The sequence below is a fragment of the Ischnura elegans genome, chromosome 7, assembly GCF_921293095.1.
Source record: "Ischnura elegans chromosome 7, ioIscEleg1.1, whole genome shotgun sequence".
NCBI lineage: Eukaryota > Metazoa > Arthropoda > Insecta > Odonata > Coenagrionidae > Ischnura > Ischnura elegans.
The window spans coordinates 93,382,133-93,526,311 of record NC_060252.1 but is presented as its reverse complement, the minus strand read 5'-3'; the positions used below and the strand labels follow the sequence as shown (position 1 = coordinate 93,526,311).

At 37.1% G+C, this 144,179-nt stretch overlaps 5 protein-coding genes and 1 long non-coding RNA gene across 11 annotated transcripts; 3 read left to right on the top strand and 3 right to left on the bottom strand.

Annotated features, from left to right (window-relative positions):
* The first annotated feature begins 22,977 nt into the window (after positions 1-22,977).
* On the top strand, positions 22,978-30,631 carry LOC124162045 (CRAL-TRIO domain-containing protein C3H8.02). Of its 2 annotated transcripts, none has more exons than XM_046538378.1 (5): positions 22,978-23,063; positions 23,433-23,605; positions 23,691-23,906; positions 23,986-24,197; positions 27,855-30,631. In XM_046538378.1, exons 2-5 carry the CDS (start codon positions 23,447-23,449, stop codon positions 27,949-27,951), a joined length of 684 nt encoding a protein of 227 aa, XP_046394334.1. In that variant the 5' UTR covers positions 22,978-23,063; positions 23,433-23,446; the 3' UTR covers positions 27,952-30,631. The 2 variants fall into 2 exon arrangements, with proteins under 2 accessions (XP_046394334.1, XP_046394333.1); XM_046538377.1 differs by having other exon boundaries at positions 22,986-23,063; positions 23,355-23,605.
* A 9,216-nt stretch (positions 30,632-39,847) lies between these two features.
* On the bottom strand, positions 39,848-50,106 carry LOC124162517 (post-GPI attachment to proteins factor 2-like). Of its 2 annotated transcripts, none has more exons than XM_046539084.1 (5): positions 49,979-50,106; positions 48,681-48,982; positions 48,322-48,586; positions 48,020-48,232; positions 39,848-42,418 (listed from the first exon to the last, which is right to left on the bottom strand). In XM_046539084.1, exons 2-5 carry the CDS (start codon positions 48,840-48,842, stop codon positions 42,180-42,182), a joined length of 879 nt encoding a protein of 292 aa, XP_046395040.1. In that variant the 5' UTR covers positions 48,843-48,982; positions 49,979-50,106; the 3' UTR covers positions 39,848-42,179. The 2 variants fall into 2 exon arrangements, with proteins under 2 accessions (XP_046395040.1, XP_046395041.1); XM_046539085.1 differs by lacking the exon at positions 49,979-50,106 and adding an exon at positions 49,482-49,812.
* A 75-nt stretch (positions 50,107-50,181) lies between these two features.
* On the top strand, positions 50,182-56,558 carry LOC124162516 (WD repeat-containing protein 55 homolog). Its single transcript, XM_046539082.1, has 6 exons — positions 50,182-50,642; positions 50,894-51,076; positions 51,157-51,230; positions 52,181-52,341; positions 53,027-53,241; positions 56,045-56,558. The coding sequence occupies exons 1-6, from the start codon at positions 50,317-50,319 to the stop codon at positions 56,313-56,315; spliced, it is 1,230 nt and encodes a 409-aa protein (XP_046395038.1). The 5' UTR covers positions 50,182-50,316; the 3' UTR covers positions 56,316-56,558.
* An 11,610-nt stretch (positions 56,559-68,168) lies between these two features.
* Positions 68,169-121,840, bottom strand: LOC124161872 (cytoplasmic FMR1-interacting protein). Of its 4 annotated transcripts, none has more exons than XM_046538100.1 (26): positions 121,712-121,840; positions 121,475-121,614; positions 121,141-121,359; positions 120,869-121,048; positions 119,461-119,642; positions 119,047-119,377; positions 118,807-118,956; positions 117,722-117,967; positions 115,066-115,280; positions 109,811-109,941; positions 99,839-99,868; positions 99,694-99,729; positions 98,274-98,444; positions 98,088-98,170; positions 93,837-93,905; positions 89,884-89,957; positions 88,529-88,702; positions 86,239-86,470; positions 79,447-79,646; positions 79,215-79,348; positions 75,153-75,344; positions 74,771-74,974; positions 72,883-72,977; positions 72,254-72,492; positions 69,658-69,805; positions 68,169-69,027 (listed from the first exon to the last, which is right to left on the bottom strand). In XM_046538100.1, exons 2-26 carry the CDS (start codon positions 121,481-121,483, stop codon positions 68,809-68,811), a joined length of 3,963 nt encoding a protein of 1,320 aa, XP_046394056.1. In that variant the 5' UTR covers positions 121,484-121,614; positions 121,712-121,840; the 3' UTR covers positions 68,169-68,808. The 4 variants fall into 4 exon arrangements, with proteins under 4 accessions (XP_046394056.1, XP_046394058.1, XP_046394060.1 ...); XM_046538102.1 differs by having other exon boundaries at positions 99,839-99,865; XM_046538104.1 differs by lacking the exon at positions 93,837-93,905.
* A 753-nt stretch (positions 121,841-122,593) lies between these two features.
* Positions 122,594-124,992, top strand: LOC124162817. Its single transcript, XR_006865683.1, has 3 exons — positions 122,594-122,678; positions 122,822-122,943; positions 124,662-124,992. It is a non-coding gene; the product is annotated as an uncharacterized LOC124162817 (long non-coding RNA).
* A 2,375-nt stretch (positions 124,993-127,367) lies between these two features.
* Positions 127,368-132,093, bottom strand: LOC124163047. The gene is made up of 4 exons (XM_046539830.1): positions 131,901-132,093; positions 131,597-131,801; positions 128,076-129,949; positions 127,368-127,405 (listed from the first exon to the last, which is right to left on the bottom strand). Exons 1-4 carry the CDS (start codon positions 132,091-132,093, stop codon positions 127,368-127,370), a joined length of 2,310 nt encoding a protein of 769 aa, XP_046395786.1.
* Between the last annotated feature and the right edge of the window lie 12,086 nt (positions 132,094-144,179).

Here is a 144,179-nt window from a genome sequence, read left to right as displayed (position 1 = left end):
AGAGCAAAAGTGTGACAGGCAGACACCACTGCAAACTTAGCATATATAGATTTACTAATTGGCTAAATATATATGAATGCATGTAGGAAATTAAATTCCAATGTTTCACTCAATGATTTTCTATAGGTATTGTACCAGTTAAGGTAGGTTTTCATGGAATATTTTGTTTATTACCTTGGCCGGTCACAGATGAAAAAATATCTCAGAAACCAGTTTTTCTATTGTCTTTGGAATTCAGAGATATTTTCCTTCTAACTTTATTGGCAATTGTATCAGTGGATGAAGGGTTAGGGCAGAGGGTGGCTGCCCCCTGGTAATTTCTGGAAATTTAAAAAAAAATGGCATTCTTGAAGGCGGCTCTTCAATGAAAGTTTTTATTTCACCTGCTTGAAAAAATTTAAAAATAAATAAATTATGAATATCTGAAAGAAAATTGTGTATGAATATCAAACTGGGACTTATTACTGCTGGGAGATATTATATGCCACCAAGGTACTGCAGAAAGAGATGAACCGGCCGCTCCAGACCAACACAACACCTCCATTGCACAAATGCTCAACAATCACCCACCCTTTCAAATCCATTCAGCTAGGAGCCCTACAATACGAATCTGCTCAGCTGGCAGTACCCGAAGTGTAAACGCTCGCCTCTGAAGCTTGGAGAAGGGTGGTTTCCTATTATTTTTTTAATGCCTAAATCGAAAGATTATTACCTGGAGAGTACGTATGTCATGCTTTTAGATTTTTAAATGGTGATATCTATTTTTCGCGATTAAATGAAAAGTTAAAATTTTCAAGTGCGCGAAAACGCGACGGGTAAGTATGAATGCCGGGAAAAACTCTGTGTGACGTCGTTCTGGTTCCCGTTGCCGCAACTGAGGTGACCTTGGGGCAAGGCTCTTGAGCGCTGATATGACGCAGGATGCTAATAGGTAGCAAAGTATCGTGCTAGCAGGTAGCGCTTGGCTCAAATAAGGATTATTAATACCTTATCAAACGAAGAAAACTTTCTGACCTTAGCCAGTTTTAACGGGTGATTATTAAGACATGTTCCCCTGAGCTCTCTGCCTCATGCATGCATTGATAACCTCAGACGATGTAAAACTACTATCCACTCGTATAGAATCTAGGTCCCTCTGACGTCACGTGGAGTGGCATTGCATGGGCGCCAATCTGGCCTTTTTCAAATGAGGATAAAATTGAACATCCATTCGTCTAAACCAGTATTTCTAAGATGAAATAATTTGTATATTATGAATACAATAATGGTGGGTAACGAATCGCAATCAATACCTTTCGTTTTCTTTGATGAAGGAAACTACCCTATTGGAGGCAAGCGTTTGTGCTCGGGCTACTGCCAGCTGAGTGCATCAGTACTGTGCTCCTAGATAAGTAGATTTGATTTGGTGGGCGATTGTTGAGCATTTGGGCGGTGGAGGTATCGAACAATCTTCATGTATCCCTCATTTGCAATCCCCTTCTTCAGAAATTTTCACCCCAAATAGTGAAGAGTTTTCATCAGTACTCTGACTGATTGTAGTCAATGAATTTTATTCAATTTAAAATATAAAAAATAGATGGTAGAGGGAACAGTGGCCCCTACTCCTCGGGACTGAGGGGCCCCGAACCCCCTCAAAAATTCGTTTTGGGTGTGAGGAAAAAATTGTCAGGCTTGTTGATTTTCCATGGAGTATCGAGATTCGAGTTATTAGGGTTCTAATGTTGATCCTTTGACTGTTATAAAATGCTTGAAAAAATTAAAACTCACTATGTACTTATAAAATTTCTCGGGGAAAGATCCCCAGTTTGGGCCCCCCCAATGTTTTTTGTAATTCAGCATCCCTGAGAAGGTATGAACCTACTGTTGAGCTAAGGTACCTCACTGATTGCTATAGCTTTGCCACCGGTCTGTGCAAATCATGGAATGGCATTTCAGGATAGTCAGATTCCAAATGTTAGGAAAAGTTCATGGTGTGGTTGACTTATAGAAGGACATGCCTGCTTAAAATGGAGTGCTGTGGTCAGTCTTTCATCAGGATGAGGGGCAGTCTTTAACAATACATGCGTCGGCCCAGGAATAGGTTCCAAAGCAGGCAAATAGTCTGTGGGAGCATTATTGGGGACTCCAACCCCGTCCGAAAATTTTTCCCTTGTGATGACTTGTCACAACACATCTCCTGAGGAAATATGTACATTTCATAATGCCTGCCAATTAGCAGCGATGATCTTAACTTTCAGCATAGAGCAAATAAAATATATATAAATATGTGCATAGCTGACTGATTAAAATATGTACATATGTAGTTTATAGTGTGTGTGAATGGACAAAAAATATATCAGTAATCATAGGCAGCCTGCACACAACTCAGACACCCCCCTGGCTATGAGCTTGTTCCAATATGGGGTGATTCTCAAGAGCGATGGTGTCAGAATGAAAGTGGTCACCAGAGAGCTTTCAACATATGATGTTTCGAAGCTTTGGAGTCTGGCTGCTGATAGACTTTAGATGGCTGGATATTACATACGCAAATGAAAAATGACAGGCTGAGGTGATATACAAAACATTCCATGCACACCTTACTTAATTGGTGGAATACATATACATATGTAGTAATAATCATTACATAAGTGGTTTGGACTTTTATCAGGGAGAGGGGCAGTCTTTCAATGAAGATAACAGTGGTGCCGACTCCATGGGGCCTGAGGGGGCCCGAGCCCCCCCAAAAATTTGTTGCAGATGTGAGGAAAAAATGTGTCAGGCTTATCGATTTTCCCCTGAGTGTACAGATATCAAGATTCGAGTGATCAAGGTTCTAATGTTGATCATATGACTTCTAAAATGCTTAAAAAACTTAAAATTCACTACTTATAAAATTTACCGGGGCAGGGTCCCCGGTTTGGGCCCCCCCAATATTTTTTGTAAGTCAGCACCCTTGGAAGATAATGATACATGCTTTGGCAGCACAAGTTCTGCAATAAGCACCATTGGAGGTAAGCTGACTACATCTTGACTCATCAGGTTTCCTTCCATATAGCTGTTTATCAGTTGATAAAGATTTCACAAGCACTGATGCTCGTGTCTTCTGGTTAAAGACAAGTGTGCCTAATCACTGGTTTGGTGTCCATCATGCAGCACTTCTTTCCAGCCACTTTTGGAACCTGCTTTTCTATTGGTCAATATCCTCTTCAAAGTAAGGGTTTTAGGCACAACGAACACGGGAGACTGGGGGATAAGTGGTTCAAAATGGTGAGTTTTAGGGATTTCTAAGGGATATTTTATTAATTATTACACTATTCTATAAGTAATATTTATATATTTAAAGTTGTCTCCAATGACCTTAAAGTTAGATATCACATCAGAGGCACAAAAAAATTACTCTGTTGGTTTGCTGGAATGGGAAGACTCGCAGAAGTGACCAACCCCAGCCACTCAACTGGAAACCTTTCACAAGCACTCACACAGAGATTTATAGTGAGTTTTGAATATAATAGGGTAATTTCCCATTATTTTTTTATTGCCTAAATCGAAAGATTATTACTCCTGGGAGAACACATTTCACGCTTTTAGATTTTTAAATGACGATATCTATTTTTAGCCACTGAGCCACATATATGGGAAGGGGTATCATTAGGTGATAAAACTGGTTGTTAATGGTAGAACCAATTGTATAGGACACCTCGAGGAAGACCAAGACTGTTGGACTAGAGGGTCCGAGTACTGAAGGATATGAAAAGACTTGGAGCATAAATAGAAATGACAAAAGACAGTAGAGGCAAAAGTGAGAGTAAGTAGGTACATAAATGGTATCATATATATGTGATGACTACTTTTTTTCAATTTAAAAATACAATGGATGGCTCAAAACTTCTTAAAAGAAGAAAAGTTGACATCACTTGATGGTTTGTATATCACCTTGCATTCACACATATATTGATACATTGCTGAATTAGTTAAGCATCAAATGAATGGAAGTTTGACCCCGAGACACTAACTGTAGTCAATTGCACTTTCTGTTTTGAGGTATCAAATGTTTGAAATTTACACATATGTATCAGTAAAAGCAAGGATTACATATTAGCCAGCCCTCATTTTTCTGTTATTCACTGAAAAAGTTACCAAAATTTAAGATTTGGAAAATTTTTCCAGAGTGTTAAGTGTTTAAGCCCAATTATCATTGCACAGAACAGTGATGTGCAAGGGGGGATCCAGGATTTTTTCTGGGGGGACACCAGAGTCTGACGGGCAAAAGGGTCTTCTCATATTTGGGATTAAAAACTAAATGCAACAATTACCTACTCTATGAAATTTACTCTTAATTTTAACATAAAAGTTATTAATGTGTAAATATTAATAACTTTATCCTAAAATTTATTAGCATTTGCATTAAAAATCTCTTCTATTTTTTAAGCATCAAGGGGGGGCACATGTCCCCCTCTTAGATCCACCTATGGTGATATGCCATTATACTGTTATTCTTGGAGGGATAGCAAGAGAATATATGCATTAAAATATGAAAGCGGGTAGGTGTTAATGTAATTTGAAGAGAAAAGTTCCCAAGAGATGTAGGGACAGACCAGGGTAATTTTTAAAAATGCTCCATGTAACCCTACGAAAGTTAATTAGAATGCCTTGAAATTTTATAGAACGTTACATAAACTGATAATGTAAAAGGACACAATCATTAAACCTCTCTATCCACTGAATGATGAAAGTGATTGAATCGTTTTTTGTGAACATTTTCATTCGCTAGGTAAATGCTTTATCTCATTATTCAGCAGCTGCATAGAAAATAGTGCATCTCTCTTAAGCAGATGAACTATGAATGGAAGATGTAAGAAAGAATTTATCTGAAAAATAGCCTAGAGGAAGAAAGCATTCCACAGTATGAAAGATCTATTTACAGAAGTTTTGTGAATTGCAAAGCTGCTGTCGACACCAACAAATGATGCACAAAGGTTAAGAAAAGACTTAGCTGTTTCACAAAATAAAATATATTTGTGACCGGTTTCGATACAGCGTATCATCATCTGTATCACTGTATCAAAACCGGTCGCAAATATATTTTATTGTGTGAAACAGCTAAGTCTTTTCTTAACCTTTGTGCATCATGAAGGAGTTTCACCATGTTACGCCAACCACCATCGCACCAACAAATGACGTACAGTATTATTGTAATACTTTATACAAGCAGGAATTCAAACAAAGTAAGGGAAAAGTATCAGATGTTGCATTTGGAGTATGCTTCAATATGGAAGTGAGGCATGGACAATAACAGCAGCTGAGAAATAAATTGTGGAGGCGTTCAAAATGTAGAATGATGAAAATCATATGGATCAACTTGGTTATCTACGAGGGAGAATAGGAGAGAAGAGAAGCCTTATGAAAAAATTAAATTAGATAGCGAAATAACAGTATCAGCCATATCTTGAGGAAATATGGCCCAATGACAATCGTCGAGGGACAAGTGGTCGGTAGGAATGGAAAAGGAAGATCTCAAATCAAATACAGTAAAACCCCGTATTTGCGTTATCGGAATTTACGTTTTCCCGCAAATTGCAAGTTTTTTTCTGGGTCCCGTCATATTTCCTCTCTCTCCAATGTAAATACAACCCTGTATTTACGCCGTGTTTTTTTCGTTTTCCCGCCATGTGCATCACGACTTGCCGACTAAAAAACAATTTTTGCGTAGTAAAACAATTAATCGCGCATATCAGCCCTTAAAACTGTCTTTTGGCTTCCTTTCGCGCATTTTTATTTAAAAATCTAAGAGAGAAAGACGTAATGAGAACTATTTTCGGGAAGAATTTGAATGTGGCGGGACAGAACGCCACTAACGTCGGAAAGTTGAACTACGTCATCTCGTTTTCTGTCAGCGGCGAAAAGATTCACGATATGAAAGTAGGTGTATTGAGCAATCGAAGTATGTATTAATTATAATGCAAGAACTCCTGAAGGAATGTTGACAATAATCATGTAGTCGATAATTTGATACGAGAGTTTGCAAGGGAACCAGACGTGATAAATGCCGGAACTATATAACTTGACCGACAACTGGGATCATTTGCGCTGACTTCATTCAACAGTTGCGTAGCAATTATCGGTTAATTAAATACTTAAAAAAACTTATTTAAACTTGAATTATCCCATTCAAATAGCAGTGTATCGCAAACTATTGTAAATTTCAAAAATTATGAAGTCCCATGACAGTTTGTACTACGCACTTGATCGCCGAGGAATAGGTCAGATACTCGTGTGTTGCCGATCGGCAACTCGAGTTACCCTCAACTCGTACGGGAAATAGAATTGATCCGGCTTGAAAATGGAAATTCGAGGTGAAAAACGGACATTTTTAATTGACGAGAAAATGAATATTATAGAGATAGTTGATTCCCACACCGGAACCCGCATCGATTCAAACGCTGGCGACTCGAATGTTGGGACTGGCAATCCGTTCGGATTCCCAGTCTCAACATTCAATACCGTGGTGAAAAATCGCGATGCCATTGTAAAATATGCAAACCAGTGCGGAAATTTATCAAAAAAGAGAATATATGTGAAGAATTCCAGGTAAGAATAAATAGAACGAATTCTAAAAGAGTAGTTTTTAGGTGCAAGATCATCAAATGTCCCAGCAAATGGTGTCATCTAAAGGCCTGTTAACATAGTACATTAACCTGTTCATGTTAATGTCTAAATTATGAACACGAAAATGCACCGTGTATTCACCCAACTTGTGCGTATATGCACGAACAGAAAATAGAACCTGTTCAAATTTGGTTCATGCATTCATAGTCGGATTTAGGGGAAGGGGACGTGCCCCCCCAGATGCTTAAAAAAAGAGACAAAATTTAAATACGGTTATCAAAGGAGGATCTATGGGGGGGGGGGCACGTGCCCCCCCAGACACTTAAAAATATGCAAGATTTTTAATACGGTCCGGTTATCATTGCGTTCGTTTTGTATAACGTGGTATCATTGTGCCCCCCCCCCCCCCACTCCAGATCAAAATCCTGGATACGGCATTGCTTGTGCCCCCCAGAAAGAAATCCTGGATCCGCCCCTGATGGTCATCATTATGTTCGCTTTGTTTTGTGTATTACTCAAGGAGGCTCAATCGTTTAATTCAATAAGAATAACTTTGATATAAAAATAAAGAGAATTTTGTAAAGTCATTGTTATATCTTGTTTTTAATCTCAATTAAGACAAGATCTTTTGCCTGTCAGGCCCTCTAGTGCCCCTCCCAGAAAAAAATCCTGGATCTGCCCCTGCCTACATTCGTACATGTCCCGTTCCGGTCCACAAAAATCATTCATGCAAGCAGAAATTAACTCGCACGTGTTAATGCATCGTGTAAACAGGCCCAAAGGCCCTTGAGAAAAAGTATTTCCCCACAAGATTGGGAATCGAAGATTCCACGGCATCTATAATGGTTGGTTGGACAGATTCAAAAATAGGTACAGTCTTGTATATAAGATGGTGTGGTGAAAGCAAAGATGTTAACATAGAGACAGCAACTCAGTGGAAAGAATCTGAATATATTAGAGTTCTGGAAGCTTCCAGAACTCTAATATATTCAGATTATAGGTTACAGCCCAAAAGATGTTTTCAGTGCAGACAAAACAGGATTATTTTTTAATTTTTGCTGCCAGCAAAAACACTGTGCTTCAGAGGGAAACAGTGTTATGGAATAATTAGTGAACCTTAGCTTAGTGAACCATTAAAAAATTAACATTTCCAAAGCCAGTATATGAATAAAAGTGAAAATTCTCTATTTCCCACGATTTGCATTTTCCCGCATTTTACACTTTTTTTCTTGGGTCCCTAGAAAAGTGTAAATAAGGGGTTTTACTGTATGTACATATATGGAGGAAGTAAAGAAGGGTTGACCACTGACATGAATTTCATGCATCAACTATTCTTGCGACCTTTCCCCCATTGCATTCCCTACTCCTCCTGATTCAATGGATACCTGCGGCCGTGGATTGATTGAGAGCATCACCCCTAAATCCGGCTTCTGTATGTTTCAACCTCTGGGAGGCGCATTCAAGCCACTGGAACGTATCCTGCAGCTTATTCCCTCCGCGTGACATTGATGCCTGTGCCGTAGGCAACCCACTCGGCCTCCAAATTTGAACCGAAACGCTTGGAAACAAAGATTTCCGTTGATATTAGGGGAGTGACGTCATTTGTTTACATCAACCACTTGGAAACTGGTGTATTCCACTCCACCTTGAGCTGACATTAATGGGCTAAAGAGATTGCATAACTCCTAGAACTTTTTCTTTATAATTCGTCGATAGTCATTCTTTTTTTCGCGACGAATTGATCATTACAAACTTAAGCTATTAAGTTGAAATTTTCAAGGGATATATATTTAGAAATAATTTAAAGAATGTTTCGTTAAAATATTTACCATTTATTTCTCTTAACCCATTAATGCCCAGAAGATTTTTTTCAAAATAATTTACTTTTTTTGCTTAAATTATGACTAGACATCACCCCTGATGAGGGGAAAAATGTTTTAAAAAATCTCTAACATTTGCATGGTACTTAATCCTATACGTATCTTAAGATACGTTTGGGCACTTATGGGGTCAAAAAAATGTACATTATCATTTAATTGTGTTGATGCACGTTTTTGCTATATAATTCATTACTGATGCCTTCATCAGTGGTTTTTGTACTTGAATTTTAATTTTTATGCATCAAATAATATAATGTTGAGTATTATTATAGTATTATTACATGAACAATTTGCATTTTGAAATTTTACAGCGGTGTGACCCTGTATCCCAGTTTTCTATTCCGTAGCCATCCCTGTACAACTGATACGTCAAGTCTCATCTAAAATGGGTGAACCACCATTTTTATTCCTGACTGTTGTCCGGTAACTTGCCAAGAATTGATCGCACAGGTCCACTCCACCCATGTGAGAATTGTATTCTGCGATCGCTAATGGCATTGGAATATTATTTTTTTTCTTTTCGGAAACAGAAAAACAAACAGGAGTTTTCATTTTATTATGCATGCTATCAGTAATCATGGTAACTATGTATTATTCATCGTTAGAAACTTTTCGATTTAACTTCAGCAGTCCCTCTTTTAATTTTTGAAATGCAGCTTTTTCTGGAAGGTAATATACATAATTGATTCTATTGTCACGAAGTGTTCCAGTGCCACACAAGCTCCTTCCAGTCAGCTTTCTAAGCAGCCTTTCCGATGTGAATAAGTTTCCAACAAATATGCTTGTACCTGGTGGTAATTTATACTCATCCATGAGTCCTAAAACTACATCTCCTCCTTGACCAACATCTGTTATCTCAAGATTGGCACCAGCATGATAAAGGTGGACTTGATTCAGAAATACACCATAATTGTAACCCAAATCTTACTGATTTCCTTCGAACCCGTTCCTTCGCATTGACTGAGAAACTATTTCGATGGTGCAGTCTCAAGATGACCTCCGATAAAGCGATCGACTAGGTAGAAGGTGATAACCTGAGAGTAGCGATACTCCAAACACTATAAATCTCTTCGATTTGTACGTACGAATATACTAGCATTTTTTACAATTGCTCAGAAAAATTGTCTTGAATTTTAGTGCTGACAGCGTTGATGGTAGAGCTATTTCAGATATGTTTCACCTCTGCTCCATCACAAAGGTACGTCTTCTCTTCTCAACGGTAAATGGGAGCCCCTATGCTGTTTTCTTGACTTACATAGCAAGGGGTGCGCAACAAAAGTAACAAAAAATTCATTTACAAAAGAGACGTTTGAAACATTTTTAAAGCGCCGATTCCTCCTTATGTCAGGTATATCCTTCGAAAACTCGGGCTTGAATACAAAGTACAAAGTTTTGGGTGACATAGCTTGATACATAATTTCTTTACCAATGTTCACTAAAGTTACTTATTTCCTACACTGATTTCTGGCTAGCAATCTGGATTTCATTGCCTGCGAAAAGTTTAACGAGAAACAAAGTAATCAATGCATTCCACCGTCGGCGATACAGAATACAAGTGATGGCAGGATAGTGGCGGATACACATGGGGGCCAAAGGGGTGCGCGCCCCCCTCTTACGGGGCCGCCCGCATTGCCTAATATTGCAGAACTACAATTGTAACTCCTTCACATCATAAGATGGCATTGCCTTGTATATATGGGTATAATCATTTTAAATAAAACTTTCCTAAACTTTGAATGTAACTTGATTATTTTTCGTTACGATACAAGTAAAGGTAGCTCAAGATATCTTTTGCGCCCCCCTTGAATTTTTTCTGTTTCCGCTACTGTGCCAGGATGGGCAACTTGATATCGCGAGCATTTGTGCCTCCAGAAATTCAATACTGATTCATTTTATGCTTCCAATGACGGTAATTTATTACAATTCAAATGAGGATACCACACACCACAATTCTGATAAAAATCTGTTTTTGCTGTATTTACCTAATTGTTCAATATTATACTTCATGAGATGGCAGAAATATAAAATTGTCTTTGAGGTATCACATAATTAGGTTTATATAATAATTGTTTACTTATTTAATCAATAAATATAGTGAAACATACCTATAAGTCAAAACTTGAATTTTTAGTACCACAAGTGCCCAGACGTATCTTTAGATACGTCAAAACTTTACTGATTAGTTTTGTCATGAGCTGGAAAGAAAAACGAATCTCTTTAAATAGATAATATTCCTTATACATTTAAAATAAAACAGGTAAAAACTGGATTCAGAAAACTCAATACTTTATATGAAAATTAAATTTTCACATGACCATAGCGTAGCCATTTCCGAGTAGTTCATGACCAGCCATGTGAAATTAAGCGTAACAATTGCAAATATAGAGTTAAATCATCTAAATCACTTATATACCATTTGAAGACTTTCTTCTGTCATACTACATAAAGAAATTGCATAAAAAACAAACTAAAGAGTATTTAGGAATTTTTAAAAAATGACGTATCTAAAGATACGTCTGGGCATTAATGGGTTAATAGCATCTGAATGCTGGGGAAAGCTTAATTTTTTTTTTTAGTATTCGATTTTTTGTCATTGTTGTCTAAAAGAGTGAAGTAAAAAGAAGTACTTATCTTGTTAGCGTTAGCGTATAGATCCGCCACTGGGTCATGGGCGTACCCAGCGAGGGGCAAGGGGGGGTGGGGGGGGACAGCTGCCACCCCTAGAAGCAAAAATCGCAAATCTTTAAGAAAAATTAGTAGGTACTGAATTGAAATGACAGTATTCGACAAATTTTCTTGAAACCCACGAAAAATGATATGTATTAGTATAAGATATGAAACTAAAATAATAATATTTTTTTCAAACGTCGCAACTTGCCCCCCTCCCCTCTTAGACCATGGCTTGTCACCTCCCCCTCAACTCCCTAGTTATGATCCTGGGTACGCCCTTGCACTGGGTGGCAGTAATGTAGCGTCCCGGCCTGTACCGAAGTTGCGTGTCGTATCTTGCGTGGGTTCTTGCCCTCGACGTCGGGAAGCAAATAATCATACTAACAAATATTTAAACTTTTTATCCAAAGTTTCTCTCCATTTGAAATCCCAAAAAATCAATTCAATCAATCAAATAATGAATTTTTTTATCTCGCAGAGACAAAATTTAAGATATTACCAAAGTCCCCCGGAAGGAGAGGAGCTGCCGGTGATGGCACGGGTGGATAGCGAGGCGCTGCGGTAGCACGGGCCGTACTATGGCCCGCGCTTCGACTTCCACTGACGGCTACATCGTGACGGCACCGTAAGTGAGTGGCGCCAGAGTAACCAATAGTCGATAACTGACCAGTGAGAGACTGGTTTATCACTCTGACTGCGTGACGAGCGAGTTCCATAGCGTCTCCACCGTTATATAGGAATGTGAAAGTAGGATGTTTTCGTCAAAGAGGAAGGAGAAAAGGAAGGTTGACCGTTCTCCAATGTGAAAGGTACTGTTTCCGGGGCGTAGTTTGACATAGTTGGCTATTCTGAGACGTCACTTAATAGTACATTTATGCATATTTTGGGAAATGGAATTCTTCCATTTTCGGATCATAACGGTGACTTCTGCCTCGAGTGCCCTAAATTTTCAAATTCTTTCTATTTCTTTTGATCTCGACTTCTTGTTTATATTTAAATATGAACTCTTGAGGTTTGGGCCATTTATATCCTAAATCAAAAGATTATTACTCATTGAGTACGAATTACACGCTTTTAGATTTTTAAATAACGATATCTATTTTTCGCGATGAAATGAAAAGTGAAAATTTTCACGCGCGCGAAAACGCGACGGCTAAGTATGAATGATGGGAAAAGCCCATGTGACGTCATTCTGGTTCCCGCTTCCACCGTGTGAGGTGACCTTGGGGCGAGGATATGTTCTCCGCTGCGATGCAAGCTGCTAGCAGGTAGCAGTGTACCCTGCTAGCAGGTAGCAGTGTACCCTGCTAGCAGGTAGCGCTTGGCTTGAATAAGGATTATTGATATCCTATCGAATGAAGGAAACTTTCATACCTTCGGTAGTTTTAATAGGTGATTATTGAGACATGTTTCCCTGAGCTCTGTGCCTCATGCATGCATTAATAATCTCAGACGATGTAAAACTCCTATCTACTAGTAAAGAAACGAGGTCCCTGTGACGTCACGTTGAGTGGCATTGCATAGGCGCCAATCTGGCCTTTTTCAAATGCAGTTAAAATTGACCATTGCCATTCGTATAAACTGGGAATTTTAAAACGAGTAACGAGAAATTTGTATATTATGAATACACTAATGGTGGGTAACGAATCCCAATCAATGCCTTTCGTTTTCTTTGATGAAGGAAACTACCCTATTCTCTATCCTTGTGCGGCCACGAGGGCTGGGCGTTACGATCCCTTTTAAAACCGTAAAATTAATGATCGTACTGGATGCGAGGGAGTTCCGCACCTTAATCTCCATACCCTTTTATAATATGACGGACCCAATTCTCTTTTCTCTTTGGTATAGCTTTCAATAATACTCTTCCTCCCCCGCTCTTTATCCAGCACATCCTAATCATTTCTCGCTTTTTCTCACCAGTGGCGGATACATGCGGGTGGCGCAGGGGCGGCAATGAAGGCGGCCCCTTTTGGGGCCGCCTTCATTGCTGAAAATTACAGAACCACATTTGTAACTTTTTATGTCATAAGATGACATTGTCTTGTCTATGTGTATAATCAGTTCAAATAAAACTTTCTTAAACTGTACATGTAACTTGATTATTCTTCATTACGACAAAAGTATAGGTAGCTTAAAATATCTTTTGCGCCACCCCCCTTTGAGTGTGTTCCGTATCCTCGTCTATGCTTCCCAAGATCCACGTACAGCAGAGGCGGTTTGGAGTGATTAGGGGCCCTCGGCTAGAGCTCATAATTCTTCCCGAGGAGTTCGGGAGACCTCCTTAGGAAAATTATAGGAAATTGAACCCCCGGAAATGGATTTTGACGCTATTCTGTTTCTTAAAAATTAGATAAAACTCAAAAGAAAAATAGCAATTTCGTTAGATAAGATACTACGAAATGTGAGAATTTCTCATACTGAAAAACTTAAAAATGTTTTATGCATTTTTTATCTATTTAGAGAGAATTTGTTCCTTGAAACTGCACTGAAATTTAAAAATAACCTTTTCGAAATACCCTTTCGAAAAAAGCATCAAGTTCTGTTTTATATTCAGAGAAATTCAATTTTTTGCTTAATATTTTTACACCACGTTAAAAATAAAGCAAATTTTGAAAACGTTGAAGTTTATAATTGCAAAAAAATTAAGTTCAAATAACATGAGTCTTTTTTAACTACAACCTTCGAATGCACTTCACGATAGACGCGAGCGTTGAGGGTCCCCCCTGAGCTCGGGTCCCTCGGCGATTGGCGACCAATCGACCTGGCCAGACCACCCCTGACGTACAGTCACTTTCAAAAGCTCTCGGACAAGTGAGAAGAGGAAAAAAAGTGAGGAAAGAGGAACGATAATGATAATACGTCTTTATTGGGCGAGATTGGGACTAGAAACTCCCACCTTCCATCTAACCCCTCGTCAAACATGAAATTAATGCAGTTAAATACAAAATGAAGTTGCTCATGAAATTGCATGCAGAGAAATTACATAAAAAGAAATTGAAGTTCCATTTTCAATCAACAAATAAAATTATAAGTTAACAAAGTTACCATTGGCCAAGTGTAAAAAGATGTTAGTGAACGTGGGAAAAATCTAAGGATATTGACTGTCCTCCTTATTGGAAAAAACCCACTGCAGGAAAACGCCCACACAAGAAGGGGGGCGTGAAAAACCTGCGAAAACCTACTGAGAGAGCTAATGTAAACCTGGGTATCTACAAATACAATAAATTACCTCCATGGAAATGTCACCCAGTACCTGTAAAGGTAAAGAGAATTAGATGAAGCCGGAAGGGTGCAAAGGAAAGGGTAAAGATGGAGGGAGGAGAAAAGAAAGGTTGACGGGGATTGGTGGTGCTTCGGAGGGCGTGGTTGATCCCTAGTGAAGAAAACCCACCGAAAGCCCAAATGCACATCTGCCCCAGGTCCTTCAGCTCTAGGGGGAGAGAGGATAATCTTCCTGCCCTTTAACCATCGGCGGATACAGATCGGGGGGGGCGCGCACCCCTCCCTTGCGGCCCCGCTCGTATTGCCAAACATTTCAGAATCACAATAGGGTAGTTTCCTTCATCAAAGAAAACGAAAGGCAATGATTGCGGTTCGTTACCCACCATTAGTGTATTCATAATATACAAATTATTTGGTTCTAGAAATCCCAGTTTAGATGAATGGCAATGGTCAATTTTAACTGCATTTGAAAAAGGCCAGATTGGCGCCCATGCGATGCCACTCCACGTGACGTCACAGGGACCTAGTTTCTATACCAGTAGATAGGAGTTTTACATCGTCTGAGATCAACAATGCATGCATGAGCCACAGAGCTCAAGGAAACATGTCTTAATAATCACCCATTAAAACTGGCTATGGTCGGAAAGTTTCCTTCGTGTGATAAGGTATTAATAATCCATAATTAAGCCAAACGCTACCTGCTAGCGGGGTACTCTGACACCTGCTAGCAGCCTACATCAGCAGCCTGCGCCTGGCGGCGCACATGTCCTCGCTCCAAGGTCACCTCACTCGCCGGCAGCGGGAACCAGAATGACGTCACACTGGCTTTTCCCATCATTCATACTTAGCCGTCGCGTTTTCGCGCGCTTGAAAATTTTCAATTTTCATTTAATCGCGAAAAATATATATCGTCATTAAAAAACCTACAAGCGTGAAATACGTACTCCAGGAGTAATAATCTTTCGATTTAGGCAAAAAAAAAATAATTGTAACCACCCTATTGTAACTTTTTTATATCATAAGATGGCATTGTCTTTTATGTGCATTTGCGGAAAATCGTGGGAATTTCCTTCCTCATAGGAATTTTTTCCTTTCTGTAGAAACATTAAATCGTGGTTTCGCTAGTAGTAGGACCCGCCCGCCTTTGTGAAGGTGCGGGATTCCTCTTCCCTTCCTTCCCTATCCCGTCCCAGGAGGCGTCGTCGGAATCTCATCGCGGCGGCGCTTCCTTCCTTTCTCCTACCTTATCTTCCCCCTTCCGCGGTGCGCAGGTGAAAAGCGAAGGCTTATAGACTCTGCCCCGGGAGTGTTACCCCGCGAGCCCGCTCTGGAGTCTCGTTTCACTTGTCTTTTAATTGTGTATAATCGCTTTAATTAAAATTTTCTTTTACTCTGTCTGTGACTTGATTATTTTTATTACGATAAAAGTAAAGGCAACTCAAGATACCTTATGCGCCCCCTTTAGTGTTTTCTGTATCCACTACTACCTATAACACTTGTAAAATAGAGCGTTGTGGCAGGAAGCATGTATGGCGACTGGAAGAGGGACAGAGAGAGAGGAAACGCTATTGCAGGAGGAGCGATGCCCATTCACGCACAGGGGGTGGTGGATAAGCCGATTTAAAAAGCGGGGCATTTCTGGTACAGCAGCATATTTATTTTTTTTCGTCTTGCAAGAAAGGTCTGACACTGAAGGGAGAGGGAGGGCGAGGAATTTAGCAGCAAAGGGTTTGGTAATGGGGATGGGGCATGTTTTACATCTTGCACGGTTACAGGGTGAGGGCTGTGGTTTAATAGATTAATTGACAATATTATGTTTGGACAATGGTTTAGTTTTTTTGAAAGATGCTGGCTAGATTTGGTGGTCTTCTAAAGACAAGTGAAGGGCATCGCGGGACAAATCTGGAAGTGTTTGTGTTATCCGAGAGGACGGGGAACAGGTCCATCAGTGTCCTACGCAGTTCGTCCACGCCCGAAAAATAAGGTCGTGCATAAGAAAAGATACTGTGAGGAATTGTCCCCGCCTTGTTGCTTCGGTACATATGATTTTTCCGGATTTTGTGTCGCATGTGTAAATTTGCTACTCCTAATAAATGTTTTATACTCTTTAATTGAAGAATGGGGCCAAACAAAAAATTAATGCTGTCATTTGATATTTCTTTCGTTACAGATAATAATGGAATTGCAAATTTTATTTCATCTCAGGATCGACCATTTAGGCAGCACTCGGGGGAAAAGGAATACATTAGGAAGGAGATCAGAAATAGGAAAAAGCTGATGAGAGCACCATTATGCAAGAGTTTAAAGAAAATGCTGGTGAAGATTCTGATGAGACCAGCGCTTTACGGAGCAGAAACGTGGTCACTTAGGAAGGAGGAAAATAAAAGGCTAGAGGTATTCGTGATGTGGGTGTGGAGAATAATGGGGAAGGTAAAGTGGACGGAAAGGAGGAGGAACGACGAAGTGGTTAAGGAGAGAAGGCTTCTTGATGAGATTCGAAGGGGATAGAGGCATGGGCGTACCCAGCGAGGAGCAACTGGCCCCTCCCCTTTAGAAGCAAAAATCGCAAATGTCTTTCAGGAAAATAATTTTTTTTCAAGCAAATAATTTTAAAAACTAATTAAGAGCTGTTACAGTTTCCTTAAAATGTTGATTTCATTCACCTTTTCCATGCTTAAATCTTACCTACAACTTGAACAACCATGGCTTGCCGCCCCTCTTGTTTTCATCCTGGATACGCCCTTGGATAGAAGGTCTGAATGGAATGAGTACTTATCAGAGAAATGTTCACATCCATGTTAGCAGGAGGAATTCCAGGTAAACGAGGGAGGGGCTTCGCCTCGCCGGAATATCTGGATTGTTTTTGCTTCACTAGTCCCAGCCGATTGAGCTGTCTCCAGTGGGTTTATGCAATATTTATTTCAGTTTTAGTTTTCTCTGGTTAAATTATGGCAGGTAGATAACGAGGGAGGGGTAGGAAGAGAATAGGGTTTATTGTTGGAATGAAAAGCAGTCGCCATTATTGTTAACTGAAGGGACAGGTCCAACCTGGACTGCCTCAGCTAACTCTCAAAACGATCCTTGTAAACCTTGCATAACTCGTAGAACACTTAAATAATAATTTCCTCTCAGTTTTACTCGCCCGTTGGGGCAAATTTTCGAGAAGAAAACTTTAATTCAAGCAGGCTTTTACACGGTCTGAAGCGAGTTGGCGAACGTTCCGATGACCTTTTCTTCCCCTCCCGATCCAGCTTACGCAATGTTCAAATGTTTCCGATCAATAGCGCGGTTATACCTTTACAAAAAGGATTAAACATTATAGTGAAACTTAGGAGTCTGCTTAGTGATTATCGCAATATTTTTCCCTTTTCTTCACGCTTTCCTCGGGTTAAAATCTTAGTTGCCATACCCATCTTCAAGGTCGTTTATTTTTAGTTTTTGAAAGAGTGGAGGAAAGATGAATGCGTTGGCAGGGCCATGGAAAATTAAACCAAGCAAAAGGGTTCCTCCTCCCAGAATTTTTTTTACGGGGTGGTTTATTTGTTAGGAGTAAAATGAAAAACAAAGATATCGTATTGGCCTCTTAATTTTAGTTTACAAAATCTACTGTACGTGTTTCGATTAGATTTCTATCATAATCAGGTACTGACTTGTAAGGAGGATGGAGATGATGAAGTGGACGGAGAGGAAGAGGGACGACGAAGTGCTAGAGATGGTGGGTAAGTAGAAGAAGTTTCCAGATGATATACGGAAGTGACAGATGATTTGGATGGAGTAAGCTCTGGACGGGAAGGGGATGTTGAAAATAGTGTTGGAAGATAGAATGTTGGGTGAATGAGGGAGAGGAAGAAAGAGAACAGGATTGTTAGATCGCATTAAATGTAGCGGACTTTACTGTGAATTTAAGAGGGATTACCATTTAGGGAGGGGAGAATGCTAGAGTGTTTAATAAATACTTTATAGTAATCCACCTTATTTACTTATTTTTATTTTATTTATTTCCATACTACCGAAAACATCTCCTGTTGGCCTTTATATCGGGGCTTTCCAATGGTTAAACAATTAAGCGAGCACGAACAATTATGTCCTGGATAGGAGCATCCTATCCAAACGGGACTCGAACCCGCGACCTCTCGTTTGGCAGGCGTGGACTTTACCACACCACCACTGAGACCGGAAAATTATTCGTGAGAACATTGTGATAAATCGTAACTTTGGTATTTTACGAAATGTGCACAGGGAATGGTAGTTACATCGCGTTTCCCATTGAGTAAACAGTTATAACTGTATGCAAACTGCTACGCTTGCTTCCGATGTGATTTGGACGGGCAGTTCGATATCGAGGCAGAGCATTCGTGCGTGCTTTTCAAATGGGAACTGATTCCTCCTTTCGTGCTTCAGATTTCATCATATCGAACGCGACAGCCATGGAAGAAGGAAGCCAGTGGAAGAAGATTCTCAGACGGTAACGCTTCAAACGCGTGAAATGTTCCGATTAGGACGTTAGAGGTCATTCAAAGGGCACTAAATAATAAACAAGGAAGGAGAGATGAGAGGGATGAAGAACCGTCTCAACAGAATCGGTGAGTCACATATGAGGGGCTGAGAAACCAAGGGGTACAAGTGATTTCATTTTCTAAACAGAGTTATGAACAGAAATTAGATAAATTAAGCAAATAAATTATCAATGACAGACTCTTTGTTACTCCCACAAAATATTTATAAATAATTTATGAGACCGTTTTCGGCTGTTACACCATTATCAAATACAAGAAACATTTTCTGATTTTGATAATGGTGTCAGTGGCGCCGACTCCATGGGGTTTGAGTGGGCCCGGGCCCCCTCAAAAATTCGATATCTCTGTGAGGAAAACATTTGTCAGGCTTGTCAATTTTCCCCGGAGTGTCAATATATATCAAGATTCGAGTTATTAGGGTTATAATTTTGATCAGATGACTCTTCTAAAATGCTTAAAAAACTTAAAACTCACTGCTTACAAAATTTCCAGGGGCAAAATTCCCGGTTTGGGCCCCCCCAATATTTTTGTAAGTCGGCATCCCTGAATGGTGTAGCAGCCGAAAACGGTCATAGAATTTTTTATAAATATTTTTTGGAAGTAACAAAGTGTCTGTTATTGATAATATGGAGCCCTTCCACCGCGTCCAAGCTTCAAGTTTCGATTTAAACAAACGAGATACTCATTAGTGCATTTAATTTCTACTCGATGTCAGCACAGAACAGAAACTCACTCATATTCCTTGGCCACCAAGTTTTTGTATATTTCTTTTATCAATTTCTTTACCTTACTGTGTTTAGGAAGAAAATCACTTGTACTCCTTGGCTTCTAGACCCCTCATATTTTCATCGCGCGTGTTTCCGGCAATCTCGCATCTGCATGAAATTTGTGACTTTACGGAGATGGCCACCAGTTCCGATGAAAACCCGTTTCATCACAGTTCATCCTTTTGAGTCAGGGGAGGATATAGGACGTTGTTTTGGGGTTGAATTGATTTCCGCGGCGCCTTTTTGGGGGTATGCGATACCGCGCACCGATAATGCGTGTGCCTATATAATAATCCATGTGTACGCAAGTGGCAAACATTAATTTTGTCTACCGCTCACCAGTTTAGTCTACCGCCTGCCCCACTACTCTGAACTTGCCCAACCGCCCTGTTAACTTCTTTCTTGCTGTAGCCCTCCATCGAATCCCCACACTCACAATCAGATATTATGCCCGTGACTCTATTCTTTCCTCCCTCAGGATCTCCAACATAACTAGCAGCCAAGTCTTATCTGATCTCATGTTTTTGTATAGAATCTCTAGCGGTTATCTCCGGACCAAGGAAATCTCCCTCTTTTCCGTTTTCATGTTCCTCCTCACCACTTAAGTTATTACTCTCTGCTTCACATTCCGCGATTCCGTCTTTTCATCTATCAACGCTCTCTTTTCTACCGAATCCCGTCCTTATTTATCTCCACGGCTTCAAAAATCCCTACTCTGGACATCTTGTCCTCTGCTACTATTTACAATCCTACTTTAAATGCTACCTGAACAATATGGGAGCTTCCTATTATTTATTTATTGCCTAAATCGAAATATTATTACTCCTAGAGTACATACTTCACGCTTTTAGATTTTTAAATGACGATATCTATTTTTCGCGATTTAATAAAAAGTGAAAAATTTCCAGCGCGCGAAAACGCGACGGCTAAGTATGAATGCTGGGAAAAGCCCGTGTGACGTCTGCAAGCTGCTGTGTGAGGCCACCAAGGCTGCTTGCTGGCGGTAGCGTAGAGCAGTGGCACAGAGAGGGAGCCTCCCATAGCTCACAGAAATTTTTAAGTTAAATCTGTTTTACTTAATTGGTTTAATATTAAGTATAGAATAGGGTGAGGATGAATAAAATATCCCTCTGAAGGCAGTAAAACTCACCATGTTGAACCATTTATCTTAATCTTTTCTGGAGGAGGGCCTCCGCACTTCCTGCTTACCCTGGCGAATATTCCATACCCCCAGATCCCCCTGTATTAGTTGCGCGTGAAACCCCCCCTAGCCTTAATTCCTAGCTGCACCCCTGAAGTAGAGTACCCTGCTAGCAGATAGCGCTTGGCTTAAATAAGAATTATTAATACCTTATCAAACGAAGGAAACTTTCCGACCTTAGGCAATTTTAATAGGTGATTATTAAGAGATGTTTCCCTGAGCTCTGTGTCTCATGCATGAATTGGTAATCTCAGACGATCTAAAACTCCTATCTACTCGTATAGAAACTAGGTCCCTGTGATGTCACGTGGAGTGGCATTGCATGGGCGCCAACCTGGCCTTTTCAAATGCAGTTAAAATTGACCATTGCCATTCGTCTAAACTGGGAATTCTAAAACCAAATTATTTGTACATTATGAATACACTGATGGTGGGTAACGAATCGAAATCAAATCCTTTCGTTTTCTTTGATGAAGGAAACTACCCTATTCACCGCTGTCTAATCCATAATGCCCCTTCTTGTGTTAAAATTATTTTTAATCTGTTAGTTTTTTATTTATTGTGTGAAATATAAACTGTCATTGCCGATCCACCTTAAAGATTAGCATCATTTTAATTTTTCCAGAAATGAAGGGAGCGCAGTCTCTTATCCCTTACCTATCCCCTGCAGTATTTATCAAATAAATAAGGAATTTTTTCATAACCTGACGATTCTGTCCCTGATCCGTTTGGCCCCTGAAATGCTAGAATGAGCAGCCAGTGTTCAAGTTTTTTAAAGGGACCGTACGAGCAGATATTTACACGAAAACCATATCCTATGTAATAAAAAAAAGCACCCACAGGAGGACCATTCCGTATTTCCGAAGGAAATCACCGTATTCGGAGAGTATTTTGATCTTCAATTGAGTCGTTTAATGATTCATTTCTTTCTAGAGTCAACAACGATGACGCGACGGAAACGAATCGTTCTCTTGGAGGTGAGGCCTTCCAGACCATCTCTTCAATTTTTCCGGAAATTATGAGGTGGGAGGGGGGACAGCCGCCTTGTCGCGACTGCCCGCGAAACATCCGCTCAATAAGGAATAGGAATTAACTGGGACTGTGAAAAAATTAATACTAAGCGCTGAAAATGGGGTCTTTCACTCAGAAACAAAATCGCGATTCATTAGGATAACTCCGTAGATGGATGGGAAAGATAAATAATTATGAAAAAAGTCTTACTCATTCAGTCATTTCCTCTGAACTTTAAAATGAAAAAATGTAAAAGTTGCCACCCTCTTATCATGAGACAGTGACGTCATTATTGTTCTCGTTCATTTAGTCGTTCAGAGAAAACCAGTCTTTGACGGAAATTGTTGCTCGTTAGAGAGTTTATGACAACGGACCACATATGGGACAGATGCGCGAGGTGCAGAAGTAGCTGAGATGCTCATCAAAAGTCAGTGATGTTATAAACGCGAAAGGGCTATGCCCACACGGGCCTAAAATTGAAAATTTCTAAGAGTCAAGTATAATTTATAGTGCTGCGATTTTTCCTTTTGCCAAAATCAACATAAGTTATATAATTTCATTGAAATTGTTATTATTATGATTTACACTAACATTTTAAACCGTGTTTTAGACCAATAGCTAATCAACTTCTAATCAATTTGAGGGGTGACCAATTTATAATCTCTTTTATAATTATTTGCAAGGAGACACATGTGTCTTTTTTACGTTCTTCCACTTATTACCGATTAATTATTTGTGCTTCGTGACAGCAAATTGATATCGTTTGGGGTAATCATTTATTTCAAATTTGTAAAATATTTTCCTTCCTCGCACATATGAAAACGTTTTAATCCTGAATTCGTATAATATTTTTTTACTCTCACTTCTATTCTATCCTCATTTTAAGAATGTTCATCGTGAGGTGTCGTTGTTTTCTATCAATACTTGCAGAACTTTTTCACCATAATTTCTATAGTATTTAATTTTCATCACAGTTTACAAATATATCGAATCTTTCAAATCATTTAAATTTCCTTTTCGAACATTGAAGAGTAAATTAGGTCAAATTTAAGAGAGTATAAAATTGTATATCCGATGATACGATTCAGACTGCGCGCTACATCGTCCTTCAGCGGATCCCGCCCGCCGCGCATTTATTCGACAAATGACGTCGGAAATCACGGATCTGCCATCCCTTCGTCGAGGATGAATTATCTCTTGCTCTGATAAGGTTAGTTTTTTATAAATGATTGAGCCGTTAAGGTTTTAGTTTCTCATATTATTCGAAATATACTGCTCATTATCAATGAGATGCTTTTTGCATTCTGGCTGACTTAATGACTATGTATTTTTACGTCTATTTTCGTGTGAGGGGAAAGCTTCCTCCTGTCTACGCGCGTATATTAGCGGCATGATTTGACCTAGTTCATCACCTTAACCGGTTTAATTCCACGTTAGATCGCTAAGTGGTTTTCCTGCACCTACATTTTGCAATTTTCTTTGAATGTTTTCCTTCTGTTAGGTTTGTGTTGGTAAACAGCTGTTTCCGTGTTATCATCTGATGCTGGAGTGATAAGTACTTGTTTTCCCTTTGGGTCAGTTTTCGGTCCAGCTATGTCGGTCACCCCAGTGAAAAATGTGTCAGAAGAGGACTTAAAGGAGCTCAAAAGTCGAATGAAATTAATATCTGACGCCGATCCACTTCAGTATCACAATGAATTTTCTTTGAAGAGATACCTTAGGGCGTTCAAGACAGTTGATGCTGCATTTCAGGTAATTCTCAGTGGTTGTAATTTTCATTATTTTTGGATAATATCTCTCTGGTGCATATTTAATTTGCTTCCTGTTGCTATTTCAGGCTATCTTGAAAACGAACAAATGGAAAGTAGAATATGACGTTGCATCCCTGACTGTAGATAACCCTATAGTGAAACAGCATCTGGAAAGTAACAAGGCGAGGGTTCTCAGGCATCGTGATATGTCCGGTCGCCCTGTCATTTACATACCCGCAAAAAATCATGACGTTAATGATAGGGACATCGATGAAATCACCAAATTCATCGTATATTGTCTGGTAATATAAGTTTTACTTTTGACCACAAGCAGTTGATAACAATGGAAGAAGCCTCAATGATTCCGTTTTTACGTTTCAGGAGGAAGCTTCGAAGAAATGTTTTGAAGAAGTTGTTGACAATTTGTGTATAGTATTTGACCTAAGGGATTTTGGCCTAAGTTGTATGGACTATCAAATGATAAAAAACCTCATATGGCTCTTGAGTCGGCATTATCCTGAACGTCTTGGTGTCTGCTTGATTACAAATGCCCCTACATTGTTCTCTGGATGCTGGGCTGTAATCAAAGGATGGTAAGATAACATGTCAAGTTGAAACATTCCCTTGAAACTTCAATTGAATTACATTTTGTACCGCTTATTATTGTAATGATATTATAATATGGTTTGTGTCACCGGTCCAATTCGTGTATAAGTATTAATTTGGCAATTTGCTTCCCCTGCGGCTTATTATTGTTTTCATCGTTTGTTAAAATAATTCTTTTAGAAGTTGGAAATTCTTTAGCAAAATATTATTTTATCAGAAAGGGGTTTGAACGTAGACCTCACTCTATCAGATTACCCCACTCACTAAGGTCCATTTCCCCGTACCAAACTTCATGAGTAAGGACATGCAAAAGGTGGGGTTATTTTATGGCCAAAAGTGGTGTTATATTTTTACAAAAGCAATGTTATTTTGCCCTGAAATCGGTGTTATTTTAACGTCAAAATAATTGATACTGATTGAGAGCCATTCATTCAGTGGCCCACCCAGTGCCCTAAATTTAAGATATTATTGACCGGGGATAATTTAGCCAATAATATACATGGAGTGATGACTGAATTCACCTATTTTAAATATTTTATCCTTCACGTATCCATATATCCAGCTTACATAGAAGAGAAATTACTTTTGAATGTCTGTAATTTCAAATGAAATATTGCCATTGTGATCAAATTGTCTTCTTTTAGATTTGTTCTCTTATCTGTTAACACAGTGCTACAGCCGGAAAAAATCTTTGAGTCCACATTTGACCTCAACATCAACTTCTCTGTCTCCATTGATTCGAGGCCATGAATTTTTTGTCTTTAAGTCAGGGTTCACGTCTGTAGTCAGAACTCCTTGGGGATCAAAAACTGAAATCTTTTCTAATACCTATTTTTCTGCTTAGGTCCTCTACCGTAAGAGAGCTAAGTTTGGTTGATGCTTTTTCAGCCATCTGCATAGGTATGGACTCTGGAGCAGCTGCTTTAGAGGTTGTCATGTTTTGCAGATGTAATAAGTGGTTTTATCAAAAAAAGTACTCTCATAAATATCCTGGAGACTCATTTATAACTACCTTAATTAACTCTTTTGAGACGGTGGAGTTCTCTCCTTAGCATGAATTGAGGACAGAGCTCCATGAGACTCTTCGGTTCCTTCTGTATGGAGCATTTATGTTGGACATTTGTTAAGAAAGGTCTTGTGGATAATCACACCCTCTCAACACCAACCTTTTTCGATCCTTCCTAGTGGGGACTTTGCATTATCTTGGACTCCGAGGGTAGTTGGTCTCCCTCCTTTCGCGGTTTATAACCCTACCAGCGGCATTGGTTCGCTGTCAACTCATGCTTTGTTTATATGAATTAGCTCTATGGATGATTGTTGCTTGCACGTAAATTGCAGACTTCCAATTGAATTCCTCGTTTTATTCAGAGAATTTTCAAATTTTGAACGAAGCTCTATTGTCAGTATTAACAGATTTAATGCATTAACAATTTCCGTGTTGATTTTTGTACTGAAATCAAGATATTAGTTAATATTTATGGTAGAATTTTGTGAAAATATTTTAACGCTGCTCAAAAGACAAAATATTCAATTCTTAGTTTAAATTTTTTGAGAAAGAAGCATATTTATTTCGCAAACTAACTGAATGAACAATTGTTTGACTGTGGTCCCTTACCACAAAGAGGGGTAATATAATACGAAGGGTCCCGGTACCTGCTCCCGGATTTTGAGAGTACCGCCTAAATCCCGCCAGTTAGATTCCGAAACTAAGACTTAGCAAACCCACGACAGTCATAAAAGGGGGAGAGTTGGGAAATGTATATTTTCAGCATTTGTTCTTCAGCGTAGAAAAATCTCCGTCGAAAATTTGTGGCTTTCGTCTTTTAGGTCAAGAAACGTCCTGCCGCATATTTTCATCCTTAGCAGTGAAAGGGTGAACTCTATAGAATGTGTGTGCATTAGGATAGTTTGAACCCTCCAGTAATTTGAGTGAGTCAACCAGCAGATTCCCGTGGCATTTTGGCTACTCTTTAGGCATCATCTGAACACGGTTTAGACAACCTCCTCACAAACAAGTTTGCTTATTTCCTTGAATGTGTTTCTTTGTGGAAATCATGAATTTTTTTCTCTGCATTGACCGATCACCGACGCGACGAATTTCCGCGGGCCGCCGTTCACAGCACAGTGCCATGAAATCCAGAGAGTCGTCTCGTCGGAAAGCGGCCTGAATTTCCCGGCGCTTTGCCGGGAACGGCAGCCGGTGATAAATGGTTTCGGCTGAAAGCTGCCTCAGTGTAGCTCCGTGTGTATTTCAAGGCATAGACGGCGCACCGCCACTTTTTGCCGCTTTCAGACGAGCCGGCTTTGCTCCGGCCGTCGTCAACGGCATGGCACCGTGCTTTCAAATAACCATTGGTCTCAATGGGTATCTTCAATTGAGTCGAATCGCGCAGTTGACGGTACGGCGTTATCGACAGTCATCAAGGCGTCAAGAGTCATAGTTTGGTACAAGAAAATGGACCGAGGAAGCAATCATGCGCTAGCTGCATTCACAGGAGCACCATGTTCCTGTTTTCTAAGCCTCACATTGTGTGACTGCGCACCGCTAAAAAGATCACGAACTGGCAAAGAAAGCTCTTATTGAGTCCGGGAGGCACTCTAAAATAATGGAATAACTGCATAAATAATATATTTTATGTTTTGGTAAATTATGAGCATTGCAAGACATTTAAGTGAAAGTTTGGGTTATCTGTGTTTTCTGATTATTCGTACCATCTCTCTCCATTGTTACTCCGGATAATCGGGAGTGTACTGTAGGTACATTGATTCACCATGAATTGTTACTTCCTCTGACGCATGCTTTTTGGGAAAAGTTCCTCCATTTCTATATGGAGAGGGTTTGATTTTTTTTACTTGGTCTGCACGTCATTCTTTCAAGATTTATTCTATTTTTTAGATTTATTCTGTACAAAATTTCAAGGGTGAAAAGTATATACTAACCCAATGAATTTGCTTAATTTTCATGCTGTTAATCCTCCTATTTCAAATACGTATTTTTCACTTTGAAGAATGTACACATTCATAAATGTTATTTCCAATCATCAGTTAATGGTTGAATGAAGTACCTATTTTCTATCCTAGGAATTAAATTTACTCTTTGCTTTTTCTATTTTTTTCACATTATCTGATATTTTCCATTACTATAAACACCTGGTTTGCGATGGATTCAACTTACAATTGATTCAGTACATGATCTTAGCTTTTTTGTGTTCTCCATGTAAAATTTCAAGTGAAAAATTCAATTTTCAAAAATTTGAATTTCAGTTTTTGTGTCCATTCATATAGCATGTTATCAACTATGTACATATATAATTCGATGCCTTTTATTTGCTGATAAAACACATTTTTATTGTAGCGGTACATGCAAGTGGTTTAAACTGATTCCTTGTCCAGTTAATTATGCTGATTCAAATACGATGGATTTTGCTTTTTGATCGGTTCTCCAGAATAGATTTATATCATAAAGCAAAGATCTAGTCTCAATGTAGATTTCTTGGTATGGATTATCAAGAGTTGATGTACATTGCATTTTATAGTGGGTATAGTTCAATATCCTTTGACTTATAGTTTTTCCTTGGGATTTATACTATGTACGTAGCACAGTGGATTAATTAATGATTCTTTGTCAACTTGTGCCATTGCAGGCTGGATGACAACACTTCAAGCAAAGTGATTTTCATTAACAGTGAGGAAGAGCTGTGCAAGTATTTGATTCCAGACATCTTACCTGATAATATGTAATTTGTGTAAGTGTGCCGAAGACCTGTGATCTAAGTAACTTGGCAGCGTTTTCAGGCTTACGTTGTGAATTAACTCCATTGACTTATCGTGTGAGAGGTAATGTGATGTGTTTAAATGCTGCAGTAATTGTTCCTTACATTAATTGGCGTATATTTTGGCTCTGCGGAAGTATTTTCATTGGAGTATCTCTTGAGGCTTTAACCTTCGCTAAACCTTTTTAGAATTGCATTAATTTATTAATATGGACAGTGGCTCTTTTCATTGTTCAGCAACTTAACTTTGCTAAAGTAGCCAATTTTTTATCGAAACTTTTTGGTGTGTATGCTTTTGTTTGTATGTCGTTTTATAAATTTTGTTTTTCCTTTTAAATTTTGTGGCCTTATATCTCTGCAATAGTATTGAATCAACTATGTTATCATGCTGTCAAGAAATGTATTAAGGTGTTCACTAAAATGTCCCATTTGTGCCCAGGTGAGGAAACCCTCCAGTGTATGTAGAAAGCGAATCATTGGGAAGAAATGTAAATTTTTTGGAGGAAAGGGCAGTGGACAAGATGCACATAGATGTTTTTGTTTTGATTGTGCATGTGGTTTATTATGAAATGATGTACAACTCTGTGTTTTGAAGACAGCACTCAATTACTATATTGATCTGGTTCCATATTTGTGAACTGAAACTTTCGACTGTATTTCTGAATGCATTGTATATAAGTATACACCGATTAAATATCCATATTTTTGCTAAAAGTCTAAATGTTAGATTGCTGGAGTTCTATCTATTACTTCCACAAAGCCATTAAAAATGGAAATTGTGCTTCATTGGTGACAAAAAGTCAATTACTTATCTTAAGCTATTTAGTTGGGCCATAAAATATTCAGGTACTCTTCCATCAAAATCATTTCCCAATATTGAGTGTACGAATGAAAATTGTCGAAATATAAACGGGTATGTAAGTGTATGAGCACAGGAGATCGACATGATCTCTTTGACTCTGGCAGAGGCCTTGCAAATTTACTCCATGAGGGCTATTTCAGTAATGCATAATGTTCATTCTTTTTTATTATCTTTCTTATTCTATGATTCATTTTTTTCACATTTTATGTACTATAAGATGATGTATGCAAACCTGAGATAATATTCCTATTCATCTCATCCGAACATTATAGTTCAGCTGTATATTTCTTATGCAGATAGTTGTGGGATCTTTATTTTTTGTTCTAAACATAAATAATCTGAATCACCATTAGAACATGAGCTAGCAAAGGGATTTAACTGTTTGCCCCATCTTTTCGTTTTATTTTACTTGAAGTTTTAGTCCTAATTATAATTTCAGGAACCCTCAACTATGTGATGATTTTTTTAGAGAGATATTTATGATGAAAGTGTCCACACAAACTATTTGCCAAATGCCGTAACAGCTAGACCCATACCCTGAAATATGGGGAAGCAAGTCATTGGATACAGAAATTTTCTTTTCTGGGAATTTTCACGCTGTGAAATTTTCTTCAGGGGTCTTCTGGTGGGACCCGGGTTGCCTATACATTTTCTCCTATTTCCATGTATTGGAAAATAAATTTCATTAAACGAGCTATACGTATTGTTTGCATAGTGCTGAAATTTAAAATCATCATTGGTTTTTACTTAAATGGCCATACTTATTAGGGCTTTGTCTCTATAGACATTTGTTTCCGAAGTCCAAGTGTTTTTTTTTTAATTTCAACTCTTGAGCACAGGTGGTTGTTGTTACATAATATCATCTAAGTTTGAGAAATTTTCAGATATGAGATCCTGATGTCAGTCCACATTAAAAGAATTTTGAAGAGTATGAACCTTGCTTTGGCCTTACTACAGATTTTTTTATGTTTCCCAGAAATTCTCTTGCATATTTGGCTGCATTGGTGGCTGTGACATGTTGTTTTAACTGCTTGTTCTTATTTTGATGGGATTTTGTTGTAATCTGTGCGTTCCCCTCACAGTATTGTGAACTTGTAAATTAGGGCAGTTGCAATAGATTGTGTTGATATTTTCTTTGTGGTATCGATCTTTCTACAAAGAGTACTAGACTTGGCAAGAATACTGAGGAGAGACTTAGTGTTGAAGGAATGGTTTGCAAATCCTATGAATGTAATATATACCCGTAGTAAATACATGTATACATAACTGAAATTATGCTATGCATATAAGATACATGGAGGTGCTGGTACATCTCTGCGTCATCGTGAAATGTAAAGGGAATGAATGGTGATCCTTTCTGGGCCTGCTTTCCTTGAGGAAAAATGTGTGATTGTTGCGTACCAATCTACTTCTTGTTATAATGGTTCGACCCATCTGACTATTCTCATTGAATTGCAAAAGTTTATATTGTGTGAGAATGAAATACCTGATGTTCACTTGTTTATATTGAAATCAAAGATTTTTATAGTAATTTGGTTGCAGAAGTAAAATATATTGATTTTATTGTTCAAATGACATATCTTAAGATTGCTATAGAATGTTGGAATTGAACTATCTACTTGGAGATATTTTTTATGAGAAAAGGAAATATTATGTTAACTTTCTATGTTAGAGAAATACACTCATATTTATTTGGCTGTATATTTCAGTAGTATATAGAGGTGTTTATTGGTCCAGAATTTAGATGGAACTGATATAGTAGATTGAAATAAAACTTGAACAACTATTTTTATGTATTATTTTCCAAGTCCCTTGTAGGAAGATGTTTTAATCATATTGGCTGCGGACGTGTCAAAGTAAACTTACACATGGAAGAGTTTGGTGCCTACTCTATTACAATGCAATAAATTCTTCATTGGTTTGAGATTCCCACCATTTAGCTACTGAAGCAGTACTTCTCCATGATTTAATTCCAAATAACTTCTAGCCAGGCTCTTTATGGGACACTTAGAAAGGTACATGAGTTGCTAATTACTGATGTTTTTTGTTAATTCACACGCATTGGAAAGCTGTACATTTCATTAAATTTACAGATTACAGTCCAACTATGGATAATTGAGCTCCAACCTCTGAGTAAAAGGAAACAAGAGTAACTTAAGTGGGCAGAAGCTGAAATTTCAGCTTCTGCCCAAGTGATTTACATTGGAAATGGGAAAATCCTAGAAAATATGATGAGTCTGATTGGCTGGGTGATCTGATTGATAATATACAGTTTATTTCGTGGTGTTTATTTCAATTGGAAATTTTACATCAAATTCTCATGAAGAAGAGGTATCAGGATTTTAAAGAAATCTTTTATCATAATTTCAATATTAACTTTTACCTTTTCCAATACATACGATATCATATAGCTGAAGTTGGGGTATCAATTTTGGCCCCAGCTTTTAGTTACTTCGCAGAGCTGCAAAGTAACTAAAGGGTAGCTCTACCCTTTGAGTGATCTACGTTATCAATCATAATATTGGTTTCACACAGCTCCCCACTCATTTATCCCCTCAGCTAATCTTTTAATACATACTTTTAACTCTTCTGAGTTACATTCTTCGTCACCTGGTCCATGTATCTCGTCGGAGGCCTACCTCCCGCCTATCTGTCAACACTCTTGTACATACATACTTGATACCAGGATCAATGTCAAGCAATAGCTCTGCTTAAAATTATGTTTTCTTATGAAATTTATTTGAGGAACAGGGCAGGAATGCCATTATGTTGAGTTGTTCTGCTAAACTCCTGGCCATGCATCAAGCAAATTCCCCAGTGGTATGAACAGTTATGGTGTGGAATGAGAAAAACAATAAAAGTGTGCTCATTAGGCTGGAACTCCTTTTTGAAAATAGGGAAAAGTTTTTTTTCAATGATGTCTTCTCCGGATTTACACCAGTTTAAATCATTATACATTAATAACGTTCCTACAGACAACTAATACATTTTCATCTGGGTGGTTGAATCGGTTTGGGTTAATAAAACAATTATAAGATTTCAATGGGTTTTTAATGATTCAAACTAATTCACTCACCACAATGGATGGAGGTCCAGAGTGGGATTCTAGAGGTTACAACCACGAGGTCCAGGAATCAAGTTCAATAAAGATATTTGCCCAGTCATCTTTGGGAGGACTGGTGGAGAGCAAGGAAAAAAGGAACAGAGGCACCACCACAAAGTGAGCCTCCAGAATAGGGAAGGAAGGAATGGTAGGCTACCATTAGCAAAACCATAATTTAATGTACCTTCAGAAGGGAAAGATTTTTATATGAGGAAGAAAGCATCCTATGACAATTCCGTAGAAACCTTCAGTGATGACAATGGATGAGTCATCTGTCGAAATGTTGATGTATAATGATTTAAATGAGTGGTAATACCTAGAAGACTGCTAAAATAATTTGATGAGAAAGAATTACATTGTATTTTGGAAAAAATTATGTTTTCCTATTTTTAAAGTACATAATCAAGATGATGTGATTTCTACGGGTCAAAACAATTATTTACATCAACTTACAAGACCCTCTGATCCAAAGGACTTCTTTCTTAATACCTACTAAGTGATTGAAGACTGAATATATTAATTTTTGGTCTGCAATGTATGTATTCCCATGTAAAAGTAGGGACCTTGTAGGTTTGTTTTTCGTTTATTATGATGCATTTTTTTCAACAACTTTACGAGCTACTATATATAAGATGAGCACAGTTCTAAGACAACCCCCTTTATTTCGGAACAGTTCTAGAGAAAAATTTAACTTTTGAAAAATAATGTATATCTCTGAATATAGGCCCAATATAGTTAGGATATTATTAACAGGGTGGCCTCCTTTGATAATTTATTTTTAAAGGAGGTCATGCCAGTATTGGAGTGCATGTACTCAGTGACTAATTAGGCAACCTGAACATCACACTCAAGGCATTATTATCGGTGTGGTGGACATAATTATTTGCTATTATGCCGTTCACGAAGATTAATGAAGATATTTTTATTGTTTATCGGAAATCAGAGTCTATTCCTCGAATGTTCAGTTTGTCCACCAATTTCGAAGGAGGTGTGGGCGTTGCAATCAGGATGACCAAACTGTTTGGATTCAGAAGATCCCCTGAGGATGAACAGCAAGTCACTGCTCGAACGTCGGGAGACATGGAGAACATCAACTGGTGGAAAACGCGAGGAACTTTTCTGCACCTGATACACCAGGAAACTGTGACGGCTCGTGAGTCAAATGCTGGGAGGGGCACACTCGACCAGGGGGTCAAAATTTAGAATATTTTGTGTATTTTAGTGAGTTAGTTTAGTGAGTTTAGTTGAGTGAGTAGGTGAGTTTATAGATACCACTAATACACAAAACAATCGCTAACACTTACTCGATTAACTCGAATACAACTAGGCCTATTTACATTAAAACAATTTACACATAATAAGTCAACTGGTCACCAAAACAAGGTATTCTGCAGCACTGCAACACCAAGATTATACCGCCGCCGGGTGGCGCGGCAATGTCAACTCACTAGATAAGTCGTTCTGTGCATGCTCGGGCGGCATCCCAAGACTTCCATAAGCCACAAACTTAGACGCGTCATAGCACCAGCAGCCCCCACCACTACCACTCTCCATAGAACTGCATGGTGCTGGATTGGGACGTTATGGCCAGTGCCCCACGGCTACAAATGCGAACTTCTCGCACTATTTTTGCGTGTTTTTTCCTATATTTTCAATGCATGCGATTGAAAAAAACACTTTGGTTAAATAGACGTATAATTATAACTGAATGGGTATTTAATTTTTTTTCCTTCTTCAAATCCTTGGGAGGGGCGGCATCCGAGAGTCCTTACAGGCAAGCTGCCACTGCCAGGAAAACCTAAGATCTGTATTTCCCATGCAGGCATGAAGTCACAAATTGCTTGAGGAGAAGCTTGGGTGGTGTGTGAAGTACTGATTTTTTTTGTCAATTCTCATGCATCGAAAGCTATATATTTCATTATAATCAGCTTTATACTTTGTTTTTATAATGAAGAAAGTTAAATTCATCATTGGTTACCAGTAAACCTCATGGAATCTAACAATGGAGGGTCAGAGGACAGTTACGTACCCCTTTGCTAACGGTCTACATAGCAGATGTGTCACAGGTAGTCGCCACAGGGGAAAAATTCAGCAGGGCTGAAGACTCCAAACCCTATATGCCACTTTTCCCATGATCTGCTTTTAACTTCTTAGTAAATTACTCACTGGCACAAGAAATGGAAAACTCTCATCAGGAAGTTGAGTGTTTTAAGCAGCCAGATTTAAACAACATAAAAATTTGTAATTTCAGTACATGTATGCACATGCAAACAAAATATGGGTGTTTTACTTTAAGAAAACATTATAGGAAAATAAATTTTGAGTTTGTTTCAACAAATTTAATGTAGGCACTTAGAAAACATATGTACAGACTAACCACATACACTTCTGAACCAACAAGTTTCACTCGTGTAACACAAAATGCCTCCTTGGGCATACCCAGTACAATTTTAGTTAAGTTGAAAAAAAAGAAACAGATCATACATAAGAAATTACTGTGCCGATTAGAACCATCCCAACTAAAATGAACTGCAAGCATCAGCCCCAATGTTCTAGAAAGTGGGAAGTGCACAATTAAAAACTACGACAGAAAGGTTGAACAACTGAGTCAAAGAGATTACACCAAAACCTTGTGAGGGATTATGATACTTTAGGAATAGAATCGACAAAGTCAACGCTTACACTAAACGAGACAATTTTGCGATTAGATCTTTAAAGCAACTTCCTTCAATAAAGAAAGAAATTATCTCAATCCTGACAGTTTCCTTCACAAGACTAGATACATTAAAATTTTGGTGAATGATCACCATTTTATGCCAAAAAGTTGGAATAGGAAAAATATACACTTCCTATGGCATATAGATTTGAGATTGTAGTAAAAATAGCCCAATTTGCCATTAAAGAGAAATTAATTGCTTAAAACTTAGCACTAATTCATAGGGAAGACTTCTATGAGAAGGTGCCTACTCTTATATTAATGAAGTGCATCTTGCTACAAGTGGCAGTTTATCTCAGGAAATATTTTTCTTGCTTCTAGAAGAGTTCTCTTAAACAGTGCTTACCATTTCACTTCAGCAGAAAGAAGATCGCAATTTCATAACCCTAACAACTTCCTACCTGAAAATTATTTGATAGTAAACTTTTGCTTTAATATTAAGTTTGGATTCAAGGGAATCAAAAAATTAAAAAGTAGAATTTCAAAATTTAAGATAAAATTTCAAAGATCAAAAACTAGAATGTGAGTAGGATGAAGTATATGATTATAGAAAGTGCTTAATCTTATGATCTTGGGTAACTATTCTATCTTTAAATTAATTGTATGCATAATTTAGAACTGGTCCAACATAAAAAAGTTATTCCAATTTGCCAAACCATTATAATAATCCTATCTATGACTTACTTCGGCAATGACAGATTTAGCAATACCAACCTGCAATCAAATTTACACTTTTTTTAAATCTCATACAATTACAGTGCTCAGCAACTTATGCTCTCGTATTAAATTTCAAATACGCAATCAGTATGTTATTCAATAAAGTTAAGCCTCGGTTAAAAGGACTTAGAACCTTTACTACCTATCCCTATATATTGTTGTTCAACATGGCCCATGCTACTTTCTACACAAAATTAAGCCATTCACTCTACACTCTTTTTCAGATATAATACTGCACTAGTGCGTTAAAAAAACTAAGGTCTAATATTTTTTTTCTACGAAAGTAAATCAACTAAGCTCTAGGCATTATCAGAAAAATTTTAATTTGCTGTTTCTAAATAAAATCAAGATATGGCGTCTACATTATGCACTTCATTTTCATGTTAAGCAGGTTCTCAAATGTAAACAAAAACAAAACACACAAATGCAAGGATAATAAAAGAGGGCAATTACAAAAATATATTGTATTTTTAATTCCAAATACATTAACAAAAAAACTGCAACAAAAAATAAGAAGCAGTATCACAAAACAATTCGGATTCATTTCAAAAGAGGCAGGAACAATAATTCCATCCATACAAAGCAGACTAATGTAAGAGATACTGGCTTTAAATTAATATCAAATGCAGAAAAAATAGGAAGCATCAATTGCAAGTTTCCCACACCACAAGATCATCGCAAGGATAAATTAAAAAAATTACCTCTTGATAGAATGAGTGGTGATCTTTTCTGACACAATACACAAAGTAACAATGTTAGGTTTACAATAAATGAGTCAGCTCAGTAAAATAATTAACAGAAATACATGATATCATAAACAATACACACTTATAAGTGCTGATTTTCTAAAGCTGCATTTGAGATCTAAAGGTTATTGGAATTACAAAACAACCTTCCCACAGAGAAAAATGGTTACGGACCGCAATTTCATCCGATATGCACAATGAACCATTGATGACTTGATCTCTTAAGCCATTAAATGATGGAGTTAAAAACAAACACCATCAACGTAAAAAGAAGGGATTTTTCTTCTTTCTGAAGGCAATCCAATTTTGCACTTTAAGTCCAATATTAGACCAAAATTATTCAAAAGAATCAATTCTACATCATAACAATTCTAGTGTGGAGTAAACATTTACCATGCTACCTAAAAAATATGCATGGAAATAGGTACTTTCTTTATTACCAAATACATATTTCAAGATCAATACTTAAAATTTTGGAGTTAAAAGTGATACAAAGCATTTTTATATTTCACTAGCATGGTGGGTAAATAGGTGGAACTTCTCAATGAGACGTAGACTAGGTTCATGCATGCAAAATCAATCAAAAATATCACTGGCTAATAATATAATAAGAATACTTTTACACAGTATCCGATGATACAAAAGAATAAGGTATTTGACTAGATCAAAATGAGTAACTTCCAGTAACTCAACCAGCAGTTGTAATTTAAGGAAAATTCAGATGAAAAATTCATCATGGAATTGTAGAAAAGACCAAGTATGTATTGAATTCTCTCCCCCATGTCAACTAAGGGTATGATCACAAGCACAATAAAACACCACTAGAACAATTACCTGCTCCCAACAACAACTGATATCATCAGTGAAAATTTTACATAATGACTAGAAAATAATTTTAAGGTTCACAATACTGACATGCCCATATCACTCATGGGATATTCAACATGGTTCAAGGTTTAACATGTTGCACACACAATTTGACTAGAATGAGGTAAAATGGAATCAAATTAATAAATTATCTGGAAGCTCTATAAGGTGCAGCTTGCACTGACCATTTGCAATTGCAATAAATAATATCACTTTGAGCCTACTAGAAGACTGTGAGCATAGCACATTTTTACGTGCAAAAAAATAATGTGGTTTTCCACAAACATTCTCTAGATACACAGCCTCCAAAAGTCTGAGAACTTCCAAGCTTCACAATACAATGTATCTTGAGGTCCTTCCAACAAAATACCTCATTGCAAGGACCTAATGCTCTAACATACCTAATTTCCTGGCTTATAAAAAAGAAACATTCAATGAATTCTTGGTAAAATCACTTCTTTAAAGGCTTAAGTTGGCCACAAGACTAGAGCCAATGAGCTTTACATAATGATATAAAGCTCATTAACTTGGAAATGGCCGTTTGCTATAAAGCTGAATACTGATGTGTAACTACTGATACATGTTGTAAACAAGATATTAGATAATTTGCAGTATATAAGGTACTAAATTGAAATTTCAAAGCAAGTTATTTTGAACGAATTCTGAAAAATAACAGCTACCTTAAGGGTATGGTACAGACAAGCTTTTTCTGTTCAAGGAAAATTTGGTTAACTTTCAGACATATCATCCAAAAGAGGGGAAATGCCGATTTTGAACCAAATCCAAATCTAAAACTCACATGTGTAACACAAATGGATAAGAGGCCTTTTTCAAAAACGAAATCATGAAAAAAACATACCAACAATTGGTGATACTTGATGCAAGAATCAGAATTGTGAATTTGTTATATTTATATAAACTTAGAGCAATGATGCTGGAATGGACTAAATGCATCTGGATAGAAGGAAATTCTTTTTACTTTTAAGCCTGTGAACATATCTTTTTTCATTTACTGTTTCACAATATGAGAAGATTATGCTTCAGAACAGGAATACAGCAAGAGTACGCTGAATGCAGAAGCAGATGATGTAATGCTAAATGATAGGAGACTATATCATTAGATTACCAAAATCAGATACCACATCAACCTACAGGTAAAATCCTTGCAGGCACTAGTGCATGTGCTAGATAAATAGTGCAAGGAATAGGGTATGAAGATTGATCATGAAAAGACAAAGGTCATGCAGCTTTGTTAAGCTTTAGGGGCAAGAAATGTGTGTAATGGAGGAGAGAAAATTAAGTAGGTTGAAAAAATTAACAATTTAGGCAGTGCAATCACTTGAAGCGTGCACACTAGTAAGGATGTCAAGAAGGCAATAGTTTTTGCTGAGAGGCTTTGATGAATAAAAGAGATATGATGATAAAAATATTGTGTGAGAGTATAAATAAAAGGCTCGCAAAGAGTCTGGTCTGGAACATGGTACTTTATAGTGCAGAAACGTGGATGATGAGAGATCATTGGACATGCTTTATATATGAGCAAGGAAACAAACAGGGAGAGTGATATGGCCATAGAGATACAGAAATAACATGCAGTGTGTGAAAAGAGAAGACTACTGGAGGCACACAATAGGGAAGGTGTGGGTAGAAAAAGAAGATATGGCTGAATAATGAGAGAAGTGACAGAGTGAAGGACAGATAAGAAAGAGGGAGGACAAGAACTAAAGATAAAATGAAAGGTATAAGAAATTATGATAACCTAATTTCCTCGCCCACTTTAAAAAAATAAACTTGTCCTGAAATTAACCAGTATCTGAAGAGCTGAGGGATCTCCCGACGCAAGCTTCTCGGCAAAGAATGTGGTTGTCTTTATTACAATAATAGACGATACTGCCCGAATCGCACGGTAATTTTTTCCACCACTCAAGAGTGAAAGCTCCAGCAATAAGTTTTCAAGGACCAAAAGAGTTATCGCTCTGCCCATTACTTTCTGAATCACACGGTCATTCTCTACGTCCCTATTTCCATCACTTCTTCTGCCGCTTTCTGTACTTACAACTGTCATTCAATCAAAAGTTATACGTGGGGTTACAATCTCTGTTATCAGCCATGCATCGTGATTGGCAGAATATGGTGCCAGTGATGGTATCACGCCACTGCCATTCCGTTGTGTAATGCCAAGATCATGTAAAACTTAAAAGCAGTAGATCGAATAACATCCAAACAAATTAAAAAATTAATTGGTTGGTTATCTGAAGATGGGAGAAAGGTGAACTAATTTACAATACATACTCTAAGAGAAGTATGTTGGAGTGGAAAAAGCTATAGGGATAGGAAAGATTGAGAGAAAGCAGACACCAACATATAAAGCCCACTCATCATAAAAGGTGCCACGGGGACCACCACTTAAGGGCCCCCATGCACTGGCAACTTTTATAAAGCAACTATTTAGTTGCTTCATGGAATTTCAAATGAAACACACGGCATTGACTAGTGCCTCGCACATGGGTGACTTTTTAGTTGCCGCAACTAAAAAGTCGCCCGTGCATGGGGCCACAGTCAATGCCGTGTGTTTCATTGGGACTTCCACAAAGCAACTAAATAGTGCTGCCAGGACACGGCCTGAAAGCCAGTTTATGGAAACAATTAGTGATTAATCAAGCTCAGGGAGGACTTAGTGTGAGATTTCAAAAACCATATGTAGATGATGGCATTCGTAAAAAACTTAGGAGTGGAATCTGAAGAAAGTAATACAAAAATTAATGGGTTCGGCCAATTTTGAAGTGATGAGAAAATAAGAGTGAAATCCTTGGAATGCGAAGTGTCGTAGTGACATGTACTTTTAATCCAAGATTCACAAACTCAGGCTGAGAATCATGGAAGAAAACACCTAAGGATGAAAAATAACACAGATGTAATAAGGAACAGAGAAAAAATCTCGGGAAAGGCATCAACGCGACCAAGAAAAGACTCGACTCAATTTCAGTACAGTGCTTGCAGCAGTTAGCTATTAGTCTCCATAAGAATGATAGATGGTATTCAGTACAAGTTCATTTCCTATGAATACCCCTGAGCCATTAAGCCAATGTTTTGTTACGTTCATCGTTAATTTTGCTAATTGTTTCAATAAACCAGCCTCAACACCTCACCTAATGGACAGAGCATGGATTGTAAACATTCTCCAGATAGCATCAAATTTTCACCGAAAACCCCCAGCCTTTGGATAGGAGAACATTGCATAAACAGGAGAACAACCAATCCCAAAAGATACGATTGAGAGGAATAATAATATTTCATGCAATCCAGTGTTTTGCAAACACCCCATTGACAACAAAATCATGGCCAAAACAGCAAAACTTAAAAGAAAAAGTCCACAGACCCAATCATTAAAAAAATTCGGGGTACATCCACAGCAACAATGTAAACCTTCAAATACTAATGGAAGATATTTCTCTGATAACTTCCTATCCTTTCATTACATGAGGACAATATATTGGTCTTTTAACAGTTGAAGAGAAATGGAAAACAATAAATATGTAAATAAATAATAAAATAAAAAATATACAAAAAAGAAAATGTCATAGAACTATGTTCTGAATAATTAACTACCAAAGGGTAATTTTTCATCATTTGGTGAGGCTTAAAGTAAAAAGTATATCTAGCCAATATAATGGCACATCAAATTTCATGCCCATCTTATAAGCCAGGAAATAAGGTACATCAAAGTATGTTGACTGCTGCAAAATGTATAAAATAAGTACATGAATTATGCCATATCTACATTAATACTCATAAGGTAATTCATCATGTCAGCTTTTCCAAAGTGGGATATTGTCTAAAGGTGTTGGATTACCTACACTCTTAGTTTTGTACATTCATACTCTGAATTAAGACACACTCACCAACTCCACATATTTGCATTCCCTGGACACATGCATATTAAAAATGTTTATTATCATAGATAGATGGAATTACTTCATCAAACATCTAATCATGTAGATTGGAAAAACATTGAACCTGTTAATAAAGAATTAAAATTACCCTTGCACAATAAACTAAACGACTAGGAGAAAAATACTTGTAGGAATACCATCAAATCAAAACGTACCCTTGTGTACAATCAATAACAAACCAAGGTATACTTTGCCAAAACCCTGGCTTCTCAAGAGGGTACATTGAATCAGATGCAAATGCATTCATTCATAAATAAATTGAGGCTCTGTGTAGAAATATTCAAGGTAAAAATGATGGAAATTGATATTTCCTGATAGTTATAGCAATAGATTGCCCATCAAATTAAAATATTGAAATAATTTGATAAAGAAATGCGATCATGAAGAAGTTGATAAATACCAACACATGATCAGAGCTCAAAAGCAAACAACCTTCCGCAACCCACACAACAACCTTTTCTAGCCTCTCAACAAGAAACAATGGACAATAAATACATATTGTAACACCTTAAATAATTTAAATAAAAATATTCACTTCAAAAATGATATGAGTGTGAATGTATCTACTTGGGCCATTTTCATTAAAAAAGTAATTCTTTTCAAGTTGAACATTAGAAATTCTGTGATCATGTTGATGTATATTTTACAGTGATATTGAAAGTTTTTTCCTGATGTCAGATTTATAAAAAACGATGCTTTCCTTTCCCTTGGAACAATGCAGTTTAAATAAACGTCAACATATACACAATGGGTTCACATTTGATGAAAAGCATTTTTACATTCAATGCTTCAAATTTGCCAAAGAATTAACTTTGACAACTACATACAATAGTGCACTCAGTGCTGTGTTGAAAATTAGACTTCTCCTAACTGGATCTTCCCTCCAGAGTAGAAAGAGAGTAAACAAAAGTGCATTGTGTGCTTAATAAACTGGTTCACAGGAACATGTAGCCAAATGTTGTGGATAATAAATACCATGGAAACAGTGAACTTAAACACTAAATATGCACAGTACCACAGCCAATGTTAAAATGTTAAGGTTAACTGCAATATTTGTATGAAAAATGATGTTATGGCTGGAAATTAATTTTTAAGGGCTTTAAACCATAAATTTAAAATACCGTACTCCAAAATGAAACCTGCAATAGGCACAATCTCAATTGTACATACATAGATTCAAATTTTCTAACTGCTAACAGCAGGAGCAAGAAAAATACCATTAGAAAAGAAATCTACTCCAACTTCTGTAGTTTGGGGTCAATTTTGTTTCTAGTACCAGCCGCAGTCTCAGGTAAAGAGCCTTCATGAGTCATTATCTCATTGGCCTCCTTCTCACCAGCAGCCAGAGATGGCGTGAACATTCCTCTGCCCACCATCAGCTCCTCGGTCGGAAAATCCAGGACTACGGTCACGTGAAAGGCCATGTTGGCTGAAGCAATGACGTATTCACATAAGGAAAACCAACTGAATGCTGCAATGAAATGGTAAGAACACCTTGAAATAAACCACGACCCACAAAGTTAAAGTAAATAATGGTCTCTACAAGAGATGCGCAAATAGTAGCCGCGAATACTCGAATACTTGAAAGTATTCGATAATCGAGATCTCGAATAATTATACTCAAAGTACGATCTCAAATACCTCGAATGCTTTGAATTTCGCACCATACACTGTCGCACGCACGTCATTGGTAGTTGACTCGGAAAAACGTAGAGGACTCTTGTCGCTTAGTGCATGCAGCGCCATTTTAGGCAAGTTGACAAACTACATCAAATTCGCCATTTAGAGAGGTGAAAAGATATCGTTCGACGTGGGGAACCGAAAACGATCGAGGAAAAAAATCCAAAAATCCCCGGTTTCCCCCACGAAACCCCTCAAAAAAATTAAAATGGCGGGAAAAAATATAGACTTTTGGGGTACCTTCCGTTATGTATTGAGCTACTGCTCTCAAACCGTTCCACTCATCGGAAAGATCATCATAAATTCGAAGTATTGTCCACTGTTCACTTCTTAGCCAACATATCACAAAGGCCTCTCTGATTTCCACATCCAAGATCCCCACCCCAAGACTATCCTCCTCCACTAAATTCAATCTTTCTGGCCTATTTCTGCAGTCATATAGATCCTCTATGCAGTCATTCCATCTATTCTGAACCACGTCTTGCTCAATCAGCATCCTGCCATCTTTAGCCTTAATTTTTGACATGCTTTGCCCTCTTTTGATGCCTGAGAGTGACTTTACCTAGTCGTACAAGGTGCCTACTTCTCCTTACTTTCAAAACTTTTCCATTTCCTCATACTGTATTTTTAACTGAGCCTTCCTCGCCATCTTACTTTCACACTGTAATCAATTATTTATTTGCCCATACATCCTTTTTCCATGCTGTGTGTCCACGTTTTTCCACTTCCTTCTCTCATACATTTCTTTTATCATTTCCTCTGCTATCCATGGTTTATTTATCCTTCTACTATCAACATAACCAATTGACTTCTTGGCCATGTTAACTATTCCTGTTTTAATCTTATCTCATCCTTCCACAACAGTGTGTGTATTTTCAATCTCCCAGACACAAATTCCCACTAGTTCCTGATATTCTCTCTTCATAGTCCCCTCACAGCCTTTATATTCCATTTCCTCATCTTTCTAGTTTTCATTAGTCTTTTCAATCTTACACAGCATTTCATAAGCACTAGGTTGTGTTCTGAATCTGTGTCCACCGCAGGTAAGCTGCACAAGTTTTTCACACTATTCCTAAATCTCTGTCCTACCATGATGTAGTCTATCTCATATTTCCCCTTATCCCTCGGCTCTTCCATGTGTACCTACACCCTTTGCGATGATTGAACCGCGTGTTTGTAATGAATAATTGGTTTCTCCAGCAAAATTCTGCACTTTCTCTCCCCTGTCATTCCGCATTTCTAGTCCAAATTCTCCTTTTTTGTTTCCATCCTTGCCTTCCCCAATTGAGATGTTTTAGTCCCCCATTACTACTAGATTTTTCATGCCTGGGGTTTCCCTGATTATTTCCTCCAGCTGTTTATACACCTCATCTACTTCTTCCTTCCTACAATTGCTAGTGGGCATGTAAACTTGAACCACCACAAGTTTGGTGGATCGAGCCTTGATTTCTACCACCAGAATCCTATCATTTACCGGGTCTACACATACCACTCACTTACTCATCTTCCTGTTTAATACCATAAGTACTACTCATTGACCATCCTCCCCACCACAATTATAACCCTGTAGCCATTACTCCAGTAGACCCCATTATCCTTCCACCTAACTTTGCATAATCCTAAGATATCTATCCTTCCTTTCTACATTTCCCTTTTTATATTTTCTAGCTTACCCACCCTGATCATTGTCCTGACATTCCATATCCCTATTTTCATTGATGCCTTCTTCTCCATCCGCTTGGTCTTTTTTTCTTCTTTCTTGAATGCTACTGTTGATGATGATTAGTCTTTGCAAGGATTTCGCATGATACAGACCTCAATGACCTTGCCGACCTCACTGCCACCTTTGACACCCATCCTAAATGACCGGGTCCTACGATTCGATCTAAGGCTCATTTATCAAGCTCAATCTTTTCTGGGAAGAGATAGTTCGTAGGGTTCCCCACTTCCATTCTAACAGTGTTTTTTTACTTGACACCATCCCATGGACTACCTTTCATCTGGGTCCTGCTCTTCAACCTATCTGGCATGGGTGGCCCTACCAGGAATACTAGCAAATTAATCCTGCCAGTTCAGCTCCAGTGGTCATAGGAACATGCGAACCTTTCCACCGTGACAAGGTTGTAGCCCAAGGGACAGGGACGATACCATATGAATACAAAAATAATTTAAATCCTAAAGCCATTTTAACTAACAATAATGCTAAGACCTCCACTGGCTAAATAGGAAAAATGACTCAACTTCCACTTAATTCTTTGAGATAGACTGAAAAGATTTGCTTGGAAAAATAAACAGGTGACTAGAGATCTGTCGCATCACGACTTTAGCACTCCATTCCCTGACATTTCCATGACTTCACTGAAGGGGATGAACCCTGTTCAGACTGAAATGGAGGCTACACTGGAAAAAAATTTAAAAATGGCACTAGCATTGTAGAATCAAATAAAAACAAATGTTATGGGCAGTCATATACAAGGGTTGTACCAAAAGTAAGGTTCCCAATGAGCTACAATGTTGAGCGAAGGCGCTATGCTAAATCCCACAACATTGCCGTGCGCAGTGGTTCCCCTACTCTCGAGTCCGCCAGTCTGCGATTCACTGAGTCGCTCATTATTGGCTTAGCAACCGTCGCCAATGAAAGTGATCATCCCCGTTCCCGCCAAGTATGAGGATCGAACAGTAATCCGATTTCTCCTTGCAAGGAAGTTACCGCCATTGCAGATTCATCATTAACTGACTGAACTTTATGGTGAAGAGTGGTTGCCCGTTCAGCATGTCCGCAAATGTTGCAGAGCTTTTGCTGAGGGTCGCACGGAAGTTCACGATGAAGAACGAAGTGGAAGACCGCCGGTTTTGGATTGTCCAGAAGATCAACAGTGAGCTGCTCAAAGATCGGAGGGTCACTGTCCGTGAATTTCTTGAACACATTTCTGAAGCTTCTCATGGCACAATTGAAAGAACTTTAACACAAACGTTGGGTTATCGCAAGATGTGTGCTTGCTGGGTCCCCCGGATGCTGACTGACGGACTCATGGAGCAACGCCTTGATACTGCTCGCAAATTTCTTCAACAATTTTAAGGAGGGGGGCAACAAGGAGAAGTTGTTGGTCTCTATCGTCACCGGAGATGAAGCGTGGGTATTTCATTTCATCCCCGAAACAAAACTCTAGATGGCAAATGCTTCAAGAGCGACGACGAAGTCCGAGCAGAGGTCACACACTTCCTCAACGGGTTGGTGGGAGACTTCTTCAACTTAGGGATAAAAAAGCTGGAGCACTGTTTTTATAAGTGTTTCGAAAAAAATGGAGACTACGTTGAAAAAAAGGCAAAAATGTAAGCTTTTCAACGATGTGAAAATTAATATTAATAAGAAAGTGCTTTATTTGTAAAAAATATGGGAACCTTACTTTAGGTACAACCCTCGTAGTAGATCATAAATTCCTAACACACAAAGGTTTTTACCTAGCCAACAATTATCAATATCAAATATTTTTCAAGATAAGCCACACAAATGAATAAGTTTCTTGATAACGCCATGACTGGTATATCAATTTCCACTGATTTACTCATGCTTTTGCACTTCTGGACCAGCTTTGGCATAATCAAGTAGCTTTAAAACTTCTTTGAATTGCTCCAACGATCATTATCATTAGTCAAAAATCCTAAGATTGGTTTGACACAGCTCTCCATTCCTGTCTCTTATCCGCTAGCCTTTTTAGGGCAGGCGCGCACTAGCACGACCACGACCTGTGGCACACGACCAGTATTAGCATTGCAACAAATGGAGCGACGCGCACTAGGCCAAGTGCGACTCGTTGGTCAGACCAGAGTCGTCCGACCAAAATTTTTGAGTTTGGTCGTCCCCGACTCAGTGGTCGTTGCGGCCAGAAATTACAATATTGTAATGGCGCGCCACACACTGACTCTGACCATACCGATTGAGCAAGTGGACGGTGAATGTGTTTTGCTATCGTGGCCGTGCTCTGGTCGGAAGGTGTGCAACAGAGATCTGTCTTGGTCGCGCTAGTGTGTGCCTGCCCTTATAGCAACATATTTCTTCTGTTTTACATCCTTTATATCCTGTCTTATGTAACTCATTTGGAGCCATCCCTTGCCTCTGGTTCCTTCCACCTGTCCTTCTACGATTGTCTTCACCAGGCCATCATGCCTCATAATGTGGCCACCTACATTTTCCTGTCTTCTTCTTAAGGTTTTTAGAAGACAGACTGCTGAGGTGTCAAAGGCTGCAACACTGAAAAGTATTTATGCTATTCAGCTGCAGTTACACATTGCTAGTTTCAACGACTGCTTCCGACTATACTTCTCACAACAATATACCACCATAATTTCCACGTTATCATCTCAGATAAGTTCTTTGATGGGATTATAGCAAAATATACCAGGTGCACATGGTGAAATTAGAGGAACATAGATGGCTATGTTGGGTCAATGACACCTCAAAAATAATCTGTGGCAACACTTGATGAGGATGTGCATAAAATAATAACAGTAAAATAAAAATGACATACCCTTTATTCTTAATTTAGTTCAACATCCGAGACAGCGTGTTTTAAGCCCTGAATCAGTATTTACTTACTTCCCCACTCCGAAGTGCCTTCTGTGTGTCATTTGCCAGGTCTTGAAAGTATTCAAGAGATTAGTACCTAGGTGCCCAAGAAACTCATCGAGTCTGATGTCAGCTAGCGGTGGCAAATAGGAATTTGCACGTGTCAATCCGTCACTACAGAGTTCTCTACCGGCCTAAATCCCAAGCCTCAGAAGCAGACAATGCAATATGCTGCTTGGAACTTTAGGATAAACGTGCTTTTGCCTAGCATTCATAGGCACGTGCCCCCCCCCCCCCAAAACCATTAAAAAATATGGAAGATTTAAATAAAGTCCCATCATCATTGCGATAGTTTTGTATTATGAGGTATCCTTGTGCCCCCCCCCCCCCCCCCCCCATAACAAAATCCTGGATACAGTCTTGCTTGTGCCCCCCCAAGAAAAAACACCTGGATCCGCTCCTGCTAGCATCAGGCAAAATAAAATGGAAGGTGAGGCTAATACATTGAAAATGTTTTACTGAAACTAGGATAATAGAATAGTAGAATAAAGAAAATAGGATATTAAAAGTCACTCAGATTACCATTATGCTTCGCCATAGATGTAAAACTTTCCCAAGATGGTAGATTGCCTACTTTAGAATAAGTTTGGTGCATAATTTAAGTTTAGGAGAGGTATCATGGACCCCAGCATTGGGAGGTATTAAAGCTATTCAGTAGCCCACATCGCTAGTTTCAACAACTGCTCCTGACTATACTACGCACAACACCTGCAAGACAAACCAACAGCATCTAATAAACACATAAGGTCTTTCATGACCACTTACCTAAATCATGACACAGGAGTCTATGTTTCAAAAAGAAAATGAGCAAGCCCACAGTGCTGACAATTGAGGTAACGAAGAGGGCCTTCTTGATGGCATAAGACCTACTCTCAGCTTCTGTCATACTAGGTCTGGCCATTTTGAATACTTTAATAGTAGCCAGCATATGACTTAGAGATCCGATCATAAATACAATAAATATCTTCTCATGCACAGCTGAAAAAGAAAGACCCAAAATTTTATACAAGCCTTACATACCAAAAGCATCACCAATAAAGCACAAACTGTAGAATACTCCTACTTACGATAATTTTCTCTATTTGAGACATATGTGACCCCACAAAGAGATGCAATTTCTAAGATATTCAGCCAATAGCATAAGACCATTAATCTTTTGTATGTTGCATGTTGTGACTTAACCACAGCCGGCAAAAGGCTTAGGTAATAAGTGTAGTACACTGAGGCTATGATGAGGCGAGGTCCAATGTGAAATGCAATGCAGATGCGCCACAAATATCTCTGTGGGCTGACTCCAGTAATAGAACTTATGGATGGAATAACATTGTAGACCTGGCAATAAAGAAGGGTGGATTTGTTATCTTCAGAATCTCGCCATTTAAGCAAAATAAGATACTATAGAATAGAAAAAATAAATATTACTCACTCTGCAATAAGTTTCATGGATATCATCTTGTTGAAAGATACATGCGGTTATGAAACAGAAAAGCAGTCCACAAAGAGGCAATGAAACAGTAACCAGACAAAGCCGTCGAAAACTGACAGCAAAATATACAATGGCTTTGCTACAATTTGACTTCCCATCCATTATTGGGGGTGAAGATCATAATAAACACTTGCAGAAGAAAATCAAACCCACTGCTTCACACCAAGTTACAGAAACATAGCGAACCACGACTCGACTAGATGCCTTAATACACTAGAATGCACTCAATTGCTCTTCGAAACCTGAAATTATAAAAGAAACATCGCCAAGATGAGTTAATTTTATTAAAACCGGATAATTACGTACAATGAACGAAGATAATACTTGACGTAGGTTTTACAAGTGAAATCATTCTCCCTTCAAACAGCACTTCCATACAATCGATAAATCAATTGCATTACTACCAAATTAGAATGAAACAGTTAAGATAATCGCCGCAACGTATGTAAGGTAATGAAAGAAATCTATATGTTTATTTAATACGCGCATATGACAATTTTGTATCTTCTATAAATTATTAATTAACACTATTCACACTTCGGCTATTTAACAGCTGGGCATTCTCAATACGCCAATGTTACGAGAATGAGGGTGAAAATCATTCATTACAGGTTAAATATTGCCATTAAGTTATAGCTGTTCCACAGAATGTCAAAAACGGACGTCTGCCAGCAATTGATGTCACACTATCTACACATGTTCCTAATTCTATTATCTAAAAAGACGACATCAAATACTTACCACATAAATACACGGAAGGTTGCTATGTATTCGAAAAACGAGACTAAAACCCATCCTTAATAAATTTTCTCACATACATTTGAAAACAGGAAATATCAGTTCAGATATATGACGAGAGGTCCAAAGTTGTTATGAAAACTTGCGATCACGAACACAAGAACGAATTGCTTCCTAGAAAAATTAACCATCAACATCCTACACATCATACATTCACTTATCAGCCGTACACCAAAGCCGAAAATTGAGGGCTTCCGACGAAAGGAAATGTGTCAATACTGTCATTTCTAATGTCGATCGCTAACACACCAATTATGTATAGCAAGGTATAGCGAAAACAAAAATAATTACAATATACATTTTGAAAAATATTCACCGAATTTTCCACGATTGAAGTTAAATGTATTCGTAATGATAAATCACAAACCACAGAACGGGTAAAAATATCCCCGACTCTCTTCGATAATCAATATAAAAACTACAAGCAGCGTTGTTATTACCTCAAGTTTCTTCATACATTTCCGCAACAAACTGTAACCCATAAAAACATTTTTAACTCGATAAAATGCATATTAATCCATCACACTAAACGATGAAGCCTTACACCAAAACCCCGATAATTTCATGCGACTGCAGATTACGCCATCTATTATCTGCAGAAAGCTTTAAAATAAAGACGCAATGAAATCCGCTCTTCAATTTGACAATGCGGTAAATGTGGAACATCGTAATTCGCAGAGAGTGAAATATTGACTTTTCCTTCGTTCTCTTTGTATGGTTGTTGTGAAGTTCTGAGTCAGACACATTTATTTGCCGTGTTTCCGGTATTTATCGAAGGATGGGGATAACGAATATAGAAATAGAGTCTGGAAGTGAAAGCGAGTCAAGTAAATTTGACTCGGACGAGGACAGTGATTCCAGTAATGGAGTATATAGTGTATGTAGCTCCTCTGAAAGCCCCAACGCAACGCAGGACGTTGAGGGGAATACGAGAGACGAAGAAGAGGAAGAAGAAGATAAAGTGGTCCAAGCGATCAGAAATGAACAAGAGAGGGTTCGCGATCACCCACCGGACATCCAGGCCGATTCCTTCGTTGTTGATATAAGTTTTCACCCTCAAAGTAAAATAATCGCTGCTGCTCTCATTACTGGAGACGTTATCGTGTAATTATTTACTTATTATGGCTGATCTTCATAAGATTAATGCTTAAGAAATGCATTTTATTTGCAACTCATAGGAAGTCCTTGTCAACTTGCCTCAATTCTAATTTACTCCCTCCTTAGCGAAATGGGCATCTTTCACTTTTTGTAACTGTTTATTTATGTATATTGATGCTTGCGTTCAATTTATATATTCAAAATATTTTTTATTGTAATTTAGCTATTTACACCAAGCTTTCCCAATTCTTTAATAGGTACAAGTATGACCTGGAATCTAACGAAATTGCGAATAGTTTGGAAGTTCATAAAAAGGCAGCAAGAGCTGTGGAGTTCAATGAAGATGGAAAGATGCTTATATCTGTGTCAAAAGATAAGTCTATCTGCGTTACAGATGTTGACTCAGGGAAGCCTAAGAGGATTATGAAAAAGGCGCACAAGTAAGTGCTTCGCATTTGGAATTCCTGAATGAAATTACACCTTCACGGTTGCATGTATTGATTTTGCTGTTTATTTATAGTGAGCCGATTTATTGCGCCCACGTTGTGGATGAAAATCTTTTGGCCACCGGAGATGATGACGGGACTGTTAAATGTGAGCTTAATATGATAGTAATTTCATGGTTTGCATCATGGATGTCCCATTTTTTGCAGTAGTTTTGCTGTGTACAGGCATTAATTTACTTTTTGCCTTAGTTACTAAGCTATGTAATAGCTTTTACCAACACGTTTGCTTCGGAAAAGTGTGTACCAATTTCAAGTTTAAACAGACCGGCTTGCTTTAAGACGAATTGTATTATTGGAAAAATATGAATGTATTTACCTAGCCTCATTTTAGAGGGGACTTTGTGGTATGTTATAAAATGTAGTTGGTGTATTAGAGTACTCTGCGGCATGTAACCATATATCTCGTGGTAAATGGGATGTATGCTTTAGCCGCTTGACTGTCCATCCCAAGACAACATTATACCCTTACAATTAAGTGTAGTTAGCCTTTTCACCAAGAAATTCGTGAGTTCATTTACTGTATGGGATGTATAAAGGTCTGGATTTCCAAATTGGAAGGAATGTGTGATTTTTTTTGGTCCCATAGGTTTGAATCTGTAGAATATTGCTTCTAGAAAGTACTTATTCTGTGGTAGATTAATTTGTTTTTTTTTTGAGTTGTTACCAACAATTGTTACCAACCTTTTATATACTTCACATAGGAAATTAACTCTGCATTATATTATGGAAGTAATCTGTAGGATAATTGGTCATGTTTGTTTCAATGATATATTTAGTCGTTTTTAAAATTGAGCATGTGTACTATCCATTTTCAACTTTAAAGATAAATAGATTCGGGCTATATGTACTAGCATTTAGATATATTGATGCTTTAAACTTTAGGACAAATTACTTATTTCCAATGAACCTCAGCCCTACTCAAAGCCCCTTGGGCCCTTTCTAACCCCTTTTCCAAAGTGTAGAATTACCAATTTCATCATTATTACATGTTATTCATAGCTCTATCATTTCCTCACATTGTCTTGTGTTGAATTACAGTGTGGGATCTAAGGAAGGAGAGTCCAATTTTTTCCTTGAAAGAAATGGAAGACTACGTTAGCTGTATAATTACTAATGAAGCAAAAAGGTACCTGGTTTGTTCAAGTGGAGAAGGCACAATCACCACGATAAATGTAGGGTCAAGGAAATTGCATGTGCAGGTAATATGTGGATTTTTCTATTTTTGATTCAATGTTATTATTTTGAACTCCATTGGGCTATAGATAAAAAGGTGGGCTCTACGGCCTCAAGGTCAACTGGGAAATGAAAACTCCACTGGCCATAACGAGGGGGCAATGTCGCAGGTATAAACAAAAAACTATTGGTATGTTGGAACGGGAACATTCGCAGCAGTGACCAACGCCAGCCTCTCTACCGGAAACCCTTCACAAACACTCGTTCAACTATGAAGGAACCTATGCGAGGGTTTTGAGGGGGCCTTGCTAAGGCTTTTCCATTGAGTAATCTCACACCCAATCACTTGCTTTAAGTGACAGAAGCAGCCTTAGCGAGGCCCACCTACAACCCTCGTGAAGGTTCCTTCATAGATGAATGAGTGTTTGTGAAGGGTTTTCGTTAGAGAGGCTGGGGTTGGTCACTGCTGCGAATCTTCCCATTCCAGCATACCAACATAGTGTTTTGTTTATACCTACGACTAGGTCCCCTTGTTACGGCCTTTGGAGTTTTTCAATTTCCCAGTTGTTTCCTGGGCTACATCCTGCTCACTTTTTCATTAGTGGGTATGTTGTAAGTTTTCTGTATATATATATGTATAATTTATGAGTATTCTTTTATTATATCTGCCTGTGGCACTTGCATGACAAATCCGATGTTTTTCTCTTTCAGTCAGAGCTGTATGAAGCAGAATTGAACTGTATGACATTAGTTAAGGCTGAGAAGAAGCTAATAGTAGGCTCATCAAAAGGGAAAGCATATGTGTTCAACTGGGGGGAATTTGGGTACCACAGTGATGAGGTGATTGGACCAAAACATTCCATCAATGCCATGATTCCCATCTCGGAGAACATAGTTGTGAGTGGATATGAAGATGGGAAGTTAAGGTTGGTGGATACATATATCTGTGCATTATTCTTCAAAATAACGGTTGACTTGCCAGGGAGGAGTTAACAACAAGCTGTCTGTTTACTTAAAAAATATGCTACCCCTTTCAAAAGTGCCACCCTGAAAAGCTACCTCCTCCTCCTTTTCTGGAAATGATTTCCTGAACAATGCCTAAGCTTGCATGTGATGTATTTAGTATTTTATGTATTTACCATGCACTATGTTCATTATTTATTGCTGTGACTGTATTCCATGTCTTTATGGGCCAATGGCATGTAAGTAAATAAAATTGTCATTAGCTAGGTCGAAATACCTGGAAAGATAGCTGGTGCCCAAATGACTCATGATACAAATGAAAACTTCTAAGATAATTCTCCGCATCTGAGTTTGGGCGTGCCCAATTGTTTCTCAACGAATACTGGTCGCTTTCCTAAGGGAATCCCTATTTTTTTTAAATCCTAAAAGTTAGTATTTTTAATGACATACATCTTACGCATAAATTTTAACGAATGATATAAATACTGATCAAATGCTTACAGCTTGTGTGTAGACAAGCCCATTTTCATTGCTCGCTCTGGGAGTTTGGTGAAAAAGATCTCCCTTGCCCTTTCCTTTGGGATCTTATGATTGCAGCCTTACAGCTTTTGCTGACCGATATGAGCGTACAATTGCTGGCCCTCCTGGAATTCCTTTCTGTTTTTGTGGCTCACTCTTGGGTAGGTTGCTTCAATGGTGCCAGCAGGAACTTAGCTTAGAGGGGGGCTTAGAGAACTTCAACCCCTAAAATAATTTCTTTTCTTTCGCTATATAGTTTTTTTACACAGTTACATTTTATAATTGTGCAAAAAATCCACAGAGGAAAAATCATTCACCTTGACCGGGATTCGAACCCGGATCCCTCGATTTCCGGCCGAGTTCTTTAGCCAGTTAAGCTACCGAGGCGTCATTCTCCCCTGTGGAATACCGGACAAGGTGGTATGGACTGCTGAGCATATTATGCGACTAGCAGTCCAGGTCGTGCGCATGGCGCCACAGGTCAGAAATCGAGGGATCCGGGTTCGAATCCCGGTCAAGGGGAATGATTTTTCCTCTGTGGATTTTTCGCACAATTTGTGCATTGCGGGTGACTCTGTAAAAGTTATCACCGTGGCTAGTCCCGGTATACTTGAATAAACATTTTATAATGTTTGCCATCGAATTTCTTCAAAGAAACATTTATGGTTCAATCTCCCTTGCAATTGAACTATATTTTAGTGATACATGTATGGAAAGATTCATTGTATGAAACTGAGGAATGAAATCTCAGAGATTAAAATCATCATTATGTTTGTATTGAGGAAACAAAGAGGGTGCAGGAATAGACTGCCTGAACTGCGGACCATGCCCATAATGTCTGAATCCACGAATTATATACAGTAAAACTTTGATTTTATGCAGTTGGAGGGACCGAAATATGGGCACTGTGTAAAATCAAGAGTTGGTATTGAGGAGGAGTATACTTTTCAGGATAACACTTGCTCATTACTTTTTAAAACGCTTAGTTATACACTTTTGTATAGTTCTGATTTAAGCCAGAACTGGAACCAGAAAAAGTCTCATAGGTGAGGTTTTATGATAGAGGAGTATGAAATCCTTCTCAATTGCGTCAGATATATGTTTCCCGGATTGAATTACTCATTTGGAGGCAAGAAAATGAAGCCTAATAATCTTATTTACTCACAAGCAAAACCACAGATGACGTGTTACCTTAAGAAAAACGTTGCATTCCTGAACAATGTTTCCCATGGTTGAAAAACATGGTTGAATCACTAGCATTTCTGGCACTAAGATTACTTCTGTTACTCAGGAGAAATTTCGGAATGGTGATACTAAATGCTCGCAGAGAAGCTAATTTTCGAAAATATTCTCACTAAAAAGTTTTCAGGATATCCGTTTAACCACCTGCTAAAATTTCATGGGAAAATTCTTTTTCAATGCATAGAAATTATAAAGAGGGAAAATTGTTCCTCACTATTTATCATTTTTTTTTGTTCATCACCGGTGGCATGACGGCAGTTGCTCACTTAAAAAAAGTGATCTAAACACCGGAAAAATCTGAATTTCCGAATATCCCGGGTCCTGTGTGCTCCGTATTAGATATTTTTATGCATTGATACTGTAACGTTTTTTATTTTTCTTTAGTTTACTCCACTTACAAATACACTTTAAATAAATCAATCTCGGGAGAGACACCCGTCGGCCATCACTCTTACAATGCAACTCCTCTTTCCATACACCTCCTCCCGCGCCGTCCACAACCACAACAATCACCTCCCTCCACCTCTGCTGCTTATTATTACCTTCCCCGGTTCACGTCACACCAAAATCCACAACAAACAACTTAAATTTATATGTTACAATACTAAAATGAAATGATTTTATAATCAGTTATTTTCAATGTAAAAAAGTTTGAGTCTTTTTTCCCAGGATTTTGCATAAATTTATAAAATAGTCATGATATATGTATCTAGATTTATATAATTGGTGATTTACATGCAAAAGTTGCAGCAGTCTGGAGCTTTTTTTCAAGCTTAGCTAAATGGTTGGGTAACACCTCACGTGATCTTTTTCTCCTGAAGAACTTCAGAGTCTATTCTCTTTTTCACATCTGTCAGTATAAACAGCAACAGGGAAGTAAGCGAATTGGGGTTAGAATTTGATTACATAAATAACTTATTGAAATTGATGAATACATTATTTGTACTTGAAAGTTTACTTGTTGCCATGTTTGTTTTTCATCTAAGTTAATGTGTCTCATTTCAGGGCTGCTCACCTCTTTCCACACCAGCAACTTGGGATTGTTGGACAACACGAATTTGCCGTCGAAAACCTGGACATTTCTTATGATGGGCAATTCATTGCTTCTTGTTCCCACGATCAGCTAATCAAGTTTTGGAATATCAAATACTTTGAAGACTTGAAAATTAATTATAAAGGCAAAGTAAACAAAGCTAAGGTTTCAAAATTTAATTTACCATCATCTAATCAGAAAAATGTGTCAGACTTTTTTTCAGATATGGCATCTGACACATAAAAACCTGCTGGTCAGTGTGATTCCATTTCATTGTCTCCTATGAAAAGTTCAATAATACGTAGGGAACATGCTATTAGTATTCTTTCAAAACAAATACTAAATATTAGGCTCTCATGGAAAGGGAAACATGTGCTACATTTCCCAAACGTTAGAATCAGTACCTGTTCCTGAATACCTTTCATCACCCATCTGTCGATGCATTTCACTGTTATGTACAAATAAATTTTTTTATCCGATGTTAAATGATTCTCTCCCTTTTTCCCTGCATAAAGAAGTAAAATACCGGGGTAAGTTGGTTGTAATAATATTTGTAATTTCTTTCAAAGCTAATAATTTAACTATGTGCCACATTTAATAAATTTTACATAGTAGTGCTGGCAGCCAAAGCTTGCCTTTGGCATCATCTGGCAATTTAATTGTACCTTTGTTTTACATGGTAGATTAATTTTGACGTTCGTGTTGTGCGTTGACTTATGCTTTGAAGTGAATCATGAGAATTAGTGAGAATCAATAATGGCCTTTAAATGCACTTTAATGCTTACACGTGTACATATTCATAGTAATGGTGTAGATGTTGAATATGTTCTTGGATTAACAAATTGGTTCATGAGTAAATGAATTAACCTGCAAAATTTCATATTTGTGTGGAGGAGTGGTAGAAAAACTCGCTTATCTCCTGAGCAGATGTATGCCATTTATTTTCCACCAATCATTGCAAATGCTTGCTGTCAAACTGTTCTGGCGAGTGGCTGTGGAGAAGTAATAGTATATTGGCTGTAATGCATGCTATGCTTATTCCTCTTCCCTCTGTTTCATGGGATCTGTGTGACTGGCAAATGCCTTAACACTGGAATGCCCGGGTGGGTCAGTTTTACCCAAAAAAGAATATTAATGTTAATTATTTTGAAATGAAGAAAAATTTTAGACTTTTTATTTCATGACTTTTAACTATTTTGTTTGGTTTACCACTGTACAAAAGCTAGGCCTGATATAATTATTTTTTCTATTTTTGCTCATCACTTATACCTGCCATGCCCGGATGGCTCATTTCGACCCAGACTATCAAATCCATTTGAAACCTTTCTGCTTTTACATAGTATTCAATGCAACGGTGTGATTTATACTGATTTATTGTGAAAATGTTATTGTCATTTTTTTTTAACCTGATACCATTGAAATTCATAGTACCTCCAAAACCCATCAGATGAAAAGTGATAGGTATTCACAAATTTGTGGAAGCTAGTTTCCCATAACGCCGCAGAAATTGTAGAACAACTACAATTTTAATATTTTTCGTCGGATTCAATTTTCTACTACCCTCCCTGATGCTTTATAAACAATATTAATAAATAAACTGGGAAGGATTAGAGTATTTTGAGTGAAATATGCAAGCGTCATATTGGGCCATAATGGCCCACTCCGGCATAATAGGGTGTTAGGATTGGTCGGGCATGCTAGTGTTAACCCCCACGCTGGTGCACTGAGTGGGGGAGTACTTTTTCCTTCACAACCTTTTTGTTCATGCTGGAAAACATCCAGCATACCTCAAGGGTGCCTATAATGTTACATTCTAGATAGTTACCGAGTTTCACAATCATAGGGTACAAATTTCAGTAATAAGGAGGAGTTTTTGTGACCTATGGTGCACAGGGTGCACTGGCTCAACTACTTGTGTAAGGAATTTTGAATCTTTTATTTTCCCCTTAGATTTTACACAATTCTATTAACACAGTCATGGTAATATTTCAAAAGTACAAATTGACTTTCATATGCATACAATTCAAAAAGACAATGATGAGCACAAAGTTTTGAAACCTTGAATGGGATGGTGCATGAAGTGCCTACCCCTGTGAAAAAATTGTATAAACCTGTATAAAATTTGTATACATTCTTATACGTTGTCATGATAATTGTATAAGAATGTATACAAATTTTATACAGGTTTATACAATTTTTTGTAGGTGTGGACACAACTTCTTGTGTGAGAAATTTTGAATTTTTTTCCCAATATTTTTTGTAGCCAAACCATGTATGCAATTAAGTTTTCTTCGTATGAATTGAGTTTCAAATGCCTGTAATTCTAACTTACGGGGTATAAGAGGACTTTAAAATCCTTAGTTGCAATTGCATGTCAGAAATGGTGTTGTAAAATCCCTAAATTCAATAATAATAGCAATTTATGCAGTTGTTAGGTTTTTAATTGGGTTTATTTAGTGTGCATATTTACTACAGACTTACTGATTTAAATACATGCATAAACAGTCGCCTGGTATGCATAGAATGAAAGTTTTAATTATTTAACCACCATTATTTTAATTTATCAGTAAACATGCATCAAATAATAAATTTAATTGGTCAATCTACTAGAGTAATTATCATAACAACCGAATGTAATGAATCTACTTAAGTTCATAAGTAAGGTCTACGCTATTTACAAATTTTGCTCCAGTGCACTGAGTGTCAGCATGATTGCTGATGTTACACTGAGAGGGTTAAATCATGCAGAGCTGATGTTTTTGATGCAAAGGCATGACGAGGTTGGCTTGGGGTAATACTAAGGTTGAGCCAGATAAAACCCCCTCTTCTAAATACTTCATCTTGGCTATGCCTGAAGTATAAGGTAAAAAAGGGTAAGAAGATTATTGGAAAATGTTAACTTTCTATCACCAAGTCTAAAGTACAATATTTCCTGAATTAATATAAATTAAATTCATAAAACTTACTGCCTTCACCTTTGGAAATCTTTCCAGCAAATCCTTGGATGAAGGTTATCAAATTAATTAGATAAATTTCATGTGCATGGCTGACTAACTGGTTGTAGACTGACTACTGATGGGTTTTTCCAAAGGTTTCGTTCATTAGCAAATGCATGTGCTTTTCATTTTTATTTTAGGTGTTACCTCTGTTCTCCCTTATTTATACTGTTGTAGGTATTACAGTAAATTTTTCATACTCATAATAGTTTATCTTAAGATGGATTCATTAATTCCTTCTAATGTTATTGCTCAAACGTTTTAGTAGCCTTTGAGTGAAGTGCTTTTCTGAAGAAGTTTATTCAAGATAAGAATAAACCATTTAAATTAGATGTGATTTATAGTTTTCAGTGTGTTACCCCAAAATACTCTTCGTGGGTATAAGTAAATTGTGCTCTTTCATACTAATTAATAAATCTCCAATAATTTTGCTTTGTTCTTAATTTTTGTATTAAAAGTTTAATAGCTTAAACTTCACTAAGCTAAATTGATGGATAATTGTCTCTTGCTTGTGGAACTAAGCTACAATTTGTGAAAATGGGGTACATTGTAACTCTGTGGTTACAAGCTATTGACGAGTAACTATCAATCAAGCTTGTGATACTTTCTCGTCCAAGCACATGAATCTGTAATTAATTCAAAATTTCATCCTGAGAAATGAGGGAGGCATTCTTATTCCCTTATGAATTTTAAATCTAATTTCAAAGGTTCCCTGTCCAATTACTTCAATGTAAAATCAAGAAATCTTTGCTACGACAGAAATTAAATAAGCAACCATGAATTCTACTCTGGATCTAGGTTTCTGAATTTTCCTCCATTTCTGTTACTTTTGTAGAGTATAGTGACAAACTCATTGCTGGCAGTATCTTCAGGTTATGGCAGTTAATTGAATTTTTAACCAAGATTATATCTTGATCCACAGCTAGGAATGAGTTTACGTGATTGATTGATGGTATCCACCGATAAGCATTTGTGCAAAAGCTCGAAGGTTCGATAGATTCACGAAAGTCTCCACTTGGAGAAAAAAAAAAAATGGAAAACTTATTCTTCCTTTAGTGGAAAATGGCATCGTAAGTTTTTCAGCCCTTCAGTAATTTAGCTTTTATTTTATAATTGCTCTAGCCAAAACAGTTAACATTTTAAAAATCAGCTGATAAATTTTGAACATTTTCGCTTCATACTTTCTGGGTTTTTGCCAACGATATGGTTTTGGAACCCCTGAAATTGGTGCATATTATTTTAGCATCTTTTTCCGTAGTAAAAAGGTCTTAAACCCTTACGAGTGTCAGGGAGAGCTCCTATCTCTCGCGAAAAGTGCCAGTAGTACGACAGCGCTCCTCTTGCAATGTCACTTTAGATGCTGATAGTTCACTACAATCATTCAATAGTCAATATTCATTTTATTTTAACATTAAATATTTTCTTTAAATGATAAAAATTAACTCATGTCACCAAAAATCCGTCAAGTAATACATTAAAAAGGTGAAACAACTTATATTAAAGATTTCATAAGTTTTTGAATGTATGCCTTCATTTGTTTTTGAGAGCTAATTTTTTTTTCCTAACCTACTATAAAATCACCGAAAATGCCTCAGCACTTTTAGCATAGTACCTAGAAAATCTATTGGCACTCTAAGGGCTAATATATATGCTTTTCTGTATTTGGCAATTCGTGCATATCCTATATAACCCCTCATGTAGATTAGAACCAGCTTCTCTTTTGGTGCCAGGCTTATTTTTACTCAGATGTTTGTTAAGCATATCTCCCATTATTATTCAAACTACATACCAACTTGCCTTTGTGTATGTAGACGGGAAATCTCATGAATTTTCCATCTGGCTAGGATATCTTCTCTAGCGTGAAGCCAGGAAAAATGGGGGAGATTCATTTGGAGAAGAGGTACATTTCAAAGGTTTGTTTGGAGTGGTACACTTGGTCCATATCTCCCAAAGATTTCAAGTCAATTTTAACCTCTTGATCCCCCCTCCCTTCCCTGCTTGCAACAGCAGCCTTCTCATCTCTACTACCCGGTGGCTTATTCACTCTATCTTGCTGTTCTTTTTTGTATCGGTTTAGTGCTAAAACATTTCAAGCTCTTCCACTGTTCAATTGAGTGTTTACTCCTAGCATATATAAGTGTGAATGTGTGTGCTATCTTCTACCACTTTCCAATGTGATATTTAAAATGAGCTGTGTAAAGATGGCCTTCAAAATTGTTTACTGAGGCTCCCTTTTTGGACAAAGTGGTGCGTATCTTCACCTCAGTGCCCCAAAGGGCTTCGAATTAGATTGGCCTGCCTCAGCCAAACTGTCAACATGCATTTGGGGACCAATGTCTTCCCCAGTGAGTTACTGGTAGAACTAAACTTATCTTTTGAATAATGAAATCAAACATGCACAACTCAAATTTGTTGAGTGATGAAGTGTTTTGAGTTAATAGAATGCAGGCCACAAATAGTTAAAATAGTCTGGTAGTGTCATGGGACAGTGCGATTGATCTGAGATCCTCATTTTATATGATATCACATAGGAATTGAAGAAATTGATTCCTGTGGGTTCTCTGAGGGAAGGTAGTTTCTCCTCAAGGTAGAGGAAAACAAAGGTCCATCTCTCCTAAACACTTGAAAGCTGGCATTCAGTGACAAGGGCATTTCATGAATGAGTTTATGAAACAGCCATAATGTGTTATCATCAGTGAACAAAAGCGATAAACTCAAGGGGACCAGAAAAAAATGCCTTTCGAACTCGTAAATACACATCGAGAACAGGCATGTAGTCAGAAATCTCACTGAGGGGGGGCTTGGATGGTTGCCTATAATTGTAATTTTTTTAAATTTCAATGTACACGCATCAGAAAATCATATATTTCCCGAAATAATATAATATTTTTTATTACATAGCACTAAAATTTAGTGTCAACATTGGTTTTTACGGAAATGTCTGATGTTTTTATGTCTTGATCTCTGTACACGTTTGTTTCCAAAATTGTCTGATTTCCAAACGTTAGGGTACTGACAGGTTACTGCGTATTATTATTAGTAAATTAATCAGATTTTGTTAAAATTTTTTATTTGGCCCTGAACTCAGTCCACTACTTATAATAGTTAAGAGAAAGTCAGATAAGTGCCGATGTCTTAGTGTATTGCAGGGGCACAATTCATGTGGCTATAAAGAAAAAATCTTGAGGGAGGCCAAAGGCCCCTCTCCTCTCCATGGCTATGTGCCTGATAAAGAAGTTTGCTTAGTCTGGGGTCAGAAACACCATTGGCTTTGAAATCGAGTCCCACAGGGGTCTGTGATTGATGCTGGCTATTTATTATTTTTTTAAGAATTTACCGAGAACTGATGAAATTCATGTAAAGGAAACAAAACATTGATGTGATGCACAATTTTTAAGTAAAGAAATTAGTATAGAAATTAATACATGTATTGAAGTGGGATAGCTGAGATGATTATTAGAATTAAATATTTAAAAATGCATAAATAAGATTAAGCCCTGGAGGCTATTTTCAGCACTTTATGCATTATTGATAAACATGTAGGTCAAGTCGTGTCATTCATTGACAATACGTAAACAGTAAACCCCAACAACTTGCTCAAAAATCTTAGTAGTACATATCTTACATGTCAGTGAATTGGCATTCATGTGTCTGATTAAATATCAGAAATAATTTCTATTACTTAATATATGATAACCCTTAAAACTTGTCAATGTATAGAATTACTTCTTTGATTGAATATTGTTATCCAATGAAGAATATTGATATTTGAATGGGCTCGTTCCCATTACTACTGAATAAGTTCCTGATACATATTACCTAAGAGAATTGAATAAATCTTTTTTCATGTCATAACTGGGTCACACTTAAGAGTAACAGTGCAAATGTGCAAAAAAATAGTGCTAAGTGCTACTTTAAGAACGCACTGATCTGCTTTGTTCAAAGTTTGGATTGTTGAAAATATTGTTAGTCTGTAATAATGTACAACACAAGATTCCGTATAGGGATTTCTATTTTACACTTTAGATTGGAGAAACAATATTAGTGTCACCATATACTAGATAAATTAATTTTTATGAACTACTGTAATAGGAATTGTATAAATTATCATGTGGTAAAAGAAACAAGATTGACGACAGTAACTTATTCATAAAACTGATCTCATAAATTATGTGTGCAAATAGGAAAAGAGCCCGTATGTACATGGTAAGTTATTTCCTTGTGTACTTACATTTAAGTATATTGGTGCTGCAAACTTTCAGAAATATTTTATGATTTAAATTCTGATTTTTTAAGTGATGGGTGAATTAGAAAAGCAAAATGAGCTAACAGTATTCATAAAATATTATATTTTCTGTACATACTTGACTGTATTTGATTGTCATGTACTTTTGTATTTTTGTTGTGAGGCTGTATTTTATGATACTTTGCCATCAAATTTAATTAAATATGGATGTTGCTATGTAGCTAATCATAATCCAAGGTTAAATAAATACATGTTCCATATTACAACTTTACCAAGTCACTTCTCATTCGAAACCATTTTCTCCTTTTCCTTACATGATGAATACTAATGGACATGGTAAGTCTCCATAGGATACACTATTTAAGCTAGGTCATAATCAGAAAAATTCTTGTTGGTCAGATTATTTGGGTCATGGTCTTAAAGAACATCTCTTGAAATAACATCAGGGATAGCAACTAGCAAGGGCATTTATCTAATGCCACTTTCACTATTTTCTATTATTCCCACATTCTGTATACAAGTTCATTCCATTCCAATATATTTTGGTGAACTCACTGCTTAGTATCTTCCTCACTACATATTCTTCTTCTTGTTCATTCATTCCTTTCTCTGACTAATAATGTATTGTCAGTGACCCTCCAATGTTTTCATTTCCATGGCTCCAAGGAACCTCTTGGTTATAGAAGTACATTTTCGGTCTTGTATCTCCCACATATGCTATGACTGGTCACACAAAGACCTTGTTTCTTTTCTAAAATAGGTACATATGTATCTTTGCCAAATTGAGGCATCCAGCTAGCTTGTTGGCTTTTGTCAGTTGCTGTCTGACTTACTTCTTGATACATATTCCTAGTTTGAGATCTTAATTCCCAGATATTTAAACTAAATTTCTTACTGAATGACTCATCAACCTCCAGTTTACAGCACTGGGGTACTCTTGATGTAATCATACACTTAATTATTTCAGGGGAGATGACCATATTGCATTTTGGTGTAGCTTTAAATATGATCAGAAGTTTCTGGAGTTTAGGCCAAATGATGCTAAAGTGTTTTGCCTAAACTGTTTTTTTTTGTTTTTGACTTCCTTACCCTCTTTGCTTTAAATATGGGCAGGAGCCCCTGTAAATCGTCCTCACAATATGACGAGAGAACTCCATCATCAGAAGTAAATGATCTTGAGCATGGATTATCTTCTGAGAGTAATAGTTGGGTGAGAGAGAAAATTTCCAGAGGGGTGAGAGCACAACTCATGTGAAGAGGTGGAAATGAAACATTGAACAGATGGTAGGGGGGAGCACTATTCCTTGACTCAACTGTATCATTTTATAGAAACTAATCCTCAAGGGCCATGTCCTGCTGTATGACTTTGGTTGCTACTGGCCACCAGGTACCCACCCCTGATGGAACATGATTGGGTAGGGCTCATCGAGGGATCGTAAAAATATTTATTATGGCTAACATCATTTGCTAAGGCTTTGAGATGTTTCTGATGAGCTTGAATGGAAGATCTTCACATATTCCTGTTACCAGAGATTAGCATAGATAGGTACCTAATTAATTATTAGTTTACCCTTTTTGTTTAAAACTCCACTTCTGACCTGAATATGCTGGCGAAGCTATTGTTATCAGCCATGAAACAATGCAGTGGATACCTCAAAATCATAAGACCAACTAATCAGTTACATTATCTACTTATAACAATATAAGACTGAATCATATTGCACATTTGAAATAATTCAGTGTCCAGGCTCAAAGGTTAACTATAATTTCAATAGGATTCCAACAAAAACCTTGCCCAAGTAGAAAGACAATCTCATCTCTGGGTGGCTTTTCCCTCAAAATATCTCTTGATCTATTGATGCCACAATGATGAAAATTTCAAAATGAAAACAGACAAATTTCATGAATGTACGAATAAGAGATAACCAAATATCCCCTTATCTGTTCACTATCTTGACTGGACGAAAGATAGATGAATTGGTAAGTTCATTTGAGCATCTTTGGTAAAGAATTTGAAGTTGGTGAAAGTGCTCTGAAATGGAAAAATGAAAGGAGTAGCTTTCTTGGGTGTTTTCGATGGTAGCTCTTATTCTATATGCTTTCAGACTTTATTTCCCTTTTCTGGGCAAGATTATAAAATAATGCAGCAACACTACTGCAGGCGGCGTGGTTTGAAGTTCAATTCAAAATTCACAAGAGGTGGCTAAAATATGAAAAAGTTCAGTGATAACGTAGTAAACTTCCAGCTCCCTCAATTTGGTTATATGTACATGGGCTCCATTGTATTGCAAAACCAGCTAACCGATTGGGTACAGAACTATTGAGAATAAGCACAAAGATTGATGCCATATATGTGGGATCTCTAAACTTACATCTGCAAACAGCTTCACTGAAGAAAAAGGATGATATGTACTTAACACATTCAATGCGGATGATATTTTCACCGAAACCTCCAGTGACGGATGGGTGATTTTCCTTCATAACGATGGTCTTGGAAGTAATACAACAGAATTTGCAATTTTGTTTGTTTCTATTTCAAGCAATTTGTAAAAAACCCTAATGACATACATGTATGCCACCCGTCACCAGTAATTGACAATTCACGCAACCCGCATTACACACATGCAATTTTCCTTGAATGAAGGAGTGAACTTTTCATATTTCCGTTTATAATACTTCTTCTACCATTGATTCCTTAGGTTAATGGCGGAAATATCTTGGAATTAGTCTTTACGTGTATTTATTTCAACGGCCGTAGATTTAATTTATTCAAGTCACAGAAGTAGAACAATGTTACCTCAGAGTTATTGCAACATTGAAACATTTCAATAAAAATTCTCACAAATGTTTATGATATATTTGAAAGCAAGGCCTTAGAGCCCTGGTTGACCTTCACATTCTGGGCAAATTGCAGTCACTGTCCTACGGATGCCTTCACGGTTAGCGGAGAAATGAAGAGCCTGCATCATTCCTAAAAACCTATCACGGCACATTTTCTCCCGAATATCGGTACTCACACTAATTCTGACCTCCAATCGTTAAAAATCGTGTTAACCCTAATTGCGCCCATGTGGAGAAGAAGGCCCAGCCAAGTTTCCAGTTCTCCCTGTCCAACAGCTTCCAATCCATTATGCCCTTAGTGAAGGCCCTTGGTGAAGGATTTCGGAGAAAAATGCTTACTGCATTTTTCTCCGTCTATGAGAGGATTATTTCAAAGAAAATATCATTTGCAAGTTGAAATAATCTCTGGGAGTGCCGCTGGTAGGAAGAGACTCCAACCTTGAGCCTTAAAAATTATCCAGCAAAATAGTACAATTTGTGTAATGGAGTGTTGCATATGTGATTAATACCTTAGTTTTTATGAAAATTAAGACTGTATCTGTACCTAACACTAGAATGTATTAATGACCTATAAAAATGAAAACACCATAATGATCAGAGGACAAGTAATTGATGCGGAGCAATGACTGAGAAAATATGCCGTAAAATTAGGAAAAAAACCCAAATTATGTAAAAAAACATAATTTGCAATAATTATTTTAAAATTATTAATAAAGTATAAAATACGACCTTTTGGACCGCATGGAAACATTTTTGAATAAAATAGTAAGTTTTGAGATGGGAATACACGTTATTAACAAAAACTAAGTCTGATAATAATTTTTGTGGTTGCACATAAGATATGAATAAATTAAAAAATAAGATAAAAATACTATTTCAAGGAATAAATAATGGTTAAATGCCGTAATGCTTAAAATACCTCTGAGTCTATTCTTTTCCGCAATTTCGTTTACAAAGCTAAGGAAACAAATAAACGAGTAAAAAAATAGAGACCAATACTGTAGATAATGTAATGCAGTGTTGCATACGCCATTAATATGTTATTTTTTTATGAAAAGGAAGAAAATCTGCAACTAACCCAACACGTATGAATAACTCAGAAAATGAAATAAAATAGAAATGAATAGAGGATTGGTAATTGACCTAGGGAAACGAATGAGAAAATATGCAGTAAAAGTAGGAAAAAGACCCAAAAAAAATCACCCAGGATAAACGTAATTTGCATTATTAAAAAATGTTCCTAGCAAAAGAAATTCAAATATAACATTATTAACTGAAGCACCGCACTAAGATCATTTTTTTTATAATGTAGCTAGTATGAAACGGGGATAAATATCTTCAATAAAAACGTTAGTCTAATCATAATTTTTGTGATAGCACATAAAATATGAATAAATTAAAAATGAAGGTAAAAAAACAAATTTAAAAAAATAATCCATATGTAAGACATGATTATGATATTTACGATAAGAATGATGAAAAAGAGACGAAGGAAATGAAAAGAAAAATCTCAACCTGCCAAATTGTTCCAAAAACAGCAGTAAAGTAAACAAAAAAACACTAAAAATGAAGGAACACGTAGAACTAGAAACGGACACTTCCGCAATGGTGTAAGGTCAATCCCGAACTGCGGGAGGGTGAAAAAGTAACGCTAGGCGCGCTCGGAGCACCCTAGTGACCAGCGGAAAAACGTACTCCCGAAGACATACATTTATGTCATCCGCCTGAGTGGAAAAGCCCTCATGACATATATATATGTCATCCGCACTGAATGTGTTAAAAGGTAGATTATATGTATAGTTACCTTTCCAAAAATTACAGGAAAAAATAGACTAAAAGGAATCATTACTTGTAATTCAAAAACTTCACCTCAATTACTGGAATCTCTGGACTTTTTTCGTTCCTGGTGGCTCATTTCAGGTCTTACATTCTTGCAGACCACCTAAAGGCGGTCATAATTTATTAGACTTGAGAATTAGAAATGGTCTTGTGGCAGTAAACAAAATATCAATATCAAATATCAATATTTATTTTCAAATCACCTCCGTATAATTCACAATGTATAAGAAAAAATATTGCTTGCATGATCTTCTGTTGTGCACATCTGTTGTACAAGTATTTGTTTCCTTCGTTTTCACACAAATAAAAATTATAATTTCATTACAATCACTGGTGATGCATGATACACATAAATATGGATGATAAATGATATTTTAGTAAACATTCCCTTATGGAACAATAACTTTTATAAATAGATTCTTCATAAAATTTTAAATCAATATATTAATGAATCATGACAAATGCAAATACTGAAAATATATTATGTTTGAATTATAAATTATGAACTAATATACACAATGGCGATCTACATAAAAAATGAGATGGAAGGATATCATAATGGCACACTAAATTTATCAGGATGACAGAGAAAATTCTAGCCTTATACTATTATGTGTTTACCTCATTGGTGTATATATGTATAAATTCACACTGTATACAAAATGGCAATGTATATGAGACAAGTAGCTATGATTTACAAAAATGGAAGAGGGTGAGACTCAATCACCACTTCAACTGGAATAAGAAGGCAACTACCTTACTTTAGCTGACACAACTACCTCCTGGTCAGACAACCCTCTCAGCACAGAGCACTTCAGATGTGATGAACTGCTTGCCTAAGGTGCTCAGGTCGGTGGTAATGCGTTTGGCCAGCCAGCGAAGGGTGAACAGGGGGAGGGAAGCATCTGACATGCTCGACCGACGCAACGTCAGAATCGCTTCCACCAGACCGAAGGAACTTGTTCAGCACAGCGAATATCTGAGAATTCAGGACCTGATACCTCCTGATTCGTGCCACCATTCGCTTCAGGTGCTGAAAGGAAGATACAAGTGCTGTTATTACAAACTACTATATACTATCAACTATCGATTATTCAGCCCTCGACCATTTGGTTTGCGGAGAATCCAGGGTATTTTCCCTGAGCAGCATGGGGAAAGAGTGATACAAATACTGAACTTGAGCAGATCTGGAGATCATCAGCTGAATGCACCCAGTGAATAAGGAGAGTTTATGCATGATTTTCATTAAAAATGACATGGGATTACAAACGTTTTAGGATATAATCACGAATAATTAAAAAAATGGCCAAACAACAACAAAAGTTTTGACTCCTGACGTAATGGCAATAAGTCAAACAATGAATCAAGGAATGATTAAGACTATTACTAGTGATGGGTTGATTCCAAAATTTTAACGATTCCGATCCCGATTCTGACATTTCGATTCAGATTCTACTGATACCGATTCTATAGATTCTGACGCCATAGGCTCCAAGAAAAATATCACTTAATTCAAGGCAACAAGACAACCACTTAAAAAATCGAGGTTTCACTCTGAATGAGACTGGAACTAAATGGGCCAAAACCCTCCTTTTCCAACAAAATGCAACATAGTCAGTCCAAAAATGGTAAATGGATGACGCGTTGTAACAGGTATACTTACAACACCCTTGACATTTTCATCCTTGCCATCTACTCTCTGAACCCGCAGAATGTGATAGCAGAAATCTAATGCTTCAAACCGTCGCTGCTGCCCAAGAAGAACGATCATGGTACAACCAGCCCAGTTCAATCCTTCACCAAAAAGTTCCCTGAAAGACAGAATTAACAAATTTATACGTGCAGCATCACTGATATAAAAGAATGGGACAATTCTAAAGTTGATACCTGAATCAAAAGAGGAGATTGACAACTCAAAAGAGGGAATAATTTCTACTGATGAGCGGAAAAGGCTAAGTCAAGAAGTTGGTGGGATATATATACACATATACTGGCTTAACCATTGGTTCTATTTACCGGAATTGATCAATACTATTTTACACATGCTATAGGATTAAGGGACCTAAATAAAATTAATACACTCTAGTCATGTTGACTACTATCATGCCTATTTTGGCACAAAGATGTATTGCTGAGAAATTTATGCTTCTTCTTGCTTGAATTTAGTTAACAGTTAACGATTAGGCCACATAAAGAATAATTCTTCATTTATTAGATACAATAAAAAATCTATTATGATAAAGTTATCACTCAATTGATCAACTTCAACTGTTTAAAATTCAAAAGAGAAATATTGAAAGCAGAGGCATTTATTCCCATTTGATATCCATTCAACAAGAAAATTATTCTTATCTTTTGAGCATATGTAATTGGGACTGGGGTAGTGCACTTGCTGCGTATATCACAAGCTTCCCACTCTTAGGAAACGAGTTTAATCTCAGAAGCAACAGATATTTATTCATCATCACTGGTCAACAATCCTAGGGTTGGTTTGATGCAGCTCTCCACTCAGTTCTCCTATTAGCTAATCTCTTCACACCTACGTATTTCTTCTCTTTCGTATCTTTTTCTTTCCTTTACCCTTTCCATATATTTTGTTCTAGGTCTTCCTTTTCCGTTCTTGCCTTCCACCTGTCCCTCGACGATTGTCTTCATCAGGCCATCATGTCTCAAGATGTGGCCTATAAGGTTGTTCCGTCTTCTTGTTAAGGTTTTCATGAGGCTTCCCTTGTCTCCTACCCTTCTTAGGACTTCCTCGTTACTAACTCGGTCGATCCATTTGATTTTCATCATTCTTCTGTAGCACCACATTTCGAAGGCCTCTATCGAAAGTGAAAAACTGAGTGGTGTTTATGAGATTACGTGTTGCGAGTGCCATGCGCAATATATAGGACAGACAGGAAGAGATTTCAACACGAGATTTAATGAACATAGGAAGTGCATCGCCCACAGTAACCCAACTTCGATGGTGGCCAAACACATCATTGAGAGCGGCCACAATCCAAGCATCACAACCAAAGTGCTCCATAAACATATCAAAGGGAGGAAATTAGACGCCTTGGAACAATTAGAGATCCACCAACATAAACATTCCCAGGTTTCCCTTCTCAATGACCACCTCTACCTTTCAAAATCGCCCTTGCTTGCCATTAAGTTTCAATAGTGTTTCCCAGAAGTGTTAAAATCCCTTCTCCCCCCCTCCTGTCGCCCACTCGACGTGAAAGAGATCCACAAGAACCATACAGTGAACCCTAACCGCCGACCCCCTGCCCCCCACCTACACGCCCTCAGAAGAACGCACCCCTGAAGACCCTTCTAGCACAGAAGACGTCTTTCCCCCCCTTCCACACCATTCACGGATGGCGCTCGGAAACACCCGAAGACAAGAAGACCGCCACATGTTTTCAAATGCATTCATTTCTATGTTCAAGTTTGTTAACCCCGAAAAAACCCTTCAATTCCCAACCTTTTTACCTCCTCTGGTTTTTTCCACTCTCCCCTCCCCCCACGCCTTGCACCCCTATCCATTCCAACCAGCTCCTGGAGGACCTTCCACCCCATTTCTCCTCACTCAGTTGTTACTTGAAAATGATGTAGTATCATTGAAACTCGAGTCGTAGTAAAATTTTATTTTTGTGGAAAATTGCAAGTAAGTGTTTCATTATGAATCAATTCCACTCCATCTCGCTTGATTCCTCGAATTTTATATTGTATTTTCAGTGGTAGGTGGATTCTTCTTTTTGTAGAGAGCCATTTCCATCTGTGCTATTTTGCTGACTATTTCTTTCTTGCTTTGCCCATCGTTGGTGATTCAGTTTCCTTGGTAACAAAACTTTTTCACCTTTTCAACCTTTTGTTTTCCTGGTTCAATGTTTTTCCTTGCCACCTCTCTTTTGCTACATAGTAATATTTTAGTCTTCTTTCAGTTGATTTTCAGCTGCCATTTGGCCATTGTCCTTTCCTTACTTGTGATGACTTTTATAAACTCATTTAAATTCACAGTAGCTGAGAACGCATTATAAAACGCAAGCGAACAGGCAAGTGGAGAATCTTATATTCGTAATATTAGTGGTCTCCTGTACGTAGTCCCCTTTGAGCATCTCTTAAAATTAATAAGGGAATTATCCCCCAAGGATGTGGATTTCAAGGTCCATACACTTATTACCATGCAATTCTGACAGAGGGAGGATGAAAGGAAGGCAAGCTAGGAAGGGTTCTCATGGCAATGAATACAACAACTCCCCAGGGTTGATGCTTACTCCACAGTAAATTCTGTGTCCCCAACTGGAATGCAGTAGACAAATTGCAGAGCAGACCACAGCCGATGGAATTCTGTGCATTCATCAATGTGCAGCACGCCATTGGCTGGAGGAGGTCCAGCCCAGACAGGATCATCAAGGAAAGAACGGAGCCGGCTCAACACAACTTCAAAGATTGAGAGACCACAGCATAGGCGTTCCCTCGTCAGGAGGTCACCTTCCCGAGCAATCATTGCTTGCTGGAAAGAAATGACACATTTATTCTGAAATACTGTCATGGCCCAACTGTGGTGGCTCCTCAACTGAAGAGACACTTCACCTTCTTTTTGAGAAAAATATGTACATGACAATGTCAATTTTTAGCATATTGTGGAATATTCAAGATTTTACATCAAATTCGTATAGATATGCAGAAATTGGTAGCACAATGCTCCCATAGGATGTAGACACATCCATGAATTGGTAACTTTCAAGCTACCTCAGTAAGTGAAGGACCCTCCCTCACTTCACTAGTGTGTGTGAACTACCCTAAATAAGAATTTCTCATTCAATGGATGGCCCTTGAACTTAGCATTTGATCCACTCCCATGGACAATTAAGAAACAGAATAAGTGATAAAATGCACTTACCTTGGCTGTACCATTTTTCTCAATGTTTGGAACTATCTGCAAGGCTGCATATTTAGCTTCCAGTCTCTTTTGCTTGGTCTCAGCTTTCTCACCATCTGAATTGAAATGATACACATGTGATACACTGAAATAGCATAAGCAGTAAAGAAAACAAGGGGCAACAAGAGGATCATGAACACAGGAACAAGACGAAAAATTAAATTATCTCACGTGAAGGAAATTCTGCTATATCTTTTGATCAATATTCAAACTCTATACTAGCCATGCAGACAGATAAAAAAGACATGGGAAAGAGATAAAAATGGTTTAAGATATGTGGAAATTGAAGATCATAATAGATGACGAGAAATTAGGATGAAAAGAGCACTCTAATGAGATGAGTTCGCTTAAAGATTGTATGACAATTTGTATACAGCAGTGAAAGAGAACAATTTTGCAAGAAAATCTTGCATTTTCTGTAAGGAAAAGGAACATCAACCAACATTTCCCTGACAATTCCATGACTTTCAGTCCTGATTTTTACTCCCGTCACTTTTCTATCACCAGTACGAACTCTGGTGTAGTACAGTAAACTTCTGATTATATGTGCGGAGATTATCCATGTTGTAGATTATCCATGCACAAGTTTCACACTCCTTTGATTTTTTGCGATTTTCATAAAAAATAAAAGTTGACACAAAAGCAGCAAAATTATTCCATTTCAGTGCAAGGATAAACAAAGCTTATTACTTCCATTACAATTCCCACTATAAAACAGAATTATTTAATTGCCTTGCTGACAAGGAATGTTTCAAGTTTATTAGGAGGTCTGCTAAAGTATTGCAGAAGATGATGAGTGACATTAAAAATTCTTGATTAATTTTTAAATATCTTCTTCGATACCAATTGTAAATAAGAATAACATTATCTACCTTCTTAAAATTTACATTTCATATCAAAAATATGCAATTATTGCCTTGGCCTTGTATGCAATTGAATGCAGCTCAAAAGAACCAGAGATTTTGTCATAATCAGGTATTTTTTCACCACTACCAGTCAAGGTCAAACTGTAGAGGAGGAAGGGAGTAGTGGAAGTGAAGGCAGTGGGGGAAGTGGAAGCAGAGACTAAATACGTAGAGATCTCAAGAGTCGCGGTCAGGCACTTGTCTGTAAAGACAGTTTGCTGCAGTATATGGAACAGTAGGAATGTAAGTATAATGAGATTATCACCACTAAAAGGATATGCGGTCAGGTGATGTAAGCTATCAATGAATCCTTGAAGCAATCTAAAATAACAATTTACAAGCAAAAATAACAATAATATATTGCTTGATTTGACGTAAATACTGAACAACATAAGAAATTTAAATGAAAGTTTGGATCATCCATGTTTTCTGATTACTCCTGCCGCCTCTCCCAATCATTAACCTGGATAATCGGGAGTTCACTGTAAAGGAATAGTAGGGGAGTGTTCAGGAACAAGGGGCGCAGCTAGGAATGAAGGCTGGGGGGGTTTCGGGTGCAACTAATACTTTGGGGTGTGGGGGTATTGCATACCCACCAGGGTAAGCGGGAGTTGCGGGGACCCTGCTCCAGAAAATTTTAAGATTAATGGTTCAAAATGGCGAGTTTCACCGCTTTATGAGAGACATTTGATTAATTCTAACACTCTTCTATAAGTAATACTAATCCATTAAGTAAAATGGATTAAACTTAAGAATTTCTCTGAGCTCTTGGGGGGGGTTTATTCCCCAAAAACCCCCCCCTTGCTGCGCCAATGTTCACGGAGACTGCCTAAAGAAGTGACATGCAGGTAATCCAACAAACGACAGATCAATAATCAAGTGACGGATAATTGAGGCTCCACTTTAACCCTAAAGCTAATCCTTCAATGCAGCAAAACACTCACCTTTGCAGTAGGGCCTAGGAAGAATGTTCTGGAATGGTGCAGCATGGAGAAGATCACAAACTTCCTCTTGAGATAAAGCCTGTTCCATCAGTAAACAGAACAGAATCGTATTGCCAAATTCACGGAAGTTATGGAATAATTCAGTCTTTGCATCAGGATACTGCACTATATCATTCAGTTGTGCATGATAATACCCAAGAACACCTAAAAAATAGATATGTGAACTCAGTGTCCGAGGGAAAGAGAACATTATCCATCCCTAAATCCTAATGAGAGCAAACACCTTTTTCAACAAATTTAAATCTATAAAATTATAATATCTAATCTTGTTTCATTATAAAAGGAAAAAAAACTAAAAAAGTAATTTATGGAAGAGTCCTACCAGGTGAGCCATAGTCATAGCGTGGTAATTTGCACACTTTAGGCATTGCTTCCATTAATGTCCGGGTGAATTGCAGCAGATTGCCCTGAATTAAACTCTTCACAATTTTCAGAAGTTCTTCCATGACGACAGCAATTCCTTGATATCCAAGAAGGCGACACATGGTCCTGAAGTGATATGGCCCCACAAATCCTGCAGAAAAAGATAGCACACATTAGTTGACTATGCCCATTCAGGTACGGAGATGACATGCTTGAAGGATAAATGTATCTGCATACCAATAACCCGCTGAAACAGGTTTTTTGCAAACACCCAACCAAAATTATACTGATTTTCACAGATGAACAGCCAATGACAACCGATTAGACCCCAGTAAACCATTTCTAGGCAAATTACTTTTTCAATTTCATAATATTGCTTCCCCATTTGGTCCATTTCAGCCTCAACTAAAACAAAATCCTTCTCTTCGATGACAAAATAGTCAGACATGGAGTCCTATATCTATGCCATAAGTCCTCTAATGCTGACCTCTCTTGTCTCTTCTTATCTAAACGTCATAACCTTAAACTTAAAATGGAATTAAAATTACTTAAAAATATCCTTTGCTAACTAATACCTGTCCTGAACTGCTTCCTCAGTGTAACTTAATTATACCCACTTGATCCACCTGCTTGCACTCACTACCACCGAGCACTAACCTATGCATAACCTCTCCTCCCTTCTACACAAACTCAGTCATTCTATAAATCAATTCATCGCATTACAATTTCACCACACAATCTGTGTCTCATCTGCCACTAAATTAAATCTTTCTTCTCTCCTCCAGTTTGTAGTTGATTTTTCTACTGCAATTGTGTTTGGTGTCATTTGATATTTTTTCAATATTTCACTGCAAATTGGTGCTATTGCTTCATGAGCATAGTGTTTTAAATAAATAAATATGTATAAAGTCTTACAAAAATTGGCTGTGGAGGTCTCATAGTTACTGTATGCAACCAGCAACTCAAATGTGTATCTACATTTGCCTACCAATAAGGATAGATACAAATACAGTTGAGGACCTCAAATCCAGAATCCAGAAACCCGGAAAACCCGAAATCCAGAAGATTTGAAAATTCCTCTGCGTAGCGTTTTGACTTGCCACCTCATGGCACCACTCCCCAAGCCTTGTTCTGGGATGAGTAGGAAGCACATACTATGGGCATACGCTAAGAACCTTGTCAGGGACACATAAGGATATCAAATATCAAGTACAAGAGCCTGAGCTCATGTATTAATTAATTAATTTACTAAATATACTATGAAGACCAGAAATCCAGAAAAACCAGAAATCCAGAAGCCCTTTGATCCCATGCTTTCTGGATTTGAGGTCCTCAACTGTATGTACATATTTCTTTATCGTCAACCCATCTTAATTTCTCAGGCCATTCAAACATCCTCTGGCTGATTTTTTAAATAGAATTCAGTCAAATGTATTATTATGCATGAATTCAGATGAATTGGTCAATGAGTCATTGCTCCATGACAATAGGGTGGTTTCCAATTTTTTTTTTATTGCCTTAATCGAAAGATTTTTACTCCTGGAGTATGTATTTTAGGGTTTTAGATTTTTTAATGACGATACATATATATTTTTCGAGATTAAATGAAAAGTGAAAAATTTCAAGTGCGCAAAAACGCGACGGGTAAGTATGAATGATGGGTAATCGCCGTGTGACGTCAGCGGTAGGTGACCTTGGTACGAGAGCGCCGCACCGCTTCGATGCAGACGATGCACCATCTGAGAGGATACCTTCAACGCTTCGAGCAAAAATTATATTTCTCAAAGAAAAACTAAGTTATACCTGCACTCCAAATGCACAGTATCTTAGATAACCGCTTTGTATGGATCTTCCAAGATTTTTAAATGCATTGACAAAAGTGGTGCACGTCTACTTCAATATAAAAATGTAATAGCATTGTTAACGATTGGTTATGGTACATACAGAAGTGAATATGATGAGAAGAACTATTAATTAGAGGAAATTCATTGTATTTTAATCATAGCAAAATATTACACTGGATGGATATCATGTCGAAACGTATTTAATTCATTAAAAATACTAAACAGTATTCTGATGAGGTTTGGCGGTAGGGCTAGAAGCATATTCCCTTCTTTCAAAGGAAAAACACAAATATCGACTTGTATTACGACACAAGTGTTGAGTTACAATAATGTAAATATTAACTGTTGGGTCATAATACATACCTTCACCATGTGACTCCAAATAGTTTTCATAAAATAATTAGAAATTTATTACGACTGGCAAAAGAAATTCACGGCTCTAGCCACCTCGGATCCGCATCGTAATTAATAATGATTGAATACGAAGGCTTATATCATGATTGAAACAATAATGCAGTGCCTCACGTAGGGCACTCCTCTACACTGAACACCCTCCTCCCCAAAGTCCTTAAATCCAGTGATTCACAGCATCTGCTGAATGACTTGAATGTCCGTGGTAGCATGGATGCCAGCAAAAAATCTACATATAAAGTGTGTTATGTGCCAAAATGTCGTTCTACAACGCTTAAAGCTAGTGGAAAATCGTTCGTCACGGTTCCGCTGAGCGAGAAGAAGAGACTTGTGGTTTGAAGCGGTCAGAAGGGATTATACAATCCGTAATAAAAATACTCGCTTTTATTTCTGTACAGACCATTTTAAGGATAGTGCTTACTTATCGACGAAGTGGAAGTAAAACGAATATTCATGCATGGAGAGGAGGTTGGTTTACAATGAAAAATCCATTGAAATTGAGAGAATCTGTAACGGTATATGTATCATAATATAACAGTACTACCGGCACACAAATTTCGTTATTCATTTTTATGCGCAATGCTTGCTTGCGCATGCGCAAAGAAATTCTGAAGTCGAAGAAAAGCAGAGCATGGCGGTAGCGTAGAGCACCTTGCTGGCAGGTAGCGCTTGGCTTAAATAAGGATTATGAATATCTTTTCATGCAAATAAAACTTTCCGACCATGGGTAATTTTAATAGTTTATTAATGACAAATGTTTCCCTGAGCTCTGTGCCTCATGCATGCATTGGTAATCTCAGACGAAGTGAAACTGCTATCCTCTCGTATAGAAACTAGGTCCCTGCAACGTCACGTGGAGTGGCATCACATGGGCGCCAATCTGGCCTTTTTCAAATGAGGTTAAAATTGACCACTGAGATTCGTCTAAACTGGGATATCTAAAACCAAATAATTTGTATATTATGAATACACTAATGGTGGGTAACGAATCGCAATCAATGCCTTTCGTTTTCTTTGATGAAGGAAACTACCCTATTACGGCCAAATATATGCAATAAAATGATTCATCGATCATTTTCAAAGCTAAAATAATACAAAATTAAGACCTTGAATTGTATATTTTTTTCTCAAATTGGTATAGGAAATTATTAGTTTGAGGAGATTATACATCCATTAATAAAGTTGGAATAAACTTGGTGACCCTAACAGGCCATTGTTTGTAGAACTGACAAGGAATGACCCAAAAGAAAATAATTAATTTAGAAGGCTTCATAGCTGTTAACATTAATCTTAGAAAACTAAGCTCATAATTTACAAAATACAAATAGGCAGTTAATTATTTTCTCAAGAATACAAAATTATTATGTTAAATCCTTAAAAAGCATGTTAACACAATCATTGTTATTTTTTGAGTTGCCAACCTATGTGAGAGATAATAAGGGTTTCACACTTAATATGCAATAGCAAATTTCACAGGTACATACCTATTTCAGCTCAACTCTTTTACAGCCAATGCACAATACCAAGTTTAAGACAATATTTACATCTTGTTACAAAACACATTTATGTAGTTAACACATGTAACAATTTTAAGGGGTAAGGAAATATATTTGGATTACTCTTATCAATCAGTTTTGATGACTATCACATTAGAACTAAGATTTGAATCAAGCACCAGAACTTCCGGATGGTAATGCAAAGGCCAGGAGATTATATTCTTCCATCAATTATGATTGAATGCAGACATTTAATAAAATTAAACTAACCTGTATATTGCCCAAACATAGTGTTGTATGCAAGATTCAACTGCTTACTTCCCCATAAATAATGATGACTCATTTGGGGTGGCTTGTCTCTATGAACAGCTTGCGTAAAGAATATCTGTTTGCATTTCACAAACCTGTCAAAAATAACCATCATAATCATCATTACCTCCATCCCTAGTAGACTTCCCATCAAATTAGACAATGGATAAAAATTTCAAGGGTTTCCACCCACCTGTTTGTGGCAGCATTGTAACAGTACGTGGGAAGAAAATCGTAATTAAGCTCCCAAAAAACATGAAGTGTAATCCGTCCATAAGGAGCTAGAACATTGTGATTTGCTTCCCGAAACATGGCATCAAATTCATCCAGGGCAAGTAGTTTGGAAAGCAGTTTGTGACAAAGACGATTGACTTGAATTAGGCCATCCAACTCCTTTAAAAATAGGAAAAAATGACAATATTAGGCATGGATCAATGGCAAGTACATATATTTAAATATGTACAACACTTTAGGCCAGTTTCACCAACGAGGATAATTGAATTAACTCGGATATTATTCTCCAAAAACTAAGATATTACAACAATCGCATTTCACCCGATGCATTAACTCGGTTTTGGGCTATCTCAGTTTATGCTTTTACAGACGATATCCTCCGTTCAAAGTTTATTATCCGAGTTAATCTGAGGGCAGTAACATGGCATGGTGCGCATGCAGCTTCATCCGCTCTCGGAAAATACGAATGACAGCGATGAAGAATATCGACATTACATTCAGAGACCACATTCATTAGGGATAAATGAGCGTGCAGATTATTTTAATATATGTACAGTAAACTCTTGATTTTACGAAGCAGGATTTTACGAAGTTTTCGATTATACGAAGTGATATTGCGGTCCCGGTGAAAAGCCTATGCTAAATACATGGCGCTATTCGATTATACGAAGTTTCGATTATACGAAATTTTTTGAATTTACGAACCTCGGCTCGGTCCCTAGGAGCAAATGGCATTCGTTTATACGAACTACGGCGAAAAATTTGTCAACAAAACTAGTTACGCCGGCGTAAAGTAGCTAAAAAATCAGTGCTTTCAACTGTGGTCCATCAAAAGTGCGAAATCGTAAATGATAATGCAACTTTGGAGAGAAATGGGTCGCCATAAACCAGGAGTTAAGTTAAAATATCGCGGCTGACATTATGCCCCTATTTACGTGCCTGTTCGTAAACATAGCATCGACAATAATTCGTAGTTTAACATGTCAGGAAGGTCGCGCGGAGTATTTCGTACACCCCTAATTAACCCTTTGCACTGCTGTGAACGTACTTCGAAGACTACTTGACTACTTTTCGCCGAAGCACTTCGAAGGGTCCCTAATCCGGGACCCTTTCCTCGACGAGCTCACCTTCGCTGGCCCCTGAAACTGGGCTATTTTTTAATGCATTACCTGACGCAACCCTGGGTTTCAAAGGGCAAAGGTGCCATGGGGGGAAAAAGAGTAAAGTGCGTGTTACTGTGGGGCTGTGCGTCAACCAAACGGGCACGGACAAAATAAGCCCGTTGTCATTGGGAAATTTGAAAGGCCACGGTGCTTAAAACATGTAAAATTGGAAGCCCTCCCCGTTTTTTACCATGCAAATAAAAACAGCTGGATGACCCGAGAAATTTTCCAGCAAACGGTTATACGTATACAGAGAAAAATTGCGGGAGAGAACAGCAAAATTGTTTTAATAATGGATAATGCCACCGTTCATAAATACGTGGAAGATCTAAAATTGGCTAATGTTCGAGTCCTCTTTTTACCCCCGAACTCGACTAGCAAGTCCCAGCCCTTGGACCAAGGCATTATCCAGGATTTTAAAGTCCTATACCGGAAGAAGCTTGAGCGGTATTACTTGCGATGGATCGGTATGTATACATTCATCTATTTTGCTCATGTGCGTTTGGATATCGATTTAGATATTTTTATTCATGATTATCATTCTTTCAAATCTATTTGCTACTTTTATAAATGGGAACAGAAATTAATAACATCCCGAAATGGACGTTGATACATGCAATCCGCGCCATAATATCTTTTCGTGTATATATTGGCCTTTGTGAATGAACAACTTAAATATCTGTATAAAGTACTGGGCTCTATTTACCGCCAATTTATATTTCAGGCTTCTCGTAATGAAGACGCACTTCCAAGTCTAACCATGAACTTTCTTCTCACGCGCTTCCCCGTTCTCCCATGCTGGGGTTCTGTCTTTCCAAAGCCTTCCCTTCCCTCCTGCCGCCTTTGGCTGATCTTGCCGACACCCCCTTACGCATCCCAAACCCCTCCTTCCCCAGCATTTCCCATTCACTCCCTCCCTAAGGAGACTGAGCTTGTGTGCGTCGCAAAAAAATACGGCCCCCAAAAGTAGACTGAGGCAGAGCTGAAGGCCATTTCCCCACCCTTCTTTGTCCTGCCCCCTTCACCAGTCCTTGTGCTGACCACACTTCTTCTCTCAGGCAATCCCCATCCCACTCTTATTCACCCCACCCACTGGGAACGTTCCCCGATTGTGGAGAAGGGCATGGTTCATCTTTACCTGCAACGGGGGGAAGTTATTAACCGGAGAGAGGCGGAAGAAGTATCTTCCACTATCGGGAAAATGGTGCCGCGCTTATAATTGTCTCTCTTCTTCTCACCTGACTTTTCAATTGAAATTAATTTCTTTGCTCTTTCCACACTATATGTATTTACGATTATGGCGCGACTATTTTTTAGTGCTAAAACTAAGAAAATCTTTTCTCTATGTCAATGATCCTTTGCCTAACTTTCAATACGGCGGAGAAAGGAACACGAAAACTAAATGAGGTGACGGTACAGGTTTTTGCGTGTCATTTTTTGGGAATTCACGCTAGCGAACCAATACTTAACCACGTTGAGAAATGATAAAACGTCTCTTGTAGGAAAACAATCAATGTGGATAATAACGTTTCTATCTATATTTCTCCGATACTGTAAGATGTTTCTCCTGTCGTTTTCCGGTTGGAACCTTGCTCCTGTCCGCATAAAAGGAGAGAAACATACTATATGAACAGGTCACCTCACACCCGGTATGAAGAATACAGTCCTGATGAAGAATTAAGTCTTTTATGGCAACGTCTGCGAAGATGATGGAACACAGTAGTCGGACGGAGAACTCAAACAGAATTTACTTCAAATATTCGCCAGAAGATAATCACACCCTACGTTATTTATGATCGTAATTGAATCTCAGTGAAAATAGAGCACAATCTGCTGAAAATACGAAGTAACTCGAAATATTAACTTACGAAAGTTATTTTGGAAACGGGCTAAGACCCTTGTTTTTCTTTTTTTCTCGTCACTGAGCGATAGAGAGCGACATAAATGGCGGTTAGGCCGGCTGCCGCTAAAATTCCGTGGGTGTCAGAAACAAATATCTATCTTTTGCATACTTAATAGTAGCTATTGGCTCCTAACCACAAATTTATTACCGTTAATTCTTATAATAAACATTGCAATTCATTATTTGATTACGTTTTCTAAACTGGTCGGGAATTTCTTAAGCGATCGTTGATGTTGAAGTATGAACAAGAAACGGGAATTTTATGGTGGTATAATTATTTAACGATTTTTCACATTATAAATCGATAGCAAAAAGCCTTTTCTATGAATTATACCGAGAATAACCACCGAAAACGTTTAAATAAGACCACTAAAGACAAAAAACGGCGGAAGAAACAAAAGCGAACATTTTTTTCGTGACTTATGAAAAAGGTTTGAATTTACGAAACTCGATTTTACGAAGTGCCAATTTTCCGGTCCCACTGACTTCGTAAAATCAAGAGTTTACTGTATATGATAAAGTACATTTCTTTACTCATCCCTACATGGCAAAGGAAACTGCAAAGGCAGTTCTCGCTCTCATTGAAGAAGACAAATTTTACTCACAAGGGGAGGTGGAGTTTTCAATGCCGTATTTTTTATGGCATTCGGAATGGCAAACACATCTCTAAACTGGTAGTGGTTCCATTGAATGGGCCTTAGTTTGGCTGTAATTAATTACATTTTCATGCAGTACTTTAAACAAGCCTTATATAATTCCAAAACAGTGCAGAATCCTATACATCGGGCAGTTGGTACAGTGGTTCCATCGTCGACTCTCACCCAGAGGGCCAGGGTTCGAGGCTTCATCATAGCAGTATATTTTATCGTCTTCATTTTGAACAAACGGCGACAAGTATATGAATAATTTTTATTGAAGAAAAATTTAATGGGGAAAATTTTTTTATCATCATAATGAGGTATGTGATCTCCCTTTGTCAAAGCAGTTTCACGTTTCTTTCTCTTTACCTTGAGCTTTTCCATGCCTATACTCCTCTTGAGCCAATGATTCCGACAACTCTTACCAAAATATGTTTGTATTCATAAATGTTACTAGCTTTCCTTTGAATTTTCTTACATATATATATACAAAATCTTTAATCTCTGTCCTCTTCCTGAATTAATACCTATGTAACAGCATCCTTATCTTCGAAATCGCAATTTTACCAAAGTGAGACTTAATTAATTATTGTGGCACAAAATAACAAAGAACTACGTTTATTCAAATCTGGGAGTCTCGTTAAATTAAAAATTTTATTTTTAAATAATCATCATCATCACTGGTCAACAATCCTAGGATTGGTTTGACGCAGCTCTCCACTCTGTTCTCCTACATATTAGCTAATCTTTTCAAACCTACGTATTTCTTCTCTTTCACATCCTCCTTTACTTGTTCCATACATTTTGTTCGAGGTCTACCTTTAACGATGCATTAAAAAAAGGTGCTTACAAGTTTTTTACCGCAATATTTTCACATACCTTGCACTCGCTCTTGTTTTTTATTTATTATTACCCGTATGTGGTATTCGGCAAAGTAAATTAATAAATCCTTCCACAAAAATGTCATATTTGAGCTTTTCTAACTCTCATTGTAAATATTAACACTATTGCTGTTCATTTTCTCACTCTGTACTTGATTGTACACTTACCGGCTGATTAAAGCTAATTGCATGTCATACTGTAGCTTACCGTCATTTAATTTTCCCATGTAAGAGTTATGAAAAATGTAGGAGCCAAATTATTTATTCTGATTATCTTGGTTCTTGAAAACTAAGATAACATGTTGTGGGTGAAACACAATCCTCATATTTCTGAGATAATAATTTTAACAGTTTTTGAAAATTGAGATAATAGAGAATCTTATCCGTGTTGGTGAAACTGGCCCTTATTCTTTTTTCAAGGTCCAATCGGTCATAAAATAAATATCGAAGAGAAAATTTAAAAAATTTGTTTTCAATATTAAGCAACACCATCCAGCTACTTTTTTCCATAAATGCCATTCTGACAAGAGGAAGTTACAAATGCTGAATTCACAATTTGAATGTCGTACTTTTTATTTAGCGCAAAAGACATTTGGTCCAATACATCCTAGTTTCATAGCAATAAATTATTTAACCCTTTCCTGCTGGCACCTACAATAGGAAAACGTTTTCCGTGCTATTAGTTGCATAAGAATTTTTTAAACCTCTCTGTACAGAGCTCATTTTTGGGGTGGAGTTACCCTTGTATTTTTGTCCTTCAACCAGTATTTTTTCAACCAAATACGCATTTTATTTTGAATAATTTACTCTTTTAAAAGAATTAATAACATTTTTTAAGCATTGCAGAATTTCTAGCATTAATTACAACAAAGTTAGTGAACACAAGGTACTATGACAATAAGTCCAGAAGTCCGTTATTTTCAACTCTAAAATTTCGTTTAAAATGGCTTACACACAGAATAACTAAGAATTCATTTCGAGGAGTAAAAAATTCTATTATGTAACAAATTATATCATTGCAAAAACAATTGAAAAATATAACCACTTTGCAACAGATTCCTGTGGTGAGGATGATTGCAAACGAGAGGGAGGGTCGGGCTTAACTGCCGAGGAGTGGCCTAGGTCTTGCTAAGCTGGGTCTCTGGCTGGCCCTGAATGCATTCAACAATTTCTACCTCAGCAGTCACTTCCCTTCCCTCACATCGGCTAAAGCCGAGGTCCGGTCATTTGCATTGAAAAATCCACGACAGCTCCACCTGACGTTTGGCACAAAAGGGTTAAAATCATAAAGTCAGCCTACTGATTGTAATTGATAGGTGATCAGATTGGCCCCTACCGTTGCTATGTAATCAGCCTAGTAAAAAATATTTTATAAGTCAAATGCTCTAAAAAGACCAGTTTGCTGAAAAATCCAATGCAATATTCTTGGCAAAAGAAGGAAAAAAAAATTACTCAATTGGGTCTCACACCAGTGACCTTTTGATCAGGCATGCAGCACACAAACCACTAGGATGATCACCTAGAATGGTGGGGGGACAATGACAATTGGTGGGTTGATTTTATGATTTCAAATTATTTATAACAAAGAAACTAGAAGGATTTGGACCAAATATCTACTAAATAACCATTTCCTATCACCTTCTGCGTTGTTAGAAATCTATCGTACAGAGGAAACTATGTTCCAATACACCCATCATAGAAGGTATCTGTTTATACTCTCAGCCAATTCATTTCACTGGTTTGCTGCCCTTAGTCTGAGCCAAAATGTTCTTAACACGTTCCCTGCCACAGGCTATCATAGGGTGTCTCACATTATTTTAAATCCGAGTCAGTGAGTTGCTATATGGCATCTCGCATTGCTGCTGGATGCAACTAGTGAGACACCTATTGGCGTCAAAGTAGCGTTTTCTTCATCACAGCGATCACACACTTCACACTTGGAGGAGACACCATTGTTGTAGGCACATTTAAGTGCTCACTGCACACTCAAAAATAACATTAGCGACGTGATGCTCTAATAATAATATTGACGTACTAGAGATAACGTGCAACACATCTGTGCAGAGCTGAATTGGATTTTCACCGTGGTTTCACTTTTGCAACCGATTGAACCTTGCACATAAAATATCCCTCATATCTAGCAAAATCAGTCTCATAGGAACTCACCACAACTCCAGTGATATCTCCAGCTTCAAACTTGCTAATTGCTAACTCAAGGGACTTGAGCATGTCAGCATTGATGCGCTGAGTGATCAGCTTATTTAGATCAATAGATCTCCCCAGCAGCTGAACATGCCTCTGTTTCAGAAGTGTTTCATAGCGGTTGGCTCTAGGATAGGGCAGTAAATAAGTACCCAGTGCCATACATTCCACTCGAAACCTTTTATCCAGAAGTATGCTGTGAGAGAATCATTAAGCATTAGATCACGCCCTCTAATGACAAGAAAGGAAAATAAACATGACACAAATGGAGGCAATAGGTGCACACAACAATCACACTCACTCATTTTAATATAAAATAAAGCACAGGTAGTGGCTATCAAATGACAATAGGTATACCAAAAATATTTCTTAAGTGACTTCAAAACAATCATATATAAATTAGTTCCACAAATTAACTGCATCACATTTATCTTATATAACTAGAGTACACTCCCGATTATCTGGGCTAATGATGGGGAGAGGCGGCATGAATAATCGGAAAACACAGATAATCCAATCTTTATTTTATTTCTTGTAATTTTCATAATTTTCGTAAATCAAACAATCTATTATTGCTTACGTACATTGCCTTTTATTATAGATTGCTTTCCGGAATCGGTAAGGGCTTTGCCCTACCGACTGCGATATTTTTCGCGGTTATAACGTGATTGCACTCGTATTCCTACTGCTACATGCAATATCTGGTTTCCGAAAACCACGCACCCATAGCTGCGAGGTCACGGATTCAGAAAAGTTGTTTGCACGAATGCTTCAAAACCACTGCGCGACGTCGGGAACTACACTGACAGGCACCATGCTGACCAGTCGCGTCCCGCAGCAGTTATATCAGCAGGAAACTTGTGCGAGACCCGACTGGTCAGCATCTCGCACAAGTTTCCCGGGATATAACTGCTGCGGGTCGCGGATCGGTAATCACTGAGCCCAATCCCGCACTGCGATGCTTAGAAAAGAGGAGCAAGGAACTCCCGTGAAGGCAACAGGTACACAATTATGCCATCGCGCAGTAGCGGTCATAGAAGACCAGGGCTTACGGCAAATTGTCTACGCAGGGAAGCTCCTGGCTATGACTCATGCTATCTCTACTTCCAGTTCCCCCGCTGCTTTCACGTCTACAATTCCATTCCTATGCAGTTTGGCCTTGACTGGTAACGGCGTAAACTTGCCCGAGTGCAACGAAATCTCCGGTGCCCTTGGGCCGTATTCAACGGCATGCGACGCCACGGCAATTATTGTACGTTGCCGATAAGAAATATACAATCGAAGATCGCAAGTAACATTTCTCTGCATTTACGAATGATTAACCATTGAAGAATCTTCTAAAATGAATCAAGTATTTTTTTCTGTCGCTGATCGTCGTCTACAATGCTACAGCAGACGTCCAAGTAAACATGAAACATTGTGTCAGCAAATGGATAAAACAATTCTACTTTAAGAAGGGGATTCTAATGGAAGCAATTAGCCCAGAGTAGTTTTGTATTTAAAAAATTCAAATATCTTGGTGCTTTTTCGTCCGATTTTGTTTTTTTTTTAAAGATTGTGGAAAACTTCGAAGGACCGTGAACTCATGCATGGATAATACGCAACCCGGATAAATCGCAGCTGGATAATCGGGAGTCTACTGTATTTTCATAATCCATTGTTGGAGAATATTTTTTGCCACACAAATGCACCACTAAGTTGTAGCTATTCAGAGCATTATACTTGCTCTAAGCAGACATGGTACAGCCGCAACAATGGATTAGATCGTTTGGCCATTAAAAATTCAGCCAATCGGTAAAGACTTAAGATGCCAATTGGATACGATGGTGTGAGATATAAGAGGGACCCCTTACAAAATAATATGGTAGTTTTCGTTGGCATCAGTTGAATGGTTTCACATCAATAAGTTTTCATTGATTTATCGAGACTACAATAAGATTTTATCAATATTTTGCTGATAAAATCATTAAATTGCAGAGGAAATCAATTTTGCATACTTCTGCTACCTTAACATGACTGCTTCCAGATTGTGATTTACATTTACTGCAGAAATCGGCTTTGAGAATGGGATTTCTACTCCTTTTACTATAATATTACAAACTGTTTTTGCTTTATCTACAGCAAGTGCTCTTTTATTAACATTCACATTCATAAGTTTGGAGTGAGTATCCCTTGCACAAGGATTTCCTTCTTGAAATTGTTATTATTAAATCTTTGTTTTTTTTAAATATATCCCATCAACGATTTCACTCACCTTGACGCAAGCTGTTTGTAGTGAGCAAAGATCTGTTCACTTAATTTGTACACAAACTGGTCGAAACAAAGGTTAACTTCAGCTTCCACTTCATCATATAAAAACTGCTTACGGAAAACAGTAAGTGCATAGTGAGCACTGTCATTGTACAAATCCAGAGGATACAAAACATACCTGAAAGGAGAGGAAGAATTAAGTCAGCCTTCTCTGTCTTAATGTTATTGATAGTGTTACTGCTCTGACAGCCAATTGAAATGGAATATTACTGAAGATGGCAGGAATAAATTGTCGGGCAGCCAATGAGATTTCATTTGCCTTTGGCAGCTATTGCATGCACCAGTAAATTGCATTCCAATAGGATCTTAAAACCTGCAAACCATGTAGAGAATCCTTGAGCATCCCTCAGCACAATGAAAAATAAATGTCAAGTGTGGAAAATGACAGTTAATAGTGATAAAGCAAATGTGAGAGCTTGTAATGAGCACCTTAGCTTTGTAGGATTTCCTATCTGAACCAAACATCACTAAAAATGCCTTGTCACAATGAGCCTCTCATTATCACAGGCTTCAAATGTATACAAATAAATTCAGAAAAACAATTCAATTATCGGAAATTAAAATAATACACTAAGTATGATGGTTGACTGACAAAATAATTTAATAAAGCTTTCATTTCCTTATCTTAGGTCTATAATCAATCCACAGGTAGCAACAAATATAACAGCCCAAAAGAAGAGTGAATTATGCGTAAATTAATCTCCCAAACAGCACAGGAATTCCACGATCTAAAAATCCCTGGAAAGCATCTTGTCATGTAAGGATACACATCCATAATAAGGAGTTCTGGGGGGACCCCTTATGAAACAAATGTAGCAGTTTATATTAACATCAGGTGAGCTGAGATCTGAGGATCTAGCGGAGATTCAATTTGAGTACCCTAGGGATAGCTGCAAGGTGAATGTCCAGTTCAGTATCAACAGGGAAAGACTATTACGTAAGGAAGGATACAGCTGGGATCCAGCATCAAATTTTGTGTACGACCAGAATAGCACCATCAGCAGACCTAAGCTGAACTATGCTTGGCAAGTACATAAAATCAAAACCCTCAACTAACGCAGAAAATAATCATAGAAGATTAATAAAATATTTATCCATATCAAAGTATTAAAGATGTTTATGAGTTGAATAGCCATGGAAAGACTGAAAATTACTTGGTTACAAAGTGAAATTTTGAGCAGAGCGTAGATATCACCAATAACCTTTGCTATCTCTGGTAAATACCCCACAGTAACTCAAAATCCAATATCCCCAATGCTGGCTGGTTTTTATAGTGTAAAACAATCAGCAAAGACTTACTCCATCATAGATGGCTCCTTGGTTCTCAAAATATGATCGGTGAGAATCCATGGCATAGACATTTCAATTGGAAACTGAAAGAAGCGAAAAGAACGATTAACTTTATTCCATAAAACAACATAGAGGAACTAAATAACTACGTAAATTACAGAAATTGACTTATTAGGTACTTTGGTACACAAATATTAGACACAAACTCATCCAAGCACCAAAGTCCGTGAAACCATATACAACCACTCCTCAATTAATGATGTTCCGCATGAGCACCGTTTGTATTTTGAGACCTTGTTCCAATTTGTGAATCAAGCATGTTTTCTAGCCCGTTTGCGACTGATAGTGTAATGAGTGATTTATTGTTTAATCTGAGGTATTTAGTTCCGTTTTCTTTGATTTGATATTTTTCAAAGGATTTACAGACAGTATTTGATTTTTAAGGCTTGAAGTTTATATTTATTGTATTACAAATGCATGCACAAAAATAAGTATGTACTATATTTTCTCATACAATTAGCCAATTGCTCAATATTTATTCACATTTTTAGTCAAAACGATGGATTAAAAAACTAAGTACCATGGCATTTAATTATTTCAGAAGCAATTTTAATGCTTTTATATATTTTTCAAAAGAGAATTAACGAAATTTCAACAGTGTGAAATTGTTTAAGTGAAATTAAACTCCAAATAAATCAAAGTAAGCTCTCAGGGGCAAATTAAGCTCTATACAATTTAACTTGATGGAACTTGATCAATAAAATAATGAGTTTCAATCACCACTCGATTTGCATGGAACAAATAGGGAGCATTAATCAGGGAGTGGGCGTATTTATATGTGACACACTTTTGGGGTGTATGTGCAAGCAAGACACTAAGGTGTAAGAAAAATTGCTCCAGGATACAGATATATCAGGTTCATCTAAAACATGTACATAAGTTGCATCCAGAGGTGTTTAAAGAGACTGAATGACACTCAATTAGAAAGTGTTAACTAAAGAAAATATGCACCACTTAAGGAAATATATTAAACTGGTCAGTTAGAGATGCATGTGTTAAAAAATACAAGGTACATACAAACTACCATAATGGTGCACTCAGCTACTACTGAGTACTACATGACTACTGTTATAAAAAAACACAAAGTACTTTGTGGGAGACAATCATGAAGAAAAAATTCTCAGTATTTATGTACAGATATATACATAGATCTCAAGAAACATAAATGCTGGATAACATGGTAGGTAGCCACCAATTCATAAGAAAACCCTTTGCTCAAATCAGAAGCGCCAACATGCTCTGTTCATAGTATCATCAATAGCAAAACCTAATAAGAACTAGATATCTTAAGGAAATTTCACTTTCCAGGATTTATATGAGAAAAAAATCTTGATAGAATCCAAACGGAAAGAAATTACCAATTCAAAATCAATTTTTTTTAAACAAAGCAAACATTTGTTAAATTATGTATGATCTTAGGTTTTCCCGGCGTATCAGGTGCAAAAGGTTCCTTAAAGGATTTTGGAGATTTTATTTCACTGATACCTATGGGCATTATTGCTTCATTTGCAGTAATATAGCATCACTCAGAAGTAATAACCTAGACCTTTCCTGTTCCCAAAAATGTAGCAAGCCTTATGTACAAGATATAGTGTAAAAGACACAAGATGATCATCAACTGTAGGATATATGATACTTAGTAATGTTCTCTGGGAGTGCTGGTAAGAATTTTTTAATTGTTAATTCCTTGTACAGACATCATATCAAATTGCCATTTGCATTTTGCAAAGAGAAAGTTTGATTCAGATACTATTTGGTGGTATGCACACAAGTTATACTATCAGACAAGAGTACATTAATTTTTTAAATTGTGTTCCTCCCTGTACATTATGGCAGTATGATTTGTTTTAATCAGTCTTACAAACTATGAGTCCAGGGCTTGAATGGTGGAAAAATTTGGTCATAATGAATTATCTGTTATGGGGTCAAAGAGTTTAAAAAGAGATTGGCACATAATACATCTATTATAATATTTTACAGATAACGCAACCTGAGGAGAATAAATACCTAAGTAAGGAATATAATTTCAAATGATAGATTCAAGAAATCTCAAAAATATTTCAAATTACCAAGGAGAACATAACTTTCAAGTAAAAAAAATAAAACTTGCAGGAGAACAAATAAATTTCACTGGTAAAATTAGAATATACCTATTACAGTGAAATTGTTACTCTCCTAAAAAGTATTGCAAATCTGAAAACATAATGCTAGCATGTAACCTTTCAGAGCTTTATAAGAGAATTATGGTACTACGAAAAATCCTTTTTTGTAGTGACAATTGCATCGAAATTAGTGTGTAAATAACATACAATCAACCAAGGTATGAAAATATCTGCCTATCCACAAAACCTACATGAATCCACAAATATTTTAGAGTATATAGTAATCACCATTGAAGTAAGCTGTCATCTGCCTAAACAGGCAAAAAACTTTTCTGTTGAGTGACATACAAAAAAATAGTAGGTTTAATGGTGGCATATAAAAAATGAAGTTGCCACAAGCTAAATAAAAGTTTCAAACCTAATGATCTAATTAAATATGTATGTTCAGAATGCAGAATTCTGCGCGGGAAATGAAAATATTTTAGCAACAAGCATTAAGATGACATAAGGGTAAAATATTTCACCACAAGCCGCAATGAAATTCCAGCAATCATCATAATTCTATGACTCCCTTTCCACTTAGTAAGGAAATATGGAGAAAATCTTAACACCAGGAATACCATGCTGACTAATCAGAAAAAATACATGCTGCATGCTTCTGAACTTCCGAATGCAAAACCACTGAATCTACCTCATATTAAGGACTAAATCAAGCACCATAACAGTCACAGCTCATCATCAAATATGCAATACACTATCTCTTTATACGAGAAAATGGAGCTCTAACTCTAACACTAAAATGAGGATGAATGATTTACATTTAGGCAAATGTGTACACTAGCTCTCAAGAGTCACAATGCACAACTATTCATGCATAAAGATAGAAGGACAACTTGAAGAAATTCAAAACTTTCTGAATCAAGTACAGATATCCTAAAACCATTAAAAAAAGTGTCACAATATTTTAGCTAGGGTTTAGTAATGAGGTTATGGACAACAGCAGATTTTTCAATGACTGTCACTCCCAAATATACTCAAAAAAATTATTTGCTAGCAATTTTTATGCTTAACACAGAAAGGTAATCAGCAAGTTAAAATAAACATTAAAATAGACAAGACAATCAAAAAAGACAGAAAATTCTCAAATTAATACTAATATTAAATATCTGCAAGATCCATTTGATGTTAACAACATGGATCACACACAAAGTTTTTACTAGCTACCCATATAAGTACCAACAGGAAGTGATTAATATCTATTTACTTTAAATATGATAAGATAAAAATACAAAATAATCAATTAAGAGAAAAATGGTTGCAGTAAAATCGATGACTTTACTCCATTTTATGGCACAATTTATAGATCACAATGCGTATTTTAAAGCTTCATCTAGCAATTTAATCATTAGGTTGTTCAATAAAAATGGCTGAAGCATTAATTTGACACACAGAGCCACATATTAGAAAGCTAGGTGAGACCAGAAGAAAGCAAGCTGTATCAGGAAAAGCAAAGCATACAACCAACAGAAACTGACAGACACACAAGGAAAGTTTTATTTCACCTAGATCTCTACCAGCAAAACCAAGCAAGCAACATCATGCTCATGGATCTTCACTCTTAGCACAAAAGTGAAAATTTGAAAAACAGAATAAGTCAATCCAGAGATCACACAAACTATAATCACTCTTTTAAATACTGCATTGGAAGCAGTAGAACTACAACCTAGTCAAACTAGCAATTGCTAATGGTTTTTCTACTGTCTAGAACTCTGGACTGGACTTTTTCCATTGCCATTCTACCTGTATACGTTTCTCCATAGTGATGAGGTCACTGCACTCTTCATTATGCTGGTGTCTCACAGTGCATTTCTACAGCGATAAATAGAATGGACACCAACACCATTAGCGCACCACAAGAAATAACACACATCAATTTTGTATGTATTTGAATCCCAATGCCAAAGAATTAAATTAAATATCACACCAAATAACAATGCCAGTGGCGAAGCTGAAGGAATCTCAGAGAGTACTCTAGCCCATTGGCTCATACAAAAACAAACGTTAGCATGATATGACAAGGAAACCAATAAAAGTGCTATCAAAATTAGAAGTTGACTTAAAATCAATCTGTATACTGAATAGGTACTTGAAATAGTAATTGTAAAAATACAATGATATTGTTTCCTTTTTTCAGTTCCCAAACAGCAATAAGTTTTTCTAAGTCTTGATTAAGCCTCTATTCACTTCCTGACCCCGTATAGCCATACCTGGACAATTTGTAAAGGCATTCAAAAGACTAGACATGGACATTTCCTAACGGAGTATCAGGTCTTTTGGGAGGATTAGTGAGTCTACCAAAAGCCAGGCTCCCAAGCCTTGAAATATGCTCCAAACCACTTCAATACAAAACACTGCGAGGTAAAATGCAGTGCCCTGCCACTTTCTCATAAACTTGAAATGGATGATTGTTTTGGTATGCTTTAATGAAATCATATAGAGATTCTTAGTCTCACAGATTACAATTAAGCTTCACCACTGAGAAATGCATGAAAAACGGGATTAACTCTTGAGCATTTTATGGTCACAAGTTCTCGTGAGACACTCACAGACACAGAAGAGCAAATCTGGGCTTCAAAATTTAAAAGGGAAGCTAATTTATTTAAGCATTAGCCACAAAAATAGTAGTCCCATGAAAAGATATCCATTTCAAACTCTCAACTTACTAATAACAATGGCTGCCACCATAAAATGCACAAGCACTGACAAAATATCTCCATCATCCCATTAACTGCAAATGCAGAGAAAATTTATCACCAGAGTCAAAGCATAATCATGCATTGAGTTATTTCTCTCGCATACACCATTTTCCACTTTGGTTCAAAGTGCTGATTCTTGAATTCATACGAAAGATTTATTTTCCCTGATATCACAATTAGATGATTAAACCAAGTCACTAGAGATCACGACAGAGACAAAAATTTACCAGAACATTCAAGAAACATGGAAGCCCTAAAATGGATGATATTATATGGCACTAATTTAAAGGGGAGGGACAAATCTTATATTTTCCATGAATCTGAATCAAACATGAATCCTGAAAGATTCTTGAACACTCTCAAATCTTCCTAAAAAAAGTTGTCATACAAAAAAGGCCTACTTCATCAGTTGGAGGTATGAATAATTTTGGACCTATATGGGATAGTTCCACAGAGGCACTCACTAGGACTAGACATTCTTTTAACCTTCCGTTGGGTGCAATGGATCTGACAGGCACAGTATTGTACCCTACGTATTGTACCCTTTAAAATATCTTAGGTTGACGCGCCTAAATGATGAGAATCTTCGTCATCCGTGCGCAACGTTCGGGAAAAAAATGACGAGAATTCTTGCCATCCATACGCACCTTGTTAAATCGCACCATGCTGAATCAGTCTGGGACCTCATGACAGCATATTAAGGTGTAATATATACATGTTGCGTTCCATAAGTAATGCAACCTAATTTTTCCTGGCACAACTGTTCCCTGTAGGGTGTTCTAACCAACTTGGCTATGTGGAGGGGTATGTTAGATTCAAAATGCACCCGGTCTCATTCAGCTGCGAGCCGCAAGAAAGTCGGGACATACATTCCCATGAACCCCGTTTTGGGATTATGTTACTCGGCACAATGAGTCGTTCTGTGGAGCAACAGAACGTTATCAAATTTTTTGCCTCAACTTGGGAAATCCACCACCGAAATGTACCCATTAAATTAGCAGGATTGCTTCTCCGAATCATAAGTTTTTTGATGGCACAAGTTGTTCATGGAGGGCCGAGAGGACACAACCAAAGAACCTCGCAGTGGATGCCAACCACAAATTCATGGATCCAGCCAGGATGAAAACTATGCCCATTGTCTTTTTTGACGTCAGAGGTATTCACCAATTCGTACATACTGGGTTAAGAGTGAACTCAGTTTTCTTCTTGGAAGAGCTCAAAAAACTGAAAAGGAGAGTCGCCTGCTGCCGCAGCAACATCAACATCGCGTGGAAAGTTCTACACAACAACACACCGAGTCACAGTGCCTTCATTGTCAACAATATCCTGGCCAGGGCCCACATGCAATTGGTTCCCTAGCTTCCCTATAGTCCTGACATCTGCTGACTTTTTTTTGCTTCCATGGTAGAAAGGAGCCATGAAAGGAAAATGTTAGGACATGATTGAAACTATCCAGGCATAGAAACAACACCTCATGAAGTGTATCAGCGCAAGAGGGTGCTATTTTGAAGATTTTTGATTATTTGTATGAATGTATACAATAAATGATTTTTTATGAATCTGGTTGCATTACTTATGGAACACACCTTGTGTATAGTTATCTTCATGGAAGTGTTAGACAACACTAATAATGGTGCTTTAAACTTAAAAGGTGTACTACTGAGCCATACCAAGAGTTAATTATGTTTTTACACCTCTGTGCCTGTCAGGGATACTGCACCTGAACTCAGCAATTCTAATACTGTGCCTGACGGAAGGTTACCAATATAGTGCGCACAATAAAACTAGCATATTAGTATGCATAAAGATATTTCTCAATTAATTATAACTTTGTTGGCCTATGTTTACCATAAAATGGTTCTTTTGGTAGCTCTGTATTCTAGTGGGTTTGATACCAATATTTCCCTCCACCACTGTAGGCCTCTTCATATGAATCCTGGAGAAGCTTCCGGGAGCAGAGGAGAAACGGTATCAAACCTACGAGAACACAGAGCTACCTAAAATAAGCATTTTACAACATAGATATTCATACATAAAATCAATCGTTATCAAATTAAATGACAACATATGAATATGTGAAGAAGTTTATAAGATCACAGAGTGCATTCCATTAAAATTGGCAAGGATACCAACTGAGAGATATACTTTTGGTAAGAAGTACTTCACTTATTATGGTCTACAGTTATAGACACAAAACAATCACAAAACAGCAATCTATATATATTGATTTCTGACAAAATAAACAATGACCTGGGATATAAAGAGTGTTAGACAAGGCAGCACATTGGGTTCACAAACATGTATTCAACAATCATAATGTTTTTCATGAGTCAAACATTGACTCAAATAAAGGTGGATTACCAAAATGCTTTTACCATGTACATAATTGCATCACAGTAGTTTCAAATTTTATAGATATGAAAATAAACACACAGCATCCCTAAATAGTGTCAATCAATATTTTTTAGACTAAGTTTGGGTTTAAAATTTGAGATCCATCAATTGAATTAAAAAGATTGGTCTCAGTTCATAATTCATACCTTATTGGCCTGGAATCAGATGGCTATGACAATTAGGTAGGAGGGAATAGATCACTGACAGGTGGATTTATTTTTTTGGCAAATAACTTGAGGTGAACTTGAAAAAGACATTTACATAATACATTTTTACGTTGTAGGCCATAATACCTAGTTAGAAGAAACGGAGACAAGAAATTCCAATGTCAATTTAAGTTAGTGTGAAAAATATCTCCATATCTGGATATTTTTATTGTCTCACACAATTATCAACAGTGAACAGAAACAGGTGGTAGCATCACAAAACTGCAGTATGGGAATCTAAACCATCTATGTTAGCCTAGCCCTGAGTGGATTAAACACATGCTCTCTTCCCAATTGATGACTGCCTTGAAGACAGTCATAAGAACTGGTTTTTGAGATAATATTCCCACCAACTTCGATTGGAATTTGAATTCCCTATCTTCAAACTTACATATTTACTTTGGCAAATTAGTAGCTCATACTTCAAAATACCATAAAAGTCCTAATCAGCAGCTCGCTCAAAAAAGCATTAAATAAAAATGTTATGAACACTTTAGAAGCACCAGAGTATTAAGGGCATGTGAAAAAAGACAAATCAATGGCATTGCTGAAGATAGCTTCCATAAAAGCAGAGAATAGAGAAGATTCAATGCTCTTGGAAAAAGCCTTGCTTTGTACTTAATGCGAGCAATTAGTGGTTACTGTCACTTTGGAGCAAAGATAGGGCACAGTTGAAATCAACAAACTAAACAAACCTGAATTCTTTTCCCCATTGTCATTTCCAAGTAAAATTCACGATACCACAACTGCGAAAGTTCACAACATTGCTGAAGACTCTCTAAAATGAAAAGATAAAAAATTTTGGCGATATTAAAAAAAAATTTCATTCAGTGAATAATTCATTGCTTGCATGCATTTTTGAATAAAATTGTGAAACTCACCACTAAAGCTTAACAAGTAATTCCAATAAAAAGACGTTTTATGAAACTGATCAATTTGTACCAAATATTGACCATCTATGTCTTTCCTTAATGTTCTTTTACCACCAGATTTATCAGCTATCAAGGATTCCAACATTGTCCTAACCATATAAAGCTGCGTGGATGATGGTCCTGCAATGCAATGACATTTGGATTTAAAAAAAAACAGAGCACCACCAAAAATTCTCAAAGAGTATAATATGTATAACATCAGCCATCTAGTTTTCATGTCTTTCAAATTATATATCTTGAAATATTCATATTTTCCTATTTTTTTAAACAACAGCTGTGCAAGAAAGGATGACCAATATCTGAACTTGCAAGGCTTCGTACTGACAAAAATCCTCTTATTGATATGACATTAACACAACACCATTCCACAAATAAAAAAAAAAGAAATAATGCAGCATAGCAATGCCTAGGTAGAACTGAATAATGTCACATACAATATTAAGACTACGAATGCACTTGGACCAGTCATTTCAATCTACAAATATCCAAAGCTCAAACAATGAAAGCAGGCAGCAAGAACAGTTTCCCAGGCAATTCAGCAGTGAGCTGGCTTCAAAGCTTCTTAGTAAAGACAACATTGACGCAATATCAAGCAGTAAACATGAACTGAAATAAAAATGAAACTTTATTCTTAAAGTTATATATCAAAGAATTATACATAAGCATAGGAAAAAATATATACTTAATATTTATCCAAAACACCTCATCTGATACAGATTTGAAATTTTACGTAAACATACCTAGGTGCATGACTTACTTGGAGGTTACGGTGGGTTGAAATACATAAAACGAATTCAATGGAATTGAATTTGGTTTGGTTGACTACCTAACCAGGAGACATCTTCCATTGGCAAAAACACAGCATTCGAATAATCAACATATGAATTTGCATGCGTGAATGAGTAAGTAAATTTAAGTATTTTTTGTTTTCCAATTAGTTACTCAGATGCATGCCCCAACCAATGAGAATGTGAAGCATTTGGATAAATATGATGGTATTCCATCAAATGGCATCTCAACAGACATGGCATTACCATGCCTTACCAGCCAATCGGTGTAATTTTCAATGAATGCTAATGTATAAAATGTAAATGATTCACTACAGAAAAAAACTCAAGTTCTGAACAAACTTCAATTTATAAACGTTGGAACTACATAATTTAAAAAAAGTCAGCGATATAGTTTTATTGAAAAGCAAAGAATCATGGCACAGCTCTTATACAGGCATGGTACAGGTATTTCATTGCCTTCAGATAGAAGTGAAAATGAGTGCAAGACATGGGATAACATTCAAGCATAGATATTAGAGCAAAGATGATAGGTAACAGCAAAATACTTTGATCATTCCCTTTGTTAACTTTAAACAAACCTGCATTTCTACGGTTTCCCGAGGTATTCTCCTTTCCTTTTTGGGATGAAATAAGAAAAAAACCAGTGTTGTACAGAGCACTTTGAAACTATGGCTTAATGTAAGAATCACACCTATGTAATTGACTCAACAATAGACAGATTACCTGATGTGCTATACGCCTGGCCCATTTCTGCTAAAAAGATCATGTGAAAGATGTAGATTAAAATACAATGATGAGGTGAAAGTCAGAAACAGCACTGATAGCTGTGGACATAAGCGTGACTGGAAGTAGATGACAATGAATGACAACAGACATCTACAAATTAAACAAACTACATATTTCATGAAATCATTTTCAATAAAACCATATCAATGTATCCTCTGAATTGCAAACACAAAAATAAATTAAAATGCAGAATGGAAAATTACTCAATTAAGATATAAATGATAACAACACAAAGTTTTGAGTGTTTATAAAGTTAAAATGGTCTTGGCAAACAATTAGCAATAAAACTAATTCACTATGACTAAATGCCATAAACCATAAACCACATTTTGGAAAAAGGCATAATGTTTTTCCAGAATAGGTACTCAGTTGCAAAATGTATGATCATGGTCGTATCACAAATACGACGGAGGGCTTAAAATGAAAAACTTCAATTGATTTCACCAATTTTAGAGCTCACAAGACTCTTCTCCTCCCTAATTTTCAACCAAAAAGATTATTTTGGGAAAAAGTTGTGATCAACAACTTGTTATACCCTCACTTATAAAGCAATGATCAGAAGTAACATGCAAAGATTTACAGTTGAAGAAAAAATAACAGAATAATCATTTTGGTAGTATAAAACCAAGCAAAGTACTTATTGGTTTCATTATATGGATAGTTTGGCTTTTAAGATTTGGTTTAATGATCACACCAGGAAGTTTCCTTGTAAAAAAAAGTTAGAATGAAAAACGTTTACAGCGAAACTTCATCATAACATTTTACAGCAGCTGGAAATTCCCATTGCAATATACATACATACTTTGAAAAAACCCATAGAGTATTTTGGAAGCTATATGAAGAAGTTTCGCCACAGAAATGGAATTATTAAGAATTTCTTTACCTCAGACTCCAACAGTAATTCATCACGGTCCTCTGAAAGGAGTTGCAACTAATAAGAATGTGCAAATACATAGTAAAACGACGTAAATCCATGTCAAATGCAAATTAAAATGACATCTTTGAAAGCTATCGCAACTTTAGAAGCAGAAAACTCACAATATAGGGTGTAGGGTTTATTGCCTCCGTCAACGAAACAAAAGATAGGCAGTGAGCACTACCAAAAAAATAAATTAATATAAATGATTTATTCCAGAGTCAATGCAAATAAAATGCAAATTGCAAGCTGTCAAATTCAATTACAGCAATAAAAAGGAAGGAATGTATCCTTCATTGGAAGAAGTGTAGGCCAGTTCAGTTTTTACATTCTTAGTCATATATAGGTACACATGTTTAAACCATAACCAGTGACGTGCAATTCTTGTTACACTACCAATGACTTGCGGTCTGGGAGACCACAGTAAATCAAAAATTCATTAAATGTTGCAACGCCATTTTTATTATTTTGTTTAATTTTTTTTAAATACTTAACTATTCTAAAACTTATATTAAAATTTTTACATTCCCAATATGAATAAATTTGTCAGTAAAAATTGTTATTTGAAGCAGGATCAAAAAACATGCCAAAAACTGAGTTATAATTATCATATTTAAGTATCAATATTTCTCCAGATTTAAGTAAGGCCTTAAATGTAAAGTTGGAAGGCTAAGTAGTGAGTAGCTATGAAATTTATTCTGCTTATTCCTTTCTTAATGTATTCTTCAGGCGGTCAAAATTACAATTTTTCACAAAGGCACACACAGGCTTTTTTCATTGGAAAAATAAGAAAGAGGTTCCCATATTTTTGTACGGCATGAAAAGTCTACATATTGTCAGCATTTCATACCTTTCAACTTCTTCAGCCTCTTCCTACGATAGATGGAGAATTTGCGCAATAACTTATCCTACCTGTCTCGGGAGTCTTACATTTGACATTCTCCTTTCCATATGAAGTCTAACAAGATCTCCACCATTGATTTAATGCAATTAAATCATGCCATATCTCTCTTATCTTTCTCAGACTGCTGAAGCACAAAAGAGTTGACAAAGGAAATATTTAATATTCTGAAAAATACTGCCATTGGCAACCTCCCGGATGTGTATCTACAGTAAGTACATTTTGTCTAATGTATTCACGCCACCTTTAGTTGCGTTGTAAAATGCAGTTACCACTGGTTTCCCTGACTCTATATCATCACCTACTCTGTAATGCATAATGCTGAATCTAAGCAAACAGCCTTGTATATTTTGGGGAGATTGGATATTACAGTCTTGTTCGCCAAGAATCATAAAATGAAGAGCCCATTATACGTCCTTTGGAAGATGCAAAATCATTAGGCCCTTTTATTTTTTGATCGTACTAACGTATTCAATTGTAAAATTCGCTCATCAAAAATCTGAGACTAATAACCAAGAGGCTCAATATCCCTACGTACTGATGCAATGTAATCCTTCAAACCACGTTTCTGAGTAACGGTGTTATGAAAGGGTGTACGAAGTTTCCTCTTTGGCTCATTTGATGACCACTTATTGCGATTTCTCCTGTAAAAAAATTGTTCTTGCTTGGGGAGATCTTTTACTACATCACTTCTCTCATCATCTGTGCTCCCTCCTTCACTATCAGTTGTATTTGTCGGCATTTGCCAACAGATTTTCGCACTACTTCAGAAACTACGCACTCGAGGGTTTTCTGCTTGCTTGAAAAAAAGGGGCCGGAAAAACGCTTCGGACAAATGTAGACGTAACGTCACTTGCATTTTGACGTTTCACTCTTGGTGTTTCCTAGGCTTCTTTAATTTCTTCTTGTGGTAAAATTCAATGCTAAGATGTTCTGTCCCCAAATAGTTAGGAGGAGACCGACTGCTGAAAGATATACGTAAATAAGTGCTGCGCTCCAGCCGTGGGTGTGCGAAATTTCAGGGTTTAATTGGTTCCAATTTACACAGTACATTATATGTATAGGTACTGCCTGCTAGGGGTACGAGAAATTCATTACTATTTTATTCTAATTATTGATAACATCTATAAAAATGTTAGCATTTAAATAACAAAGCAATGATATTTCCAACCAAAACTGTATTTCATTTGTTTTGCATTCACCTTCAGGAACTACCGTATAAGCGCGTGTAAGAGGCGCACCTTTTTTCCTAGAAATTGCAGCCGAAAATGAGGATGCGCCTCTTACACAAACTTCTTATCTTCCCCCCTCCCCTTCACCGGTCGCAAGTCTAAGGGGAACTGAGTGGCCTTGGTTTTCAGTGTGAGTCAGTCATCTGTAATCCTAGGTCAAAAACAAGCGGCAGGCTGGGGAGTTTCTCCCTTAGTGACGTATTTTTAAGATGCTCCTGTTTGCTTTTCTTGTAAGCATCGCGCCGTCACGTCGGTACCCCGGAGGTGAACATGAAAAAGATCGTGCGGGGTTTTTTGCTCCGGAGGGCGTGCTAAATTTACTGCCACGAGTGGGCATCCCGCGACATTTATACTGCATATAGTAATCGGTTATCAAACGTAGATAAACGCGTATTTTTGAAGGACATACCTGGTTAATAGTCAATATCTGTCATGCCGAGTAATTTCCATTACGCTGAGGACCTGATTTTCCAAAAATCATCTTAAGATGCTAATATGAGGATTATTGCAACTGAAAATTATATTGGTGTCAAAACCTGCGCTTTAAAAAATTCGAGCGAGTGTGTTCATTGTTAGACTAAATTGTGGATGGAAGAAATCAGAAATGCTTATAAGTGAAGAGCGCGGAAGGAGAGGTCCAGGGGAAGGAGCGCGATCCCTCCGCCTTCGAAGCAAGCAACGAAATACGGAGGGTAAGGAGCGCGCTCCCTCCCCTCCGTATTTCTAGCTACGAGGCGAAGGAGCACGGGAAGAACACGTCCGATCTTGCATGTTACGTCGTTGCCTTCAAAGCGAAGGGGCGAAGGCGCAGCAATGTGATATACGCAGTTTGCGTTGCCTAAACTTTCCAGTCTGTCTCATCTTGTTTGAATGCGCTTATGCTAAGCTTGTTTCTTCCGAAATTGTCCTGTTTGGACTATTTTGAATATTACTAGCCTTGTTGTAACTATAAATCTTTGTGTCAAACAATTAGAGCTTAAAAAACTTAAATTCTATCAGATATGCGTCGCGTTAGATCTCTTTCTTTGAACCTAGTGCGAGTCATACAATTATTGAAAGCTATCGAGATATCTTCAGGCTCAGTAGATGACTCACCTAGCATTTGGCCTCCATAAACTGGGAGATCGATCAAGGTCAGTTGGTGAGACGGGGTAGGGATGAAACACGTTTCCATTGTTCCCCTGTAACTTGATGTTTTCCTATTTTCATGTGGGGTCTCGGAAAGGAAAAAAAAACGGCAGAAGCATCGGCTGATGGAGGGCCAAGTGTGGTTCCGTTAAATCTACGACGTGGTTATTATCCTACGGTGCTGAGATTGCCCCGATTGTTGTCCAAGCTCTTGGGAAGGTTCATGCTATGTGCCTGTCGTGTTTTGCCTTAAAATTTTCCACGGCTGCAATTCTGTTGCAATACTCCTGCGAGAGCATTTAAACAAAATTGTTCGTGATATAGGACAAGCGTCGTAGAGCAACGGCATATGCGAAGAGAGGATCGGAACTCTTTCTACTCCCTCTTATGCCGCTATTATCGCCGCAATTATCAAAATTTCTTCTTTCAATTAATATTGAAAGAGGAAAGTTTGATAACGGTCGAAATTCCAGGCGTACGTCTGCAAACACCGCGCGATAGTATTTAAAAAAAATGCCGCAAAATTTTTTTCTACATAGCTCCGATGCTCAAAATAGGAGTGCGCCTCTTACACACGCTTATATGGTAACTGCCTCACAGCTTAAAAGTTAATACAATCCTTAAGGACTTGACGTCTGTGCATTTAAAATTTTTCCCCATTTGAAGTTTATTTGTTTAGTTCTCAGTACACACAATATGAAAGTAATGTAAAAATTATCCTTATTCAGTGTTTCTACATTTTGTATTTTTCAACATTTTAAGTCTTATCAATGTTTCCCACTAAAGATTTTTTACATAATTTAACGCATTTTCATGACAGTTCATGCCAATGATTATCCAAATCTTTGAACTTCTGCTCATCAATAAGAATATTCACATGAAATTTTAGCAAGACTCCATTGAATCCACCGCTTAGCACTTCTTCGTCAGCATTCTTCCACAAATGCAATGCTGAGACATTTGACTTGCAAGCAAGATGATTTGTCTTCACACAATGTTTCCTAACTTCCTCTTGATCCTAACACTGATAACTTTTTGTATTAAATTTGATCAAATGGTGCAAAGTCATTCCTAAATCACAGGGTACAACCATTATCTTTCACTTTTCTGATTTGACTAATTATTACTAATTGACAATATGTGATTAAGTGAGAATATTCTTTCATCGTAGAACAACATCATTTGACATTGTAATGAAAATATCACGGATACCATGCAACAAAATGCAATGGCTATTAAAATCTATGCTGATTGAAGGATATTTATTGCTGCTATTTTATGTTGAAAGAGAATGAAAATCAAAGTTTTGATGACTGCCAATGTACCATCACCTTAAATAACATACTTTTTATGACAATGCAACCCTTCACTACCACACCCAACTACCTAAAATGTATTTAAGAGCTTGCAACCTGTTATTTGCACCTTGATAATGCCTACTTAGTTGGTAGAATCCGGGTCAGTTATTAAATATTGTACGGAATATACTAAGTCTCTTCTTTATCCATTCACAACCAACAATACATAGTTGATTGGCAGTAGTTACAGTTAAGATCTTCCATTAACTTACCAATTGATTTCAAAGACTATCTTTCTTTAATTTTGTATTAAATCATTACCATAAGCATTAGGGAATGATGCTTGGCCCTCCACTTGGGTGACTTTTATTGATTATCCGGCCAAAAAATGCAAATTATTTTAGTCGATGCACAATAGGGTAGTTTCCTTCATCAAAGAAAATGAAAGGCATTGATCGCGATTCGTTACCCACAATTACTGTATTCATAATATACAAATTATTTCGTTTTAGAAATACCGGTTTAGACGAATGGCAATGGTCCATTTTTATCCTCATTTGAAAACGGCCAGATTGGCGCCCACGCGATGCCACTCCACGTGACATCACAGGGACCTAGTTTCTATACGAGAAGATAGGAGTTATACATCGTCTGAGATTACCAATGCATGCATGAGGCGCAGAGCTCAGGGAAACATGTCTTAATAATCACTTATTAAAACTAGCTAAGGTAGGAAAGTTTTCTTCATTTGATAAGATATTAATAATCCTTATTTAAGCCAAGCGCTACCAGCCAGCAGGGTACTCAGCTACCCGCTAGCAGCCTGCGTCGTATCAGCGCTCAACTCGCCTCAAGGTCACCTCACAGGGCGGCAGCGGGAACCAGAAATACGCCACACGGAGAGAGATTTCCCGGCATTCATACTTACGCGTCTCGTTTTCGCGCGCTTGAAAATTTTCACTTTTCATTTAATCGCGAAAAATAGATATCGTCACTTAAAAATCTAAAAGCATGAAATACGTACTCCAGGAGTAATAATTTTTCGATTTAGGCAATAAAAAAATAATAGGAAACCACCCTATCGGCAGAAGCTCACATGAATTCATTCCCTAAAAAAACAATGTACAAGTCCTCTATTGTTGAAAATGATGAATGAAGTCACCATTACAAAAACACATTCTATAAAGGAATCAGCTGGGTTATACCCAATATAATGCCAGAAAAACTGCCAAACTTGCCAGAACAGAAGATTTGTAGAAAATATACAAAGGCTTAATGTGCATTAAGCGAAGGATGGGCAGTTACGAGGTTAACATTTACATCAGAATGGGTACAATAAGATTCATTTCCACCCTTTGACTTGTTTAAAATGACATCAAACTGAAATGATGATTATGAATGTAGCTATCCAGAGGCTGCAAAAACATTATGTTTTGTACTATGAATATAGTAAGGACTAGTTGCAAATGCATTCTCCTATAGGAAAATAACGATGAATTGTTTGACAATGAATTGAATCACACTTAAAAAAACTAAAATATGATAAAATTCTGTTTTTTTTTTGGAGGCCAACCAAATAAGGATAAATACAGCAGGCTAATTACTACTCACTTCATTGTTATATTTGCTACAGCAATAGCACTAAGATTCATAAAAAATATTAAACTAACAGCAAGTGCACAAAGGACCATTAAAAGAGCTCGAAAGGCTTTCTGATTTAAGAAAATCAGCTCAATTAAAAGTAATTAGGCTGATAACAAATAAACTCAATTGCTAGGGTTAATTTAGTGCAATCTATTAGGTAGATGCATCCCAACAGTATGTGAAACAAAGCCTATTCATTCAAACCATTGTAAAAGCAGGCAGATCGATAAGAGGAGAAACTGATCTAATTTTGGCCATGAAATATTCTTTTTGGCTATCACAATACATCTTAGACTTTTGATCACTCAAAATTATGACCAAAAGAATAGTAAATCAAGTGACCACCGACAATTTTACACTGCTAAAACACAAACCACATATTTTTACCCTTTTCTTCTCACATGTTTGGACAGACTATGTTTAGCCTTATTTCCTTTTCCTGCAACACTCAAATGCCTACAGTGCCTTGACAAAGTAAAATTCTACACAACGTTTACTGACCGTGATTTTAAGAATTTTAAAATTATATTTTATTAAGCAGTGTAGGCTCAGTAAAAAAATACCATATAAGTTGCCCTAAAATCCTTCTGAAAATAAGCTTTTAGATGCCATATAACAAAATAGTTCAACACATACAAATAAAAGAATTCCGTTTATACCAATAACTTGGAAGAAGAAGATAATCTGAAGCTGAAAGAATCAGGAAGCAAAGAGAGAGATCACATCCTATAACAAATGGCAAGAATATGATCCACATATGCAGGATGACGGACAACCTACTTCATATCTATGGATAGAAAATACTGAACAAATTATAAGAACCAGAAATTGCCAAGAGCATTCCATGGAGAACAGGCTGCCTCATCAGAGCTACTAGTATTTCCAGGGCCCAACCCAACAATACAGGCAAAAAAGAAGGTGATAACCAGTGAAGTGATGTACCAAAGCAAAATAAATCGAATTATAGTTAACGATTACACCTTAGGTAATTTTGACTCGTAATTGATAATTTTTAAAAAGTAACTTTTACTTGTAATTTGCTGCAAATCTTGTGTGAGTAATTATTACAGTTGAGTAATTATTAATTTTTTGAAATCCATTTATGCAAATAGAAAGGCAGTTCCAGCTTAATTGATCTCATCCACAGATGTAATTTTTTGGCAGAGAACACATGTATGTATGTCCTTATTTATACCGAAAGTGCTTAAATCAAGCATATTAATTATTATTCCACACAAGGACATTAAAAAATAATTAAAATGCTGGTTTGCATGTTAGTACACCCTGTTCCAGAAAATACTGACGGTGATTGCATCATGTGCAGGAGCAAAATTAAAACAAATTCTAGTCATATGCAACAGCAATAAAATACCCGGCAGGAAAACAAAAACCTAGCAAAGAAAGTTTATTGGACCTTACATGAAGACCAGACAATTGCAAACATAGAGATTTGCAAGGCTAAAAAGATAAGGACAGAAAGTATCTCATTTTCTGATCACCAGTGACGAAACTTCATTGTAAATATTGAGACACCACACTGAGAATATGTTTGGGGTATAATTAGCAGTCCAGGAAAACATAACGATCAATGGATAATAATTAACTCTCCTTTCACAGGCAGCTGCTTTCGATTCTTTCCTCAATCAAAGTTTCCGTAATGAAGTCCACTCAGCTCAGTTTAAAAGAAATCCAAAGTGATCACCTTTTCACAGATGCGAGTGCTATCTCTTCATAATCCTGTGGCAAATGCTACCACAGCAAAAAATTATACAAACCTTGGTTGTAAATCATCTAATCAGGAACTGACCAATTAATAGAATAGCTTAACTGGCAATTGTGAATAGGTTTGATAGGAGCCCTCCGGAAAACTCTTCAGGTAAGACACAAAAATGTGAATATAATACCTGTGACCTTGGTGCTAAAAGCATACACACATTAACTGCAATACCAATAACCTAGAGACTAACTGTAAAGGACTAAATAATTTTAAGCAAATGGTTAAAACCAGCAACTGGGCTGTGGCCACCTTCCACTTTAATGATAGGTACATAGTTTTAGAAAAAAAGTCACCTATGATTAACCCTTTCACTACCAGCAGACCGATATATCGGCCCTCACTGGTAGTGCAAAATCTGCCATGGGCCGATATACCAGCTGACTTTTTCGGCTTATTTTATTTCGCGATTGAGGCCATTTCACCAGCTGCCATCTCATAAAGACTGTCCCATACACTCATTTATGGTTCAAAGTTCCAAATACATACTTAATCTTTAGCACTGGGAAAAAATCTAGATGTATTCAATAAAATTAAGTAGTTATAACAATTTAAAATTTGAAATCTTGCAAATACTTGAAAATAGCCTTGGCAGTCTTTGCACATCCGAATAGAAAAGGGCTGGCGGTGAAAGGGTCAAATATAATTACCTATGATAATTTATGTTTACAGTGAGGATAATTTATGGCTGAACACCCAATAGCCCATAAATAAAATTTCAACAACTTTGTGCATACATACAGTTATGATGATGTAAATTAAGCAGTTTTGACAACATTTAACAAGTCATATCTTTTAAATGCTGTGCCTTTGCAAGGTGTAAGATACAATGCCAGTGATTAAAAAGTCAATAGAAATGGAAAAAGAGAAATGACAGAATTTTAAAATAAATTCTATCACCGACGCAGCATACTTATTATCTTCTCGTCTGCAATGCCTTGATGAAAAGCAGTAGGAAGTGATATAATCAGTTCAAAAATTCATTTGTAAGGATGACGGCATCCACATGTACTCACCAACATTTCTGCGGGGCACTTTGATCCCAAAACCATTGTCTGGGTCTTTCTTCCCCTTGAGAGCAGGATCTCCCTGAGGTTCAACTCCTCGCTGCCAATCTGCACATGTTTCACGCACAGACACTATAATACTGCAATGGTAAAAATGAAAAAATGTTTACTGTAAGTTCAATCATCCATTTTATACTACAAAGAAATCATGGAAAACTGACTCTTGACCAAATATTGCCAAGAGCATGTAGCACTGGAGTATTCAGAGATTTGGGAGTCAAGCCGCCATTATACAGTAAAATCTCGTTATTACGAAGTTCATGGGACCGAAAAACCAGAGGTTCATAATAACTAAGTTTGTATGAACGTTTCTTTTAGGAATCCTCGAAAAAAAAACCGTACGTGATAAACGAGATTAAATCATACGGAAATATATACAAACAGGAAAATTCGATTCAGTTTCTCAACAGAAGAATGCGACATGATGTAATCGAGGGTTGATATCTTCCTGAATACACTAAGTCCGATATACCAACTAGATGCATTCCAAGACCTTGTTCCTAAGTTGATAAACCTACAGTCCAGCCGCTGAGAGTTGTCCGATGACAGGCAGAATGGTCTAGGTTGGGGCAGCGTAGCTAGGTAGGAAAGGGAAATGCCTACAAAGGGCTCCGTGAAGAAAGGAGCTGGAAGGGATGACGAGTGTGAAGAACCCAGAGGAAGAATCGCTTGTTTTGGTGAATCGAAGAAAGGGCATGTTTTGTTGGATCAGGCTTATTTCGGTGCTCTTTACACATTTGACAACGTTGTATGACTAGGTGGTGGTGTGAGATGCGTTTGGGGGAGAGCGATTGGCTGTAAACTGTGCTGGCACAGGGTTATCCGCCCCTCCAATTGTGCCATCATTGGACAACTCTCACCGGCCGGACTGTATGCAAGGCATTGAGGAGTAAGGCTATCCTTTTCCGAATGCAACACCGCATAACAATTGTGCGCTAACTCACGATAGTGGCGAAGTAATCTAGCTGTGCGTGCAATGCAGCCGGAGCTGAAAAAAATCACTCTCCGTGGCAAGGAAGAACGGGCGTAACGCTGAACAGTTCCTAACTTCACAGCGGATTCAATAATACTTCTTCAGATTATGCCCAGAGTGCGAGTTCCTCTATGCAGCACTGCGTAGCAATGGCCAAATCAAAAGGTGCCAAATTTGAAATTTAAAATTTTTGAATGCTGTTATCTCTGAAAGTTCGTAAATCGAATGTACGTAGGAAGAGGACAAACTGTACATCAAATTTACGAGCTGTAATGAGTCGGTCACCATGATTCCCCAGGAATGAAGCTTATTATAAGACGTTGCGTGTATGGTGAAGAAAGAACCATAATTGACGCTCTTGGCCACAGTACACGAGGAGAACTTAAAGGTGGTGCGATTATTAAAACTTAGCCTAGTGAATATCCACCTAAATGCCATTGCCTATATGTGGAACTTCGTAATAAAGTTCATTTTGAATGAATGAATCTTAAAATGGAATAATATTGTCAATCAAAGGAGTTTTTCTTGAAATTTTGGTGAAAAGGCTTCCTAAAGCAAGACTCATCACTTGTACTGTGTTTTTGCCTTAAGTATGGAGTGTCATTAAACTGAGGTCCCACTGCATCAAAATACATCTTCTACATGAGAACTGATAAAAGTGATAAAAATGTGTCTTTCCACACACAGGGGATCAGGAGTAGAGAGGCAGTGCCACAAGTTTGCATGATTACAGAATGGTTATGATATAATACTTCAGTTCTTTACTAAAGTAGAGGAAAAAACACCTCTTGTAGTTACATTGAAACATAATTAAGTATATCTGCAAGTGTTTGGTGTAAATGTTCCAGAAATCAGGTTTCTAAGGCCTATTTAACACAGGCTTTAAGGCTCTGGTACCAGTACAGGCTGTTAACTATTTGTGCACACATCAGCACAGCCGGTGCTGGCAGCCAGTTTGATTTTAGACAATATATGAGAAAAATTTTAACAGTAAATAATAGGGATGAGTCGATTCCAAATGTCGATTCTCGATTCCACCGATTCTCGGGCACGGAATCGGAATCGAGAATCGATCGCCTAAAGTCGATTCCGATTCCATCGATTCCAGGAAGATAAATGTTTTGAGCATAGACTATAAGTTTGGGGCATAAAGGCCGCTATACACACCCAAGCGGCCGCGGTGTCAGCCTTGCCCGCGCGGAGAATACGCCCGGCTCGCGGGTGCTGCGACGAACATACCTAAGCGGCCTCGGAAACATGAAAATGTCGGCAAGAGCGACAAACCGACGAACCCTGAAATGGCGCGTGATCATGAGCAACTCTAAGAGAAAAAAAAATTGGAAACCTCGGGATCGGGAAGCAATGCATGCGTTTTCCGTTCATTTATTAGCCGCTGGTCACGGCAAATCAAAGTATTGCGATGAATCACATTCGGAGAATTCATCTCGACCACCAATTTTAAAGTATAATAGATCGAAATATATTTTTTATATTTTCGAATGATATTTGAAGTCTGATGATAATAAAAACGTGCAGAGAGCGAGTTTTCCTGTGAAAAAAGTTTCTTATAAATACGCGCTGAGAGCGGGTTTTTTTATCTACGTAACTTTTTGAGACTAACACGCGTCTGCGTCAATAATAAAAAAATTAGACACATTCGCGTTTGTATAGCCCAGTTTCATCAATGCAACCCTTGAGGAAGTTGATACTTGCTTGGCATAAGCCGCCGCGGCCTCCGGGCGGACTCGACAGGTTGCGTTCGGCCGCCACCGCGCACCCGCCAGGCTGCTCTGGTATGTATGGACGCAATGAACGCTACATTATTTGTTTAGCCACCGCGGCCAAACGAGAATGTAGCCACCGCGGCTATTGTTATTTTTAGGGATGGTCGGATCGGATACCTCGGATTCAAATATCCGCGGATATTGCCCTTCATCGGATACATCGGATCCAAAGTCGCGGAAGACATCGGATCTGGATCCGAAATTTTAAATAATAGCTTCAGTGAATACAACGCCCCATCAGGGTGGAAAGAGTTCCGATTCTCTCTTCGAATGCGTCGTCGCATGCGATTCTTGTCCTACTCATGAACCGTTTTGTTTGAAAGCTCTCGCAGATGTTGCGAGTAGAATTTCAGCCGTGGCCAGGATTTTCAAGCCAGAAAATAAAAAAGGCAAAATACGACTGGCACATAGTGTGACTCTTCCCAAGAGATTGAACAATCATCGGAGGAATCTCAGCGCCGTAGGATAATAACCACGTCAAAAGTAACTACGTCGCAGATTTCAGAAAACCAGCCTCGGCCGTCCATCAGCCCGTGCCTCTGTTGTTTTTTTTTCGTATCCGAAATCACACGGACCAAAAATCATTGTCTTCTAAGGAGAAAATCAAATCACATGAAAACAATTGAAGCGTGTTTCATCCCTAACTCGTCTCACCAACTGACCTTTTTTGGACTTCCCGCTTCAATTCTCCGTTTCTAGACGACAAATGCTAGGAGAGTGACTTTCTGGGCCCGAAGATATCTTGATAGCTTCGACAATTAGATGATATGCACGAGATTTAAAAAAGAATGAGACCAAACGAGACGCATCCCTGACGATATTTATGTTTATTTTTCAGCTCTAATTGATTGCCACTCAGTTTTCTATCTACAATTCTACAATTACACTTTACTGATATGCAACATTTTCAAAACAGCATAGTTTTCAATGAAACAAGCGCAGCATTAACCCCTCAAACAATTAGAGACGGATTGGAAACGCCAACTACATATACCACGTAGCGCGCTTCGCTTTGAAGGCAACGACGTCACTGAAGCAAGATCTAACTTCTTCGTCCAACTCCCTCATTTGTAGCCTCGTTGTTTGAAATACGGAGGGAGCGTGCTCCTTTCTCTCCACCTCTCCTTTACGCGCTCCTTCCCAGTGGCGTAGCCATGGGGAGGGTCCGGACCCCACCCCCCGAAATATAAAAACACAGTTATTGTCCTTCGCAAAAGAAAACAAAATATCGAAAAATCAGGAATTTACAAAAATTTTCTTTAACAAATTAAGTTTTTCGATCATAAAAAGTGTTAAAATTAGTTTAAAACCCATTATTTAGTGCCCGTTTTTTTATAAAATTACGCACTGTGGCGTAAATTATCGCGAGGATGTGCTAAATCCACCTCACAATACTGAAGCATTTTCGGATGAAACACAAGTCCGTATGCGATGAGAAAGTAAAATTCGTGGGAAACGTGAGTGAGGAAAATTTGAATTCAGTCGATGGCAGGGGGGTAGCCAAGAATTTTGTTGAGGGGGGATCCAAAACCAGGGGGGGAAATTTTTAAACAACAGGGTACAAAGGAGAGGGTTTCAAACTAATTTTAACGCCCTCCATAATGTAAAATACTTCACTTTTCAAAGATTCATTTTTTTCATTTGTAAATTCATGATTTTTAAATATTTTGTTTCCTTTTATGAAGGAAAGTAATTGTGTTTTTTATATTTATATTCCTCTCGCTACGCCACTGGTCAGTGGTTCATCCTAAGAATTTTCCTATTTTCATTTCCAAACCCAAGCTTAACAGTTTAGGCCCTGAGTATGTAAAGATGTTTTTAAAAAACAACTTGAAAGCCCATAAAATAATTTTTAATTTATAAAAATATTAAAATGTGTATGAAAATCTAAAAAGCATTCCATTGATTGTATGCACCCACAATAAACTTGAATAATGACTTTGTTTAATGGTAGGAATTTGAAAATGCATTTGGATTCGAAAATATCCGATTCGAAAGATCTGGCTCCAAAAATCCTCGATCCGTCCATCCCTAGTTATTTTATTCCATTCAATTCTTAAATTTTAATGACAGCAATGCTACAGATAAATCAAAACCCCACCTGTTAGAAGGAATAAGAATCGATGGAATCGGAATCGAGAATCGGGAATCGATTTGAGGGAATCGAAATTGGAATCGGAATCGAAAAAAAGTGGAATCGACTCATCCCTAGTAAATAACATGAGCCAGCTAAGTCAGAATGCCTTGTGAAAGAGTGCACTTAAAAAAATTGAAACTGAGAGTCTGTGTTGATTTAACACTACATCCTACCTGCCATGTTTATTGCCAGCCGCACTTGCTGGTGCTGGCAATGGTGCTCTCAGTGTGCGTGATATTGGCATAGTAGCTTTAATTATAAAAATAAATGATTTTAAGACATATTCACATCTCATAAATACTTGTCTCACCTTCTAATTAAATCCTTTTTGTTCTTGATGGCTTTCCTTAGAGGCTCCCTGAGGCATAACTGAACAAAGTCTTGAAGCTCAGCATAAATATTGCGTCTGATTGCATCAGTAAATACTGTCTCCATTCTAGCCATCAGAACTTGTAATCCTTTGATCATAGCAATCACTTCAATTAAGGCAAATTTTTCTTCAGATGTGTAGTTATACCTGGTAGCCTATGTGAATGATATTGAAAGTGGGAGAAGGCACATAGTAATCTTATGTACAAGGCAAATGTTAGAGGCACGTAAATTCTACACATGATAAAACACTAATGAAAAAAGTAGACGAATATGAAGTTTGTATCAATTTACTGTGTTCTCAAAATACGTATCTAAACATTGCAACTCAAGGCATGCATTTAGCCCAATCTATTTAATGGCTGGAAGTACATGATTCCAACAATGAATTTGGTGACATTAGGTTTTCACTCATAACTGAGAAAAAGATTTTTTCTTTATATTCAGTGATTAACAACCTAAAAGATAAATGAAACCATGAATGAGCCAGGTAGTTCAGTTTAGAGATCCCATACAACATTGCTATGATAGGAAGAGAAGGGGAATGTGTGTTACCAACTAAGGAAGAATTTCACAATTGAAATGTTCCGACTTGAGAGGGATATAGACTTGCGACCTCACGATTGCTGTTTAGCATACCTGAGGAATATTAACTTTATAATCCTGGACAAGGCAAATAATTTCTAAGCAGCAAATTCCTTCCTTTGCTGTATACTATTGCAACTGTGCACATGACTAAGGAAATAGTAACTCGTTCATGTAGGAAAAGGGGATGGGTAATTTCTATGTAGCACCAAAGATGATTGGATGGAATCATGAAATGGCACCAACAACTATCAATGCATTTTCCCGGTTTGGATTAAAAAAATATTGCATTACCATTTACAGTGAAGCTATAGCACTCATGAGAGAATTGTCTAAAAATTCAATTTTCAGAGGAGTTTGTCATAGAAGAACATAGTCTACATGATCTATTGGTTGAGATGTAATAAAATTTATAAATAGAGGAAGCCACAAAATACAGATTACTATGTACATATGTACTTACAAAGTACCTAATATAGTACATGAAGTGACTGAATTAATTAATTGAATAACACTCGTGATTTGATTAACAAAGATTGACTCTGAAAAGTATGACTTAACCCATCGCTAGAAGAGAGAGAAGGAAAGGAGGATGAAGCTTAGAAAAATCAAAAGACATGACAAGGAATCTTCGGATTTTATATGCACTGGAAGCCCTTTAACCCATTAGTGCACAGCATCCGATATATCGGACGCGCGTATTTAATTTTTTTTCTGGGCTCTAATTGACTTGCGCTACATTTTGATACTATATTAAGTTCAAATGGATGTCTGTCTTCACCACCCCGCTAATATTTCAGTTGACTCCTTGTATTTATCGACTTGAGAAGCATTTATGTGAGACATGGCATTGAAAGAATTTTCAGTCACCCGCACGGGGTAAGTAAATTATTTTTTACTGTAGTATTTTGCTCAGTATGTTGATAACTTTTATCTCATTTTTCTTCTAAAGGTTGATCTTTTTATTTTCTATATTATCAAGTTTTTCCGTACTATTTTGAATCTGTAATCAACACTGAAAACTGACAGTCCGATATATCGGAAGGACAGTATTATTTAAACTATTGATTTAAAAAATTTAAAATTGCAGAAATAAGTTAAAATGAACCTTATTAACCGGAACCAGAACTTTTGAAATGAATATTCGACAAAAATAACTTTATGCACTAATGGGTTAATAGACAAGGTAGCCAAGCCACGCAGCCATATTATGCACCTGGCAGTGCAATAGGTTATGGAACCCAGTGGCCAGCTGTGACCTACATTAAGTTCAGTCTAAGAAGCTTATGGACGACCTCAGTCGCTATGGGTCTTCTTAGCCAGCCAGTGACCAAGGTCTGGCCACATCACTGGCTATCCTAGTGTAATGACCTCCATTAGAATCAATGCTCGATGACAAGCTGAGCAGCCAGCTGGGTCACTGGAGATGTGGCCAGGCTACCTTCAGCGACAGGGCCCTAAATGGGTCTTGACAAGATTAAAAAAACTGGGTTTTGCACCAATCATTTTTAGTCTTGGTTATGATCCCAGGGTTAAATTCAAGAACCTGTAGAACTGAGAACCAAAGAACCAAACCAACCCATCTGTATCAATCAGAGACTCGGAGGCTGTGTGCTAGGCTTAGATTGCTTGAACAATTGAGAATGGATATCTTTAAGAGCGACACAGAGAACATAATATTAGAGCCACACTATATTTCCAGGTCCGATAGAAGTGATAAATTAAGAGAGATGTTTTGCCGAATGGATAGATATGGGAATTCGTTTTTCCCCCGAGCCATAAAGGGCTTTAATAAATGCTAGTCCCAACCTCGTTAGAACACTTCATTTTATATTTAGATGTAAACGACTGGTGTCCTAACACCCCCTGCCACACGCCTTTTAGGCGGCTCGCGGGGTATTATGTAGATGTAGATGAATCAGCACAAAAAGTAGAGCCATCTAACCCACAGATGGTTACATTTCTCGAAGGCATGCAAAAGTAATAATCATGACATTTGTTTGCACACTCACTCTTTCATACTCTTCCGCCTCAGGAGGACATTCCTTATTTTGATGGTGATCTGTAGGATGAAGCAGCTTCCAGGAATACAACTCAGTGACTATTCCAGTCCATTCAGATAACAGCTGAAGACCTCGCAACGCTAACTCTGCTGTCTCATGGTTCTCTGCATCCGTCCTGCTTTCTTTGTACGTGGTGGTCACTTCATTACTGTACCTGGCTAGCTCACTGATGTATTTGACATGGTCTTCGCGGACCTGTTTTAAGTCATTTCATAAAAAAACATCTATGTATCAATGTAAAAAAAATGCATTTTCATGGTGATGAAAAAGATACTTAACCCATTAGCATCCACAAGTGTACTGGTACACGGCCTGAAGCTGGCCATTAACACAACATGCATACCAGTATGCGGAATGCATAGTGATATCTATCAGTCAATCCTACAGCCATCTAACAAGTTTTTGGCGAGGTAGTGATCTGATAGTAGCTGCCATCTGGTGGCTATTTTAAAACTTTTTTCCATTGCAAAACACCTTAGAAATATTTATACTTCAACCAAATGTAAGAGTAGCCAACTCTTGACAACACATCAAAATTTGGTCAAAATCAGTCAACAAATACTCTATTAAATGACTTATTTAAAGCAACACTACAAATGTGTTCAAATTCTTTAAAAGTCAGTGTCATGTTAGGGGTCGATTTGAATCCCAGGGGATGGATGCGAATGGATTAATTGTAGCAAATGGAAGAAAGAAAAAATTGATGAAGCAAGGAGAAAAATTACCTACGTACATGAAGGAACATGGTAATAAGGAGCTCGAGATGAAATGGAAGGAGAGAAAGGGGGTTAGAAATGTTTCAATTCAGATCACAGATCCAAATCTAAGTACAAATTCAAAATGCACTCGGAAGATTACACACTAAGAGCACAACCAACAAGTCATGTAGCACATCAATACTAAACACCCACCGATTTTCGAACTCAATACGTGATACCAAAATGCATGTTCATTGAAATGATGAATGAAATTAATAGGTTAATATGAAATGCAAGGCAGTTAACACATGAAGAAATAGAAAAACACTAGAGTACCTGGGGAAGATGAACCATTAGATCAGCCTGCGGACTGATATTGTTGGAGCTTGACAGTGGCCATTTTGATGGATCAAAATGTTTGCTGCGTTTTATGTAATTAAATGGTGCTATTTGCATATCTCCAAAGAGGGGAACAACCTCCAAATTCTAGAGTGGAAAAAGTGAGATAAAATTAAGACACAATATTTACGAAAAAGTAAGTCCATACCAAGATCAATTAGACACATAGTTTCTTGCCTTGAATATCCTATCAATTTTCTCCAGTTTTAGCTTCTTCTTTTGGTCGAGCTTATTTATGTTGCATACTTCACTGTCCATTAGGAAGAGTCCAAATCCCATAACTTTAACAAGCATGTGCTTCTCATTAGGTGTCAAATACATTTTATTTTCAAACATTTGAACACAAATATTAACCACATCAGCCAACAAATCTTCGTAGTTGGGAATCTTCTCCAAATTCTCCTTCACTGTATCTCTAATTTTATTCTGAGTGGCTAAGAACATAGATAAATTCTGAGATTCCTGGAGTGTTTGAGAATCTGCCATTACTTTGAGAAACTGAGCTGCCCTGCGAACAAAAATTTTAGCAGTTCATAACACCAAATAAGACATAAAGCATGCACATTTTTTACAGTATCAAGCAAGCGTTACCTCCTGTACGTAGAGTAGTCATTTTTAACGCTGGATTTCATGTTTTTCAATTCATCTAAGACTGCAAACATGTTAATAAATTTCCCCAAAGTTAAAAGGTATGCTTCTGAAACGAAGTCCTTCCTTTTTTCTTGATGACAAAGTCTCTTTACTTCTGCTGAGAACCTTTCCACTGCTTTCCTCTGAAAGGAATTAACAAAATAATTAAATACATGAAAATCCAAATACTCTCAGCTATATATTTTGGCACCCACAAAAAAAAACTATACTCCTGATTCCGGGGAAGGAAAATAAAATTGAAATTCAACTGTCAAAAGGAGCATGTTTATCAGCTGTTATACAGCTTCATATAAGATTTTTTTGACATCTTTTTTCAGGTGGATTGGGAAAATGGTGGAATACTCAGATTAAAGCAGATAAATATGTACATTGCAGCATACTTGGTCGTTAAGTATGAATAAAATATTTATAGTTAGCACAAAGAAATAATTTTATCAACGAAATGCAAAACTTGAAAACCAATAGGACTGCTTTTGATGGGGTCCCTAACCTTAAAATTAAAAAAATTGTAATTTTTAGTAACAGATTGAATTTTGATCCAATTTCTTCAAAGAGAGTACTTCTGAACAAAATACTTAAAGGCCAAATAACTGGAAAAAAATATAGAATTACAGGTGATATATCATTAAACACACCAAATATGTAAGTCTTCTAAACTTGTTGAAACTCAAATAAGATTCATATAACTTGTGAATCCATTTTCATAGCAATGCTGACATTTCAATTTAACTGAAAAATGTTCTGCTCCTACCCCATTTTGCAACCACATACTTTTTCGGGAATACTGCAGTGAACTCCAAAATTACGCCAAGAGTTAACCTTCCCTTTCAAGTTTCCTACACTTGTAAATATTTTCATTAAGGTCTACTTAATATACCTTCCTCTGCAACAAAACTGAACAGTTGCATTTCCAAAAAATGTCAACAGACATTACTTTGAGCAATGCAGTACAACTGCCTTAAAGACAGTGACAGAAAAACTAATTATGTTTCCAAATAGTCAATGGCTTACCCTCAATTTGCATCACCTTATTAACGCCATTAATAATAGGAATGATCAAGTGAATTAAAATTCATCAAAAGGGTTCACTAGAATAATATCTTGATAGGCACATAAAACTAAACTTTTAGCCAAATCACGCACTAATTTACTATCATTTAAGATTACTTATTTAAAAACACATCGGAAACAAGCTAAATTTTTATTGGATACAAAAAATACATCTACTAAGGAGATACTATTCTTAATGGTTTATAATTTACTACTTTCACGTAAAAACTCATTACAAGGAAAGTAACTAATAAGAAAGCTATGAGCACATCACATCAAACCCGAAATTTGGACTCACCTGGAAATACATGAAATTAAGAAGTTTATTCACTTCTGGAGCCAAAACCTCCACAGTCTTCTCATATATTTCCACTCGGTTGGGTTGCTCATTGGATTTAGGTTGAGGTATTGCTCTGGAGCAACATCGCCATGTATACAACATAACAGCATGCTCAAGACCTTCGTCCAGAAGTTCATTCTGCAACAAAGGAATGGGCTCAATAGTAACATAAATCATAAAATGACGATATTTGGGGCACTGACAACATAGGTAGGTCTAAATGCCCTCACCAAACTGGCGTGCACAGTGGCTTCCTCGATATACTTCGCTATTCCTGTCACAAATCCATTCCTGTCTTCGAAGTTTGTGTCAAAATTTGCTTGATAAACAATGGAACAAGGCTGCGCTTCAATACAGGGTTGTTCATCCGGGAGGGTAAGCTCATCCAGCACATCAACATTTGACAAGGCATCAGTCAAAGTCACTTTGTCGGTCGCCATCGCGTTATACTTCAATTATTAATGAAATAAAATTGGAAAAAGAGAACTAATTATACATTTTTAGTTCCAAAGGAACCATCACATCCAATGAGAGATTGCCCAACATAATAGGCCAAGCACTTACCTCAGACATTATGCACTAACACCACAAGTAAAATATTTCAAGGTTTAGACCAATTCCTATGTCCAGTTGTAAAGATCCATCGTATGGGCATTCATCAATCTTCGAGACGCTATCCAGCAAAATAGTATCCGGTAATGGCTCTAATGTATTAGCAACAAAGGAAGAAATTCAGAGGTGACTGCACCGAATAAATGATAGGGCATGAGTATATCTTTAAAAGTCTAACTCTTTCCTTACTGTGATTCACAATAATTGTTGGTGTGCAATTCAAACTGAAGTAAAATTCACTATGTAATCAAAAACATAGCCGCAATCTCCCAAACATCAGACGACCGCTGTTAGACAACACCCCTACCAAAACCAATCATTCTACAGTGTTGCCATATGATGCAAAGTTAATTTGGAAAAGTCGTTGATAAAAAGATGAATAATAAATAAATATAGCAAAATAATTTTCGATTAAAATTTATGGAAAGTTATAATAACGTGCAAATACTCTTTCATTGAACTTGATTTCGATCAAAGTTCAGCGCACGGTTACGTGACATGTAAAAGTATAATTTCCCGATTGAAATACTTCGCACTTTATTGAGGGAAATGATGCTTATTGTGCTTAATAGACTAAGATAATGAGTCTTTTTCTCAGAAAATTAAGTCATAAAGCACATGCCATTCGAATTCATTCTGGTGGGACGAGTCGTTTCTGCCACTATTGAGGAGATGGCTATTTGTTAAGGAGTAGGATTGTCAATGACGCTGAAAAAGGTGAAAGCGTTTACATTTTGTACATTTAAATCCAATAATTTTCCTTATAAATAAAAAATAAATAACATATATCAATTTTAATCGAGTTTTGGCCAAAAAATTTGTTTATATCGACAGGAATTACCTTTGCTATATAATTTTAAATTATCCCACCACGGCAATGATTGGCTGTTTACAAACATGGTATCCCATCGTCCCCATCGGCTATGCAAGCCCGAAAACCGACAACCATGTTGCTAGCCGGCTCGCAATGTCACAATTGGTCACAATGGTCACAATCACTATTGGTCACAGTCGTCACAATCGTCCAATCGTCATAATCAGGGAAGAAGGCGGAAGAAGGGTACTAGGGTAGATGATGGGGGAGGAGGAAAGTGAAAATGAAGATTAGATTTGTTTTTGTCATGTCAAAAGTTTGACCAAGAGTTTTATCATTGAGGTATGAGTTTGATTCCTTGTTGGCTACGTGAATACCCACGTTTATAAGTAATATGAATCAGTATTTAAGTTCCGATAATTATCTTTGGTTGAAAAGCGATCGTTGATTTCACTCCACTGCTGAAAAATATTTGGTCTTCCCAGGCTTAACATGTGACCATGCGATGCGGGGAGTGGACGGTGACCTTGGAAGAGGACCTGAATTTTCTGTTTGGAGCGGAATCCTTTCCATTCTCTCTGCTCCTTGGGATTATTATAATTTGATAGTAAGTTGCTTGAATCATCTTTCGCATTGTAAGTTTTTGATGTGAACTTACATAATTTCCCCTTAACCTGTATCCGCCCAAAATATTCTTTTGAGATAATAATTTTTTAAGGGAGTGGTAAAGACCTATTTTTTAATAACATTCTGAAAATATTACATAGATCGGTTGTGTAGTTCCCGAGATACAGGCTGTGACATAAATGTCACCTAGGATGGATTTTTTGTCTTTTGGTGTATGGTAGTATTTCTCCAGATAAAGGCGATACTTTTCGCATTTTTTTCAGCAGAGTTCATTTCATCAATCAAGAAACTGGAAGCACATATTTATTTTGAACTAAAAATTGTTTATGTACACTATCGACACGTTTTTATTTAAATTTAAACCCAGTCAACACAACAATTATGGCCATACTGGGGCCGTACCGTGCACGGAAAAAAGATTTGATTAAAACTATCAAACTGGTGTGAAAGGGAGTATATTGGTTAAATATGCGTAACCTTTGATGTAAATTATTGAGCACTTCATTTATTTTATTAAACGCTTTTGATGTATCTCCTCGAACATTTTGATATTTCCTTATTTTGGTAATTAGTTCGAAAGAGTAAATAACTGTATTAATTCAGTATAATTCAGAGTTTGGTAACTTTCATTGGTATTATTTTACAAGAGGTACAATCCGGATTTCGCCTTCAAACCTTCACTTTCCTGTAGTATTTTTGCCTCCTGATTAACGTGGTGACATTCATTCCTGGCGGAAATGAATAGTTTTCGAGATATTTTAACTTTTATGGATAGCGATTTTCGGGTTCTATATTTATTATTATTTTTTATTTTAGCGTTTTTCTTTCATAGAAGTTATGATCAATTTTACAAAGGTGCTAGCTTGTTTGGTAACAATTATCAAACTCGATATTGTTAGCCAAATTTGGTTTGATAGAATTTACTAATCGTGTTTCTTAATCTATCGAACGGTCTGTCTTTCCTATTTTGTTTATACCAAAACACGAATACACAATTGGAGTTGAAAGTTCCTTAAACAGGCCTAACCATGCATTCCATATTAAAGTGACCCTAAGGGTGAAAAATTATTAGTTTTACTTAATATCATATATTATGAATAATGTTTGAGAAATATATAAACCTTCATAAAAATGGATATTTTTAAAAACATTTTGTTTTTTTTCTAAGTTTTTATTGCTTCTTTAAGCACTGAACAACACTGTCTTTGTTGAGCAATAATGATGGTCAGGTTAACAATACCTTTTCATTGTTTTAACAACAGTTAGTGATTGTTGTTATGAGTGAATGGATTGTCAGTGAAGTCTTCTTTACTTCCACATCATAATTTAAGGTAATTTCTTATCACCGTTAGCTGAAATTGCTGTTTTTGTTTAGTGTATTTGTCTGTAACACCTGTCACAAAAAACATAGAAAAGTTTATCTCACAATTAAACTAAGACACTAGGATTTATTATTTTTTGGAAGAGTGAAGTTGTGTTATAGTGGAACATTAATACCTATAACAAATTTAAGAATATTAAAATTTATTTGGTGAAAATGTGGTAACGGGTGTTACGAACTTTGTTAAAACTGAATTTTGTCTTTTATTCCACTAATAACTTATTTTTATACTAATATGTGTATTTAAACCTGGAAAAAAGAAAACTAGGGTTTATTTTATACCCATTTTTTCTACAATGAGCAACATCTGTTTACAGAAAATGCCACCAATTGTAAAGTGTATTGTGAACGGCTTAAAGCTGACAAAGATAAATACCAGCAGCATCTTTTAAATGAGAGGCAGCGTGACTAGCAGAGAAGAGAACTGTACAAAATAAAAGAAAAAGATGACAACCAATTATTGCTTGAAAGACGTAAACGTGTCCAAGAAAGAGTGAGGAGGCATCACAACAAACTTAAACTTAACCCATCAGGGTCAAAAAATAACACCGTATCTCCAATAGGTCTCTGAACGCCTATTTAGGTAAAGACGTTTTTGAAAAGTAGGCGTAATTATTAAGCTAAAAGTTGTAAGAATATGGCTGTAAAGTCATCTGTTTTTTTATTATGAGCATTTAAAATACCTTTTACAAGCCATCAAAGAAAAACGTAGTTTGCACCGCCGCCATCTTGAATGACGTCAGCTCATACAATAGTGTTGTTCTTAACCAGCTTGATCGAGCACATTATTGAAGTTTACAGTGGAGATATTGTGGTTATCACGCTGTATTTTTCGTGTCATAGTTTTTCCTCAATGTTTCGAAGCGTAGCTTCAAGTACTGTATTGTGCCTAAGTGCAGAAATACGACTAGAAATGCTCCAAATAAATATTTTCATATGGTCCCCCAAGACGTAGAACGGAGATCGGTTTGGATGAGAAAGTGCCGATGAATGTGAATGAATGAATGAAGAAAATGAATTCTAATATTAACGCAATGTTTATCAGATTTGACACAATCCTATACCTACTCATCTTCACCAGTGGAAAGATTTTTCACTCACTGGCTTTATCCATTTCGAGGGGATCTTTGTCTGACACTTTTTGAAAAAATTGTATTCCTCAAGGAGAATAATGCAACCATATGGAGCAACATTTGAGAAGTTTTACTTTAAGAAATAAAATATACCTTTCTCGTGTGTACTATTTGTAACTACCCTTACGAGCAAAAACAGGTTAAATATTTTTTTTAAGGTAGAACCTCGACTACAAGGACCTTCGAAAACATGCCCTGATATTTTCATATATTGGAGAGAAATGATGCCTCTGTCGATCTGTGAAAAAATAATAGAGGGTCACCGGCCATTTAGCGCTAACAACTGTATTTGAAAATCGTGATATTCAGCTTAAAATTACATTGCTCTTATGGCGGAACGCAGACGTCCCTCGCTTCAACATTTTATTTCTCAAGATTTTCCCCGATAAGGCTACCTCAAAAACTAATATATGGCGGTCAAATAATCAGTGAACACTATGTGTTTTTTTCAGGATACCTTATCGGCCATTTAAGGAAGATATTTATGATTGAAAAACGATGACGAGCCTCACTTCCGTTTTACAGCCGCCATATTGAAACAAACTTGGCAACAATGCTCGAGGAGTAAACAAAAACATTGGCTCAAGTTGAGATTGCAGACGATTAACTATGCACCGAAATATATAATTTATCAGTTATGGTTGTTAACGGAATTGCAGTAAGCGCCCAAATTTTATTAAACTTGCGAATAATCATGACTGGAATATAAAACATCTCTGTAGGCTTGTTGCTTTCGCGACAATAATAGAATTAATTGCGACTTGCGACAGTTTATCTGTTCTTCAGACTACTACTTCAAATTGTAATACGTTTATTTCGAAAAATGTACATCGTTTTCAACTTGTAGAAAATAATTATTTAAATAGAAGTTCATAACCTCGCCCACTATGAATTTCATCATCCATTTAACTGATATTAAAATTCTAGAAAAAGGTCAGCGAGTAAATGAATGTAACCACGAGACAAGCATATTGCTGTTGGGTACCGACTATGTAGTGTCTGGAAATATAACTCCGTGAACATACCTACTAATTAATCGAATATTCACCCATGTAACCCTTCGACAGTATTAAGAAGGATCTCGTAGGAAGCTCATGAGCTTGCAATTAATTATTCTGATAAAAATATTTCCATGTAATTATTGTTATAGTTATTCCGTAAATTAATAGTTTACTCGTATAGCTGATTCATTACATCCCACCTTGAAGCGAGACAATCGTCAGTTTACTTAGGTGAGTGGTCATGACTCTCCGAAATGGGTCAATACCTACTTATTCACTGTTGAGAGGTTTCAGAGATTTCCACTCGTGAGTTGGACATGAATATTAAGTTTTTTCTTAAGTACCACTATTTTTCACTGTCCAACCAATCCACTTTGATATGTTTTCCAAAGGTGCAATTAGTATAATTTGAAAACACAATAGAAAAAACATCCATTCATTTAGACATTGCAGGAGGATAAAAATTAGGATGCATTTTCGAACAATCGGTGACAGCTACAAGTGAGTCTTTAGAAGTTGCAATGCCGGCCTTCCAAATTTACTGAATACTTAGGCACTAGGAACGAGGATTATTTAATTATACTGATACTAATGATTCGAATTGCATTTGGGTGATAAATGCAAATTAGTGTCTTATTTTCACTAATCAACTCCTCAATAATAGTATGGATGAGGCTATTAAATCGAAATATCAACAAAGAAATGAACATTTATAAGCTTTGTGTTAGTCATTTAGATACAGTGACTTTAATATTCTTTAATCAAGGCATGAAATTTCATTATTTAAACAATCATAGACACCTTAGGTAGGCAAATATTTCAAAGATTTCTTAACAAATTAAAAATCAGTAGATTATCGTATTTCTCACGATTTTAACTTTTTCAGCTACTATGCCAGGAAGCTAACATTCACAACATCAAATGAATCTGATTTTGAAAATGAAATTCCAAGCAAGCAGAAATGGAACCTCTTGCTTCAACAGTTACATACTGTTTTGGGTCATATATTAACATAAATCTACTGTACTACCAACCACTAAGCAGCATGACTTCTACAAGAAAGCACATTCCTTGAACCAGAAGTGCAGAGTAACATTCTGTTGTCTCAGGCTCATTTAAAACCCTATTCTGTCCTGTTGTAATAAATCTATGTGGAAAAACTAAGCTATCTATCATTTACAATGCAGGGTAAATGCAAATGATACATTGGCAGTGTTGTCCTAAAACTCGAAGAAAGAGATATTGCTGTGAACTTCACTACTTACCCCTGAAAGCAAATGTTATAAGCTAAGTTAAAGAAAATCATACCAAATAACTTTAGCACTTACCTGACAGAAAGGATAAGTTAAATTTGGAGCAAAATATTCTGATGAGTGATGCAAACACTGAATAGACATATAGATACCAGTGCTAAAACAATAACATCTTGCTTGACAGCAATGTTATGGCTAGAAGCAAGTCTGGAAACCTTTCAAATGTTATAGGTACGAAATAAACACACTATATAAATTTCACTTAGATATTAATTTTTCAACAATTTTTGAAATGTTACAAACAATAACTCTATTTTTTGTGACATTCATGGTACAACACAAACTCTTTACACCTTCATCACCTTCAGATTTCCAAGTGTTCATCAACAATTGAAGGCCAATTCCCTTCTCTGCCAACCTGTTTACCATATACCCTGATACACCCTTATCTCGCAGAGGTTTTAGAGTAGGAAGTAATTCCCTTTTTCTCTTGCTCTGCTCTTGCCTCTTTAAGAAGGACTGCAGAGTAAAACTGTACTGTAAAATCATATCTTCACCAACAAACACCTTTTCACAAATTTTTTTTAAGTTCAAGGCATCTATGTGTGCATTATGCCCACTATTGCTGAAGTCTTGCAAAACTTCTTCTACTAATTTACCCTGAGCATAAGACTTCCTGCCAGGCAGCACTTTCTTTAAAAGGGGCAAGGTGTCTGAAAACCCTGCAACAACAGCACCAAAGTCGTCCAATTTATTGCAGTGATTCACTGCTGCCAACACCATTCTGGCATCAAATTGCACATTGTGTCCTACAAGGACCACCTTCTTAAAACTCTTCAAGTAATCAATGAAGGCACATAAACCTTCCTCAAGTTCACCTGAGATGACTGGCTTGCCTTCGTAATACAGTAGTCCATCTACTGCTCTAAGGCTAGTGATCTCACTAACCCTGTCTGGAATACCCTTATGAGGGTAAAAGTAGCATGAAAAACTCGTGCTTCCCACTGCACCAATTTGCAGCAGCTCTGCATTCCCTGACAAGCCAGTCGTTTCAACATCAAAAAACACAGTGGAGCATGCATCACCCACAGGAACAAGATCGGAATAAAAAACACTATTAATGTCAGGGTCATAGGCCATCCCTGTTTTATATGTTACCCCTTCTCTAGCCTCTTTTACCTTTAGCATGCCCATAGAGGAAAGATTTTTGAACAATCTCCTCTGCTTAAATGAGCACGTTTTCCTCTTCTCAGCCAGTGACTTTCTTTTGAGGCTAAGTCGTGCCCTGTAGCGGATTGTGTTGTGACCAGGGGATATCATTAGACTTTTTTTTACATCACTGACATATGTGACACCAACGTTTTTTTGGCAGACTGCAGCTGCCACCCGGAAATCATTAGACTCAGATGACCCATAATGTCTCATTTTCGGTGCCTTACTGGCAACAATGGCATTAAAATTTTCATTGCATTGAGTAGAGCCACAAGGAGCCAAACAATCAGAATTACTGGCAAATTTCTGAAATACATTTTGTAACTCACTTTGCAACCTCTCCCCTACAAGACCTATTCCTTTAGGAAGACCCTTGTGCACATATGACTCCGGATCTTTCACATATCCACACCATGAGCCACAATCTCTGTGGATGTCAAAAGCATGCGGAACAATATTTGTAATGGCCTTTCTGAGTAGGTCTGGTTGGCCTCTGTTTTGCTGCAGGGCATAGCCAAAGCACCTCTGGAGATACTTGATGACCATAGGAGTAAGAGATCTATGGTTCGACCTCAAAGAATACAGGGAATTTCCCAAATTCTTCTTGGTGTGATTGATGTCAGAGACCTTTTTGACATCACCCACTTCACTCCTCAGTTTTGCAGCTGTTGAAGAATCATCATCACCAACAACTGTCCCTACTTTAACATTAGCTGCCTTCAAGGGGGTACTTTGGGCAACTAACTCCAAGGCTAGATCAGCTTCCATGGCTTTAGCACTCCCAGACCAGTTACGACGACAATCATGTTCTCTCTTTCCGTAATGACATGCCTTACATGAAATATTCCTGGTGCCATAAGCTAGCACTTTCTTAGATTTCTGGCCAATCAAACAGCCATGTCCTGTAAGGCTGGAGTAGCTCCTACCATTACCTCTCTTTTGCCACCCCATGTCGTAAGACACTGCAATGGGCGACACGTCAAGGGGTGAATCAGGTGAAGGCAAGCTGCAAGAGAAATATATTGTCATCAATATCACTCAATAACTTCATTATTAAATAACAAATGAAAAGGAAATTCACTGGAGCTTAGTTTTATTACATTCTATAGCGTGTGTTGCTGGAGAGATGAAATAGCTAAGAGAGCAATGAAATTGAAGGAAGGTCTGATAAAAATATTTTTAGCTTAAGATAGAACTGCTCTTACTGAAGGAAAATAAATGATTGACAGAATAACTAAGGAGCATTATAGAAATTGGATCATATCTATGGATTTACATAAAACCTTCTTTTCAGTTACTTCATCCATGATGGCAGAAGACATTTTAAATCTATGAATGTATTTAGAACAATGCATATTAAAATTTAAGATAAGAGCAAGAATCCTTAACAACTTGCCATATTACTAATTGCCACTCATTATTAATAACTCATCAGTGACAGCACCTCCACACATGAATTTTAAAACCAATATATATAAATGTGCTCATCCATTAGTAGAACCAATAAAGACTTTAAACATCATAATTCTATCACAAGGAATTATTGAGAATTAACAATATATTCACATGCACCAAAACTTTTTGAAGTTACAATTTAATTAGAATATTAATTCTGGATTATGTATGCTAACTCAGGAGAGCTTATATCAGTGTATGGAGACCTAAGGGGTCTCATTTATATCCTATAATTTTTATAACGTCCATAAGTGATATTACTAAAATTTTTCATGGAACCATTAACTTCATACTAGATTTAGTAAACGTATGAATGCTGAAAACTTTATAATTGATATTATGGTTCTAAGAGTAATAATATAATGAAAGATATGGGTTTATTGCTTGATAAACCAAGTGACATAATGAAGGACATAGGTGAATCATGAACAATTATATTGTTTAAAGGATCATGCATGTGAGTGTTAGACTATGATATATTAACTTCATTAGTATAATGGTATTGGAATATTTATACTGTGTTCCTGTTCACTCTCATTTAAAATATGCATCTGCTAAATGAAACATATATATATTTTCCACATTACAACTTTGGCTGAGTTCAGCTACCTTTATAATATGTTAAGATCACATATGAAAACAAGGCTGAGGATTAGAAGGCATGCCATTTGCTTTTATTATTAAATAATAGTCCTCATATAACTAAATAAATAGGTTATTATTTCATACAATCAGTCACTGTCTAAAGGACCTTTTCCAAAATAATGCAAACTTAGGTATGTCTCACGCATTTATGAGTATCGCAAATCGGGTGATAAGTCTACTACAAATAATTATTGAGGATTAACAATCCAGTCACTTAAACTAAAAGTTTTCAAAGGGATTATAATTTTATATACTAAATTATTCATCAAAGTTATACATGCCATGCCACTGAAAGTGAATTATAAAAGGGGTTCAATGTATTTACAAATTTGGGATGCGTTCAGCACAGTTTTTGAGGTGTTTAGGTATCGCATAGGTAACAGTAACCGCATGGGTACAAATTATATTAAGGTAGAAAGCATAATGAACATTACTGTATTACTATTGCGATATAGGTGAAACATCCATAGTAGGAATACTACTTTCACAGTATGTATCTAGTTGATTTGAGATTTTAAGGCCAAACACTCTGTTGTAAATGACAAATAATTACCTTTCTTGTAGTATAGTTAGACCCGTGTGCTCCAATTCTCTCTCCAGCAATGAAGAAGAAACACAGCTTTCATTCGCCACATTTTCGATTTCAGGTCCAATAACCCGCTCACTTCTCTTCAGCAACGACTCATGAACCTCCGGAATGTTAAGGCACGACAAGAAAGCATTAACATGAGCGGCTCCAATTCCAGCATCAATCAGACCTACAATTGTAAACAAAGCCGTATGTTAAACAAACTGAAATGCATAACATCATTGATATTGAAAGGCATATTAAAAGTACATTCATGAATGTCACTTACCAATTGCAGCTTTCAAATTAATGTCGAAGTTCTGCCTATTAGTCTTTGGGTTGGCTTGAGATTTTGATGTCAAGACGGTATTCACAGCGCCGCAAGCTCTGCATGTTATATGCCATTTACATGCGAGTCCTATTAGATTTTCTTCAGTTATATCATTCAATGACAAGATTGAAGAACAATGCGTACAAATCATGTGCTTGCACAAAAAATTCACGTCGACGATTCGGCATCCTTCAACAGGTGCACTCTTTGGAATCACTTCGTTGGAATTGATGGATTCACTTTCGGCCACATTTCGTTTCCTCAGATTATCCAAGCTCTTACCCTTACCTTTAGACATGAATTTGCCTTTAAATCGGCCTGATGAAGCCATCACTTCAGCCCAAAAATATATTTAGTAATTTAAGGCTCAGCAAATTGGATAATAAAACGAGTAATATTATCAAAATGCAACGTAACGGTATCGTACACAAGCAAAGGTGCTCAACCGGTGTGAAGCTACGATATATTGACAGCGTTGTCGAGTCGGTGGTCGGCAATTATATGTATATAATTTTTCCAAATTAGGTTAAAATTAACAGAGCAAAAGCTCTCACTAGTTAAGTTCTTTTTATTCATCGCATATGATACAGTTATGAAGCTTTACCGTATTTCCAGAAAGATTTTTTAAATCCTTCCGATACCTAAGAGTCAATATAACAGCCATTCTTCATATCACAGGATTATTCCATTTTTAGTAAAATACATGCACTGTACAGCTATTTTGATTGATTTATAATTACTTTTAATTTTCATAAATGACACATTTAGCCATTATAACTCGTTGTTGTCGAGTTTATCTTACTAATGAAAGCAGTATTTCGAAGCGCAGGTTCTACCTTAAGACCTCTTCGTTTCCATACAAATGTATTCTTTTATTTCAAAAAGTATTTCAAATACTGTTTTAGATTTCAAATACCCAAGTCACAGGTATTGTGCATTTCAATTTTGCCCAGCCCTGCTTACATATTACTTGAACTGCTCTCAGAACTTATCAGAACTAGCTGTGCAATCATTGCAAGAAAGGCTGTTAACTTCCACCTCACCGTCCTCCTCAAAAACTCATGCCTCCACATAATAGGTCTTATCTGTGCTCGGGGCACACACGGGCTCGAACGAAATATTCGTTTTGAATGTGCATAATTTGCACACAACCAATGGCACAGTCTAAACATATGTAAACACTGTGCCAATGGCGTCATCAGTGTAATCTTCTCGTCCGACCCTAATAAATGGAATTTCATTGTTAAATTTCATAAACACATTTAATATGTATTTTACAAGAGCTAGTAATATTATATTTCCATACCTATGCATCTTCACGCCCTGGCTTTCAGCATTTATGTAGCAATTGCTGTTACTTGCGTAAGTAAACATTGCTGCCGTTGTGATTTTTGGCAAGTTTCCGGAGTCAGCCTTGGTGAAACCAGGTTCTGTGGCATTTGTTTTTTACGATAAAACCTCCGAAAGATATATAAGAAATATAACCTTACTTAAAGTCGTTAAATAAACCAAGAAATTTGGTGACAATGCGCAACGCCACTGATATTTCCCACACGATTGCATGAGCTGACGTCACTTTCCGGCTGGCCAATGGAATTACGATTTGAAGTGGGTGTGTTTGTGGAACTGTTACGGTCATTTCTTTTGTAAATTCTTAAGAAAATACATGAAATAAGTGCGTTAAAGAGGCATTAATGACAATTTTACTATAGTTTACGATTTTTACTTAATATTTGAAGGGATATTAATATTTTGTCCAGAGACCTATTGGCAGCTACAAGTTCATTTGGAAAAGCTGTTAATAGGCTGAAAAAAAACCTGCCAAGTAGCCCAAGCAAAAAAGGTGCTGTTGTGGAAAAACTTGCTCTTGATTTTGGACTAAATTTAAAAGAGGAAAATAACAGTGATCATCTACCACATCTCATAGTGCCTGTAGAACACAAGTAAACTTTTATTGCAGTGATACTATTAGCCGACTGGCACCTGGGAAACAAGATGTTAAGTCAGTGAAATGTTAAAAAAACTGGCAAGAGAGTGCACATGCAAAAACGACACTTAATTATGACAGTTAAAGAGGCTTTTGAGGAGTTTAACTTAAGCATCCTGATATTGCTGTGAATAAATCTTTGTTTTTTTTCCTTTGCCCAAAACATGTCCTACGTATTTCTCAAATGCCACACAATGTGTGTTCCCAAAGACCCATGAAGAACTACTAGAATACTTAAGTTGTAATTTCTTGAATGAGACATGCATGTTGGGTGTGTGCACACAATGTTCAAGTAGAAAAGTGAGTGACCTATTAGTCAATGTGCACAAAGAAAAGATTTCCTGGAAAAAATGGGTTGATGAAGGAGTGATCCACTTGACTGTTGTGACTGGGAGTTTAGAGAGAGCTATTGAAGAGCTTGTAACAAAAGTTACTCATTTCAAAAGTCACTGCTATGCAAAAAAAATACAGGATGATTACTATGAAGAATCTATTAAAGGCCTAAATAAGGAAAAATGCACAGAAACATATGGAGCAATACAAATAGACTTCGCTGAAAACTATTTGATGACTTATCAAGATGAAATTCAGTCTTCCTACTGGAGGCACCAACAAGTAGGCATTTTTACATACTGTGCATGGCTACCTAATAAAAAAATAAACTCGAATGTTGTAATTAGTAATGACACAAGCCATAGTAAATTTTGTGCATGGACTTTCCTCCGAAAAATTGTTTTTGATATTAAGGACAGTTTTCCTTTCCATGATAAATTAAAAATATTTAGTGACAATTGTGCAGGATAATTTAAGTACAAATATTCCATGTCAGCATTGTGTAAGATGAAAGCAGATTTTAATGTTACCACTGATTTTGAGTGGAATTTCTTTGCATCAAGCCATGGGAAAGGTGCTGTTGATGGAATTGGTGGGGTAGTAAAGCGCCATGTTTGGACAGCAGTTAAAGGGAACTGAAATGTTCACATTGAATCAGCAAAAGGCTTTCACAACCACATTGTGAATAAAGTAAATGGCATAAAAAGTTTTTATGTTGACAAGAGGGAAGTTCTGGAAAATGAATCCACTTTACGAGCTTATAGGGCCACTGTTGTTCCAATCCCAAATATTCGGTCAAGCCATCATTTTCGGGTCTATGATTCTTGCCATCTCTTGGTTGCAAGAACTTCAACCCCTCTCATGACCAAAGTACCAGTTTTTAACGAGACTAGGGAAGACATACAAGAAAAAGTTTTAGCTTGCAAGAAAAGACTTCGGTACGAAGATGCCTACTCAGATAGTGAAGAAGAGGTTCATTCTCCAGAAAAGATGTTGCCAGTGTCCACTGTCAAAACACCAGGAGATGTTTCCTCTGGGATGTATGTGGTACTTGTGGAAGTTCCATGCAAAAAATTGAAAAGAAATAAAACTAAAAAATGGAAAAAGTACCGCTATGCAGCCATATGCCAAGGGAGTGTGGACAATGAAAACTACATATCTGTGATGTTTTTAAAGTCCCTTGATTCGAAGAAAGTTTTCGTAGCTGATGATGATGACATCAACCATGTTAGTTTCAAGAACATTTTGGGAAAATTACCAGACCCAGCAGTGAAGCCAAAGTGCCTGTTCACAATTTTATATGAATAGGGAAGTAAACTAGTTTTTCAAATACACCAAACACATTTTTTAAATTAGAGTTCAGAATAACATAATGTCGTAAAACCACAGTTTAAATCCTAATAGTGAATACTTGGTTGGAGATAATGCCCGAAATATGCAAAAATTCAAAGGCCGCTAAAATGGGTGTCCATGTTGATTATTGGCCGTGACGTCACAAGGCAGAGGCAGAAGGCAGCTTCTACGCCGTTTAGTTCTACCACTATTATTGCATAGAAAAATTAGTGAATTTGAGGAAATCCGTTTGTTGCTGTCATAAAATATCTTCAGAATATATATGTGGCTCCTTCTCTTTTGAGTACATGACTTCATCATTGCGTAATATATTAATATCCATCGATATTCATTCACGTGTCAACTTCAAGTTTGAAAGAGTTGTGCGAGTAGCACATTGAATCTTTAATAAATAGATGATGGTATTTATTTTTCGCTGGGTATATTTTGGCACAATACCGTTTATCATGCCAAAACTTTTGTTGTAAGAACTGAGTCAAACTAATAAACTTATTTCAGACGTTTGCTGCGAGACTTATTTGTTGCGTATGTATTCACGCCGGCCGGCACGTTCGCCCTTCGCAAATAGAATCATGGGATGTTAGCCTTATTTCCGTGCTGGCTGGTTGTTGCAGTGGTTCTCTGTCCAGGATGGGTTCAAGAAAAGTTAATATTAATTGGGAGAAGGAAAATTCCAACGATTTATAAATGGAATTCCAAACTTTGATGTATTTATGGTCACTGAATTTTTGAAAAAGGAGGACAGGTTCAACGCTCCATAGAAATGCGAGGCGTTAAGGCTAGCAAGGGGAGACCACGTACCTTGCACCGCCTTTTTCAATGACGTATTTTTTATGGCCTTCAGAATGGTGAACACATCTCTGAACTAGTAGTGGTTCCGTTGTTTGGACCTTAGTTACGTTGTAATTAATTAATTTTCATGTGGTACTTTTCACAAGCCATTTATAAATTTAAAATATCTTCCACCACATGATGGGTCAGCTGGGGTAGTGGTAGCGTTTACGACTACCACATTGGGGACTAAGGTTCATGACTCCATTATGACATTATATTTTTTTGTTTTCATTTTGATCAAACGGCGACAAGTTTATCATTAATTGTAATTGCAGCAATCATAGAGATGAGACAATTTTTTTATCATCATAATGGCGTTTAGGTATTTAATCAGTGTCATTTCAAACGCAGAGATACGACGACTACAAGGGTTGGTGTGCGCTAAAATGTTAATTTTTTCTTTACTTATACTGACCAACTTCCACATTAAAAATGGAAACCACTCTTGCAAGAGCACATACCATTAAAGATTCACATTACTCCAAAGGGAGTTTACTCACACAGTACCCATGTGCTAAAAGAACCATTCCGAAATATAATTTCAATTAACAAATAGGATGAAATAAAAGTTGATAACCCTGGACCGGGTGCGCTGGCGTATAAAATACGTCAATCTTTGAAAACCAAGGATTTCAACATTGTACGCACATTCTGGGCTAGAATGGTCTTGTGTATTCCTACAATGTACTTTGACTGCCTATATTGCGAATTTTCAAAGCTCGAGGTATTGTAGCTAATTTTTTAGATCAGCAAGAGGAATCCGTCACATGTGGAGCTTAAATTACGCCGTGCGACCTGCCGTGCACCTTTGTATCTGTATCACCTATAAATGTACTAATTTCAACAAATAATGATTAACTTTAACAAAAACGTTTGTTATCATATATGCACATATCATGGGCAAAGTATGCATTTTGCCCGGTTGTGTAAAATAACAGTCGTGCCATAATTCATTAACCAAACTACTTTCAGTTTATACATTACATAGGTCTACGCGGAAGATGCTACATTTGGACTCAACACACTTTCTGATATGAATGAGGTACCTATTAAGTAAATTATTATTATATAAATATCAATTTGATCTTACAATACCTTCAAATGATCTTCAAAACAGAATTTCATCGATAGGTAAGAGTCAGGAGCAGCATTGAACCATTTATTCCGTATGGCTTGTGCTTTAGGCATGGAAATGAATATCTTCTCCAGGCTTTCGTTTCGACGTCGAGATGCAATTTGGAACAAAAAATCATATATAACTCTTTTTTTAATTCATGTTTTCTGTACTAGCCGACATTTTTAGGAAGCAAATTCCACCCATTCCCGGGAACTCTCGCCGCGCTAAAGAAGGCGACGGAATACAGCGATACTCCACTAGTGACTACTGCCTTGTGACGTCACATCTCAATCAATATGGAGGCACTGTGTTTCAGCGCAACATGAAATTTTCCGACTTTCAAAACGTTTTAAAGTGCATACCTCTGATGCAGGAAATAAAAGTGACTGTACTAATGTTTCCTTTTTAGGCTAAACTTTCAAATTCGGCAATAAAAAAAATTAGTGCACTTCCCTATTCAGGGGGGAATTCTGGAGAAATTGTGATGACCACATCTACTATAGCCATACAGGTCACATGCCAGTTCTTGAATGTACCTGTATCTAATACCAGTCACAGCAGTTATAATTTAGGAATAATACTTAGTCACTATATATAAAAATGTTACAATTTTCCGCTGTTAAATCGTTGCAGTAAGGAATTTTAAGGAATTTTTGACACATTGAATTTGACATAAAAAAATGCCATATTAGTGGGGATTACTTTGGTCGTCAGTATTTACTTACATGAAAACAATATTTTACATGCATTAATAAGTTTTAAGTCATTTATTTTCATTAAAAATGAAGGATGATCCCAACTCTGTAACGCCCGTTATCCTTACCTGTAACACCCGTTACTTTTTGTTTGACCCTTAATGTTAAATAAATTCAGAAAACCCATAGATGGCTTTGATGTTATTACCTTAAATAATGTAGTTATTTCTTTTAGGATATTTTTAGAGATCATGTTTCACAGAGTTTTAACAAAAACTGGACTAACCGCATGGAGAAAGGCCAATGTGTGTAACACTCTTTACTGTTGTAATTCGGTTTTACAAGAGGAAATTAAATAAATCTTTAAAAGTTGAAGTAGGCATTGCGTTATAATATTATATTTATACCCCATTATCACATAACTTATAGTTTTTACTCTTTATTTTGGGTTATTTGGACATTTTAAGTGTCAAAGCGTAACACCCGTTAACATGGAATGCATGTAACTTAAAAGATAGGTTGGTAGAAATGATTTTAATTTCATTATTTCTGATGGCGATAATGTTTTAATTTTGTTTACCCTCATTTTTCTGCTTATTTTTGCTTTTAAGTGCAATGTTATCCCTTAGCTGGTGCATCAAATATAATAGTTACTTAATACGTCGGATAAGTGCAACTATGGGCATTTTGTTTTTAATTGTTTGCATTACGAATATCACGTTTCATTGACTACCTAAGTTATTTAGCTTCTAACATCTTAAGATTCACAACTTGAGTCATATCTTGTTTATCAAAGATTATCAAAGTTTGTCATCTCCTACTCACAAGATGATTTAGTAACATATTATCATCAGTATGGAAGCTGTAAGGAGATGTTTGTGTATTCTGACTCATTAAAAAATTTAATTAGAGGTATTCTTGAGGGATAATCATTCACGATTGAATAACCATGTGATAAAAGTTATCATACTAGACCAAATCCATGCTAAGGATATCATCTAGAACGTTAAAGTCAACCTAGATCGATGTTAAAAAACCTGCAAATAAAGTTTTCTTGCACCTCTGCACTAGATATTGATATCCAGTAACTAGGTAATGCAGTTGTGTGCATCAAGTATTCCTCTTAAGCTTACAAAGGTAAACTGTAGTCACCCTTTTTCACATTTCAAAACAAAGGTTGAGAGTCTGTTGCTACCACACTGGGGGCCCATGTTCAATGCTTCCTGCAGGCATATTTTTCTCCACCTTTTTTCATTTCTTTTGCATGAACTTGTGTTAAACTTCTAATTGTATGATTTTCAATCAGAACAATGTTTTTTCTGGGTGGAAAATCTTTCATATTTGCACGCTATGTCGTTTTTATTGTCCTTTTGATTTTAGAAGTTTTCATCGAACTGCTGTGGCCAGTTCAGTAACAATTACCAAACCAGTTTGATAGAAATTATCAAACTGGTTTGGTAATCATTACTGAATTTTTCAATGTTCCATATGAACCGAAAATTTTGATAAATTACATCAGAATTCGATAGTTCTAACTACTCAGTCAACACAACAATGATGGCCACAATGTGGCCAAATTGTGGTTTACCTGTTGGCGCAGGTTGGGTAAGAAAGAAAAACGTCCTTTCTCTTTAACAATCAATGGTAGATTCCGTTCTTTATTCACACAGTTGTCAACTGTTTTTCAATACAAAAATCTAGTAGTGACAGATGGCACCACTAGTATGCCTCGAAAATATTGCAACTTCCAACACTCCTCCTCAATATTTACAAGGCACACTTAGAATTACTCTGGTTTTATTTCATACATACCAAGTTCAGTGCGGTGCTTAGAAAAAACATATGGTAAACCCTTTGTCAGAACATCTGCTGTTTGACTTTCAGATGGAATGTAAATTACATTTATGATCTTATTCGTAATTAGGTCTGTAACAAATTTGTAAACAAGATCCATATGTTTTTATCTTTTCTGCTCTCAGTTCGGTAATGCACATATGCATGATTGATTGTCTTCATGCATTGTTATGGGTTGAGTAGTTTCAAATTTCATCTCAGATAATAATTGTTTAACCCACAACAATTCTGCTGATGCTGAAGCTAGTGCCTTGAACTCAGCTTCAGTTGAATATTTTGAAACTGTACTCTGTTTGCGAGAACCCCATATAACTGTATCACCAAAAACTTTAAGTAAATATCCAGTTACAGTTTTTCTATCAATATTATTGGCATAACTAGCATCAGCATAGGCGCACACAATTACATCAGTATTACCCTTAAACCAAAGTAAATAATGCAATGTTCCCTTTATGTAACGTTCCACTCTCTCCTTCCAATAAATGTACAAGGAGTTCCTTTTCTTCCAGGAAAATTTTCATCCGAAATTTCCAATCATTGAATTTTTTCCTGTCAAACAATGGAATTCTGTATCTCTCTTCCTCCATTTTAAACTCTGCAATTTTCGACACACACGGCACGACACATTTGGTCAGTATGCACGATGCTCAGACAAGTTTGCAGCTCCATTAATCTGGGCCCTTAACCCTGTTGGTGCAGGTTGGGTAAGAAAGAAAAACATCCATTCTCTTTAACAATCAATGGTAGTCTCCGTTCTTTATTCACACAGTTGTCAGCTGTTTTTCAATACAAAAATCTAGTAGTGACTGATGGCACCACCAGTATGCCATAGAATGCCTCGAAAATATTGCAACTCCTAACATTACCTGTGGCAGCTATGGCTATGGCTAGCCACAGCTTGCTGTATTATGGCCGGACTGTGGGTGCCATCTGGCAAGCAGTAGTTTGGCTTGCAAAACACATGCGCAACTATGGCCACACTTAGGATCGTCTCAAGAAGGCCACAAATTGGCAAACAAAACATTTGTAAACATAAGTATATTACAATTGCTATTAATACAGGTTTGTTTTCATTTCATTCAAAAATTCATTTCCCCAATTTAGGAAAATACATGGCCTCTTATCATAATTTGAAAGAAATTCTCACAACACTTAAAAGTGTACTATGACCTAAAATTGAATGAAATATGAATCAATTTGTTTCAAATACACTAATTATTGATTTATAGTTTTATGCCGGTGTGTACATACTATTTTGAGGGGTAAGCAGAAAATCAATGTAGGCTGCATTTTCCGGGTTTCACTGCTTCGTGGTTGTGTTGGAGACAACCACGTATCAAGTACCTCACTTCGACCTGAAGACGCCTGCTGGAATGCAGGAGAAACTGTTGTATCCAAGCACAACCCCAACGCGGTGAAACCCGGAAAATGCAGTCTACATTACCAGCGCACCGAAGAAGCCTTTGCATCAGAAAATCAATGTTTGCCCATATTATAGATAACACATGCAGTGTGGTAGACAGAAGTCTAACATGCTCCTATGCGATGATGCCATCTTTTATTTGGTGTAAAGGAGACTAAATGATCATTACTGTCGTAACATATTTCATTGGCTGCCTCCAATGAAAATGAAGTAGTGCAGTGGCTATACTTGGCTTGGCATCAATATATTGCCAGTTAGGTTTGCACAGTTGCATGAGTGAACTCTAGTTGTGACATGCAAGGACCACATTTCCGCTTTAGCTGCCGGCATTGTGAACAGCTACATCCAAAATCTTAGAAGAAATACTCAACCAACAATTTTTACACTAATAGAAAATCTCGCATCTGTAATGATTAATCTCTAATGAATCTCTTCTTTTGGTCCACGTGATGAGTGCCACCCATATTTTTATTGTACTCCTAGAACATTCGGCTGGGCTACCTTCTTTCTCCTCCTTTCTACTCTGCAGTAATGGTCAACTTTTTTCATGGGGCGGACACCAGGACAAGTCAAGGCAATGGAGACAATAGAAAAATCCACCCTCATGGCAGTGAATACTTCATAAGCATCACTTAAAAATTCTTGGGCCGCTAACAGATTTTCTACTCATGTTATTTTTTCTCAAAAGACATTATCTTGGCAATCTATCCTCTCTAAGAGTGCCAGTTGCATCATATCCGCTGGAATAGTAATGAGTGAGGAGGTTCATTTCTGTAAATAAGTTGTCAAAGTATAGCGAAAATGATAATTCTGGTCTAAATCAAAACGGCGGGGCATTTTCCAAATTATATTTCATATACATGCTTTGAATGTGGGATTTTACCTTGATGAACGTCAAAATCAACTAAGTACCCTCTGGAAGTATTCAAACACCAGACCTTGTAACCAAAATGGATTGACTTCCGCCAAACGAATTGCATGCAAGAGTCGACACCAAAATATACAATCATACTCTTGTCAAAAGAGTTTTTTCAGTGGGAAAAATCCACCTGAAATGTTCTTTCAATTGAGTGATCAATAGGCGTAGCTGCCAAAATTTTTCCTTCAAGTCAGGCATCATATTGTCTGCACAGTGAAGGAATGCACTTAACTCAAGGAACCTATTCCTTTGCATGGCTATAGCTGATTTGTGAACATTCCCAGGAGCATCGCATGGATGGAACTCTGTTGTAACCTCATAACAGTAAGACTCCTGTGAAAACTTTCGTAATCTCTTTACTGATACTAGAAGATGAAAAACCAATGTATTTATGTGGTTATGCCATGAGAAAATCAAAAATATCATCTGGAAAAAACAATTCAAAAATTTCTATACATGATTTGTCCCTCTATTCAGGAAGATCTGTTTTGGGGAATGAAGTATTTCTTACGAAAAGACCTTCCCGTCGCCAATTAGCTGCTTCTCTTTTTACTTTTTTCTGTTGGTGAAGTGGTTTAAGCTTCTTTGACTTTATCACGCCTTTACCTTACATCTAACTTCAGTCAGCGCAATCTCTTGAAATTCACTAGCATTATCATCATCAAGCCACCAATCAAGCTCCACCTTTGCCGAAAATGGTGTTCCCATTTAATTATCCACAAGTCCACCAGCCTCGTCATCTGCAATGTCACAACTGCTGCTTCTGGTGGCTCAAGGGATATTGATTACAATTTGTCAAGGCCCTTGTTCTTGGGAAGCTCTTTGGCTTCATGCAGTGTAATATCTCTGAACTATCGATTTCACAAAGATTAAAAATTTTAAGTAAAACATAATTACCAAAATAAAAGTTTATAAATGACAATTAATCGATTTCTGATGTATAATAAATCGTTTGGTGGGAATACAAAGGAAAAAACATAGAAATTACTTTAAATTTTGATGAAAGCTTAAATTTTGCACCTTTGAAGATATGAATAGAGATCCGGAGTCCGGGGATCAGAAGTGCTCAAAGGATATGCCTTCACCCTTTTTTGACAACTCATATACTGAAAAGAAGCCTCAGCTTCCTCTTTCTAACAAAGTATGAAACACAACAATATACCGTGCACAAGCAATGCAAGAGCCTTTACAATGAAGCAATACTGGGTGTGCATTTTTGTTACATTGGGTGGATCCAGGTTAAAGGAAGTTTAAAATATTGCCCACAGAAAGTGCTTCGAGAGAAATATTGAAGTGTGGTGTAATTTGAAATGGTGCATGTACAATCATTGCAAACCCTCTCAGTCTAGTGCCTACTACATAAATACATCTTCTCATTTTCCGATAGTGTTATAAATTCTGTACAATTCACTAAACTTAGTATACATATATAACTTTTTCGTATGCTAAATAATTCTAGGGGTGGGTGAAAGTGCTGTGAATTCATATAAAAATTGACTAATACGGTTGTTATCTTGATGTAGGTTGGGTAACTTTTACACTGTAGCAACCATCATAGACGAGAAGAGACGATAGAAAGCAATGCCAGATTTTGACGAGGTGTGTTGGGCTTGGGAGATGAGTTTAAATCTATGTACAGTCACTTTCAAAGTTTTAGGACAAAGTTTGTGGTGCCACTTCTGCCTCTTGGGAAATTTTAGTTTCCCTTACTCTCTTTGTTTT

What these genes read in the sequence shown, in the direction of transcription:
- LOC124162045 (XM_046538378.1), top strand. Translation starts at nt 23,447, where the DNA reads ATGTCGGTCACCCCAGTGAAAAATGTGTCAGAAGAGGACTTAAAGGAG. An exon ending in CAGTTGATGCTGCATTTCAG is followed by an intron (nt 23,606 to 23,690) that starts GTAATTCTCAGT and finishes TTGCTATTTCAG; the next exon opens with GCTATCTTGAAAACGAACAA. An exon ending in TGGGCTGTAATCAAAGGATG is followed by an intron (nt 24,198 to 27,854) that starts GTAAGATAACAT and finishes GTGCCATTGCAG; the next exon opens with GCTGGATGACAACACTTCAA.
- LOC124162517 (XM_046539084.1), bottom strand. Translation starts at nt 48,842, where the DNA reads ATGGATGGGAAGTCAAATTGTAGCAAAGCCATTGTATATTTTGCTGTC. An exon ending in TCCATGAAACTTATTGCAGA is followed by an intron (nt 48,587 to 48,680) that starts GTGAGTAATATT and finishes CTTTATTGCCAG; the next exon opens with GTCTACAATGTTATTCCATC. An exon ending in CTCAAATAGAGAAAATTATC is followed by an intron (nt 48,233 to 48,321) that starts GTAAGTAGGAGT and finishes TTTCTTTTTCAG; the next exon opens with CTGTGCATGAGAAGATATTT.
- LOC124162516 (XM_046539082.1), top strand. Translation starts at nt 50,317, where the DNA reads ATGGGGATAACGAATATAGAAATAGAGTCTGGAAGTGAAAGCGAGTCA. An exon ending in TGATGACGGGACTGTTAAAT is followed by an intron (nt 51,231 to 52,180) that starts GTGAGCTTAATA and finishes GTTGAATTACAG; the next exon opens with TGTGGGATCTAAGGAAGGAG. An exon ending in CAAGGAAATTGCATGTGCAG is followed by an intron (nt 52,342 to 53,026) that starts GTAATATGTGGA and finishes TTTCTCTTTCAG; the next exon opens with TCAGAGCTGTATGAAGCAGA.
- LOC124161872 (XM_046538100.1), bottom strand. An exon ending in AAATTGATAGGATATTCAAG is followed by an intron (nt 118,957 to 119,046) that starts GCAAGAAACTAT and finishes TTTCCACTCTAG; the next exon opens with AATTTGGAGGTTGTTCCCCT. An exon ending in CTATGACTATGGCTCACCTG is followed by an intron (nt 74,975 to 75,152) that starts GTAGGACTCTTC and finishes TCTATTTTTTAG; the next exon opens with GTGTTCTTGGGTATTATCAT.
- LOC124163047 (XM_046539830.1), bottom strand. Translation starts at nt 132,093, where the DNA reads ATGATTTGTACGCATTGTTCTTCAATCTTGTCATTGAATGATATAACT. An exon ending in TAATTTGAAAGCTGCAATTG is followed by an intron (nt 131,802 to 131,900) that starts GTAAGTGACATT and finishes TTACAATTGTAG; the next exon opens with GTCTGATTGATGCTGGAATT. An exon ending in CTAACTATACTACAAGAAAG is followed by an intron (nt 129,950 to 131,596) that starts GTAATTATTTGT and finishes TTTCTCTTGCAG; the next exon opens with CTTGCCTTCACCTGATTCAC.